Source organism: Drosophila rhopaloa, unplaced genomic scaffold (assembly GCF_018152115.1).
Source record: "Drosophila rhopaloa isolate 14029-0021.01 unplaced genomic scaffold, ASM1815211v1 contig_2, whole genome shotgun sequence".
NCBI lineage: Eukaryota > Metazoa > Arthropoda > Insecta > Diptera > Drosophilidae > Drosophila > Drosophila rhopaloa.
The window spans coordinates 9,251,024-9,359,014 of record NW_025335083.1 but is presented as its reverse complement, the minus strand read 5'-3'; the positions used below and the strand labels follow the sequence as shown (position 1 = coordinate 9,359,014).

At 38.1% G+C, this 107,991-nt stretch overlaps 17 protein-coding genes across 25 annotated transcripts; 9 read left to right on the top strand and 8 right to left on the bottom strand.

Annotated features, from left to right (window-relative positions):
- Window positions 1-465: 465 nt before the first annotated feature.
- LOC108040768 lies at window positions 466-8,028 on the bottom strand. Of its 3 annotated transcripts, none has more exons than XM_017118372.2 (2): window positions 7,828-8,028; window positions 466-2,737 (listed from the first exon to the last, which is right to left on the bottom strand). In XM_017118372.2, exons 1-2 carry the CDS (start codon window positions 7,925-7,927, stop codon window positions 960-962), a joined length of 1,878 nt encoding a protein of 625 aa, XP_016973861.1. In that variant the 5' UTR covers window positions 7,928-8,028; the 3' UTR covers window positions 466-959. The 3 variants fall into 3 exon arrangements, with proteins under 3 accessions (XP_016973861.1, XP_016973863.1, XP_016973862.1); XM_017118374.2 differs by lacking the exon at window positions 7,828-8,028 and adding an exon at window positions 5,542-6,318; XM_017118373.2 differs by lacking the exon at window positions 7,828-8,028 and adding an exon at window positions 2,838-2,952.
- Window positions 8,029-9,139: 1,111 nt separating this feature from the next.
- On the bottom strand, window positions 9,140-11,159 carry LOC108040775. The gene is made up of 2 exons (XM_017118382.2): window positions 10,843-11,159; window positions 9,140-10,781 (listed from the first exon to the last, which is right to left on the bottom strand). The coding sequence occupies exons 1-2, from the start codon at window positions 11,157-11,159 to the stop codon at window positions 9,140-9,142; spliced, it is 1,959 nt and encodes a 652-aa protein (XP_016973871.1).
- Window positions 10,151-15,985, top strand: LOC108040777. 3 transcript variants are annotated; one of them, XM_017118385.1, is made up of 3 exons: window positions 10,151-10,233; window positions 14,312-14,597; window positions 14,650-15,985. In XM_017118385.1, the coding sequence occupies exons 2-3, from the start codon at window positions 14,370-14,372 to the stop codon at window positions 15,895-15,897; spliced, it is 1,476 nt and encodes a 491-aa protein (XP_016973874.1). In that variant the 5' UTR covers window positions 10,151-10,233; window positions 14,312-14,369; the 3' UTR covers window positions 15,898-15,985. The 3 variants fall into 3 exon arrangements, with proteins under 3 accessions (XP_016973874.1, XP_016973872.1, XP_016973873.1); XM_017118383.1 differs by lacking the exon at window positions 10,151-10,233 and adding an exon at window positions 13,741-14,250; XM_017118384.1 differs by lacking the exon at window positions 10,151-10,233 and adding an exon at window positions 14,146-14,250 and having other exon boundaries at window positions 14,307-14,597.
- LOC108040774 lies at window positions 11,182-13,412 on the bottom strand. 2 transcript variants are annotated; one of them, XM_017118381.2, is made up of 3 exons: window positions 12,953-13,404; window positions 12,642-12,898; window positions 11,182-12,569 (listed from the first exon to the last, which is right to left on the bottom strand). In XM_017118381.2, the coding sequence occupies exons 1-3, from the start codon at window positions 13,372-13,374 to the stop codon at window positions 11,218-11,220; spliced, it is 2,031 nt and encodes a 676-aa protein (XP_016973870.2). In that variant the 5' UTR covers window positions 13,375-13,404; the 3' UTR covers window positions 11,182-11,217. The 2 variants fall into 2 exon arrangements, with proteins under 2 accessions (XP_016973870.2, XP_016973869.2); XM_017118380.2 differs by having other exon boundaries at window positions 11,182-12,898; window positions 12,953-13,412.
- Window positions 15,986-16,674: 689 nt separating the features above from the next.
- On the top strand, window positions 16,675-20,363 carry LOC108040749. Its single transcript, XM_017118334.2, has 3 exons — window positions 16,675-17,132; window positions 17,199-17,496; window positions 18,862-20,363. The coding sequence occupies exons 1-3, from the start codon at window positions 16,681-16,683 to the stop codon at window positions 20,116-20,118; spliced, it is 2,007 nt and encodes a 668-aa protein (XP_016973823.1). The 5' UTR covers window positions 16,675-16,680; the 3' UTR covers window positions 20,119-20,363.
- Window positions 20,364-22,673: 2,310 nt separating this feature from the next.
- LOC108040751 (adenylate kinase isoenzyme 5) lies at window positions 22,674-28,674 on the bottom strand. Of its 2 annotated transcripts, XM_017118338.2 has the most exons (9): window positions 28,221-28,674; window positions 25,961-26,272; window positions 25,709-25,851; window positions 25,124-25,306; window positions 24,488-24,596; window positions 24,106-24,397; window positions 23,825-24,041; window positions 23,408-23,572; window positions 22,674-23,353 (listed from the first exon to the last, which is right to left on the bottom strand). In XM_017118338.2, the coding sequence occupies exons 1-9, from the start codon at window positions 28,240-28,242 to the stop codon at window positions 22,958-22,960; spliced, it is 1,839 nt and encodes a 612-aa protein (XP_016973827.1). In that variant the 5' UTR covers window positions 28,243-28,674; the 3' UTR covers window positions 22,674-22,957. The 2 variants fall into 2 exon arrangements, with proteins under 2 accessions (XP_016973827.1, XP_016973826.1); XM_017118337.1 differs by having other exon boundaries at window positions 24,106-24,596.
- Window positions 28,675-31,945: 3,271 nt separating this feature from the next.
- On the bottom strand, window positions 31,946-39,417 carry LOC108040784 (protein rolling stone). Of its 2 annotated transcripts, none has more exons than XM_017118392.1 (7): window positions 39,348-39,417; window positions 38,363-38,512; window positions 34,194-34,457; window positions 32,882-33,107; window positions 32,702-32,821; window positions 32,458-32,641; window positions 31,946-32,396 (listed from the first exon to the last, which is right to left on the bottom strand). In XM_017118392.1, the coding sequence occupies exons 3-7, from the start codon at window positions 34,293-34,295 to the stop codon at window positions 32,063-32,065; spliced, it is 966 nt and encodes a 321-aa protein (XP_016973881.1). In that variant the 5' UTR covers window positions 34,296-34,457; window positions 38,363-38,512; window positions 39,348-39,417; the 3' UTR covers window positions 31,946-32,062. The 2 variants fall into 2 exon arrangements, with proteins under 2 accessions (XP_016973881.1, XP_016973882.1); XM_017118393.1 differs by having other exon boundaries at window positions 39,283-39,391.
- On the top strand, window positions 35,082-35,855 carry LOC108040785 (sex-regulated protein janus-B). Its single transcript, XM_017118394.2, has 3 exons — window positions 35,082-35,221; window positions 35,284-35,448; window positions 35,511-35,855. The coding sequence occupies exons 1-3, from the start codon at window positions 35,170-35,172 to the stop codon at window positions 35,732-35,734; spliced, it is 441 nt and encodes a 146-aa protein (XP_016973883.1). The 5' UTR covers window positions 35,082-35,169; the 3' UTR covers window positions 35,735-35,855.
- Window positions 39,418-41,069: 1,652 nt separating the features above from the next.
- Window positions 41,070-45,293, bottom strand: LOC108040783 (protein rolling stone). Its single transcript, XM_017118391.2, has 4 exons — window positions 44,707-45,293; window positions 42,707-43,058; window positions 41,756-41,939; window positions 41,070-41,688 (listed from the first exon to the last, which is right to left on the bottom strand). Exons 1-4 carry the CDS (start codon window positions 44,806-44,808, stop codon window positions 41,499-41,501), a joined length of 828 nt encoding a protein of 275 aa, XP_016973880.1. The 5' UTR covers window positions 44,809-45,293; the 3' UTR covers window positions 41,070-41,498.
- A 3,485-nt stretch (window positions 45,294-48,778) lies between these two features.
- Window positions 48,779-50,293, top strand: LOC108040772 (protein rolling stone). Its single transcript, XM_017118377.2, has 4 exons — window positions 48,779-49,285; window positions 49,476-49,577; window positions 49,637-49,823; window positions 49,882-50,293. The coding sequence occupies exons 1-4, from the start codon at window positions 48,964-48,966 to the stop codon at window positions 50,096-50,098; spliced, it is 828 nt and encodes a 275-aa protein (XP_016973866.1). The 5' UTR covers window positions 48,779-48,963; the 3' UTR covers window positions 50,099-50,293.
- A 134-nt stretch (window positions 50,294-50,427) lies between these two features.
- Window positions 50,428-52,301, top strand: LOC108040771 (protein rolling stone). Its single transcript, XM_017118376.2, has 4 exons — window positions 50,428-51,607; window positions 51,683-51,784; window positions 51,844-52,030; window positions 52,085-52,301. Exons 1-4 carry the CDS (start codon window positions 51,271-51,273, stop codon window positions 52,299-52,301), a joined length of 843 nt encoding a protein of 280 aa, XP_016973865.1. The 5' UTR covers window positions 50,428-51,270.
- LOC108040770 (COP9 signalosome complex subunit 2) lies at window positions 52,291-54,301 on the bottom strand. The gene is made up of 6 exons (XM_017118375.1): window positions 54,139-54,301; window positions 53,859-54,053; window positions 53,676-53,801; window positions 52,953-53,434; window positions 52,559-52,891; window positions 52,291-52,501 (listed from the first exon to the last, which is right to left on the bottom strand). The coding sequence occupies exons 1-6, from the start codon at window positions 54,190-54,192 to the stop codon at window positions 52,357-52,359; spliced, it is 1,335 nt and encodes a 444-aa protein (XP_016973864.1). The 5' UTR covers window positions 54,193-54,301; the 3' UTR covers window positions 52,291-52,356.
- Window positions 54,302-54,730: 429 nt separating this feature from the next.
- Window positions 54,731-55,603, top strand: LOC108040773 (UPF0585 protein CG18661). Of its 2 annotated transcripts, none has more exons than XM_017118378.1 (2): window positions 54,731-54,790; window positions 54,852-55,603. In XM_017118378.1, the coding sequence occupies exons 1-2, from the start codon at window positions 54,786-54,788 to the stop codon at window positions 55,513-55,515; spliced, it is 669 nt and encodes a 222-aa protein (XP_016973867.1). In that variant the 5' UTR covers window positions 54,731-54,785; the 3' UTR covers window positions 55,516-55,603. The 2 variants fall into 2 exon arrangements, with proteins under 2 accessions (XP_016973867.1, XP_016973868.1); XM_017118379.1 differs by having other exon boundaries at window positions 54,736-54,790; window positions 54,891-55,603.
- Window positions 55,604-55,718: 115 nt separating this feature from the next.
- On the top strand, window positions 55,719-56,627 carry LOC108040745 (trypsin-1; the record flags this gene model as incomplete). Its single annotated transcript, XM_017118328.1, has 1 exon — window positions 55,719-56,627. A coding segment is annotated over one exon (831 nt), but the record flags the coding sequence as incomplete, so codon positions are not given.
- A 5,068-nt stretch (window positions 56,628-61,695) lies between these two features.
- LOC108040753 lies at window positions 61,696-62,531 on the top strand. Its single transcript, XM_017118339.2, has 3 exons — window positions 61,696-61,828; window positions 61,890-62,075; window positions 62,144-62,531. The coding sequence occupies exons 1-3, from the start codon at window positions 61,771-61,773 to the stop codon at window positions 62,350-62,352; spliced, it is 453 nt and encodes a 150-aa protein (XP_016973828.1). The 5' UTR covers window positions 61,696-61,770; the 3' UTR covers window positions 62,353-62,531.
- Window positions 62,532-63,792: 1,261 nt separating this feature from the next.
- Window positions 63,793-64,513, top strand: LOC108040754. Its single transcript, XM_017118340.1, has 3 exons — window positions 63,793-63,914; window positions 63,977-64,153; window positions 64,216-64,513. Exons 1-3 carry the CDS (start codon window positions 63,857-63,859, stop codon window positions 64,431-64,433), a joined length of 453 nt encoding a protein of 150 aa, XP_016973829.1. The 5' UTR covers window positions 63,793-63,856; the 3' UTR covers window positions 64,434-64,513.
- Window positions 64,514-76,295: 11,782 nt separating this feature from the next.
- On the bottom strand, window positions 76,296-77,238 carry LOC108040744 (mitochondrial 2-oxodicarboxylate carrier). The gene has a single exon (XM_017118327.1). It carries the CDS (start codon window positions 77,196-77,198, stop codon window positions 76,296-76,298), a length of 903 nt encoding a protein of 300 aa, XP_016973816.1. The 5' UTR covers window positions 77,199-77,238.
- Between the last annotated feature and the right edge of the window lie 30,753 nt (window positions 77,239-107,991).

Genomic DNA, 107,991 nt, shown 5'->3' with positions numbered 1-107,991 from the left:
ATGCTTTACCTAATGAAACTATGTTAATCGGATAATCCAAGGCACTGTGTTTGCGCTGCTCAATTTAGCGCAATAAACCAAGAGACTACAAAGTATATTAATTCATTTTTGATGACAATGTTATTTTCCATTCATTTATTATGCCAACTGCAGGCATACAATTTGTGTAAATATTTGCATTACTCCCGTGGCCAAATTAGGAAATAAAATAACAAGTCACACACAAACGAGCGGCAAATAAGCATTGAATGACTGACTTGTGTGTGAATTAATCCAAAATAACTAGAATCAACAACGTGGATTTCTGTCCTGAAATTAGAAATTAGAGCCAATGGAAAATATTCTGCTTATAATTACGACCCCGACCGAATGTCTGCAAATGTCTTGAAAATAACAAGAAAAAATGCATTCTGTCATTTGAAATTGATTGAAAAATTAACTTAAAACTACAATTGATAATACCAATTTTAACGAAAAATCTCGATTAAACTATGGTCAGTTTTTTTAATAAAAATTCTCTTTTAAATTTGAATCTACTTAGTTAAATGAACAAATTTAAGGTCAACAAAAAGATCAAAGAGGTATGTCCCGATACAAAATGAGAATTAGTTATATGGTTGATAAGTACTAAAGTTCTTCCTTAAAATTACTTTTATCTACAATTGTTTTTATACAATATACAAATTATATATACGTCTTACATTCCTAAAATAATCCAGTATTTGTAGACTTTGAAATGCTTGCGTCTTAGGCTACATCGATATTACAAACTACGTATATTGATAACGAATTGTTCAGACTGTTCATTCCGTGTGTATAATCGATATGGGATATAGATATACTATGGCTACTCGAAAAGCTCTCGTTTTGGGGCCGGCCATCACGTTATATCACCCGGTAGTTGCCTCCCTATTAATATCACAAGACTTCGCCGGAATTGCAGTGGATTTTTGGGGGGACTACAGGAAGGAGCAGCAGAGGATCAGGACGAGCACGGTGATGGGGAATATGGCGTAGATCTCGCTGCGCGGATGGCACGTGGAGATCAGGTTGGTTATGTCGTCCTCCTCGTGCTCGATGCCATCCCGCGTGGGCACCTCCACCACCACGATCTCGTCGGAGAGGAAATTGATGTTGAAAGTGCAGTTCGAGGTGTTCAGACAGCTCTGCGATTCGCTCATGTTTGCGTACTGATACGTCGGCTTGTATATATCGAATATGGCATGAATCTCGTTCTTCACGTAATCGTTGTCGCTGTAGAATATATAGTAGTAGTAGCCATCCTCGATCACATTGTGCACCACCATCGAACTCTTGTTCGACGACGGCTCCATGATGTGCGAAATGGAGCACTCGTTTTTCGGCTTGAAGAACCTCTGCAGCAGCCTCATTCCATCGAAGCACTGTTTCAGTCCAGTTTCGAAACTGGACACCGAATTGGACTCGTCGGTTTCCGTGAAGTTGATCGCATTGCCTCCGTGCATGGGTTTTCTATCGTAGACATTATCCCGCTTCGATCTTTTGTAGAGCTTCTCGTACAGTTCATGCCTTCTCTGATTTCTATGACTCATGCCATTATGTCTTTTTGGCCGTTGGCGGTGTTGCCCGTTATTTGAACTATGCGTCTCACTCGAATTGCGACTTGGATGATCTTCACTTAAATTGTGACTTGGACGATCCTCACTTGAATTGTGATCTGGATGATTCTTTCCCGAATTGTGGTTTTGATGATCCTCTCTTGAATTGTGATCTGGATGATGCTTTCTCGAATTGTGACTTGGATGATCCTCACTTAATTTGCGACCTGGATGATCCTCACTCGAATTGTGATGATCTGGATGATCCTCATTTAGAATGTGTTTGGGATTGTGACTAGTTTCATCGGTTGTGGCATTCGAATCCGTCTGGGAATGATCTTGGTGCTGGATTGGAGCATTCAAAGAGTGATTATGATGATGGGCAGGTGAATTTGAGCTGTGATCGTGATGATTTAAAATATGCTCCTTGTGGTGTGATCCTTGCAGATCTGTAACAGCATTCGAGTAGTGATCACTGTGATGAATTTCACCTTTTTTAATTTTTTTCTGCAAAAGTTTTGGCTGTCCCGATCCATTATGCTTGTGTGGAATATTCAACTGAGGCTGCGATTCATCTTCGCTGAGGTCCTCGCCACCGTGGTTCTCGTGTTCCATCAAAGTGTCCTGGTTGCTCTTCTCCTCCGTGATCTCCACATTATCTTCGAAGAACACCTGCACTTGTTCGTGGCCTTTGGCATAGTTGGCGTCCACCTTGTTCTTATTGTGATCGGTTAGGCCGCAAAGATTTAGTTCCCTGTGACCATGGATGATCAGGATACTGGAGCCATCGTAGCGGGAGCACAGTTTCACATGCACCTGGGCCCCTTTCAGCAAAAAGAAGCCCCAGTATTCCAGGGTATCATCCGGCAGGGTCATCGACTTCTTCAGCCTAATATGCTTGCGATTCGTGGCGATCTCGGGCTTGTTCCTCAGTTGAAATGCATTGAAATTGGAGTTCATTCGCAGGGTGTGCTTCGAGCAGAAAATGGACGAGATTCCGGCCCGAATCTCAATGATATCAGACTCCGCCATGGGATAGACGACATCCGCAAAGACCGTCTTTCGCAGATGCAGTGGCATAATGATAAGAATGGCCGGCAGTATTACAATCATCAGGCAGAAGATCAGCACCCTCTTCACGCCGTGCATTTTGCGGGTTTCTGCAAGAGTACAATAAGATAACGACAAAGATTAGTATCTCGTGATAACATCGTATATTATATATATTATTATATATTTTATTATGGCCTGACGGGGCACCTTCAAAGTGATATTCCGTTAAGGGCTGCATCTTGGAGGCTCAAAAAAGGAAAAAGGATGAAGGGGAAAAAACAGTTTTCAGCGAATACGTCCGATTGCCAGCCAGGTTTGTTGTACACTGTCTGATTGTGCGATTATCAAATTAGTCTCGCCGCCTCAGTTTGTTTTCACGCCTACCGCCGCCCCCTCCTATATTTTTATATGCCCAGTCGAGTATTTGTGAGAGGCGAGATTGTATCAACAAGCCGACACGACTATTGACACTGGCCCAGTGTATAACTAAGCTATTCACAAGATCCAATTGGCAGGTCCAGATCGATGGCCAGCCAAGTGACAGCCTCTGTTTGATCGATGTTTAGCGACCCAAAACTCCGCAACATTCGCTCTTCTCCGACTTGCTTTTGCGGAATAAGATTCGCTTTTCGCACTTGACTTATAACCATTTACATCAGTAGCGGCAAGTTCTAAGAATATATTTCTAAATGTATTTAATAAATCTTTAAAAACCTAATTCTTTTTATTAATTTACTATATATGAGTGTTTATCTCTACAACGTATATTTATATTTCTCATTTCTACCAAGTTATTACAGCTTGTTTTTAGGTTCTTGTAGATATTTAACATATTTTCCTTTTGACAGAGGCAAAGATATAGCCATTTAAAGTGATTCATTTTTAAGTTTTAGCTATCTTTAGTTCCGAAAAGAACGTATGAATATATGTATATATATTATATATATTCCCATATCGTATATTATCCCATTAAATTGTAAGCTATAAATAAACTATACAAAAGTAAGACAGCGATCTGAGCTTACACCAAATATAAATTATTAAAATAACTTTGTAAAAATGAGAAATTATTTTGAGATCATAAAGGAAAATATGTTGGTATATGTATACTTTGTGTTTTTGGAGTATAGGAACAAAGAGATGTTGTTTCTTAATTTGTACCCCTTAAATTTCCCATTACGCATTATTTTCTTCAAGTCCTCCATTATATTACCCTTCAATCTCACATAATGTTACGCATAGTGGTTATCAGGTGCCTTAGTTAATTACCAACCGCCTAATGATGCCAACTTTGATAAGCCCTATTTCCACTCGTGAAAATGATGTTAATATTAGTCTGGTCTTATCAACGTGAGCGAGTGAGTTGTGATCAGGAATACATGAACAAAATTTCATATATGCAATACTTATGTGACATAAATATAGTATTTATGGCACACACGAGTATTTTTTTATTTGTCACGTTTTTGTCGAGTGCTTTTTGAACCCAACTGAAATGTGCTTCGAGCTGAAAACAGTATCATAAACAAATTTCGCTGCTCTCTTGTGCTTATCAACGAAACATGTTAAGCACAGACTGATAAAAAAAAAAACGCTAAAGAATTAAAGAAAAAGCTGCACACATTCGAGAGATAAGTCAACCTTATATTAAAATCCGCTGGATACAGCAAATACTAATAACAAAATGTTAATCAGGCAGAATTAACTACTTGGTTAAATTAAGTAGGAAACCCGTTTCAAATAGTACTTTATTTTAATCAAATAACTAGTTAATAATTACATAGTTCAAATAGTTAAACCAATTTCTTAGAGCATATCAATTTACACAATTTTAAAAATAACAAATAATAGTAATAGTTATATGAATAAAAATCATTAAAAAAAAAAAAAAAAAAATTTTTTTTTTAATATTTATATAATCTTTTATTAACTAATTGCACCCAATATAAACCGTTTGTTAACTTATCTCTATAAATAATTTATAGCTAGTATTTGGTAAGAGCTTAATAAAGTAATTTGGTAAATTGATTGTGCTTTGATTTGATAGCTTTCTTTTCTTCTCGTCTAAATAAAATAAAACTTAAATCGTATTGAAATTTTGAGCTGGTAAACATCTGTGCCCTACTTTTCTTATCACTAATACTATCTGTAGTCTTGATTTAACAACAATTGATTGTCGCCATCTGAAGAGAGGTATACTAGGTAAAATTTCTTTCTTTCCATTTCTCTATACGATTGCCGGTTTTTATTTTCCTTTGTGAGTTTTTCTGGGGTCTTCCCCATGACAAAGACACTTATATGTGGCCTCAAAAAATGGCATAGGTCGCGTATTATTGGTGTTTTTTTTTTGTTTACATTCTTTGCATTTTCGACAACGTTTTCTTTTATTTCCGTTTCTTAGGTGTAAAAAAACACAGAAAAATTAAATTTTAATATTTCTTTTAGAAACTTTATATCAACATAAACGCAATGTTTTCACTTATTAATGCACAAAGTTAATATGCTTTTAAGTTTTTTGTCAAAAAAAAATGAGAGTACAAATTTAAAATGTTTGTAATATTAAATGCACTTTATTTAATGCTTTAAATATTTTATTTAGCTATTAACTAATGTTTTAATAAAACAAATAAAAAAAACAACACAAGCCGTGTATCAAAACTTTTTTTTAAGTGTTTTCTTTTGTTTTAGGTATGATGTAGAAATCCTTGAAATTATAATAGCCGGTTTTTTTCTGGTTTTGAAAAACATTTGTAGCCGCGACGGAAATATGCATTTGAAATACAAACCCCGCCGCCAGCACCTGTGGAAATGTTATTCTTGTTTGTTTATTTTGCCGTGGGAATCGAATCAAATTTACACATGTTGTTTTGAATTTTGAATTGTATCTCTTGTTTTAGTAGTTGGCACTTACACACTTCGCTTTTCCGTATCTTTCCTATATTTGCTCTATATCTTTGGGATTTGCTGACGTCGAAAAGTGGTGACAAGTGCGATTTTTTGTGAATTTCACATGCAGTTGTCGATTTTGTTGTCTTTTCTATTGTTTGGTTTTCTATTTTTTGTTTAACAACTAAGTAGCTTAGGTGAGCATACATCCAAAATTAGACGGGTGTATATGGGTTGCTATACGATGTTTATTAAAAACCCAAAAAACACGTGCCGCTTCCCACGATATATTATCAAAAACAAATGATTTACCCATCTGTTTGTTGTTATATTTTGACACACATTTTAATCAACAATTTGAGCTCTCTCTCTTATCGCGACACTCTCTCGCACTCTCTTTCTCTCCCACGCTCTCTCGTTCGAATTTCTCCCGTTGTCTTTTCTATTTAACACTTTGTTTTTAGCTCTGGTTCCGCATATCTTTGTTTGTTTTTGAAACACGTAGTTGAATATTTATAAATTCATGGTCGTTTTTAATTGTAGTGTAACTAAGCATTTCTCCGCTACTTTTCAGTTGGTTAAATGTTATCAGTCATTATTATTACGAAATTTTTACTCGACTCGCCAGAGGAAAAACAAAACGCTTCAATTCACTCACAAAGCAGTCCAACAAATGAGACGGAAACTGCTGCAATGGAAATTTTAACCCCAAAGAAATATAGACGACGCGATAGCGCAATGCAAAATGCTCTCTCCGCTCTCTGTTTTAAGAGTACACTCAAAAAAATAATCTAATAATAAAAATAATAAGGTAAAAACCCTAAAAAAAATACACTCAGCATACTACACCAACATTCTTTTTTGGATCATTGTTCTCTACTGATAAGACCGAGTAAGTCAACAAGAGTTTTATTAATGCGTTGGATTTTCTTTATTTGTATTAAATAAAACTACTGCGTGCACTGTCATAATGATCTTTGTATTGAAGCTTTTACTGCCAGAAAGTTGATTTGATCCCACCTTATATAAGCTAACAAAGAAATAAAACTACAAGGAACATAAAAAAAAAATAAAATAAAATTACCTAAAAAACAATACTCTAACTGAAAAAAATTAATAGGTATTTAAGTTAATTCGTAGTTTTTGAACAGAATTATCACACTGAATTCAATTTGTTCGGCTACACAGCAAGAAACTACAATTTCTTAATATTTTGATTTAAGAAATAGTTTTATTATTTGTTTTTAGTGTTTCTCTCAGTTCTCACTGTGTTCTTTCGTTTGTAAGCAAAAAAGAGAAACACTGCTCGGGAAAATTGTATTTTGGCCAGAAAATGTTAAGAGAACTATCTTATGTTTTGAAGTGAAGTTGGCTGCGCTGAAAATAAGGTAGAAAACTGGGCTAAAAATTACTTTTGATAATATTATATTTCTTTAGATGCGGTAGATGGGGATCGATACTAAAAAGTATGAAAATCGGCAGCTACTGAAAATCTTTAATATTTTAAGAAAATTATTGGTTTTATTTGTAAAATAATGAAACTACTTTACAACATTTTTTAAGTGAACAGTTTTTATACCCTTGCTGTCAGAAGTTTGCAGCGTAGTGACCCCATATTTCCGACCCTATAAAGTATATATATTCTCGGATCAGCATCTCCGATCGATCGATCTCTAATTGTCCAATTCTAATCATATAATATTCAATTTGTTTGCTTGGTTTCTTGTTTTTACTTATATTTAACCCACATAAAATTAAATAAAATTCAATAAATCAATAAATTCTTAGAAATAAAATGAATTTCTTAATTACATCAATAAAAGAATAAAATTGGTGCCGTTAAAGGTACGTTCAATAAATGCATTTAATAAAAAAGCACACAAAGCTTATCTAATCAAGAACTTTTAAGAAGATGAGATTACTTTTTCATGTTCATACTTATAAGCAGTAAATATCTTGTTTACCAAAATACAAAGTAAACGAGATTGAAAGAAAAGAGGGATAAATCCTCATATTAATTTTCTTACTGCCCTAGAAAATTTATACCACACAAACACAGGAAGGATTTTTAAGTCCATTTTGTTATAAATTTAAAAAAAATAGAACAAATTATATTAGCAATAAAATGTTGCCTAAGTTTTGGGAGATTTACATACTTTAAAAATATGTATATTCTTTTTAAGGTTTGTATAATTTTGTTGTATTATTTACTTCTTGATTTGTTTATGGTCTGCATTTATTCTAAAATAGACTTTGCCGTTAAATCACAAAAGGTTAATGTAATTCCAAGTTTATCTATTTTATAACTTACTATGCAAGTCCGGCATGGAGTAGTAGAAATCCGTGTGATAATAATGTAGTTGTCCAGGACTAACTGATGTCGTCCTGTTGAACATCTTTTTGTTGGCCATCCTGGATATTAATTGTGGTTCTTTTGAGGTGTTAAAATGGGAGCCAGAGCAGAACCGAAGCCTGCGAATTATCGCAGCGCACTAATGGAATGAATATAATCCGAATCGTGCGAGAGTCGACTGTGGAAAGTGTTTGGAATAACGATGACGCTTAATCCAAGCGAACGTTGCACAGTGGAGCGAATTGAGTGTTTTCGTGAATAAATCACAACTTTTAGGTAATTGTTATTCCTACGAAATAAGAAAAAAACCTTATAGATACGTACTTTTACAATACATAAATAAAGATTTGTGACAAAATAAAAGCATTTGAGGTCAACTAAAAATTAAGTTTTTTTTAAATTAAAATGTTTATTTTATTTTTTTAATTATAAAAAAATTTAATATTATTCAGGGGTTCGTATGAGAAACTTATTGTTTTTATTTCATTAAAAATTGTTCAGGTCGACATAAACATTCTGGTATTTGCAATGTGTTTCGTGTCACTGCCCCACTGTACTTCAGGGGTGGCTGTCCTCATCCGAACTGATACTGATAGGCGCTGTCGGCCTATTATCATAATGAGTTAGTAAACAGTGTTTAAAAGTAGACAAAACATAAAACCTGCACCAGCCCCTCAATTGATAAGCGACTAATTGTGATTGTCTGATAGATATCTACACATCTATTCAATATTCACTTGGAAACAGTGGTATTATTTGTCGATACTTAATATCAGCCTCGAAACCATTGCCATTGAAAGATACGATTACTGGGTGGAAAAGCAATATCGGAAATGGAAAATTTATTTTATTTCCGGTTTGAAATGTACCAACAAGCACTTCAATTATATTCAACTGCCATTGTAAATGTAATGGTAAAATTTTGTTAAACAAGCACTGCTAAAATACAAATTAATTTCACAAACACTTTTCCATGTCGTATCTTAAAAATAATATATAAAGGCTGTCACAGAACAAGAGCATCCTCTTTTTCTGTTTTGTATGCTGATTGCTATCAAGAAAGTTCATCAGTTGTTTTTTGCTATCTATCAGATACTCAAACAGTTAGGTGACACCTGTCAGCGTCATTTACAAACAAAGATAAAACTATTCCATCCCGCACCCACCTCAAGATCCCCGAATGAAAAACCTAGACATCAAATAAATTAGGGATTTATGGCTCTGGTTTATCTTAGCAAATTATTTTATTAGCTAGGTGGAAAGTTTTGCATCAAAAATGCAGGCTTAATTCGGCATTAACATGAGCTTCATCGCTCTCAGGTTTTTCAGTGGTGACATCTTTCGAAGATGTTCGTGTAAATGACTTCCTTGGAAGATAATCCAGCATATCTTTTAGCCTGTCAATATCATTTTTGATTTGCTCTTGTTTCATTAAGCTACTTTGCTCCAGGTCATCTACTTTGTGTATAAGGTAGTTTATCATTAGTTTAACATAATCCCCAGTTCTGGGCACAATTATTTCAGACTTGCACAGGCAAACCTTTTTGAACTCCTCCATTGTAACGCATTTCGATTCGCTAGCATCTTTATAAAATCGATGGAAGGATCGAACTGCTGCACTTTCAATATTGCGACTCACTGGGGTATATTCAACAGTGGCAAAGAAAATGGACGATTTCGGTTGGGTTATGAATTGAACTTTATAATTGTCAAGTTCCGATCTGAAGTTTGTTTTGATTTGGTAAACTGACTCCACACTTTTTAAAGTAAACTCTTCACAACGGTCCATCAACTGATTATTTCGAAGGTACTGGTTCAGACTTTTAACCAAAAAGGTTCCTAGGCTTAAATTTAGGGGATCCTTTTGGGGAAGTCTTACTGAGTTTGCACACTCGCAGTTATTTTCACTAATTCCTGCTTCTTGACAGGTTCGATTTACTGGCAACTCCTCGAAAAGTGATCGACATGTTGGACAACCCACAGGTTGGGTTCGATTTTGGGTGATCTTTCCTCCCAATTCCAGTATGTTTTGCAGAGTGAGATAAAGGTCAAAGGGCGAGGTCACCCGGTTCTTGTTCTTAGTCAGATTCTGAATAATTCCGGGATATCGTTTACGAATCGAGATGGGCAGCCAGAAAAACAGCATTGGCTTACACACGTGATCACTGAAGAAGATCACTATTGATTCTCTGAACAATCCTAGCTTCTTGAATCGTTTTATATACTCCACAAAGTTGCGTTTGTTTTGTTGAATTTCAGATGTACTAGTCCAGAAGAATCCGAAAAATGGCTGCGAGCTGTGGAGATAACGCTTGAAGAATTGATGGCCATAGTCGAAAACAAAATTGGAACTAAGACCTTGTGGTAAGTTATGTGTTTCATTTTGTAAGGGCACGTTATCTGCGATTGCTTTTAACAAAGGTCCAAGGTAAAAGTCGGCAGGTTGTTTCTGAAATTCGAAGGGAAAGTTATTTGTGAGTTTAATATCCTCTGCAAATGCAGTGAGATAACCTTTGTTTTTAAAACGCTTTAAAATATATCGCGAGGAGTGATTAGAGTTCAAAATTTCTTGGGTACTTTGACCATAACCAAATAGAAATGCAATTAGATTCTGATTTTCGTTTTCTCCGTTTCTGCCGTACTTATTCATTTCATACAATGTTTTCTTAGACCCATGAATTTCTTTAAGTATTGATTGAAAATACTCTTCGGTCATTCCATTGAATCCAAATAATACCACGTTGGGTTGATTCTTTCGCGTTTTCATAAGAATATTTTGATTTTTAGTCTGCATAAAGATGAAGGGTTTCACCTGAAGCAACTTATCCGATTTACTTTTACAGGTGGTAATAATTGCTTCCACGTTATTGGGCACCACATCTCCATCTTTAATTAAAACTTCAACTGCCGGGCTGTTAGACATTGTAATTATTAATATAATTTTTCCCTAAATATTTATATTCATAAACTTACTTGATAATGTTATATAATCCCGAAGAATTTTTGGCTAAGCTTCTATAACTACATTTAAAACTCATATTCCGTGAGTTATTCTCATTTTTAAGTAAACTTTGATTGGCTGCTATTTGGTTTAAAAGTAGCACATATTGTTGATTTATGCTGTCATATTTGTAACTAACAATATCATTTACTTTATTATCTATCGTTTTTTTCAATTTAGTTCTTGCCTTATTATTTTGACCAGGCTTATTTCTCATATTTATTGCCTGCAGCTCAACAATAAAGTATATAATAACTATTAATAGCCAGCCCTTTCTGCACAACTTCATTATTAGCTAAAAACTGAAAATCTAGGGAGTGTTGAACTTTATTTCAGGCTTAACTCGTTTATACCGATATAATTTCAATTTCTTGGTTGATTTCTGGCTTCATGTCTGGATATTCAAACAGACTATCTTCTGTTTTCTTTTTATCATCTGTCTTTTGGAAACTTTTTTTTAACTCCGAGTCTTTTTTAGGTTCCTGGTTGGGAATTTCTGACTCTACCTTCTTTTTTTGGGCCTGCGCTTCCTTGACACTTTCATTCGGTTCATCCATTACTATTCGACTCATGCAAATACAGAACTTCCTGCCCTTTAACCTTCGCATGCAATCGGAATCACTTCGATAGGAGTTCAATCGATTAATGGATTCTACATTTATGTATTCCAGAATTTGGTGCCTGTGATTGTAGCGAGTGGTTGCCGAAAACGTGGAATTATTTGGGATGGCTGTGAAATCCACTCGATAGGTACCTCCACTTGACGGCTTTCTATCCCTTCGTTGTTGCACCATTGTCACGGACTGCAAAGTGAGATTAGAGCAGAGCTCCTGTAAATTGTGATTGTGCAGAAAATTGTTAATACTGCGAATGAGGAGCTTTCCCAATGACATTTGCTTTATCTGCTTGGTTTGCAATAGTTTGTAGCTATCACATGGGCAGTAGGCTTCAGATATTCCGGCATCCGAACAGGTGCGGTTCTCGGGAACTGGGGCAAAAAGAGTCTGACAGGTGGGACAATCAACCAGTTTGTCCACTGCTCTGGGCCAACGTTCTCCCAGTTCCAAAATGTGCTGCAGTGTGAGATGCAGATCGTATGGGGAAGTCAGGCGTTTACTGTTGATCCTCAGGGCCTGAACTATTTCCGGATGTAGGGCTCTGAACCAGGTTGGCAGCCAAATGAATAAAATGGGCATACTTTCCTCAAGGAAGTCCTTACTTTCTCCTTTTCGCAAGGGTCCCTGATCGCTTAAGAGAACCACAATCGACTCGGAAAGAGTACCCATTTTCTTTAATTTCATAAGTTTTTCCAACAGTTCAACTCGCATTTTGTCATTTGCATAGGATTTATCATGACTTATACTCTGGCCAAAGAAAAGACCAAATAATGGTCGAGATGAGTTGGCATGTCGCTTTAAATACTGCTCACAATAGTCGTAGATATACTTGATATTTAACCGCCTGTCAATGCACTCTTGTTTCTTTTTAAGCTCCAAAAATGGTCGTGCATAAAAGTCAGTGGGGTTTTCAAAAAATCCAAGCTTATCCAGACTGAATATTGACAACTTGGACATGCCCTCGCCATAGGCTGTGATATAACCCTTTCTCTTAAAACGCTTCCAAATCAGCGGTATTGACTTCATGCAACCAACTTTACTCGCATCGCACTTGAGATTCATCCAAGTATTAGGACTGTAGCCTGCAAGTAAGGCCATTAAATTGTGCAGTGTATTGTTACCCACTCTGGAATATCCCTTCATCGCAAACCAACCCTGCATCCTCAGATGGTTAAATATTTTAGGCATATTGCGGTGGAAGTTGCTCTGGGAAATTCCATCCAGGCCAATCATTATAACATTGGGTCTGCGATGCCAAGAAATTAGTGGCGAATCAGTTTTTTGAGGTTGCACAAAGGCAAAAGTGTCTGATTGTAGATCCTCTGCCAGCTCATTTCTGCATGTTGCCTTCAGACCTTCGACATTGCGGGGAACAATATAGCCATCCCAAAAAGTGACTTCTCTACCCAAGCTGTTTGTAATTATATTAATTAAATTAGAAAAAAAAACAAAATATAATACTTACAAGACAGGTGAAACGGCAGTGGAATTGTTATGCACTCTTTTGATCTCACGATAGCTGCAATTGTATCCCACCAAGTTGGGGGATTCCTCCTCCATAGTCCTCAAAATCGATTGGGCAACCGAATCGTTGACATGCAATACATATTGCTGAAGTTTTTCGTCAAATCGAGAACTGATCAAAGTATCACCTTTGGAGCAACTACCATCGTTGCCAACCTCTTCAGTTAATTCTTTAATGCGTTGGTCCTGCTTTGGGATGTACGGAATATGACACTCTGATGTTTTGATATAGTGTTCATGTTCGATTTGTGTAGACCGCTTGTTTTGTGAGTTATTATAAACTGGGCGCCTTTTCGCACCCAAAGCCAAATGGCTCCATGTCAGCAAATGAATTAGCAAAAGCAGTATCCTACGTGGTTTCATACCTAATTCTTACTGATCTGCATATAGGGTATTTCTTAGAGTTCATTTAGTTCCGAGTGAAACGACATTTCATGGTAAATTGAGATTTCCGCGGTTCATGCAGCGGCAAATCAAGTGGGACCTGTTAGATATGACATCACAAAGACAGAAATGTCATAATAAGAATAATTTCTGAAGAATCATCTTCCCACGACGCTTTTTGAAGTCACTTGATGGTTAAAAGTCAATCCTCTCACATTGGCATGTCGATACTATTGAAATTGCTGAGTACGTTTAAAAATAAAGTGTTAAGTTCAGTCAATGAAATTTTAAAATAACTAAAACAGATACAAGCTAATAGTATTTTTAACTTAAAGTGTTTTACACGACCCCTTTTCAGTAGTGAAGATAACAATTACCGTGAAATTGAATTTCCTTCGGTAGTTCATCCAGAAGTTAGAAACATAAAACATTTTACTTGTCGGACAGAAATACAATGGTGCGGCTGTTTACGAGCACTTTAAATAGACTTATCGGTTGTTGTTTCGCGATATCTCTTATATGTTTATGGAGTATGCTTCCCTCCAAAAGCAATAAAAAGTTCAGCATTGGTAAACGGGGAGTTCAGAAACGCTTCTACGTAAAATCTGGAAAATGCGAAATACCCTATGTGGATCCATTTAATGCGGAGTTCTTGAAAGTCAACAAACCGACGGTTTTTATACCTTGCACCAATGAAAGTGATCTCATTACGGTGCACTATGATGACCTTTTAAATCAATATGTGCTGCACATTAATGAGGAGGTGGTTCATAAGTTGTCCCAGTCAAAAAGTAATGACTTTGCTTGCTTCTACCAAAAAATTATTTATGGTCAATCACCGGATCGCTACGATAAGTAATTTTGTAATATGCTCAGTGTTGAGTTTAAATAATAAATAAATGTTCTTTTAGCACAGAAAAGGAATCAAAACTAAGCTTACTCAGGACTATCTGGTGCCTTTGGATGTCGAGGGGATGTTGGTGGACTGCAGGACAGCAGACAAGAAGAGAGTCCTGCAAAAGGATGCTTTCATGTTTGTTCAGTACCAAGAAAGTCCCCAGAACTCACAGCCAGATCGAAAGGCCAGTGTGATTATGTACGGCATAGATACTGTTTCACGCACAAATCTACGTCGGATGATGCCCATGATATACGAGTTCCTAAAGTCACCAGGCTGGTACGAAATGATGGGATACAATAAGGTTGGAAATACACTGTTCAATCTATCATTATTATATAGTATTTTAATTACAGGTGTCTGACAATTCCTTTCCCAACATATTTGCCATGCTAACTGGCTATTCTCCAGAAACGGCAGCCACTCAGCTTTGTAATACGGATACAGATGGGTGTTTGGATAAAATACCCTTCATATGGAAAGAGTACAAAACAGAAGGCTATTTGACAGCCTATGCTGAGGATGAGGAATCTGCGAATACCTTTAACTACATGAAACCAGGCTTTGGTGTTAAGCCCACAGACTACTACTTCCGACCCTTTATAAGCGCCCTGGAGAAGGAGACTCCGATTCGGTTTTGCCCGGGTTGTCTCATGAAGTACTGCCTGGGTCGTCGACTGGCCAACAGCTATATCTTCGACTACTGCCGCCAGTTTATGCAGCGTTTTGTGGCAGAGCGTCCTATTTGGGGCATGTTCTGGTCTAACCACTTCAGTCACGACGACTTCTTCATGCTCTCGGCCATGCAGCACAAGATCCTGAAGGATCTGCTGAATTTTGAAGCAGACGGAGCCTTCGAGCATACGATTATGATATTTTTCTCGGACCATGGAGCCCGTTTTGGTCCCCTGATGCATATGGAGGAAGCATTCCTGGAGGAGAGGCTACCCATGATGTTCATTTACTTGCCACCCTGGTTCCGGGAGAAGTATCCACAGTATGCCAAGGCTCTGTCCCAGAATCAGAATCGTCTGAGCTCAAACTTCGACGTGTACAATACCCTAAAGCACATCCTAAAGATTGGAGAAGAAAAAGAGGTCACCAAAAAGTCCTGGTCCTACGACTGCCCCCAGTGTCAGTCGCTCTTCTATCCGCTGCCTGAGGATCGCAGCTGCTCGGAAGCTTCCATAGCGGAGGCGTACTGTACTTGCCACAACTATCAAAAAGTCGGAAGGGATCCATGGACCTGGCGCATGGCCGACCTGGTGGTGGATCGCATAAACCAGTACCTCCGGCTCAACCACATCCAGGATCTGTGCAGCAATCTCACACTGAAGGCAGTTAACATCACCGAACAAAGAATGGACAATGTCGACGGCAAAATGCGACACTATCACACCAAGTTCCAGGTTCATCAGAACATGGCCGAGTTCTTTGCCACCACCCTATACGATAAAGAAACAGAGGAGCTCGAGATAAATGTTGAACTCATCAGCCGGATTAACATGTACGGTTCCGATTCGGAATGCGTTCATAATAAGATACAGAAGTTATATTGCATATGCCTATCAAAACTAAATCCTGGAAACAAAGAGAAATATTGACACACAGACAAACAAATAATTAAGTTTAAATAGTTTCTGAATAACTAAGGATGTAGCGAAGTTATTGTAAACTTACACAGAAATTAACAACATGTTCAATAATAAAGACCAAAATTAATAGATAAAAAATTACCTGATAATTATTACTTAATGATCAGTTGGTCTTAATTCATGTCAATAAATTTCGTACTATTGACAGCTCCAGCTGAAATTTATTAGTACCAGTTTTATTTGGGTATGTAAAAATATATCAAAATTACATAAAAACGGGAACGGAAGCCAAAGTTTTAATACCCTTGCAGATTTTTCAGAAATAATAACAAAGGTTTGCGTTCTCACGAGAAGGGTATGGGAATTACGATTTGGAAAGTTTCAAGAATCTATTCTTAACCCAGGTGTGAAATATATAATATATATATAATATATATCATAAACTATGCCCCCAACCTACATATATTAATCAACTCTTAAGGGATACGATAAAAAACTCATTTTGACGGTTTTAATTAAATTTAAAATGGAATGTTACTTGGGTTTTGAAAAAATCAAATGTTTTTTTTCAACGCACGCACAAAAGTAAGTTACATAAATGTAATTAACGTTGCTATCTTGTGTTCTTCGAAAATTTCTGTGCCATTGGATATTCTTCATTGATTACAGCCGACCCAAAATTAAAAAACATTTCAAGCAACCTGCTCTTTCAAAATTCGTGATAACAGAGTGTGTCTATTGGACGAGGCATTTTCTTCGGAAGTCTGCGATTTTCGTTCAGTTGGGTCGTCAATGTGGTGGAAGGCGGTCACCATGGAGTCGAAATTTCGTGCCAGTCATCCGCTCTACAAGTTCTTAGGCGTTTGCTGTTTTCTTTTGGTTATAGTTTTTCTAATAAATCAAGCAAATGTGTCCTTGGAGTTACGGGAATTACCGCAGTCTACGCGACCGCGAATTTTGGCCAAGCCCCGGCCACAACAATACTATGTGAAAACCCCCAAGTGTCAGATCCCATATGTGAATCCCTTTAACGTCGATGTGATGAAAATATTCGATCCCCAAGAGCTAGTCACCTGCTCGAATGAGACCGATCTCATAGCGACTGAATATAATGAAAAACTCAAAAGACATGTATTGCACATCGACGATGAAGTTGCTTTACAATTGCTCAACTTCACCAACGCAGAATACAACTGCTTTTACCAGGAAATCAAGTACGGGCATCAAGCAGATACCTACGACAAGTAAGAAAAGGTGAATCCCCCAACTGCTGGAAAAGCGTTATTAATATCTAATCATCAATCGCGCAGTCTGACGGCGAAAAAGTACTTCATGGATGGATATTTGGTGCCGCTGCATGTGGAGGGCATGATCGTCGAGTGCCAAAAGGCTGAGGACCCGAAGGTGGTCCTGCAGAAGGACGCCTTCATGTTCGTTCAACATCAGCCGCTGCCCGAGGACCTCAAAAAACCTCAAGGACCCCGAAAGCCAAGTGTCATAATGTACGGCATCGACTCGCTGTCTCGAATAAATCTACGCCGCACAATGCCGAAGGTCTTCAGGTTTCTTCAAGGTGACGGGTGGTACGAGATGCAGGGATACAACAAGGTGATCAAAATACTAATATATATTCTCTATATATATATTATATTAATATCATTGAGGCCACAAAACATCCCTATAAGAAAACACAAGCATATAATTCTTCGTTTCGTTTTGAGAAAAGAAACTGGATGGAGGATCCATTTAATTTATGCAAATTTACCTTAGGGCATTATTTATTTCATAGCAAAGCACTTTTGTGCTTATTATTATTGCGAGAGAGTGAAACGTTTATAACTAAAACCGTTATCTGGATCAGAAATTTATTTTATTTCCAAAATTAATGATAACAACAATTATTCTAGGTTTTCAAATTTACATTTTTATTTAATTAATAAGAGAATACTTTTTTTTATACCCTTGCAGAGGGTATTATAATTTTGGTCAAAAGTGTGCAACGCAGTGAAGGAGACATCTCCGACCCTATAAAGTATATATATTCTTGATCAGGATCACCTCCTGAGTTGATATAGCCATGTCCGTCTGTCCGTCTGTCTGTCCGTCTGTCTGTTTCTACGCGAACTAGTCTCTCAGTTTTAAAGATATCGAATTCAAACTTTGCACACACCCTTCTTTCCTTTGCACGCAGTATATAAGTCGAAACGGCCGGGATCGGCCGACTATATCCTATAGCTGCCATATAACTGATTGATCGGGAATGCCATAACTTTGGTGTTTGTTAAGTTAGGAATTTGGGACTTTCTATGGGTTTTATTTTGGCCCAATCAATCCGACATATCAAATTTTATAAGGATCGGCCGACTATATTCTATAGCTGTCATATAACTGAACGATTGGAAATGCCATAACTTTGGTGTTTTTAAAGTTAGGAAGTTGGGATTTTTTATGAGTATTAAGAATGCATCATATGAATAATTTTGGAGAATATAATTTGCAGAATATTCTGCAAGGGTATTTCAACTTCGGCTCCGCCCGAAGTTAGCTTTCCCTTCTTGTTTTTAATAAATTTCGATTTTTTATCTGGCTACGAAAATGTTACACGTTGCTAGCATTTAGAAAATTAACCTAAAAGTTGAGAATAATTAAATTGTATGACTTTTTGTTGTAATGAGAGAAAACTTTTGGGGGAAGTTTCATTTAGGCAATACTAGACCGACTGTTGTGGGTGTGCTGATCAAGGATTCAGGTTCATGTCTGTTCACTGCGTTGCAAACCTTTGACTAAAATTGTAATACACTCTGCAAGGGTATAAAAACGTTTGTGTTAGACCACTTAGCATACAACATATGTTGTGAAGTAATTAGTTAGACTGAGCAAGAAAAACGAATTAAATGTCTAAAGTAAATTTTATATTCCATGTAACGTACTTTAGAAAACATAATAATTTAAATGAAATTAATCTTTTTCCAGGTGGCGGACAATTCCTTTCCCAATATACTCGCCATTCTGAGTGGATACTCGGAAAGCACGGCCAGGGAACAGGTGTGCGACACTAACAAACTTGGCTGCTTGGATGAAATACCGATGATTTGGAAGTACTTCAAGAATGCCAGCTATTTGACGGGCTATGCGGAGGACGAGAGTAATTCGAATCACTTCAGCTACCTGAAGCCGGGCTTCTCCAAAAAGCCCATGGACTACTACTTCCGGCCAATGCTGCGTGCTCTGGAGTCCGAGATGGATGTGTATCGGTTGCCGGAACACCCCTACATGAGATACTGTCTGGGACGAAGGATGGCGAATCGATACATCTACGACTATGGCCTCCAGTTTGCGCAGCGTTTTGTGCACGAGCGTCCCATTTGGGGCATGTTCTGGTCGAATCACTTCAGTCACGACGATCCCTTCCTGCCCGCGGCCATGCAGGAGAAGATCCTTGGGGATCTGCTCGACTTTCACGCCGATGGGGCTTTCGAGGAAATGATCATGATCTTCTTCGCCGACCACGGCACCAGATTTGGCCAGTTAACATGGCTGGAGGGGGGATTCCAGGAGGAGCGGCTGCCCATGATGTTCATATACCTGCCGCCCTGGTTCCGCGAAGCCTATCCCTCTTATGCGCAGGCACTAGATCTAAATCAGCACAGGCTGAGCTCCAACTTTGATCTGCACAATACCCTGAAGCACATCGTCGAGATCGGAGGCACCCCGGATGGGACGGCATTGCCCAAGTCCTTTGACTGCCCCACCTGCCAGTCGCTTTTCTATCCCCTGCCGGAGGATCGCACCTGCCCACAGGCGGGCATCGAGGAGCACTGGTGCACCTGCGATCCGTACAAGGTGATCAAGGGACAGTCGTGGACACGCCCCATCGCCCTGAGTGTGATCGATCACATGAACGAGTATTTCGTGCAGAAGAATCTCAGCCATCTGTGCAGCAATCTCACGCTGAACTACGTCCATAAGACTGAGATCAAAACGGGTCTGAATGTCCAGTGGGACGAGGAACTGAAGGAGACGGAGACTGCCGTGTATCGTGTCAAGTTCAAAGTCAAACAGAATAGTGCTGATTTTCAGGCCACCGTGGTCTACAACAACGTCACCCAAAACGCCGAGGTGAATGTGGAGAAAATCAGCAGGACTAACTCTTACAAGGAGGACTCAACTTGCATCGAAGACAAGCTTGCCAAGCTGTATTGCATTTGCTTCAGTGACCTCAAGTCGTAACAATTCATTCCGAGAAATTTAGGTTCAAATTAAACTGAAGTCTTTAGAATTTTTTCATTTGACTTGAAATTTCGAGTTATTTTTAAAGAAAAGCTAACCCTTAGTATTAATAGCATATAAAATAAATTTAGAAGTTGTTTACTATACTAAATTGTTTAAGGCAAAAAGCAAAATACAAATGATTAATTATTAACAATTTAAAAAAATACAAATCCGTTTTCGAACTGTAGACTAATAGTTACTTTGTGATGGTATTTCCAATCATTTTAACAGATTGCTAAGATATCAGTATTAAATAGTATAAATATCAATATTTTCGTATGTGAACTAATAAATTCTATGGTATTTGTAAACGTTTTCTAAAAAAGAACGAAAGAACCTATAAAATTAGTTTTTATGATCGGAAATGGGTGTGTATAACTTTTGACTTGGAGGAAACTGTCAATAAATATTGGCAGCTGGGAAGGTATTCATTGCAACAAGTATATACACTTATGGGATAGAAATCATATTAGTAAATAACTTGAAATGGACATTGCGAAATGAATTATCTGTTTTACTTGTAAATATTTTATACTTTTCGTTTCCTAGAGTGCACACACAAATATATATGACATTTTAGAACAAAGTGTGTTTAGCCTTATCAAGTAAAAGTACGTTACAAACTCACATAAAAAATAATTATGTTTAATGCCTGGAAACTATGCATATGCGTGGGAGTCGTGCTTTTCTTTTTTCTACTAGTAAACCATTTGCCGAACGACTCTGGAAAAATAGATAAAACCTGGCAGATCGATATAGAACCCGCCACCCCCTTAAATATCAGTGGATAATAAGCTAACTGCACCAAAAGTTCTTCGGCTTTAAGATGCCAAAGGTTTAAACGTTATAGATACCCTAAGTGAAAACCCCTAAAGATCAAAGCCTGTACAAATGAGCCAAGTTTGGTCAGCGTTATCTACGATCGTAACAAGAAACAGTACAAGCTACTTGAACATGGAAGCATTTTTAAAGAACTGCAAATTATATCGGGTTTTGGATGCAAGTTCATTGTGCAAGTTATCAGTTAACAGATACCAGTTACTTCGTAACCAATTTCAAAATCAATTTGCCTTTAACAGATGGCTCCACTTGCAATTCTATTGGCACTGTAACGATAAAATATGTGGCGACATCTGGCGGTATGGTATGTTTATCTGCCATTGACCTTTGACCATGTTAAACTTAATTTCTTAATAACTTCTGAAGTAATTTTTCGATTTGGAACATTTAAGGTGTCCTGATACATATTGACCGAATAAAGATGTACCGATCAAAAATTTTCCTCTACCACCTTTTTAATGAATTTGAGGGCGGTAGAGTGGGCGTGGCCAACTGCTAATGTTTTAACATTTATGCGATCATTTATAATAGATTGGCTTAATATGTAAATCGGATCGGATGAATTCCTGTTCCCATGACTGTCCCAAACGTCAATCGATCTTCTTTGCAACCACTACTTACAGTAAAGAAACAGAAAAACTTAACTCATTAACCTTGGTAATATGTACGGCCGCGATTCGGAGGGTGTGGACGATAAGGTCTAAAAGATATATTGCTGTCAATCATAGATACGGTCAAAGTTGTAACTTTGAATTTTTTAAGGTGAGTGGATTTAAAATATCAAAGTAAGCTTTCTGCTCACCGAAAATTCGTGATAACAGGCACTGCGCTTGGTATAAAAAACATGTTCGATCGAACTCATCGAGAGTTTATTTATTTTAATAACTTAAACTGTGTTTACTGAATGTACTGCCCTGGTACGAAAGTTTTTCCGATGCCGTAATACCAGATTGCTGGTGCACTTTTATGCCCTTCCTTACTGTTCGCCTTACGAATCTTCTCGGATTACTTACTTCGATGATTTGGGAAAAGAAGTGACAGCTTCTTGTCCTTACCAAAATACCTAATACTGAAAAATTTCGATACCTACGTAATTTTCAATTGGTCGTCAAGTCCCCGTTTTCCTATCTGTCGAATTAACTCAGAAATTGATAAAGAATTGAGTTAGAATTCAAGAACACGAAAAGACGAACAACCATGGCGAGGACTAAACAATTTATAGTTATATTTTTTGTGCTGCTCTTGGTGTTTATATGGTGCAATCATACCAATCCCGGAAGGGGAGAAATCCGCGTTAAGGATTTACTCTCCATCAAACCTAAGTCAAATGTTCAAGGGCCGCAAGAATTAAAGCCACTTTCCAATCCAGAATGGTCAATGTCGCAGATCAGACGATCCAAAGACCGATTTTTGAGGAACGTAGCAGAGTCCAAAAGTCCAGTCATTTGATGCTTAATGATTTGTTTTTTTTATAATCAGTTCAAAGTTCAAAATTTCATCAGCAAAGCATGCAATAAAAGTTATCTCTTTTCATTACACGAATGTGTTAGCCGAATTATCACCAACTGTGTCTGAATTTAATTGCAATAATAGAGAGATTGCGAAGTACATTTAGTGCTAAACGAACAAGAAAAGGATAAATTAAAAACTGCCAATTTAATGACCATATTTGGACTTGTTTGCTTTTATTGAAATCGTTCAAGTTTATGGCTACCCCTTAATTACATTGTTGCCTGCAATGAAGGCACTCTTACGCTAAGTCGGTACTCATCTAATGAAATAAGGTATTGAATTGAATTCTTCTAACTCTTAATCTAGCCGGACTAATTTACGTATTGGTCCCTCGCACCTTCTTCAAAAATTCAACAAACCTGTATTAACAATACGCTTAGTCTAGGTCCATTAGAAAACTATAAAACTTTGAAATACGACTTCACTACAGGATCCTTGGACTCGTCTACATATACGAATCGACCGGATATCGCTCGGCCTCCTCGAGCATGTGCCGGAAATCGACGGGCACGGGTTGGGTGACGGGTCCGGTTCCGGGTCTACCGGGAACATGTCCATTCATCATCTGCCCCGGATGCTTCCCACTGCCCAGGGCACTTCCCCGGTTCTTCAGATGTCCGTTCATCATGCTCACATGGTGACTTATCGTGGGCACGGCACCCGGGACATTGGTCTCCAGATCGTGCAGAATGGCATCCGTTTGCTCGTTCCGCATCATTTCGTTGCCCAGCGGTGCTGTTTCATCCGTATCATCGCCTTTGTTCAACAGCCTCTGGATGTGATTCCGGATGAGGCGCTCGAACTCACGCTGCACCGACGGACTATCCGTGTCGCCATCGACCTGGAAATCAATTCGATATAAATAATATATTTAAGGATTTTTTTAGCCACTTACAATCTGCAGGCGATTGCTGGTGTCCAGGATCTTGAGCATCGGTAGGGTCTGCTCCCGAAAGAGCTCCAAACGACGTCGGAATGAGGATACAGTGTCATCTATGCGTCCTCTGCCCAGCTGAAGTTTCGAGCAGTCGAGCAGGATAATAGGCGGTCGTTGCTTGTACTGAGGAATATGAAGAAATTTAGAGCAGTTTTAGATATATCTTAAAAATTATACAAAAATAACAACAGATAAATTGAGTATAAATATAATTTCATCATCAGTTTTGTCGTATTTATAATAAGGCTAAATTAGGGTTCAAAAAGGAAAACCAAAAGGTATTCCTTAAACAGAAATCCTACCTACTTTCATTTTCCATAAAGACGAAAAAAGGACTTCTTAACAAAAACTTATGACAAGCATAACATATCTCACCTTGTTCTCAAAGTACTTGACATGCTGAAGATTTCTGGGATACCCATCTATGATGATGCCAGTTCGATCTCGTAACTGTCGCAGATTGGTTTCCAGTAGCTGATTTAGCGACTTTTCCGGGGCCATATCCCCAGCGGCCAGAGCTTCCTTGACCGCGAAGCTTTCCGTATTGGCACGTGGTGCAGAGTCCGTGATGTTGCGCAAAAGGCGACCGACACTGCAAATGGAGTCAATTAATTTAAACAAAAGTTATGTTATAAGGATTCTCAATTCAAACCTACCTAATGTGAGCCCAGCCGGGGTTTAGTCCCACGGCCTTGAGGCAGAGTGTGGCCTTGTTGCTGCCCGGACCGCCGATCACCCAAATAATGGGTGGCAGACCCGACTCATCCGGTGCAACTTCCGGTCGCAACTTTGGCTGCTGGGTGACCACCACCCCGCTGTCGTCATCCGCACTGGTGGTGCCCGTTTTAATGGCCTCGGACACGGTCAAGTTCCCATTGGGCCCACCACCATCCATCGGATCGATGGCCAAATCTCTGGCCAGCACGATGCCCGTGGTCGCGACGTCTTCTGCAATTTGAGTCGCTTGTTGGGCTTGACTTGGTGCGGTGTCTACGCTAACTATACTGCCGGGTATATCATGTATCCCTCTGCCCATACCTGTAACTCCATTCATCACGGCCTCTTGGTTCTCGAGGGCGCTGAGTATGTCGAGAACAGCGGTGCGAAAGTCTTTGTACACCTCTGTGGGAGCACGCTCGCCATTTACCTGCAGGAATAATAAAACACGACAATATTAATAAAGTTTAATTAACATTAGACAGACATTTTAAATGGTAATCTAATGCTTGCAGTCCTATCAATAAAAATGTTCCTTTTATCCCTTTATTCCACAGTTATTTTATTAATCTTTCGTAAACATATTTATAGTGGGTAATATTTGTATTTCAGTTAATTTAATGTTTGTAGCCCCATCTTTATAAATCATTATTTTATCTACTAATTCTAAAGCTATTAGGTTGCTTTTGAATATAAATTTATTTAATTGTTTTGAACGAGAGCAGAAATGTAATTAAATCAACATCTAACAATTATTACTAAGTGATTATTATCTTACTAGTAACTTTATTTTTTTAAACATATTGACTTCTAAAAAGCTTTGTTAGATTTAAGACATTTACCATTAGTAGAAAAGCTACACTCAGAACAGAAATATCATATAACTTTGCAGTTCATAAAATGCATTATTTTCCTTGTATTTTATTTTTGGTATTGAATTAATCATAAAGTACTCACGGCCAACAACATGTCGCTCTGATCAAAATAATCGGCGACTGGCATCACATTTTTGAAGAAATTTTCCAATTCCATTTTGGCTAAGGAGAGTACTACATGACCTAATTTGGCCCCATAATCGATTTGCTTCTGTAGAACCGATTGACGCCAGGATATTAGAATCACGCCATTCACGACTTGAATCTGAAAGAGACAAAAAAAAAAGAATAAATTAATCAAAGAAGATTACTTTTTAGTTATGTCCCCAAATTGTTAGGTTCAACCTGCTGTACTCCAAAATTGTCCCACTTATGCAATGATAGGTCTATATACCATTCCCAACGCCATGTGTTCGTGACTGGGCGTCGGGAACTCCCTAAGTACCGCTTGCTCCAAGGCTGTCCAATTATCACCTGCATATGTAATACACGGTGAGTGTGGACCTCACTGTAAATCCGAATAAACACACTGTCGGCGACCCATTTGCCAGTTAATTAGTTCAAATAGTTCAGCAGCAATTTACTGGGCAAATAAAGTGTGCGGCAACAAAACTGGCTTCATAATAAATAAAGGAGCTGGCAAATTAGCCGCTGGGTGGAAAATTACCTTCTCAGAATACTCGACTACGTCGCGCATTGAGCGTGGATATCCCGATATCAGGTATGCTTTGGCAGCTGGAGCCATTTTCATTTCCAACATCAGCACCTCGGTGACTGTTTTCGACGATAGTTGCGAAAAGTCCTGCATGTCTGGAAAATCAAAAAAAAAATCTATATTATTTCGAACTAAAAAAATAAGTGATTGTAACTTTTATTTATAGAGAAAAGATATTTCTATAAAATCCTGACTATAGCTTACCATTGCCCATTGCATATTGCTGCAGCAGATCCATCATATTGATGTGCGTTACTCCGCGTCGCTCCTGCATAAAAGTGTCGCAATGGGTGACCTTGCCACTACCGGGGCCGCCTAAAACAAATATCACTGGCACTTTGGGCGGATCGAATTTGATTTTTCCAGCATTTTGCATATCGATAGCGCCGACATTGGTAGAACCGAATCGTCCCCCCGCCGCAGCGGCCTCCAAATCGCCAGCATTTTGGCCATTTCGATTCCGTGTAAGACTCCAATCGTTGCCTGGTTCGCCGGTATCTTGTGCCGCGCTGGCATCTGAAAAATATTTAATAATTTTACAAAGAGCTATACTTCCTTGCTTAAAATAAGACAAAACATGTTATTTAAGTGGTTTTGTGTAAGTACATAAATTAGTTGGCTGCATTTTGGGAGACCACTCTAATTTATGAGAATTTTAATCGTTATCCCTTATATATCCTTACAATTTCCATATAATACATTGACTATAGGTTCATTAAATTGATGTCTTTAAACTCCCGCGGGACCTCTTAAAAAAGCCTTGAAAAAATATAATATTTATCTATTCCATGCATTCTAGATTAAGATTTCTGTTGTTAATACTACAATAAACAACTATAAAGATTATTTTATTTTAATAATTTAATAGGTATTTGTAATTTGTTTTCGTGTGTGGGATCTGTTTTCCGGATTATGCTCAAGGAAATCTTTAAAAAAGTTTATAATCAAAATTTATTTTTAAAACCCATATACATATATTGAAAATCGATTGACAATTATAAAGAAAAGAAAAGTGCTTTGACATTTAATTTAACATGTAGCTTAAATGTTTTTCATTCGTGCGTGGGAGCAACAGTTGACCCTCGGGTGAAGCGCCGCAATGTTTCAACCGGAAACCGGATGTGTTGGCAACTTAGCGCGAGGAAACCCGGGTCCGGACAAGGGCAGGTCCTAACGTGCCAAGTTGGCATTAGCCAGCCTTCAACGGGGCCGGAAGCAATTTGCCAGGAGTGGGAAATTAGTGGCTTGAGTCCACGCACTCGACAAGGAATGGGAAAAAGGGATCGAAACAAATCACGAAACACATCATTAAAACATGTTTAACAATTATTTAATTGTATAGCAACCGTACCTAGTATAGTATGGCATCACCGCTGAATTCATTCATGGAAAATCAGCTGTGGCTTGGCCATTCTATGGCGATTTTATGGCTTAGATACGGACACCACCCCCTCGGAATTAGCCTCCCGGCAATTTCACGTTTTTCAAGCCGGAAAACCAGTTCGTTCTTGTGACATTTTTATTGATTTTCCTGCAGTTTTATTTAATTGACATGTTTTGTTATTGTTGCTGTCCCTTTCCGACCAGGGGCTTTCCCTATTTTATTTCGAATTCTCTCTTTGTTTTTGTGAGTGACGCGCATTTCAGGATATTGTGTATTAGCTTTGGTGGTCAACGAACATGTCCAAGGACCTGGCAGCCATGGAGGCCAAAGGGTCCAAGTTCCGATACAAATTATAGCGTTGGGCAAGGTCTTGATTTTGATATAACGCTGTGTACATACAAATCATATCCGTGTTGGTATTACAAAACCGTTCTGTCACAGATAATTGTTTTTTTAAATGAATTTCCAAGCCACTGATTGCAGTAATTTCAATTGAAATTGTCCTTTGAATTGTGGACAATTGAATATGTCACCGAGATTTGGAAAGTGGTCGGATTACAATGGCTAAGTTATAAAACCAAAAAATGTAATGGTAATGGTCCTTTAGCATTGAAAGATACATTAATGGTTGACTTTTCTTTGTTTATAGTATTGCTAGTTCAAATTTTGTTTACCATGAAAGTTTGATCCTTTCAATATAACAAATAAAATATAAAAAAATAAAATAATATTGTGTAAGCATACATATATTTAAAAGAGAGAGTTTACTTATTAAAATTATTAAGATTTGATTTATGAATATAAAGAGTGCAACAGTCTCTCATTAATTCTTGATCCCAAAAGTATGCCTCACAATTTTCAGTGGACTTCAACGATGAGTTATTCTTTAATATTTAAACCCTTCTCTGGAACTCCGTCGTTTTCAAATGTTTTTTACAAAGACTAATGAAAACTCGTGTATTGTATTCCCCCTGGCGTGTTCAACGTGGGCGACTCATTAGGGTTCTTTTTATTATCTTTGGCCGTGGAGAGGCAATGCTAATCTTTGATTACAAATCTCCTGCATGTGGCATTACTCACCTGTGTCTAAACAAATACCCATTATCCATTCGGTGGCCAGTATAGCTGAATTTTCGCAATTGTGTTTTCCCTACCGCACACCCGCACAACCACACACTCGAGCACACTCACTCTCTATTCGAAAAATAACTATCCCGGTTAATCGAGTTCTTCAGAAGGAGTTCTGTTGGAAAATAGGTAAAATTCCAGAAAGGCAAATGTTTTGCACTCGGCAACTGCTTCTGTCCATGGCTACCGTTAATGGTATTCGCTCGATGTGTATATTATAAATATGTCTACATTTATTACTGGTATCTCTGGGATACTTGTTCTCGCGTTTTATCGTCGGCAACACGCACAAAAACGAACTACATGACTTTGCCGGTTTTGGTGTTTTGATTCCTGCCTTGGCGGCGTCACAGTCCTGATTTCCGAGGGTTCAACAAACCGAGCACGTACGCCTCGCCGAACGTCCGAAACGAAACTGAGTTTCTAAATTGACAACTGACTCGGTTTTTACCTCTACGAGCCCGGTTCCGAATCCCCTGGTCACTTTTCCAATTAATGAATACTTTATGAGTTCCAGCACTGCAGTTCCAGTGGAGCGTGGGTGGTGGGGATTTCCTTGCCCACTGGAAGTTTCACGCACGACCTTAGAACACTTTGAACACTTCGCCCCCCTCCCCCGCCCCCTCTCTCTCCACACAGAAATATCCAGCTCACATGTCCGTGTCATTCATGGGCCGCCATTTGTTTATGCGCTCCAAACAAAGTGTCCTGTGTCCTGGAGCCAGCGGTGCGTTTCTCATACATCCTTTATGTGTACGACTGAACTGACACATGTGTGGAACGCTTTTTGAAACATTCTCCCGGTTTTGGTTGCCATTACTACTGGCGTGCTGGTGTCCTGCCGTCTATGTTGTTTGTTGTTGTCAGTTGGGCTTCTGTTTTCATAGGTGTAAATAAATCCTCTGACTTGCAGCTGTTGAAGTCAAGAAGCGAAATTTTATGTTGTCCGGGTCATAAAAATAGTAACAGTTGTATAAAAAAATTACAAAAAAAAATTAGACATTTTTATTTATAGAAATTTATTATTGTTACTCCTCGTTTCTTTTTTTCTAAATTATCTTACTGGAGATAAAATGTTTACTCTTAATACCAAGGTTCAAATAGATTAAATTTAATATAATAATTCGGTTTTAAATAAAATTAACAAATGACCTAAATCATTCCAGCATGAAACAGATTCGTTCGCACGTACTTATCTTTATTGTGGAAATAGTTGCTTTTCATTGATAAAAAATGATACACTAGACAAGCTTTACACAATGGGTAGAACTGAAATCAAAATAGTACTCAAATATGACAAATATTTTTGAGGGTTACTTATAGTGCTTGATAGTCCTTAAATATAACAAATATTTTTGAGGGTTACATTCTTGATATATTTTTGTTTTTAAATATACTTTTAGATGTGTTTTATTCTTTATATTGGGACACTAAACAATTTCATAACCACAGAATAGATGTTTTCAGAAAATACAAAAATCGATTAAGCCATCTATTTTTATAATGTGTTATACAGGTTTTGGTAAAAATTCGTTTAATAATTTTAACTAGGAAAGAACTCATGTTTGCATAGTAAAATGTTAGCAAATAAAAAACCAAAAAAAAATATTCAATCATTTAAAAATAATTATTTTGTTAACACAATCAAAATATTCCTACAAAGTTCGTAACGAACTCAAAAGAGGTCCTAAGGAAGTACCCCATGGTACGCTGGCAAAGTGAACACCTATCATGAGTCTGGCAAAAGGTATGTGTTCATTCTGAATCACTTTCGTGGGTTTGATGGCAGAGAAATTGCGCAATCATGCCGCCGTACAATAACAAGGGCCCCAAATTGATAAATCCAAAAAGGGGGGTAGAAAAGAATGGTAAAAAGGGGTGGGGATGTTTTGCACAATGGATGGGAATTAGAACACTGGGCTGTCTGTTGTGCAGTGGGCGAGCATTCAATTAATATTTCACACTATTAATTGGCGTTAATTATTTAGTTTACTTCTAGTTGCAGTTCAATGATACCGTACTTTTGGGGGAGGACTAGACGAGAAGCGTGGCCAGCTGTCCAAATTTCCAAGATGTGTTCAATTAAAATTCAATTGGTCCCGGACCCGTTCTGGTTTTTTAAGTTGACATTGGATGAGGGAGGGGAGGGTTACAGGCCGAATAGGCTTGCCAAGGACACGTAAAGAAGTTCAAAGCTCAAGGAAACTTCATATCGATCAAATTGGTCTCATATCGATCCATGGACAACCACAGATGCGACGCCTAATTTGTTGGAATTTGTGACATGTCATGTGCCGTCGACACAAGGCCAGCAACAACACAGATAAGAACGGCAATAACAACCGAATTGCCCAGAACAGAGCCAACCCATTGACATTGAGACCCACACCTCGCGTGGACAATCCAATGGGAACCGGGCTTCCTTTCCAACTTATGCGTGAAGCAAATCCTTCGCAATGACCACCATTGACCACAACAGTGGGACAGCTCGTGTCTCGTGCTCGTCCTTGGGCCCTCTGGGCGGGTCCTTTGGTTATTAAATCCCCTTTTCGAACTTAATTAAGGCTACTCGTTTTGGCCAATGTGTGTACACAATTGTGGACGGGCGCGGCCAACTTAGTGTTAAGCAACTCGAACCAAACATCTGTGATTAAGGACACTGGCCAAGGCGTTAAGTGGGCCAAAGGCTGGGGAAATATTAAAATACCTTGCTGTGCCATCAAAGATGCATTCAAATGAATTATTTAAGTACGTTACTTAAGCTAGGGACAAAATAAACCATACATGACCTCATGTTATGGGAATTTTTAATTTTCACCAATGACGAATATGATACATGCTATGTGAATTTTTGATTTTCACCAATGACAAATGTGGTACATATATTTAACCTTTTTCAATTGGTCATTTAATAACGATTTTTTAGTTAACTGAGCTTTTTCTTTCAAGGGAAAACTAATTAACATTCTTTTCTTGTCAATATGAGCTATGGAAATTAAAATAACAGCTAACCATACGATATAAAGATGTATCTCCTTTTTATCAGAAGCCAAACATTTATCCTTACTATTTAAAATGTGTGTAAAATTGTCCGATAATATTCTTAAATTCATTTACTCGTGGGGGCTATGACCTTTCATAATATGTATTTATTGCATTTTCATTTACGAGCAATGAGCTCTAGTCTTTACAATTAAATCACACTGAAAATCTACTGACATTCGCTAGTACTTATAAATAGATGTCCCACTATCAGAATTAAACATGTCCTTGCCAGTTTATTGGCTCCAACTCAATGTCCTTCAGGGCCTATTTGGGCTAATGTGGTCATTCAAAGGTGATTAGGGGCTTGAGTAAAATATTTACACATCTCGGACTTAGCAGCAATACAAATGGTGTTTGGCTTACAGTTTTTTTTAAGTGCATGTTTACTGCGAGCCATCCTACTATGGCCAGTTATAAATTCTTAATTATCAACTGTAAAGTTCCCAAAGGCGGAATCGAATCGAATTGAAAAACCCGAAGGTTATTGGGTACATTCATGTTTTTCTTTTTGAACATTTAACTATTTGAATTTTTGATCAGAATTCTTAAGCGTGTTGTTTGCTTGAGAAGAACAGAAGGACAGTTGCAATTCTGCCCGTTAGTATTAGTTTCAAGGAACCATTCTCAAAATATCCTCCACAGAACAATTTTATTTACTTAACACAAATCTATAATATATAATATCACTGGTTGTAAATTCTAGAAATGAATTTTACTAAGCACTACAGTCTAAATTGTAATTAGATATATTAGCCTTTGTTTGGGAGTTCACCAGTGGGCGTATAGGCCTGGTTTTCATAGCCAGCGAAATTGCCCAATACCATTGAAATGCGCGAAGGCGAGTGCTGTATTCCATTTCCGGATTTATCTTCCAATCCATTTGTTTGACCATTTGATTTCGCACTGGTCGGCAGTACAAAATTTGCATTACGACAGCGTCGATGGAGGAATAATCGCAGCTTGAAGAAGGCAAAAAGCAGGACATAGACGCAACAGGACAGGATAAGTACGCCAACAACCGTGATAAAGGCGTTTTCTGGCTTGTTCCAATCAATCACATAATAGATATAAGGCTTGCCTTTCCTAAAACAAACGTAAACCGAAATATAAGATTTATCTTTACAGTAATCCATTTTAAACTTACTTGTTAATGCCTCCGCACAAATGATAAATATACGAAAAAACGGCGAACACAATTCCAAATAATACTGGCAGAAATATATGCAGCAACCTCATCGGATGTGCTACAATCCACAGATCGATGAACATGCAAATCGAGTTAAATGCATGAGTGAGTACGTTCGTGGCGTCCAAAGCGCTTTCATTAGCTGTAGAGAAAAATAACCATTAATATCAAAGAACGTATAATGAATTCAAGAATAACTCACCATCATACAGAATACTCCAGTAGATTATGGTGATGACAATGGACAGGACCAAGGATATGATATGCATACCCCAATACAGTCGAAAATAGCTAAAGAAACTCTTTATGTTCAAGAGTTTATCTGGGAAATATATATACCTCTCAGCATTCCGTAATGGACCTATTTTAGTATACAACTTACCCGCATATTCTGGGTGATAATGCCAAATGGTGACTAGAACAGCACCCAACACGTTCGTCAACATGCACATCCATATTCCCCAGTTGGTCATGTAGATAAAGTACAGCCAATAACTGCTCAGATCATCTGCTTCTGGCCACATCGAAATTATTACCACGGCCACAAAAAACAGAGCCATGAACCAGCGATAAAACAAGTACGCCATGCTCTTTGTGCATGACTGCCACTGAAACGGATTAACAAAACGGATTAATAAATATGATACTCTAATGATAAACTTGAATAATAAATTATACAAATTATTAAAAGGAAATAAAGAAAATGCATCGAAAATTTTGCATTTTTGATTAGTTTTCTTGGGCTTTACATTTTTGTATTACGTATGGTTGATTAAATATTCATTTTAATTTGTTATAATAAATTACTCGGTATCAGCCTTTTATAAAAATTTTGTTAAGAGCTGCCATTATAAATTTTAGATCATATTTTCACTAAACTGACGCTTTTCCCAATTTCAACTTGGAAAGGTTAAAGGGCACCTGCACTAAGAATCGAAATTTATTGTACCTGTCGCATGTTTAAAGTTTTGTTAACTTGACTGGCCGTCTAGTTTGTAACGGTTTGCTGCTTATGAATATTTCAATACAGTAATTTACAATGCAAGAGCAATCGGTGTACACAAGACAAAAAGTACTGTCATATATATCAGTTTGTGCATATATATTTGTATCCAAACATACCCCCCTTCTGTTGATACTGTGAATAAAAGAAGCCATTAAATATGCTCAAGGTAAGTCCAATACGAAATGGTAAAACGCCCAATGTCCTTTGTCCATTTCGACAGCAAGGAGATAAGATTTGGTTATTTACGAACTTTCTGTTTTTGTATGTGAATTATAAGGACCAAAATCTTTAAATAAATAAATATAATACAATTTATATTTAGTCAAATTAAAACATAAATAATACTTTAAATGTGGTTCACCCCTAAATTTTCTTTTGTACTTTAAACTCAAAAATTAGTAGTCAGTACTTAATTTTTTAGGTTGTTGGGTATTCCCAAGACCTTTACCTACATTAATCTCTAGAATTCTCCTATGGCCAGACGTAATGACTAGCCTACACTTTAAAATGCCCACCATGTACATTGACCCGCCGCCCAAGTGCAAATCAAATAGAAACACACCTGCTTAGGTGCGTGTCGAGTGGAGGCGTTTTCGTCGTGAGCTCAAGGACGCAGCTATTTGTTTGTACTGTCGTCAATGTTTCGTTGAACTATTTAAATTGACCCATCCTGTGAAATAGTTCTTACCTGCGACTTGACAAAATCATCGGGCGTATCATGGTCGAATCCGCAGCTCTTTCGCTGGAACTCCTTCTTCACGGGATGCACTATCACCTGGAGTTTGCTCATCTCGTTAGATTCTGTGTCGATCAGAACCCTAATTTGTTTGATTGGAGGTTTTACGTAAGCACTCGATTCACGAACAGTGTATTTCCCAATGGCGTTATGCAATTCAAATCGTATTTAGCGATGTCATTCTCCGCGCAGTTGTTTATTGCTTATCACCAATCGCTGAAACGGCGTAAAATTATAATTTTAAATATATACAAAAAATAAATAAAATAATACAACTTTACAAATGCTAACGTTAACCATGTTTTAGAAAAAATGTAAAAAAAAATTCTTTAAATTCGTTAGTTGAAAGAACTTTTTGACTTGGAAGCTTAAAACTTTTTTCATTGCTTTTGGTTTATATTTTAGGTTTTTTTTATAGTTTGTATAAAATAAATCAATTTAACTTAAATAAATGTAGCACTTAAAAAATGCTAACACAAAACATTTTTTTTTTTAAATAAATTGACTTTTGAACTTGATAACTTAATTTTTTCATTTATTTATACTAATAATCGAATTACAATTGTTTTAAGAACCGCTTTACTTATATATCGACCAATTCCGGCCATCCTGTATCGACATATTTTTAACAATTTTCATCGTACTACCATATTTACATATATTTAATGAGTCAATTTTATTGAATTCTAGATGGTTTACAAATAAATTATTTTTATATATTTCAAGGCCCATTTATATGACGAATGCAATAATTTCCCCAGAACACAGTTTCCAAACCTCAGTAAACCTTTATATAAAACTCTTTTGCCTTGCTCTAGACATTTCGTTAGTCACAGTTTATTCTCAGTATCGTCAACAACAAGTTTACAAATAGATCTTATTTCAACATCTATTATTTGTAAAAAGGAAAAATAGTTGTTCTTTTTTGATGGAGTTTGCTGGAAAATTTCTGAAGCCCGTCTGGCGGCCAATGATGCAAGGTGAGTGAACGGAGAACAAAGAGTAGAGTAACTTATTTGAAATGGAACATTCTGCGGGCTAGTATCTCGACTCTATTGCGAGAAGCCGATGAGGAGTCTAGTTGCTTTTCCCGTTGCCAAAGTGGAAAGTGGAAAGTCCAAGTACATGATGGCCCACGTGTATATTCATGGGGAAATGGGCAGTGCCAAGCAGGTGATTCGCAGTCATTCTAAGGCTAAGTACCATCGTAAGTTGGAATAAGTCTTGCGATCTTGTGGGTTTCTTATGCCCTGTTTCCCATTCCCTCAGTTGATGTGTACGATGAGTTGAAAAAGGAGGCAGAGGCGATGGGCTTGTGCACCCAGGGTCTGGGTGGTGGCTACTTGGTCCACGACAGGGAAAAGAAGTACATCAAGCTCTATGGAAGGTCCCAGGCTCTGGGAAAGGCCGACCACGAGGCTGCCCGTGAACTACTGCAACCCCTCTACAACGATCACAAGATTGATGCTGAATCTGGTGGTATGGAACCCTAGAGAAATTTTAATCCGCATTTCGGTTTCGACGGTCACTGACCACATTTTCCTTCTTTTTTTACAAATTTTGGTTTTGGGGCAAGTGAACAGTATTCATTAATTAAAATTTAATTTCACAAGAGGACTGGAATATTTTATTGTGTGTATCCAAGGTTTCTGTATTTCTTCACAGCATTACATTTTCCTGGTTTTTGGTACCTAACAATTACAGCCCTTTAGTCTGGCCCAAAAAGGTTAGCCACTAATGTGCAAAATGCGAAATACGAGTTGCGAAGGCTTGGGCCTAGTAGACTACTTAATAGTGCTAATAATGCGACCATTGTGTGACCGACTATTCGTATAATTATATGAAGTGGCACTGTGGGGGAGCATCGTTTATGGATCAATTTACCAGACAGTTCATTCGCTTCGTCGAGCGCTCTAATATTATATAGTCAGTGAATAATTATTCGCTTCACCGGGGTAACAGAATAAGAGACCCTCGCCAAGTTATTGTGTTTTGCCTGTCATTGGTCGACCGTTTATTGCAAAAAAATAAATAAAAAGTTATGCAATAAATATATTAATTAGCTCAGTAAGGTCGAACTTTGAAACAGAATAAAAAAAACCTTGAGGTCGGACGCCTGAAGCGCTGAGTAATTATAAAGTACTAGGCTCTGAAGATAATTTACAACAATCTGCAATAGTGTGCTTTGACTAGATAAAACATCTTTGTTTTTCTTCTGATTACCTTGGTGCCCTCTACATTCTTGATAAGATATTACGTTCTCAACAAATTTTATTTTTATCCCCTGGTTATAAAAAATATATAATGAAGCAATTAGTCTGCAGTGGTCAAACACTAAGGCTAAATAATAAAAGACCGTCTACTTGAGCAATCATTAAGCGGTAAGTGCGTTGTTTACTAGACCTAAATCGCGAACAGCTTTTCCGTCTGAAACTCTAGACCCTAGAAATGGATTCAGTCATAATTTTCACGGCAACTGCGTTGGCTTGAACAAACATCGCGCCATACTCGACTAAATTATAATTACTTCTCCAGAGTATTACACTGATATAAACACATTTTTTGAGTGCAATGTTCATTGTCCCTGAACTTGCACGAATGGCGCGCTAATGAAACTTATAAACAAGAAAAAAATGGGGAAGGAGGGCGGCTAATACAGTTAACAGACTCTAAACCATCCGAATTGGTGGCCAAGACAGTTTGAAGTCTTGTTTAGTGTGCATTTTATTTACACGCTTTTGTCCCTTGTGCCACATTTTCGTCAACAAAAGAGACCAAAAACTACCTTCAAAATACATGTGTTTACTGTGCGTGTCGAAACGGTATGGCAAACGAACGATTTTGGTACCACCTTTTAATAAAACATTGCTAACGACTATCTTCCACATACACATTTTTAGCAAAAATAATGCAAAGAATCATGATCATTGAAATTCTTTAATGTTTCCACCTTTAACTCGATTTATTGTGTGCGTACATTTAAGCGATTCATTTAGTTTAAATGCCCTTTAACTATGAAACGCACTGTATACAAATGATATATAGGTTTATGGCTCTTGATGTTGTACCACATTGAACCTTAAAATAAAACTCGTTGACCTTTACAGGCTGCGTAAATAATTTTTCGACTTGAATGAAGTCAAGCCGCTTGAGTGAATGGCAAGTCGAAGACTTCAGATTCCATCGATATTTACGCCCTCATCAAGATCCACTTGTCGATTAGATAAGACACGTCAGCTGGCCAATAGTCACAATCTTTTCAATCACTCCAATAGAAAGTGAAATCAAAAGAGTTCAACGCTTTTTAAAGCATTTCTTATGTTAATGTCACGAGCATGCCCAAAAAACTTTCATATGCTTTTCAAGTGGATGTCCAAAAACCAATCGAAATTCGTCATAAAAATTCTTAAGTTTTTTATAGACTACTCTTAAACTATAATTAGGCAATTCATAAATCTTGATTGGTGACTTGGGCCCTCTAAATAATTAGTTTGCAAATTATTATTGATTATACGTAGAGTGCTAACAATATAATTGGTTTACCTTTTTGCTGAATTGAATTACCAAATCAGGAACAGATAAAAAAAATGAAGAAATCAGAAAAAATGAAGAAATGGTCGGTTTCTAATCAAGATCTTAATAACTGACGCATTAGGATCCGCTTTTGTTTTTGTAGTGGGTTTTAATATTATATTTTAATAAATATATTTATTTTTAATTTGTATTAAATTTTTCTCCATTCTTTTAATTATATCAAGAGACTTGTGATCGATATTGACTACTTTCTGTTATACAATAAAGCCGGTTTACAAATAATTGCCATTATCGCATTGAACGAGGTCAGTTATTGTATCAAAGGTGTTAAAATGAGTTCTCTTATACGAGCAAGCGGAAGCGAACAAATTAATAAGGTGTTAATAATTGTATAATGTTTGTGAGAATATAAATATAAACAAATCTTGAATGGCCCATATTTTCTACTAATCGCAACCCACCCAAAGTAAACCGCATAAAAAATGCGAACAAACTAGTTTTGCTTATGAATGCCGGTCAATTAGCTAACATTAAAGATTCGATGTGTATTGAAACCGCATTTGCAGAGTTTTTAAAGCTAGACTCACCTTTAAGTAATTGCAAGCACAGTTGGCTTTGAATAACGTCTTAGTCCAAATTTGATTTGCTGCTCCTTGAAATTGTTGTTATTTAGTGAACAGGAAATTTATAATCGTTCATTTAGCTCGCTTTTTCATTAACGTTTTTTGGGAACGTGCCTAAAATTTCAATAGTAACGTAAAATCCAATGAGCCAATATGTATGCAAAGCTAATGCCACGAAAGTAGAAACTCTACCGATATATATGTATGCACATCTAAGAACGAAAATCTGCATGAAAAACCTCATTCGTTAAAATATTCAGAAGGCCTTGAAACAAAAGTAACCCCTAATGATTATATTTTACTTCCAAATAAAACCTTTTGGAAACGGAAAAAGAAACATTTCCGTACCTAAACGTATTAAGAAGTACAAAATTTGAATAAAATAAGGTTTTGCAAAAATTTGCAAAATCTTGTTATATATTTTTTTTGTTTCTGAATGTTTTGTTTTCGAATTAAAAAGTAAAAAAAATTGTTTGGCTTAGGTATTTCTAAAATAAAGATTTGCCTAGCCTTTTATGTGTATTTGCTAAACACACAAAGCACATTGTTTTCAAAAGAAACACTTAATTAACAACTATTCCTCAACTCACGAATATTTTCTATCTTGTTTAATAAACTACACTTTGACATTTTTCTTCAACTATGGCAATACCGTTTATTTCAATGATTTTTTTGCGCTATGTACATTGCGGATTATAAACGCGGTCTGGGTGTCTGAATTGTCTTTTATTTTTTAGCCAGGTTGGTAATTTCTATTTGGGTCACCACAGCAACAACAACTTTGCATAACGGTATCTAGCCATTTCGGGTTTGTTTGTTTGATGGGCCTTCCATTTGTAGTCTGTTTGAGTATTACACCAACCGATCACTTCATATTCACGCACCGATGCACCAGAACAGCCAGTGAGCAACACCAAACCAATAAAATAATACTACTGAGTAAACGCACCAAACGATTAAAAGTTGCCAGAGAACGGAGTACAAATCACGACTTCTCGCAGTGAAGAAAGAATTAAAACTGATCGCGGCTTGCCTTTTGGTTTGGTGGAGTCGCAGCGTTTTATCGTAATAACGCAATATCGTAATATCGTAAGCGCAGACGCGGCTGCTGCGACGCCGACGTCAACGTAGCCAGGTGTGTTTGCTCGTGTCTTTTATGGCTGAGAAGTGAGAGAGAGACTACACTGGGAAAATATTTTATAGTCAGTTCCAGGCGGAACTTTTTAATAATTTTGTAGTTATAACTATAGTTTTAAAATTTTTTTTGTTTATGGTACTTTAAAAATCTTTTAGTGATTTTATCTTTTTTCTATTAAAATATTTACTATACAAAAAAAAGTAAAAAACTATTATTCTATTTTATTCTTGTAAGCACGAATGTGCTCTGACGCAATACACAAGTTTTAATTTTTCGTTATCAGTACTCGAAAATAATGTAGACATATTATCGGGAACTGATACAAAAAAATAATAGGCCTGTTTCTTAAAATTGTACTTATGTAGAAATATGTACAATGTATTAACATATGCGTATTACGTCATAACAAATTCTTGCTTACAGAATAGATTAGAAAAGATTAGATTCTTTGAAAATTTTGTACATACAAAATACTTTTAGGCTTAATACAATTTTAGTTTCATTTGTTTTATTTTTTTTATAAAGGCAAATAACTTAAATAACTTATGTTTTTGCAGATTTTGTTCTTTAGGGTATTAAAATAAATAAATCATACCAAATACAGTTCAATTTTGAAAAAATTGTTAACCATTATACTATTAAGGTAAAGTAAGTTAGCAGTTCAATAAAAATTTATAAAAAGAAACACACATTGTTTAATTGAAATTCAAACATTTTAATTCATAGTTTAATAAGTATGTACATAATACTTTTATTTTACATTTTGGTTAAATACATATGTATTTTCTACCGTAAAAAGTGGATTAAAAATATTTTTATAAATTTTCGATACCACTAAGTTGTCTGGATTTGACTTTATTTTTTTCAGTATTTGGTTATTGACAAAACGATAAAGCACACATAAGAACCGATGGATGCTTTTGGCTCTGTTTTCTGCCCTCCTCTTTTATCCACTTTGAGCTTAATTACTCGCTAACCTTATTTTGTGCGTTTGTGTGTGCTTTTATTTGGCAAATGTTTGTAGCCAAACAAAAGTAGAAGTTTTTACCTGCCGGTACAGTTTGTTAAAAAAGAGAAAAGAACTTCGCGCTTGTTAATGTCTTAATGATAGGGGCAAATTTCGTAATAAAAAGAAAGAACTTAACACAGTTTTTTCTGTGTAAAAACTGGATTTGTAATCTAATTTCAACGATGCATGGAAAATGCTGACTCACCGTTTCATTTAAGAAGAACAAAAGTCTTGGAATTGGGTTAGGAAAATAAGCGAAAAAGTAAGTATTCTGATTACCCAATTTTTTTTGTCATCGAACCTGTGCCATTTCACAGTAAAGACATTAATAACCTTTACGGGTTTTTTAACAGGTCCAATTTGTGACAAATTAAAAATGAAAATAAAGAAACACAAAAATATTGTTTCAATTTTAAAAATTTTGCTATACTTCAGATAAAAAAAAATAAGGGTAGCATACAATTTGTTATGTTTCGCCAAAAAGATTTAAAGTTTCCGTCTTTGTACTATATTTATAAAATCACTTTAAGTTCATATATACATTTTATTTTATTTCTATTTTCGTTATATGTTTATACAATTCCATAATTCTCTTGAAGTATTTGTTAAATACGATACTATCAAGTAGAGTATTTTCAACAAGTTTCATATTTATATTAAATCCATATATGTAGTAACAAAATTAATTCTTTTTATACCTAGCTAAACCAATTCAATGTTAAGGAACCAGAGGATTAAAACTTACAATATCAAATACTAGATATAAATAAATGCATGCGAATGTGTGTGTAGCGATGCCACTCCCATTTAGTCGTTTTGTGATTTAGGATGGTTTCTAAATGGACTTACATTACATAATGCTGGCGATGCTAATATAACGTGGTTTATGTGCGGGTGCTAATGAGGTGATATTACATGTATGTCTGTGGTGTCATTATCGTATTGTAAGTCCCTCATATCAGGCCCACTGCATGAGGAGTCCAGACCACACTGAAGGCTTTGTTGAACATCCTCTTTAGCTTGTAGAGTCCGAAGAGCAGCATCCAGTAACAGAGAATGAGCAGAAAGATGCCCACAAAGGTCACCAAACAGCGGTCGGGATTGCTCCAATCCAGAATGGGATACACATAGGGATTGCCAAACCTGCAGGAGAATTATGCACGTGATCAGTATATAATTGTAACGAATGCGGGTAATATTTTGCACTCACTCATCTGTTCCCCCGCATAAGTGGTAAACGTAAGTGAATATGAAGAAAAAGATCGCCAGACTCATCCCATAAACTACATGTAAGATCCTAATCGGAAATGCCACAACAAAGAAATCGATCATCATCATCACAGAATTCAGTCCGTGGGTAATTATGCTGATTCCAGGGTATCGCATGGGCTTATCTGTAAACAAAATATTAAATTATTATCAAACATATAAAAACGAAAACTTTCGTATTATAGAGAACTCATTCGATTTATTTTTACGAGCTTAAAAACAACTTAGGCGAACTCATGTAAATTATGGTTTCTTTATGAGTTTAATTCTGCTAAAATATAATTTATAAATTCAGTACTTACTGATATTACAAATAAATATTAGCAGTAAAAAACAAGAGAGAACGCTACAGTCGGGTGCCCCGACTATCAGATACCCGTTACTCAGGTGAAGGGAATGCGAGGGAGATGGAGATAGAAACTTTGATCCCGCATAACTTTTTAACGAATGGTCCGATTTGAAAAATTCTACATTTCGATAGGTATTGATAAACACAATAAAACTGCATTTTTACTTTTCCGAAATATTTAAATTTTTAAAATCGTATATAAGCGATTGTGGGCGTTAAAGGGGGCGTGGCACCTTTTTGAAACAAACTTGCGCTGCGTAGGAACTCCTAAAATCTACATGCAAAATGCCAATCTTCTAGCTTTTATAGTTTCCGAGATCTCAGCGTTCATACGGACAGACAGACGGACAGACAGACGGACAGACGGACATGGCTATATCGACTCGGCTAGTGACCCTGATCAAGAATATATATACTTTATAGGGTCGGAAACGCTTCTTTCTAGCTGTTACATACGGGTATAATAAATGAAAGCCCTTTTAGTAGTTCCACGAAAAACTGATTTAAATATTATGCATTTCTACGACAGGAACTTATACTCACTCATTTTTCCATGGAGGAACACCCAGTAGACTGTTGATATGATCAGTGCCAGTGAAAGGGTCATATTATACAGCCACCAGTATATTTTCAGGGCCCTCGAGGTATCGATCTTGTGGGCGGATTCCTGCACCAGACTCCGGGTATTTCTCAGATCATAGTGCCAGCAGGTGACCTGTACGGCGGAAATCAGCAGGGTGATCGTGCACAGCCCGAATCCCCAGTTGGTCATGTAGATAAAGAACTTTCCATCGCTAAACTGAACTGTTATGCACATGATGTACACGCCCAGGAAAAACAGGGCCCATAACCACCGGTACAGTAAGTATATTGTGTTGATCTCATCTTTTTGCCACTGCAAGATGAAAGTAAAGATCGGTTAATTAAATAAATTAAATAAAACAATAAACTTAAAGAAAGCAATTGACAAAATATCAATTAACAGATTTTGTTTCACTTAACATATACCTATTAGCAAACTTAGTTGCTTTTATTGCGCTCAACAGGAAAATTACATATTTCCTTATCGCAGTCACTTGTCTGACCCTTACTTGATGATCTATTAAAGTTTATGTAATATTTTAATTAAAATTTCCACACCTTTTCACGTCAAAATTAACGAAAACAAATTCTATATGCTAATGACAGCACTTATCACGATTTAATGCTTATCACTTCCAATGACGTAGTCAGAATTAGGGCCTGTCTAAGTAATTCCACCTTCGTATCAAAATCTTTATTTTCGTGTGTACAATAGTATTTCAATTTATTTGTTTTGAACTTAATTATTGCGGAAATAAAATCAGTGGATTCCGTAGATTATGCGGTCCTCCATGGACATTTATGGGCACGTTTGCCGTCTGATAAGGCCTCCCCAGACAATTTATGGCATGAGCCAAAACTGTAATCTGGTTCCTGATTTGATTGGATAAGCGGGAAATGTGTAATAGCTTATGTGATAGAATTCGCATTACTTCCCAGAACTTTGCTCTGCCATGGGAATTACTTTTAAGGGGCGAATCGTTTTGGGGTGATTTTTAAATGACTCATAATGTTGATATGTTGACTCTTTATTTTCTAATCTTTTTTTTTACTCAGAATGAAACGTAAAAAAGAGGGTTAACTAAGCCTTTCTTATCAAAGTTGGTATTTATAAAGCTGACAAACAACTTGTTATTTGTATTGGAATATGTCTAAGACTTGGGAATACATATGATAATTATTTTTATTAACTATGTATGCATATATCATTCATTCATAAACAGTTAGTATAGTACATAGTTTCATATCTATGTGGGTTACAGTTCTGAATATATCTATCCTTCATGGTCTACGTGTGATGTTTTGTTAGAAGAGTACAACTTTGAATACAGCCAAGCTTTTAGTCTAGCTGTGCTAATTAAATTCGAATTAATTAACAACGCTTGCATGTTTACTGCGCTCTCACCATAACATTTAATGTTTCATGTGAACTTCGCTTTTTTGTTGAGCACATTCTAACGAACTTTTGGGTATATAAGTAAGTCACTTTTCCCTTTTTCATTATATTCCTAATGGACGGTTGAACGCCCTGGGGAACTCAGTTCAACGTTGTGTTATATTGTTGTTAGAGGAATTTTTAATACACTTTTACAGGTGTTTCTCTTATCAAATTATTTTTTTATTGCACTTATCTAGTTAGATTGTTGATAGCCAAGGCGTCGTTGTCTGTGCAAAACAATAACTTTAGGAAATTATTTCCATGCTTCTAGAAACTAAATATTATGTTAAATGCCTTGAGTTCAACAGTTGAGCACTAATAACCCCTTAGCTTTAAGAAACACGTGCCCCATGATCTCACACGCAGAGTTATAACTTCCTAGGCACACTAATGATAGTCACTACAATGTGTTCACTTATTTTCGCTACTGCTATTTGCACTACTCGTATGATACCACCTGAGCTGTTACAGCACCGATAAAGTCTGCTGTATTTGGACAATAATTACGTGGAACTGTCCTCACCTGAGATCTGTAGAATAAGTGAACGCGATTGTATGCGAAGCCGAAATTTGCCCGTTGCAATTCCTTGTTGAAGCTTTTACAAAAGTCGTCGAAAAGTTGCATTTCATATGATTTTCTTTTTTTGTGTTATTTCTTATTTATTTAACTTGTTTTATTTTAATTTTTTTGCACACCCTTTATCGAAGTGTGGGGACTTTGGCATTTGTTAGGAGCGGAGACTTCCGAACCGAGTCGCGTATAGCCGGCTACTGACTTCACCAGCGCTTTTTGAGTTATGTTTACGACCCACACGAGCCCCGCAAGAGAGATAGTGAGAGAGTTAAGTTAGGGCGATGGAACACGAGTAAGGAGCGACGCACGACCGGGATGTGGGGATCTCCACCGTGATCTTGAAAAGGCGATCTTCTGGGGTCCGGAGATGGGTTGGGAGATGGGATTGCGGGGCTATTGGCGAATCAGCTCCAGTTGGCACGCGCACTCGACGACTCCAAACGTACTGGCGGACTGACTGACTGGCAGTTTGATTCGGAACCCGATCGGAATTCAGTGATCGCTCGATTCCAGTCGGCAGACGATCACTAGACACATCGGTTGCCTAACGGGAATTGGACACATCGACTGCTGGCGTAACACGCTTTATAGCGACATCGCCACTAAATTCAATTTAAAACAGAGTGTCGAATGGCAGAATGGCAAGTACCGCCCTCTCGTCGGTGGGAACCGTTTAACGAACCACTCACTACTCTATATCACTGATATTGACAGCTGGATCGCACTGAACTTGAAGCCGCAGAGGTCGGCCAATTAAGATCTCCATTAACCAGTACCGCCCAAATGCTCCCAAAAGTCAAATTTGTCGTGCAGCACTTGATGCTTGAAATTCCAGCTGACCTACATTATTTGGGGGCAGAAACGTTCGCAGAGCGATAAGCAAAGTGGGTTCGGCCTTATCTAATCCATCAGATTGGGAGCTATCATGCTCTTGAAAAACAGCTAATTGGTATTTAAGTGAATCTAGCTTAGGCATATTCATTTTTATTCTATAAATTGTATTAATAATTTTCAATATGGAATAAAATAAAAATATTCTCCCAGTATTACAATAACCGGTTCCAAGTGTGTTAAAATTATTTATACAATTTATTTATGCATTTATACATTAATTTTGTTTAGTAAAAGTAAATGGACTTAAACGGACAGCCATAGCTTTAAAATATAATTCTTAAAAATATTTCATTGGAAATTATGATGAAAACCCATTACATCACTCAGTTAGACCTTCAGCAATAATTTGTATATCTTATTGTTTAATAAATAAATAATAATTTAAAGATAATATTTTTTGTTTATTTATTACTTGATACCCAGTTTAGATAAATAAAAACAACACACTTTTGACTTTTGTTTTTGCTGACACATTTTCGCGACTGAAATTGGATCAATTTGCGCGCTTAATAATCTCGCAGCATCGATTACATGTAAACATTCCTGCTGAATTTTGAATACCCATTCAGTCAAATTCAAAACCCCGCCATCAAACCGTAATTGTAAGTAATCAAAAGAGTAACTGGTCGTTACCCTTTCTTCTGACCTTGTCATTGGCCGAGAACAAGAAATCGAGAGTGTCGTCGGCATCCGTTGTAAAGATACGCAAAGTTCACAATTGAAACTTCCTCTTTATTGCATAAATTTAATTTGCCTCTGTAATTGAAAGCCAATTTCAGGCGATACATTCTTAAATTGACTCTGTGGGAATGGCCTGACAAACAGCCACGATTTTTCATCTGTAGTTGGCGTATTTTCTGATTGCATTAAAATGATATATATGATACAATAAGTTGTTTTCAAATAAGTTACATTTTTCAATTTGAGTTCCCCCGTTGAAAATCAAAGAATTCCGTCGAATAAACAATTTACAGAAGGAAAGTAATGAGAGCCTTTTTTAACTTGGTTAATGATGAGCCTGGCAAAGTAAGGCTAAAATCATATTGCACATCTAATAAGTGATAATAGCATGCAGATGACAACTTAATTGCCTATAAGATTGACAAGATTAAAGTTGAGTTCATGGCAGTGTAACGACCCTACTCGCTGCTCGCATAAATCTCGCAAAATCTTAGTTAAATCAAACCAAGATAAGATAAGATATTACGATGGATTTAAAAAAACTAACATTGGAAATCGTCAGCCCTAGCAAAAGAAAAGGAAAGGGAAAATTTTAGATCTGATGGCTGACCCACACAGTTTAACCTATCTTTTGAGTTTTGATACTCGGACTGAGAAGGTGGCAAGTAAAGGTAAAAGTTTTGTTTTGTTTTAAATCACTTTACAAATTAATTTTAGGCAGTAGGCATCAATAATTCCGCCATTGTTTCCTAAACCGGAATGTAACCCAAAAAAAAAAAATGTCAAAGCCAACTTTTGGGGCAAATTATTTGGATGAGTTTTCATAAAGAGATCAAGGGTAGTTATGTAAGAAGAAATTAGTTTTAGTATTTTATTTTGTGTAGTCTTCTTCTGGGATGTGCGTTTGTATTTTAAAACCGGTAGTGCAAATAAAATCTCCCCGAATTTATATTTTTTTAATGCTTCAAAGCCTCAAAAACTTGAAAGCATTCTACATTGGACGAGCAGTGAAAAAGTGAGTAATCCTGTTATTACACTTAAAATGGGTTTGGCATATAACATTTTTCTTGTGGTTTTACGTTCAAATAATTTGGTTTAATTAAGAGCCCTTAGTAAACATACATAGAAATAGTCTTAAACTTTTTTACTTTTGCTGATATAACCAAAATAATTAACAAAAAATAAAAAAGATCCATAATTTTTCTCTGCGAGAAACGTCTTTAAAAACACCCTGTTTAAACAAATCGCTTTATTATAGTACCAACATTTTTTTGCTTTACTATTTTCTAATCAGAGAGTCCGTGATTCATAGGATGGAAGTCAAGTTAAAAAGTATACGTCATGAAATACGCTTTTTTCCAACAATGTAGATATTCCCGAAAGCTTTGCCTAATATTTGCTTAGAGTCCACAAATTTATAGTTCAATGTACATACATATGTATCGCCAATTATCAGAAAGGGAAACAACGTCAATCACCTTTTCCGCACATTGAACATATCATAATAGCCAAATTGATAAATTAGCTAAATGAGTCTGGCAGAAATTTTTCGTATACCCTATAATATGGTTGTCATATTCATTAAAGAAGTTAGGAAAATCGGATAAGATAATAAAAATTAAACTTTTAATAGAAGTAATTTACAATCTAACTTTAAGTAAATCTAAGTGGATTATCAGAGTGCCAGGTTACAATCTAATTCAATAAACGCCTCTAACCGAGATAAGCCAAATTAATGTTTTAAAATAACAGACAAATTTTTATTAATTTCTACAATAAATGTTTATAAATAAATATTTCAATTGAATATTCACAAGCAGCAAGAAGAAATATGTTTAAATCTAATCGCTCCACAATACCAGAGCGATGTTTAAGATTTCAAAAATAGTTTAAAAACACATTCTATGAAAAAATTATGTTTTAATTTAGTGTACGACTCCAAAACATATTTGAACATCAATATAAAGAAAAAAATACGATTGGGAACACCTCGTGTTCAATGGAATTAGCAAGAGTATTTAAAGGCTTTCAATCAAAGTTTACTTTCCTTTGAATTGTTTTTTTCGGCGCGATCTTATCGTGTCTGAGTCTTGGGGGAATTGGTCTGAAGGCACTTGGCTTGTCACGGAGGAAAACCCGGCAGAACTTGAGGGACACGAGTGGTTATCAACACGTTTATGACCCAACTTGCATATGCGAAAATTCCCAAAAATGTTTAAAAATTCAGGGCCATCGATTGGTCTCCACCCGTATATTGTGTGGGAAATATTCCAGCCACGGACTCATGCTTAGGTTCAAATCAGTCTATGGCTCCAAACGCACTTGTCCGCGTCCACTTGTCCAAGTTGTTGGCTTTATCGAAGGCGTGCGCTGTGTCTGTGAATTAGGCATAAACAGTTCTTGTTGAGGTGATAAGAATTCAGATAACCGGAGCGGTTCCTATCACAGTCGATTACCCCGATTCCAGCCGAAACGATTTGCGGAAAATATGGCCATCCATTCAGAGTATTTGACACCTGTGTCGCATGGTTCCGTCAGTCTGCGATCTACCGGCAAGTCAGTTGCCTGCTCTGGACTCTTTTGGCCCTCCTAGTCCAGCGGAACCGACGACGAGTTCACCCAGCCATCGACATGCGTGACAAGAGCCAGGAGCCCTGTTGTCTGCCCTTGAAGGAGGAGTTCCAGCGCTCCAAGTTCTCCCTGCACCACGATGATCCTGGAGCCTTCTGTCGCTCGCAATGGCAAAAGGGGGATCGCAACTTGATCTGGCTCCTCTACCGATGGATCCTGGCTGGTTTCTTCGCCGGCGGTGTCATCGGCGGCATGGTGGATTCCTTCAATGGTGGTCGTTGGTTCATTTACCTCACGGATTGGGGATTTTCCCTGTGCTTTTATTGCTGCGCTTATGGCGCTGTAATCGCCACCATTTACTTCATAAAGCCCTCCTACTTTGGTGAGTAATGAAGGAAACGATATTGAACATTAAGAAATTTTTCCAACGACATAGATCCCAGTTCTATTTTTCATTCGTGGTGACTGAATCATGGTTTCATTATTATTATCTATAATATAATACAAATACAAAACCATTATGAAATATCAATAAAGAGTAAAACTTTTTCTATACCATTAACAAATTGTAGCTCCTGGAAGTTGGGCTTTGAAGATCTACTGGATTTCCCACTATACAACTGTAGTACTGGCCTTGCTGATTACATTGGTGTTCTGGGCAGCTCTTTATCCATGTGAGTTGTGCTAATAAGTAATCAAAATATATATATATTTAATCAAATTTCTTTGATAGCTATGCCGGGAATGGGCGCAGAGCTGTACAATTTGTGGGCGCACGCTTTTAACTCGATTTGCATGGTCTTTGACTGTTTTATGGTTGCTTTTCCAACACGTATCATGCACTTCGTTTATCCCTTCACCGCTGGCATCACCTATGGTATATTCTCATTGATTTACTTCTGGACTGGCGGCTCGGATCCGTAAGTTTAATGCTATAAAATGTATGACATTATTTAATTTCTATTAAATTTTTTACAGAATGGGAAATCGATTTATCTACTTCATCTTGGACTGGGAGCGACCTGGTCTGGCCATCGGAACTGTTTGTGGAAGTGTGGTCCTGGTCAGTTGCTTCTGTGTCCTAGTCTTTGGACTCTACAGATTACGTATCTCATTGTATGAGTGCTGTAGCAAAAAACCTGAGGAAATTCCAGCTACCTCTCCTCCTCCCAAAGAACCAGCTCCAACAGTTTGATTTAAAATCTGTCAGTTTTCGTGGGACTCCAAAAAATTAAATGGTGAATTTTAAGATACGATTTAACCACCCTATCAAGATCAAAGAACTAGAATTTATTTCCAGCAAAAAATATTTTTTTTGCAGTAGTTGAACGAAATATTAAATAGAAGTGTACTTTAATTCTTTAAAGCTCAATTTAAAATGTTTTTTTACAATTCATATTGAAATTGTATAGATCAATTTTAACATTTAAACAACAAAATTCAATAAAAATTGGTTTAATTAAAAAGGATTGTATTTAATTGGGATCAACAAAAAATCAAGGTTAAATTTTTTGTTATTAATCATCCTTAAAATAATAATTCACGGTTTCTTCAGAAGCATGCTAATTTTTAATCAGAATATTTTACCCAACTTAATAAGTGAAATTTGTTTTGGCTGTATAGAAACAAGCTCAATATTTATAATGAATATTTCCTGTTTACATTGATATATTATATACTAAGATAATCTAATTCTAAAGGTGCTATTGAACCTTTATACATCTGTGATAGTGTTTGGCGTGTCGGCAATAATAGCGATAACGAAATTTTAAAAAAATTTCATAGTTGGAATGATTTGATAGACAGTTTGATAGTGTCCATCTAAGTATTAGTATTGAACTTATATTCTTTATCTTAAAAATGGAGGCTGATAAGGTTTTTCGTGACTCGCGGCTGGGGATAGATCAAGTCTATAATACGTACTGCTGTTTAAAAGTTTTACTACATAGTAAAATCATACGACACTTGAGGAATATTTGGTCAATTGTTTTATGTCCCACTTGCATACATGGAAAATCCCGAATATGAGTTTACGAATTCCAATATCTGCTTCTGCGGCTGCGCCAGATGGAAGATTAATGGTGTGTTCCTGGTCTCGAAGTTCGATTTAGACGACATTGTCCACGTTGGGGGTCTTATCGGGGGCGTGTACTGCTGCCGAATCAGACATAAAAGGTACTCACTGGGATGATAAGGATCGTGGTAATCATTTTGGTGTGTATCATACGATTACCTTTACTCAAGCTAAAACTATGTGCGGGAAATATGGCCCCCTATTTAGAATGTCGAACACCTGTGTCTCAATCAGTGTGTGGTTTACCTTCATAGCAATAACTTGCTTGGAACACTTTTGTCCGATTGGAGTCTATGCAAGTCCCAGAAATGGATGATAAAAACAAAGAGTCCTGCTGTCTGCCTTTAAAGGAGGAGTTCCAGCGCTCCAAGTTCTCGCTGCATCACGAGGATCCTGGAGTGTTCTGCCGCTCGCAATGGCAGAAAGGAGAGCGGAATCTAATCTGGGTCCTGTATCGATGGATTTTGGCGGCTTTCTTTGCGGCTGGAGTTATTGGCAGTATGATGCAAGATTTTAATGGCGGGCGATGGTTCATATTCCTTACGGACTGGGGATTTACACTGTGCTTATTTACCTGCACCTACGGAGCAGTAATCGCCACTATTTACTACTTTAATCCATCTTATTTTTGTAAGTATTTAATTTGGATTAGGAATGTTTGTTTTTCTGAGCTTAAGAGAACTTTATGTACTAAATAACTTTTAGCTGCTGGCGATCGGTCTCTAAAGATTTACTGGATCTCACACTATACCACTTCAGTGCTATCCATGTTAATTACCACGGTCTTTTGGGCTGCGCTTTCGAACAGTAAGTAGGGCTCTAAAATCGTTATACTCTATACTTAATTACCTTTTTATCTCCTTTAGCCATGCCGGAAATAGCGGGTGAACTCTACAACTTATGGTGTCATGCCTTTAACTCGATCTGTATGGTTTTCGACTGCTTTATGGTGGCTTATCCCAACCGCCTCATGCACTTTATATATCCCTTTTCCGTTGTGCTTATCTTCTTGGTACATTCCTTGATTTACTATTGGGCCGGTGGAACTGACATGTGAGTAAAGCTAAACAATTGTATCCAACGGTAGAATTTAAAATTACTTTTCAGGGACGGAAACCGTTTTATCTACTTCGCTCTGGACTGGGCACGTCCTGGCCTGGCGATTGGATTTGTCTGCGCTAGTTTGTTCCTTATCTGCTGCTTCTCCTTCGTGGCTTTTGGAATTTACCGATTGCGGATATCGATGTATAACTGCTGTGGAAAAAAGCAGGACGAAACACCAGCCTTAGCACCGACTCAAAAGCAATCTTCTCTTACTGTTTAATTTAAATTCTATCAATTTTAATCGGTTTCAATGTAATATAGGACTTTAGATGTACTTAGGCCATTTTCTGGACCACGGCGAACTGCAACGATTGGATTTGGTTGGACCATTTCTCCAGAGCATTGTATCGCGAGGCGCTGCTGTTGATCTTGTCTAGCTGGAGCACCTGATTAACTTGATCGATGCGTCCTTTGATGGTGCTGTCGAAACAATAAACGTTAGTCAAATTCTCAGAACCATTAAACTTTATAACTCACTCATCTAAAATGCAGGAGACCAGCAGGCTTTCTACTTCAGCGGGCTCTATGTTTAGTGCGTTGGCTATAAAGGGTATAGCAATGTTCTTATACGGCCTGATCAATTTAATGAGCACCTGGGTGCGAATGTTCCTCAACAAGTCTTCAATATGTTCCCTTATAAATTGATCGGCCATAATGTTGCTTCGGTGCTGCCTCAAAATGGTCTCAAACTCATTAATGTCATTGTTTTGATACGAGTTTACCAGATTTGTCATGGCTAGGATTTCAGGATCGTTCTTATACGGCTTGGCTTCCTGTGAATCAAAAGGATTAATGCCGGATTTCATCAGCCTGTAATTAAGGTGGACAATTAATAAAGCAAAGGGTTTATGGGTTTTCCAGTTTCACCTACATGTTAGCCAATACCAAGTACTTTAAGCAAGTGGTTCTCCGTGGTGATCCGCTTTCATCGTAGTTTTTGAACGCCTCAAAGAAGTCCGTGTGCGCCTTTTCAAACTCGCCCTCTCGCAGATGCATTTTACCTCCACACTCACGAATCACTCCCATAATAAGGGGATGTGGAATGGCCGACTTGATGTGAAGCGACTGTTCATAGAGGGCCTTAAGCTTCTTGTTATTTTTCTGCACCGTGTACATCTGAATCTCCAGGGCATAGATTTCCAGGAGCTGTGTGCCCTTCTTGAGGTCGTCCTCGCCATCGTCTGTCTGGCAGCTTTGATGCAATTGCTTGAGTATCTTCTGCAGCTTGGTGAAATCGCTACGGTCAAAGTATAGTTTGCCCAGCTTGGTGTTAGTCTTGAACCACAAACGATCGTTTTTGGCATCTCGCAGGGCGTCCAAAGTGGTCTCGTAGAAGTTCTGCAGCAGGGCCATCTGGAAATGGGTTAATAGATTAAGTAAGTATGTAATTTAGGTTAACAAACTTAAAAAAAATTATTTCTAAGAATCCTGGTCGATGAATAACATATTAAGAATAACAGAAGTACTTAAGGCGGTTATTTGGCTTTCATCAAATGCTGCGGTGTTATAATTTCATAGTTATTGAATATGGATCCTCACAGGTAAATAATAGAAATAATACTTCCTAAAGAGTACAATGGTTTGATATGCTCACATTCTTCGATGTGGAGATGTAGTCCAGGATCGAATTGATGCTCTTTTCCGAATGATTCCTGGTCACCGCGCTTTTGATGTAGGTGAGCAGCTGCTTGTAACGCACCATCATCTCATCGTAGTTGCACTATGGGGATAAAACATTAGCTAAAGATATATATTAACCGATTTCGTACTCCCTCACCAGTCTAAAGTTTATCTTGATCATTTGCTTGAGCGCCTTGAATCCCCACTCTCCTTTCTCGCCATTTTCCAGGTCGAGAACCTTCTGGAAACTGGCCAACGCCGCCTTGGGCTCCTCCTCTTTTAAGGCCTTGCTGTTGTAGTACTGATTCTCCAGATCCACATCCGGTTCTGAGTTGCTATCCTCCGAGTATTCCTATGCAGTTTACAAAAGATGGAAATCAACAAAAGCCGGTCTCATTTGCATGTATTAAGATGTGCTAAGGTGCACTGTTTTTTACCAATCCATAATCCTCATCGTCGTCGCACATAAAATCGTCATCGTTGTCGGACATTTTGTGGCTTTGGCTTTGAAAATTACACTTTACCAGCAAATAAATGCTAATCAACAATAATTTTTTCAGGAAAACACAAAGCAAGAAAAAATATGACCGTTCCGAGGTTGGCGAAAAAATGCTTAGAAATGTGGTCAACAGCTGTTCCCTATAGATTTGTTAACGGATAGGGATGCGCAAAGAAAAGAGTGACTAAAACTGTAGTATGAAAAAATTACACGATAATTTGGTGGAGATAATACTTGAGAATATATGGAAATTAAATTCTTTAAGTATGAACACGTTGTTAATTTGTTGGTGATTAAATATATGGTTCAATAATACTAAACTTTTAAAACATTACAAAATATTTTTGCATAAATCGCATCTTTAGCTACTTGCTTGTACGATTCAAAATCGGATAAAAAATTTGAAAGAGTACAAACAACAGCGTAATTAAATTATGTTGTTTTATTAACCCGTGACTGTTTCACTGTGTGCCTAAAAAATATTTAAGTAGCAATAACGGGTTTGGCAATAATGCCCATCCCTAGATTCGACCAGGGCTGCCCATAATTGAAGCCGGCTTTTGTTTACATCCTTTTTCAAGTAAAATGAGGTAAACAATCTGCTTATCTGAACTGATACTCCATTTACATTTTGTGACAACCTAAACACAGCCTCACAAAACGACTCCTGCACATTTTTCCTCGTTGCAGTTTCGCCAAGAGATCGCATCCCTCGGCGGATCGCAATTCGCAACCGATTTCGGAGGCGCTCCTCTCGCAAATTGACCGGAGCACACAGAACTTGCAATTGCTGGAGATTGCCTCGGGATCAGGTCAACATGCGGGATTTCTGGCGCCCCTGCTGCCCAACATCACCTTCCACCCGACGGAGTACGAACGGGGTCAGTTTGGATCGATATCAGCCTATGCGGAGGAGTGCGCAACCGGGAATATCCGAGCTCCTCTTCATGTGGACGTCACCCGGGATCCGAGGGACTGGGAGAGTCCCCCCGCACCGGCCAGCTACGACTACATGTTCAACTCCAACATGATGCACATCAGTCCGTGGGCCTGCTCCATAGGACTCTTTCGGGCTGCCGGGCAGCTGCTGAAGAAAGGTGGTAGGATGTTCACCTATGGACCCTACGCCCAGGACGGTCTCCTAGTTCCCCAGAGCAATGTCGACTTCGACCGGAGTCTCCGGCAGAGAGACGCCTCCTGGGGCGTGCGTGACATCAAGGATCTGAAGGTCCTGGCGGCTGACAATGGACTGCAGCTGGAGAAACTAGTGGAGATGCCGTCGAACAACAAGTTTCTGACCTGGCTTAAGCTGTAAAATAGTGCACTAGACTAAGGCTATTGGGCGATTAGCCCTCTTAGATAACATCGTTTATTTGGAGGCAATAAATTTTATTGCCGAGTGAGTGCCTGCTCATCAAACTAGGCCAAGTGGACAGAGCGAGGTGAGGCGAGAGAGCAGGAGTTGACCCTGAATGCGCAATTGATAGTCGGTTTGATTGATTGGTGGACTCTATATAAAGACGGATCGGGCTGCACCTGCAGTACAAGCGATCGATCATCGGAGTTGAAGTCATGGCGCGAACGATTCTTCAGCTGCTTCTCGGTGCGATTCTCTTGGTGAATCTGAGTCTCGCGGGCACAGCGAGGCGACCACGACTGGATGGACGCATTGTGGGCGGGCAGGTGACCAGTATAAAGGACATTCCCTACCAGGTTTCCCTGCAGCGTGGCTACCACTTCTGCGGTGGCTCTCTGATCGCCCAGGGTTGGGTCCTCACAGCAGCCCACTGCACCGAAGGATCGGCCATACTCATCTCCAAGGTCCGCATTGGATCGTCGCGCACTTCCGAAGGCGGTCAGCTGGTGGGGATCAAACGGGTCCATCGGCATCCCAAATTCGATGCCTACACCATCGACTTTGATTTCTCGCTCCTCGAGCTGGAGGAATATAGTGCCGCGAACGTGACGCAGGCTTTCGTAGGTCTTCCCGAACAGGATGCGGACATAGCCGATGGAACTCCCGTCCTGGTTTCCGGCTGGGGGAACACGCAGAGCAACCAAGAATCCACAGCCATTCTCCGGGCCGTAACTGTGCCCAAAGTCAGCCAGACGCAGTGCACGGAGGCGTATGGCAACTTTGGGAGCATCACGGATCGCATGATCTGCGCCGGATTGCCGGAGGGAGGCAAGGACGCCTGCCAGGGTGACTCGGGAGGTCCTCTGGCCGCCGACGGCATCCTGTGGGGCGTCGTCTCCTGGGGCTACGGATGTGCCAGGCCAAACTATCCCGGAGTATACTCAAGGGTCGCTGCGGTTCGCGATTGGATTGCCTCTACTAGTAACATTTGAGACCAATTGATTATCAAATTCTAATTCAAAATAGATTAAAATAAACGACAAATAAACAACGACCCTTTAAAGTGTGAAGTGTAATTTGTAACTCAGAAAGCAGAAAACTCAAATGGCTTGTAATAGAAAGAATTTTTAAACGCTTTTCTAAGGCATTTATTCAAAATAGTATAAAAACAAGAAAACAATTAAACTTTCAGTATAAGCAATTCTTAACCAATTCAATCAAGGAATTTCCGAGACTATCATTGCAGCAGCTGCAGCTCCATTTATCCATTTATCATATCCAACCGAAGCAATTGACCCAGAAAAACCTTGAGTACAAATATTGTCACAGTCTGGAAGGAAAAGGGTATAAAGGGTTTTGTGGAGGGCTGACCAAGTCATATCAATAACTGCAGACAGGCATAGGGAAAGAGCAAATTTACTTAATGATTGGCCCAAAGGCAAATAAAAGTTCACAGGAAGGAAAAAAAATTACAAAGTTGGCATAGGTAAAGTGAATTGATTGGGGCGAGTGCGAGTGGCAGAAGTTTCCATTTCGAGTGCTCCCTCTTGGTGTTTTTCATCTTCGATTGCAGTTTACCGTGTGGACGGTCTCTTGTTTTTCTAGTTGTCTTCTAGTTTTCCCAGCCATTTTCCATTTTCCAGCACTCACTAATTGTTGATTAAATGCTGCAAATTGCTGCGAGTGTTTCCCATTGTTGTCTTTCTTCTGGCTTTTCCGTTGACGTTTTCGGTTGCCTTTCACCGTCTACGGTTGTCAAAGCAGTTAGCAGGACGACCACAGGTGCTAAAGGGGGAGTGCCGGGCGGCAAATCACCCGTTGTGTCCTTCGGGTCATTGCAATTTTGCACGTGAACTTGTTAACAGCAAGGAGCAGGAGCTGCACAAAAAAGGGGTAAAAGGCACGAAGCCAAGACATGAACTGCAAATTGAACGGTTATGTCGAGAGATGGGTTACAAGGTAAACTTGGCGTGGCAATTTTCAACTTTCAAATGAACTCAAGTGGGTCACTGCGAAGCATACTTTTAGGGGTATTTACTGTTCAATAGGAATCACCTAGCGTGACTTTAAACACAAAATAAACACTACTGGAAACCATATTTTGCCTCTTCTATAATTGTTCTATTCGATTATTGCATTATTTATTTTATTTTACTATACGCTAACAATAATAATATTAATAATATAATAATAATATTTTTTTCCAAAAATTATCGACCTGTTAAAGGTGTTGCTATTAAAATTATTGTGAATTAAGAATGATTTCCATACATTAAGAAATTTTGATTTGCTATACAGATTGTCTTCTTAGTTTTGTCAAAATATTACTTACATATGTTTAGGTTGGTCACATTTATTAGAATTGATTTATTTTTTGTAGAATTTACAAGGCACTGCTATTTGTAAGAAAAAATAAAAACATTTAATACCTCATAAAGAAGATAAATCCTTTTATTAAGAACACAGAAAACAATATTTGAATTTTCTAGCTTCAATTAATATCACTATAAGTTTGATGGTCACTAGTGCTTTATGATTTATTTAAAAACATTTGCATACATAAATCAATTTCGTCTTGCAATAAATACAGTATCTTTAATTTCGTCGAAATACTACATAAGTGTATTAAGGTTTTCCACTTCATTGGAATTTATTTATTATTTTTTAGAAGTTACCAAAGTCGTTAAAACTCAGAGAATATAAATCCATTCTTTAAGAAAACAGAACAAATTTTTTAAATTATCTAGCTCCAGACAGATTTGTATTCAATTTTAATGTTCCATTTTTTTTTATTTTCATAATCTACGAATTATACCTAGACATTTTATTCTCCAAGATGCAATTAGGTTCCTTCTGTTTATCCTTTAAAGTTCCTCGGGCCCTCTTCAGGATTGGCGACCTCCACTAACGACTTGTGGCAGTACTTAAGCTGCTTTTGTTATTGTTTTTCTTTCTGAATCCCCCCTTTCCCCCCTTTGTCTTGTTTTTATTTTTTCGCTTCCCTTTTTTTTGTTGTTCATTGGAGCCACCGAGACATAGAAAATGTAAAATTTGTTTGTTTCCTTTCATTGATGTTGAAAGTTTTTGCAGCTGCTGCAGACAATGCAATGAGTCGGGCTCCATATTCCCCGCCCATTTCCCGAGGACCTCCTCGTTCCCTAATTTTATCTGCTGGCATGCCAGGGGACTGTCTTATTATTATAGTTTGTCGATTTGTTTGCATTGTAGTCCACATTGTTGTTCTCTTAGCCAGTCCGAAATCGAGTGTGTGTGTGTGTTTGTGTGCGTCCAGATGGCCCAACAACAATCGATTGTTATAAATTATTTTGCAGCTTTTGTAATTTGTTATGTGAACAACAAATATGGTCGAGACCAAAAAGATCTATTTAATCCTTATTTCGCAATACAAAAATACATAATTCAATAACAATTCTGAAACTGAAACTTTTTTTAAATTAGTTTCATATTTCACTGCACTTGTTTTAAAGGAAATTATCAATTTATTTTTTATTACTAACATTGCTTTGCTACAAAAATGCTTAAATACATTTAAAAAAAATTAAACTTATTGCAATCGTTAGTACATTCCTAAAACCTATTTTCATTTATGAAATCTCTAGTCTCAATTTTAGTTTCTTAGAGATACTTTTCTTATTTGTTTAGGAATGAATTTTCCTTTCTATTTATTTAAATTTGTTTATATTCTGCACTGCCGTCCTGCCTGGAGTTGTACAGAAATATATATTCGAAAGATTAAATACATCTGGTCTAGGACCGTTGCGACTTGTCTATGACTCAGTTAGGTGGCCTACGCGGCGTATGCTTGATCTGCCGGGATGCTGCCACAACTCGCAATTCCTGTGAGTGTGTGTGTTTTTTATGGAAATAATATTCTTGTCAGGATTAAAAAGGATACGTGACCGGAATACGAGTGCAATGTGCATGCGGAAATGTGGCCAGGACCTGCGAGAAGCGGAACAAAAAGGGCAGGAACAAAAAGCGGAAAAAGTAGACAAACAGGAGCCGCAACAGGACTAAAATGTATCTGTCAGACTCGTCGACTTTTGCTATCGTTGTCGCCTGTCGCATATCTGTATCTATGTTTGTGCTTGTATTTTCTTTGCCAGCTCTTAGCCACTTTCAACCCCCCTCCATCCCCACCGCCATCATCATCATCATTTCGATGCTTATCCTTGCTTATTGTCCTGTCAGAAAAAGCCCGCTGCTGCTTGTTTACTCCTGTTTTTTTTTTCGTTTTTAATTTTTAAGAAAGCATATTGTAATTCTGTTGTTTACCTGTTTGGACACTCGGATACACGTACTTTTTATACCCGTTACTCGTAGAGTAAAAGGGTATATTGTATTCGTGCAAAAGTATGTAACAGCTAGAAGGAAGCGTTTCCGACCCTATAAAGTATATATATTCTTGATCAGGGTCACTAGCCGAGTCGATATAGCCATGTCCGTCTGTCCGTCTGTCCGTCTGTCCGTCTGTCTGTCCGTCTGTCTGTCTGTCCGTATGAACGCTGAGATCTCGGAAACTATAAAAGCTAGAAGATTGGCATTTTGCATGTAGATTTTAGAAGTTCCTACGCAGCGCAAGTTTGTTTCAAAATGGTGCCACGCCCCCTTTAACGCCCATAATCGCTTATATACGATTTTAAAAATTTAAATATTTCGGAAAAGTAAAAATGCAGTTTTATTGTGTTTATCAATACCTATCGAAATGTAGAAGATGTTTTTCAAATCGGACCATTCGTTAAAAAGTTATGCGTGATCAAAGTTTCTATCTCCATCTCCCTCGCACTCCCTTTACCTGAGTAACGGGTATCTGATAGTCGGGGCACCCGACTATAGCGTTCTCTCTTGTTAAATCTCGACCGCAGGCGATCCCTTGTTTTCTTGTAACCAGATTGGAGTGCTCTCGACCTTCTCCTTGCTTCTCCTCAATGCACTCAGTCATTTGTCCTGTCATTTGTAATATTCCCCTACGCATCCTTGACAGCGGCTTAGCATTCCTGTTGTTGTAGCTGTTTAGCTATTCGTGGCATGTCCTGGGCAATGGCCACGATTGTGATGTATGATTTTCAATTCCACCTACGGCAAGACCTCTTCTAATTTTGTTGAAATTATTCCTTGTTTTAACAAAAAAAAAAAACAAATAAATAAAATGAAAACATTTTTTTTGGGTTTTATCTAGGTTTATTTGCCAAGCTACGTGTCTTCTACACATTTGGGTATCTTTAATTTAAGCAAATACTTAAATTGAAGTTGTAGTTGAAGTTACAATTTGTATATTATTTAATATCATAATAAATTAATATCATTATTTTATTAAAAATAAAAGTCCAACGGAAATCAAACCAAAATGTAGAAAACCCATTTGTAATATAAATATCAATATCTGTAATCACATTGTATGGTTACTTTTCACTCTTTTATTTTAAGTTAAATATTTTAGATATATGCCATTCAAGCACTATCTTATCTATATTAAAAACGAAAAGGTATTATATGAGGCCATCACTATCAATTCATATCAATTTAATTTGGGTATTTTCTTTACTATTTTGAAATATCATAAAGTAATAAGTCTGACTCAAAGTGGGTCACGAATTGCCTATATAAATAAATCAATAGCACTAAAACTAATATTCTTATATACTTATGGGAAGTAATCCTAACATGTTGTGGCTATGTCGTAGTTGATTTATTTACTTTTATCTACGATATCTACTGATATTGTTAGCCCGATTACATTGAGAAGGTTAAACATCAATATTAATATTTTAGTATGTATGCATGTATTTGTCATTCGATTGGCTATTCGCCTATTATGCCGTCACTCTTTATAAGCGGATGTGGAAAAAGTTATAAAATCAACTTTCTGCCGTTTTCTGTTTGAGTTATCGTTTAGAAATTTTATTGATAAGAAGTATCCCCAATGTGTTCCGAGTACAAATATACCAAACTAGAAATGCACTCCACCAACAAAAGTCCCCGAATTGATGACTGTTGCCCTGACTCAATGTGGGTTGAAGCATATTGATAACAGAATCTAATCTTTATAGCCGGCATAAAATCCGCTTTTATTATGGTTCAATTCTGGACTACATATTGAGCAGGAATGGGCTGCATTCGAATCAGTTTCGCTTTAGACAGCTTTGTGCAGAGTTGTGTTTTTAAGTAAATAAATACTATCCCTCAATCGAAATGTGGAAGAAAGTGCTTATCTGTGTGGTCCTTGTGGCCTTTGTGGGCGTGCAGTTTGGTGAGAAAAATTGGTAATTTCAAAAAGGAATCCTTGTTAACAGAATGCTTCTAACTATTAGCCAACTCGCTGACCTGCACCAAATGCACCACCCCCTCCGGATGCAAAAGTCCTTCGTCGGAAACCTGCTCGAATTCTACGGCAAATGCCAATAGGGTTCATTTGGAATCGTACCACAGTAATGTGCCCACCGTCAATGGCAGTCTGAACTTCGCTTGTGCCAATCTCACCTACTACCATGCAGCAAGTATGTATTTAAATGATTTTTCTGATTTAGAGGGGGTTATCTAACCATGTTGTATAACTTTCCTCCAGACTACTCCCACACGTCTGAGTTCCTGGGCTGCGTCTTCAATGAGACTAAGGTGTGCGATCTTACTTTGACAAACACCGCGAGTGGATGGTCCAAGAAATGCCTTCAATGCGGCACAGATTACTGCAATCCTGCGGGAACTTTCAGCGGAAGTGCCTATACCATCGTAGGATCGGTGATCGCCGTGCTCCTGGCCAAGGTCCTCAGCTAGACCCATGATTTTATTGGGAAGCAAATGCATTACTTACACTTAATTCCAATTGTATAATATTTATTTTCGATATGGCTAATTAAAACAAAATTTTATTATAAAACTAAAATGGTTAACAATAATGGTCTTTGTTATAAAGAAGGCAAGAATAAAGAGTGAGTTTAATCATGTAAAATCTATAAAGGGTTTATCGGAGATATTTTGTAATCTACGTAGCAGAAAAGTTTCAATCAATAGGACAAAGACTCGTTGCTGAAATCAAATATATAATTTTGGTCTTTGAAATTATCTTGAAAATCAATAACATAAAAATTAATCACCTACGGAATATTCCATGACTATTTTGGTTAAATGTTTTTTAATACTTTTACGTGATTCACTGTTTTTTACCCACATTGTTTACTTAAAATTTTATTGCTTACTTTATCGTTATTCACTTCAAATATTTATAAGCTTTCAGAAATAACTTCCTTTTTATAGGTATAATCTTTATAGTTTTTAAAATTTTCTATAAACCCATATAGGTAAGAAATAAATGTGTAATAAAAAAATGTTGATTAATTTAAGTAATAAAAAAAATATGAGTCAGTTATACTTTTTAAGTCGCTTGGCAACTTATAAAGTTACCTAGCCAAATACTTCCCCTTTTTGATTGCTACCAATTTTACGCAAGTGTTTTACCTATTTATTGCCATATAGGTGCGCATATTGATTAGGTTCGGACTGAGATAAGAGTTATTAAGTGTGATCGTATAGAGGGGACTGATGGGGAAGTGAGGTGTGAAATTGTCAGGCTGTGAGTAAGATTTTCAACTGTGGGCTAGGTCCCAAAATGCCAGATAACACAAAAAGTGAATTTAAAGAAAGTAAAAGCTCAAATGATTAGGAAGTTGGATTCAAAACAATCTCAATCTTTCTTTAAAAATTCTTGTAAGTTGTCAAAAATTCCGTTAAATGTAATCCAAAATACATAGAAGTAGAAATTAAATTTATTGAAAGTACTGTTTATTTTTACCTTTATTATTATACAAAACACATCTGGCTACATGACCTAAGACGAACATAACTTTTTTGCATTATTTGGCAGGTACTAAAAGTTTTAAATAACTATATAAGTTAATAACGTTCCAATATTGAAAACATGAAATGAAATAATCTCAATTTTGCTTTTATTCGATTGGAACAAAATTACATAAAATATGTTTGCAGAAAAATACTATTTTAGAAATAAGAATACACAAACTGAATGAAAACCTTAAGGGGAAACCCTTTCTATTTCCCATTCAAACTGTTTTGATAAGCTGACTCGTCTATAAACGTTGCGATAATCTAATCAACGAAAGTACTCGTGCTTATCTGCCAAGAATTTAGAAGTTACGACAACTTAAGAGAAACGCTTTATAAAAGAGTTCTTTGATTTCCAACAGAGTTTAGTTTAAAGCGAAACGGCGACTAGGAACGTAGTATTACTTTTCTAACTGAAAAGACAATTATAAAATCCAATATGTTTGTCAAAGCTTTGATAGCCAGTTTGTTGGTAGCCTTTGTCTGTGTGCAAATTGGTGAGTCATAGCCACAGAAATTAAAACTTCGGGTTAAACTGATGATCTATAATATTGAATAGCTGATTCTCTGGTGTGCTACACCTGTACCACGCCGAATGACTGCAAGAGTCCCAAAAAAGTGACCTGTACTAATGCGGCTGCCAACGAGACTAGTCACAACCTGGAGGTTTATCATCAGGGAGTTAGGAATCTAACCAGTACTCGATTCGACTGCCTGGCTCTTAAGTACACCTGGAGTGAGTAGTTTGGATCACACAAATCATCAAGATATATGACTTATATATCTTTGTCCCACTAGATAACAATGTGATCAATCAGATCCATGGCTGCATTCATCCCAATGTTGGGGCCTGCAGTTTGAGCTTGAAGCCTGCTTATGGCCACTATAATAAAACCCACTGTCTTACCTGTTCCGGCAATAAGTGCAACAAGAATCCGGCGGGAAAAATGAGCAGCAGCACACTCACAATTGCGGCTAGCGTTTTGGGTCTCTTGCTGGTCAAGATCTTTGCCTAAAACAAGACTATTTATATAGATGAGCTAAAATTCTGAAAACGAAATTATTTCGTAATAAATTATTTTTAAAATATCTCCTATTATTTTTGTTTCCTTATCGGCATTGATTAGATTGGCTTCTTGGACTTTCCGACCGTTCACGTTTTCTCAATATTTCACAAGTCTTTAATCAGCAGGTGATTAAAATTTATGGGTCTATTTGTGCTGGGTTCAAGCTTAATACATCTGACTAGACGTGTTGTTAAGTACAAAGAAGTCTAATAAAGCAATTGGTTGTAAGAATACAATAAGAGGGTTAAGCACCCGTGTCACACTTTACGTTTATTGCTTAATTTGAGGCTTTTGTATTGACAACATTTATTTTTCTACCAAATTAACTGGTTTTAGTATATTCAAACTGTTGTTACCGTACGGAATGCCAAATTGAGAGCTATGTTGTAATAAATTCAAAGATAGATTCTTGTATCATTCACTATTTTGCTATAATGTTTGGCTCTAGTTGGCCTTTTTAAAAATTAGTCCAATGAACCGATGTAAAAGTGAAAACCGTTCTACCTTTCGTTGGTCAATTTCAAGGATTTTCTGATTTTCTAGCCAATATAAAATGAATGGTTCTTCATTGATCAACCGAATCCCTCTTCATGAAAATTCCGTTTGCTGCATTAGTCATCCAGGGAACTCTTAAAATTCAGGCTGTCACTTAAATTGGCAAACTATCCCAGAGAAAGGCGTAGTTGGAATGAGTCGAGAAACATGAATAAATCTTTAATAGTGTTGCCGGCTGCCTAAAAGGCAGGCTCACATTTTTGCATGCCGAACATTATCCTTTGGGTCATGTCATGGTTGTTGTGGCTCGTCGGTTTGTTGGAGCTGCAGTCAGGCATTTAATTGATTGATTGTTGCTCGTCTATGTCTGCATCGATTTGGCCGTGTTCACACCGCCCTCTAACCCGCTGTCAAAGTCCCGTTACAGGCTCCCTTCCGGATGTTTCATAACCAAAGTGGGAAAGGGCTGCCATCACATCCTGCACCGTTATCAAATCGACTTCCTGGCTATATGGCCCACGTTGCTCCTGCTGCCAATTAGTGTTGGTGCGTCATCTGTGTATACTATGCATGCTATTTGTGTGTGTGTGTGTTGGTGTCCGTCATCAATTAATTTTTGTATTGTTGTTACTTTGTTTTTTGGGTGGTTTTTTGCTGCATTCGGTGGGTTACGTGGGTGAATCGCCCTGTTGACTGATTTGTTTCTTTTCGATTCAATTGTTTCATGTGCGCGTGGAATGGGAATGGATGTGTTCGCTAAACAAAGTTATGGTTATGGCATTGACATCTGGAGCGAGGAGCGGGTGGGTCTAGAGTAAAGTAGAGCGACTGATTCCAGCTGGAGCAGTCCATAGTCTTTCACTTTAATAATATTATTGTGCACAAAGCGCCTATCTCAATGACCAACAAATAAAACTTTTCGGTGATCCCGCGAGACGATCTGAAGAAGTGGCAGGTTAGGATGTGGTCCTTCAAGGCCGGATTTCCCAGAACTCAGATGACTAATAAGCCCAACAAGCCAAGGTTCAAGAATGTATGTAATTATTGTAATTATTTTCTGCGAAATTGAAAAATACAATTATTTAATTATATTAGATTAATTCGCACGATAATAATCATGTTGGCATTAAGTTATCGATATAAAATTAAAGTCAGAAAGTCGATTTGAATCCCTAACCACGGTTGATAATGAAACTTTTCATATTTGTGTTGCTTACTTAAATATATAAGAAAAATGTAATTTCTGACGAGTGAGGATTAAATATACCGCCATGGGTGCGTTTGTGACGTCCATAAACGTAATCTTTAACTATGTACTTAGATAGCTAATATAAAAGGCCTTCCTTTTAAGTAGTAATCAATTTATTGCCAGGAAATTGGTGTACTCACATCTCTACCCATTGTTATTTAAATTCTTTATAAAAGTAATATTTGGGCTTGAAGGTTTATTCTAATAAAGGGATTGTATTCTGGACGCATCGGAAGACTTTCAATATAACTACCACAAAAATCAAAGCACCCCTTACCATTTAAAATTTGTCCATATCCCCCTCTCTGAATTTTAACCCACCCTCAATATACAAAACTTGTTCGGAACTCCCAGAAACTAAATTAAGTTTAAGTTCAACTACAATATGTACATTTGATTTATGCATTGAGAGACCATAGAGTGAACCACCTCCCGGCAGCCCCAGAAATTCGCTTCTTCGAAAACGTAGACGGGAACCCTCTGATAACTAAGCCAAACCTATTCAACTTTCACGTTCGCATTGTTTGCTCGAGCACGAAAAGTTATTAAGATGCATAGACGTGATTTTGCATGTTTTAAAAAAGAATACATAATGGTGCAGATGAAGCGGTGGTGTGGAGGACGATATTAGGAGAGGGAGTCTGAGATCTTGACTTGCACTTTAAGTACTTTTAATTTACTAAACAAATTTCCATTCTTCCTGACGACCAAAAATGTTGCATTCAAGAGGCCAAAAGAGGCCCGAATACTGGCTCCACCCACAAAGGCAAACTCATTGACATGCCTGAGACAGGAATTGAATTAAAAGTTTCCGCTTCTTCCGCGGAAATAGAATAACGAGAAGTTTCATTGTTTGGCTTCTGGAAAAAAGTTTGCCGCATTTAAATTGATTTGTAATTCGCGGTTAATTTGGTTTTTTTCAGCTCTTCCTTTCTTCGGTCACTTTTATTCAATTTCACATTGTTAGTTTTCGTTCATTTTTCCGTTTTTATTATTATTGTAATTTGACACGAAATGCCTGACAGTTATTTCAATTTGCCCTTTGCATATAACTTTACCGTGAATAAATGTGCGAATTAAATATGTATTAAAATTTTAAATTGTCGCAAATGTCTGCGGTATGGCTTGATGCTTTGTGAATTTTCGGAATGTAAATCAAAGAAAGGCAATTTGAATAATGATGCTGAAATCAGAATTAAATAGAAAACATGACATGCTGATATTAAAGGCCAAATAAGCTATTCAATATTGTGCATACATTTAAAATCGCGTCTTCTTCATTCAATAAATAAGCATATCCATATGAATTATTCAAAAATCACATTAATTGTATTATATAATGCAAAGTTTAAAATAGAAATTCAAATTATATTTGCATAAATAGTTCAGCTAAACTTAACTAAAGTGTTTTTAACATTGTGATAATTTTGACTGAAAACTAATGTCAATTTTCTTCGGTTCCATTTATTTTGAAAAGATATAGGTATCAATATTACAGTGTCAATTTTAAGAGAAAGTATTACTAAAAATTAGCAGAAGGACATAACCCATGGCTAACACATAAATCTACATTTTAATGTGAAACATATAAATTAGAGGCAAGTACAAATACTAAACATTTACACATTCGTTTGCGGCTTTTCGAATTTTGTACACATACTTTATCAATTGTTTATATAAATATGTACACGATACATATTCAGAGAATTTATAATTTATGAAACGCAGCTAAAGTGTAAACACCAAGAATTTGTAAATGAAAAGTGAAAATACCAACAAAGAAGTGAAGGGGAATTTGATTTAGTGTGGCTTAAAATTCCTTGTCCTCAAACTCTGTGAAACTGGTTGAAAATTATTATTGTAATATTTGCCTAAAACGTTTATCTCATTGCCGCAAAATGCAGTATAACGAGCTGAGAAAGGGTTGGATTTTGGGTTTTGTCATGAGATTAGCAAATGCCTTTAGTGTGTTTGCTGCCAATGTAACTTTAGCTCAGTTTTAGCTTTTGGTTTCAGTTTCGGTTTGGGATTTGTTTGTAAGTAATTAGAAAGATATTTGGCTTATTTGATGGTGATTTGGTGTCAACCCAACGAGTTTATTGTTGTGGTTATGTGGATGTAGAGACTGAGGCAAGTTTTTGGGCTAATGATTTTCGAATTTAAGCTCGGTGAGTATGCGAAAGATGTGTGATACAGTAAAATGAATCATTAAATTTTATTTATTTCAGCTAATACCAAATTAGGGCCCATACAAAAAGAAGACAGTTTTAAAATTGGGAAGGAAGCTTATATTTAAGTTTAACATATCTACTCTATCCAATTGATAATATTGGTACAACATAAATTCCCTTGATTGATTTTTCTGCCATAAAATAGGAATAATATTTCAATATAAAATATATGGCTAATCTTCATTTTATTAACATTATTCTCAAGTTTTTTAATAAATCCCACTGTATTAAACACAGAGCCATTTCTCACCCAACTCGTGTCCTTTCCCATTCCCGTTGCACAACTTGCAGAATTTATGCATGACAGCAGCATGACTTAATCCTTGCCGAGGCGCCAACGTGATCTGTCGGATGCTGGGTGAAAGTGCGAAAGATTTTGTAGGGACAGGGAATTAGGGTGTGTCGTGTTTGTTATTAGGAAACAATCTCTGAAGCAAAACAAGTCTTCGCCTGCTTATATTATTATTAACACCAAAATCTGAAACGATAAACAAAAACAGGAAGCTACAAAGTTTAATTCAAACGGGCACTTCGTTGCATTTCAATTAGTGTGGAAATCTGTTTCAGGCCATTCAATATCTCCACTCAAGCTGAAAATCAATCATTATTCGCACCGTCAAAAGTGACACTTCATATAGCTATTGTTTTTTTCTTCAGCAGCATTTAAGCATATTAAAAGTGAAATGCAGGTAAAATTAAAATATTAAGATAGACAGAAAGAGAAAAACTCCTTTTATTGCGGCGACAATGAAAAATCGCTGCCGCATATGTTCGACAAAAACCTGACATTATTGACTGTTAATATCCCGGAAAACAACGATGGAACTCGACCTTTTGAGCGTGAAGTTTGGTTACCCTCCCTTTTAAAAAAGGGTTTTATTTTGCGACAAAAAAATCTTTAAATACATAAAGTACAAAGTACCTTTAATTTTTTTAAAATGTGGTACATATAGCGTTTTGCTGAATTGTAAATTATATAAACCTTAAATTGTTAAAATAAAACTGCACCTAAACAGCTCAGCTTAACAAATAAGATTATATCGACAGTCTTTGTCTCCATACCATGTCGATCATATTTAATCCCTTTTTCTCTTTAGCTTGCCATGATACCCTGAGCCATAGGGCATATATAAATCGATCTGGGTGCAACATTTCAATAACTGAAACGCCAATTAAAATTGTACAATGGCTTCTCGGTCAGGCAGTGACTACAAACAAAAAAAACCATAAAAGTGGTGGGGCGGTTGGAGGGAAAAATAACACTGGACGAATGTCAGTTAAACGAACAAACAGCAAAAAACAAACACAAGCAGACATCTGCATTGGCCATGGTTGACACACAGCCACACTCGCACACACTCACCCATCCACGTGCATATATATCTATATGAATATGTGAGGGCACCCAGGAAGTACTCACACACACGCACGGGCTCTCATATCCTCCAACCTGGCACATATCCTGTACCGCGCCGTTACGCGCCTGGTAATTGGTATTGTTTGCCTGAACGCGTGTCCACTCTCCGGGAATGGCCAGGGCTGCCACCCACACCCATCATTCGGACACCGAAAATGCAAAATGGAAACCGAAATCAGTGAAATGCAAGCCAGAAAAAAGGGGGGGAGGTCGATGGGCAACCGGAGAATGCATAAACAAGCAACTAGCGACTATTAATTTTCAATTATAAAGATGCGTCGGGGTAAATTCCCTTGCACAAGGTACAGTTGTGCTGGAAAATGGGGAGCTGAGAAGTCAACAGCAAACCGGAAGTGCGGGTCAGTGGCCTGTCACTTTCGCTTTCGGTGACAGCTGTCACAATATTTGTCAGAAAACGTTGACAGAACTGCCACGATATGGGTCAGCAATGGCCAGCAGATGGAAAAGGATATGGCCCGAGTGTGCATTAAAGGGTGGTAGATCCTGGGATGCTTTTACGTTGCTTCAAAAAGTGCAATGGAAAATAAAAAAGTATTCTCTTAATTGTAATGCATGGGAAGCTGCCCAAGAAGATGAGTGTTTTTGGGTTAATTATTTCGCCGTGAATTCCCCACATATTCAATTACCAATGGCCACACATCATTACCTTAACAGCTGCAATAACATTTGCAGAAACCGCCCACCTTAACAGTGGTTCGATCGAACATGTTGCACTGACAACACGTTGGCAGTTGCATCCGACCATGTTTCAGCCATTTTAACAGACTTTCAGTTCCTCGGCAACTGCTGTGGGAACTGTCTCGATTCCGGACGGATAACGCTCTTCCGGATCTGGGGATATCATTAATACTACGTGGTCCACGGGGCGTATGTGTAACGTGCATTTGTTTTTGTGTGCCTTATTTCCTTGCCAAATTAAATTGTGGAAATCTTTTTATTGCATATGCACCATACACACACATCCTTATTAAGCTTCCCTTCTCTCACACACACACACACTTTCACATTTTATTTCATTAGCGCGTAAAATTCCTTTTAATTAATATATATAAAATTGTTGCTGTTGTTGGTCAGCAGTTGCTCCGTCTACTTGCGGTTCAATTTGTGGAACACAGACCCAGACATGAGTCCCCATCCCCCCGAATTCCCCCGTAGGGCTCCCCGCATTTTATTTCATTTTTGCTTGAGCATAAAATGTTGAAAGCAGCCGCTGCACGTGCGCAGCATGTTTAATTATCTCCAAATGTGGATGGGTGGTTGGCTTGGATGGCTGTGTGGATATGTGGTTGAGTGGGGCGACGGCGTCATGTGGTTGCGGCTCATGTGGTCAGTGTTTCAAGTCCAAGCTTAATGACCCGGCTCGGATCTCTGGGTCTGTTTAGTTGCCATTAAATTACACATGAACTTGTTGGCTGCAATCCGAAATAGTGCAGAAATTTGAAATGGAATTAAAAGTAGAAGCGGGCAATTTGATTAGGGCAATTTAAAAGGGCGAGTACACACATGAAATTTTAAATTCCATATACGTGCTGACATAGCTTTTTAAATATTTAGTTTCCATTGCCAAGTTTGCATTTTAAAGTTTTCCCGTCTCTAATCTTTAGCTTTAACAATATTTCCAGACCTGGTTTAATTTTCGAGTTCCCACTTTGCTGCATAATTTGCAAAACAAATTGAAAAACACTTGCCATGCATTGCTTATACTGCTGTATATTGTTCTTCTAGTTTGTCCACAGGAAAAATTTACATATCCCAGCAGTTGTGGGAACATAAAATTTGACTAACTTAACAAGGACTTGATATGATGGTCTGCTTTGCTTTTGTTTTCTGGAGATTGTTTTCGGCTTGAAGTTGTTCAAGGAGATTTAAATTTAATTTTATTGGTGCACTAGTTAAAGCTAATAAGTGTGAAAAATTATTTTTAATCTGATAAACTGTGTACCTTAATTTTTCTTTTTTTATTAATTTAAAATTAATATTATTCAGGCAATTATCTTCAAATAAATAATTGGCTTAAAGCCATTTTTACAGCTTTAACTTATATCTAACTTTATATTTATAAAAACTAAAATTTGAATGGGATGTTAAACATCTTTGACATTTAATTTTAAGTTCTTCCTGAATTACAAAGTTATTTAAGTGCTTTTAATTTTTTGTATCACTTACACTTAAAGTTTTAAAATGTTATCTTTTTTTTGAGATATTTAGAATGTAAAAATTGGTATGCAAGTCTTTTCTTCTAGCGTGTAAAGAGTCGTTTCTCCGTGCCGCTGTTGTTCCTCCATTTTTTTTTTGACCAACAATATTAATATGAATGACTGTCATGCCTTGGTGTTAGTGTTGGTGTTGGTGGTCCTGCTTGTGTGTGCGTATAATTATGTGGATGTGTGTGTGCAACGGAACGTTAAATGTGCACGTGACAAGCGTGTAATGAGGAAGTCTTCAGTCTTCGCTCGTCTAGGATGCTAGCCAGCCAATATATAGTCGGGTTGTGTACTATATATGGGGCGATGTCGTGCCATGTTACGCATATATCCGACTCTACATATATTTCAATCATTTTAAGTGTGTTTGTGTTACAACGTCAGCAGGACAGCGTCGCCACCACAGGATGGCCCGTATTTTCTCTGGCTCTCCGGCTCAGAGTCCTGAGTCCGGAGTCCTGAAGTCCTGAAGTCCGTGTCCCCGTATCGTTGTCGTCTGAAAATTGGACAATGATTTATGAGGCGTTAAGTCAAACTTCATATTAATTTCATTTCGTTTTCAACCAGCCCTCTGCCTCCTTCCTCCGGCTGCTTTAAAGTTGAAAATGAGCGCACATGAGACACGTAAAATGCGAGAATAAAAGCCAGTCAAGAAGGATAAAATCCGTCTGAGCAGTCGATAGCTAGGCGAAATACGGTAACAGGAAAACGTGTTATGAATTTATGGAATGTGGTCGTTGGGAAAACAGCGAATGATCAATGTACTATGACCAAAAATAAAATTTTAAATATTTAGTTAAAGTTTATTAACTTTTACTTTTAATTTACCAATAATAGTTTGTGGAATATGCCACATAAAATATTTAATTTAATTTTTGGGAGCACATAGTTGAAGAATTAATTAATTTCATGTGCTTGATTATAAGAAACATATTTGCTTGCTTAAGTTCCTTCCTTACGTTTAAGCATAATATCAGTATATCACTTATGTTACTTTAGCTAGGAACTTGTAAGAAACGTTGTTTGTGTTATTTTGTATGGTGCCAGGCTTTTACCTTGTCGTCTTTAGAATTTGTTTATCTTTTGAAACATGTTTCAACTTTTGTATAATACCAAATAATAACAAAATAAGGGGTTATCTGGATCAACTTGTAAAAGTTTGTTCGTTCACATTGTTTAAAAGTATTGGAAGTAAGCTGTTAATTAAAATTATATGGACAAAGATGTTGTTTGTTACCTTTTCAAATACTTTTTATTTTAGTGAAACTTAATGAATGAGTTTATATTATCTTAAATACAATTCATGTGAGTGCACATTGGCGCGATCCCAATTAATGTCTACATAAAAGTGAAAAGGGTATATAAATGTAGTCGTCATTTTCTCTTCCAGATTAACACCTCTAAGAAGGAACACAAACGCACGTTTAGACATTTGAAATTTCGTTGGGCGTATTCGGGGTTCTGCTGGCCTTTATCCCCCAAGCATAATCATATTTTCTGCCAACAATTGTATAACATGTGTAATTTGAGCATTTCATTCGTTCATTCATACATTTATTCGTTCCACACAGACAAGCACACCCACACATGCACACACACAAAGGCACCTCACCACGCACACTCGACTGCCTGCTGTGTGAGTGAGCTGGGCTGTGAAAATAACTTGTGGCATGCTTTGAGGCGTTTGTGTGGGAAGCCAGAACTTTGAGCACTCCTTCGCCCGCCGCCGCCCCTCGGCCACACAATTTGGCATTCTCCAGTGGTTTTTGCCTTTTCCACGCCCCTGACCCCCGCGCCTGTCTCTGTTTATTGGCCAGTGAAGCGTTAACCATGGTCAATAAAAAATTTATTTAGACAACCACAACGGCAACACAAATTTTTGCTGTTTCCTGATAAAAAAATATTATCCTCAGTTGGAAAATTTTTTGGCAGCCAGCACACAATTCAGCAACACAAAAAATACTTGTAAATTTCTCATTCTCTCCTACTCGCCCTCGTTTTGATGGTGTTGAGTGTTGGCATTTGATTTATTTGGGGCGTTTGAATATTTCAAATAATTCATATTTTATTGACTAGACATGACCACTGGTGGCAGAGTGAGCTGAGGAGAACACTGCCAACGCTCTGACCAGAGCAATTAAATTGTATTGTGCACTTCTGTGTTAATTCAATTTGTTTTTCGAAATTTTTCAAAGCTAAATTTGTTTAGCAATCGACTGAGCAACTGAGTTAAATAGTTTATGGTTCCCCCTCACTGGCAATATTTTTATCGTTTATTTTTAATGGACTCATTAGAGAGACATAATCAAATCAGTTAGTTGTTCCGTAAATAAGCACACTATAAATTTCAAACTGTGCCATATCTCACTCAATTAATAAAGCATTTTCTAAAACTATTATTTAAATTTGGTCAATATTCTGTTCGTTGCTCTGTTTACAATAAATTTAAACCGGTCGACAAATTGCCAACAACCAAGAAACACTTGGAGCTGGCAAACAATTAAACAAACTGAGAAGCAAACAGCAAACAACAAGAGGACAAAACAATAAATGCGTTTTGGGTTTCATTTTCTGGCAAACGAAAATGTCTCCAGGGTCAATTTCAAATGCATTTACATAGGCCCACACACACACACACACACACACACACACACACACATACATACACACAGTTACACACTCACACATGGACACTCGAAACATAGATTAGTGTAATTACTATACCATGGAAAATGACGTCGACATGAACATGCAAACGGCTCAAGGGCATTTCCACTCCATTGGGGACGAGATCGATTGGGTTAGGGATTTTCGGGGGGCGGAATTAGGTTGGACTGCACATATCGGAAATTCTGCTTTTGATTTCATTTCATTACGCATTTGCAATTTCAACTATGAATAATTGAAAATGTGCACTGCATACTTTAAGGCCCAAATTGCCATTACAATTGAACATTTGTGCTGTTGTTGCAGTTGCAATCGCAGTTACGGTCGATGTTTTTGGCTAATTCAGCCGAAATATGCTTATTACGCATTAAAACTAATTAAGCATGAAACTCTATTTGATGACCTCTTCACCCCTTTGAAGAGGAAAAGTTCGTTGCCAGCTTGTTTGTATTCAAAATTTGATTGATGGCAACAAATGTTGATTTGTAGTCGAAGTCAGACAAATTGGCCAAGCATTCTACTTTGATTTAGAGGGAATTAAGTGGCTTGATTGGGTCTTGATTTTAGATGTTATAATGCCTCGGATAAGAACCCGGATCCTTTTGCTCTGCTGGCAGCTTCCGTTTAACCCACCATAATGACTCTTAATTGCCATTCCTTTCGTCCTGCAGGACCCTTCAATTACCACGCAATTAGGTGCGAGTGTCAAGTGGAATGAAACCAAAAAAAAAAAAGGAACTCAGTAGCTCACTTAGAGGCGTCCAAGCAAACACTTGCAACACTCGGCATAAATTAATTATAATTTCCCCTGTAAGTGTTCCGTGTAATTGTAATTGTTGTTATGGCTGGCTTATAATTGTCGGTCTTGTTGATGCCGTTTCAGTTGCTGTTTTCGGTGTTTCTGCTCTTGTCGTGCTAAACAATTAAGTGTAAATTGTAAAACATGCGGAGCTGCGGTCTGTGGTCATGTTTCTCTGTGTGTTTTTGTGGGGAAACACCAAAACGGAAGTGGAAACTGAAACAAAAACACAAGCAGAGCTATTGAAAGGACTTTTTCGAGTCTCGAAGATTAATTTATATTATTTGGGTGGCCATTATTAACAGGCAGGCAAACAGATTTTGACTTGGTGGTAAGAGATATTTGAGTAATTAGAGGTGAAAAAGTGAGTGTAGTTATTGAGCCATCACGTAAATGAGATGTTAAATGTATTGCAGCACTTAATTATATCGATTATCAAATTACTGTTTAAATTCAAATGTATCAATGACTTTAAGTTAGTGCTCTCATTAATAGATAAAATTTGAATGTTGTCAATTGGGTTTGTAATTAAGTGGATAGTTTAAAAATGGTGAATTTTATTAAACCAATCGTTGTTCAATGATAAACAGCTAAGTAAAAGTTATAGACTTTGAGGATAAACAGCTAACTAAACGTTTCTTCCGATGTTTTCAACATTATATTGTGTAGTTATTTCCTAAAACTTTAGTTATATATATTTTATTAAGAAAATATGTTTTATAAAAAGATTAAAAATTTTTAGTTTTGAAGAAATCATATAAATACTCATAAGACACCAGCAGCAAAGCCCCACCCGGACCGGACTTCATTACCATTGGCCCGAGACCCCTGAACAGAGCTCGGGCACCCTCCTCCCTGAAAGTCGTCCTTATCGTATCGATGGTCCACCGGTACTTGACCTCGCCCTTCACCGGCTGGGGTCCTTGAATCCGACACTTGGCCATATCCAAAGTGACGGTCATCACGCAAGCGAGTGAGCTGGCGAAGCCAGCAATTGAGACCTTTCGCAGGAGTTCTGAGGCAGAGTCCTGCGAGATGGGAACCCAGTCCTTGATAGCGTTGTAAAAGCCAAAGAAGCCAAAATGGAAGACAGCATTTCGTGCGACAAGCGCCGTGATACCACGATATAGTCCCTCGATGCCATATCCATCGTGCTTGATAATGTACTTGACCACCGACAAGGTTTTCAGGGGTTTTTCGCGATTAGCCTGCTGCGTGACCTTGACCACCTCGAAAGGATTCACGATGAAGGACTCCAGGGTTCCGGCCAGTGAGCCGGCCATGGCGTGGGTCAGTGGAGTGGCTTGAGGGGCCCCGAAGTAGAAGTACGGCTTTAACAGTTCGTACATCAGGAACTTGGCACCTCTCTTTGGAGTTTCCACACAAATCGGTGGCACAATGCCCTTCCAAAAGGAAGTCAGCCCCTCGTGGCGATAGATCTTGGCGATGGCGTCCAGAGGTCCCCGGTAGATGACCTCGCCACGAACCGGAGTAGTGCCCTGTATCTGCATCCGGGCCTTCACCACATCGAGGGGATGGAAGCAGACGATCTCCAGGAAGCCCGACAATCCGCCAGCCAGGAATTGGTAGTGCGCGTCAGGCCGGGCCGACGCCTCACAAAGGATCGGCATTCGGGCGACGACGACAAATTTGGAATTTCGTCTGAAACCATTTTGTCAAATAAAAAGGAAATCAGCGTTTTCGACATTAACATAAAAGCCAACTTAAAGGTATCCGTTTGCTCCAATTAAACAAACTTGTAAAACCTCTTTGGCAGAACTGGTACTAACATTTAATTTTAACTAATAATTTTTATACCCTTGCAGAGGGTATTATAATTTTGGTCAAAAGTGTGCAACGCAGTGAAGGAGACATCTCCGACCCTATAAAGTATATATATTCTTGATCAGGATCACCTCCTGAGTTGATATAGCCATGTCCGTCTGTCCGTCTGTCCGTCTGTCCGTCTGTCTGTCCGTCTGTCTGTTTCTACGCGAACTAGTCTCTCAGTTTTAAAGATATCGAACTGAAACTTTGCACACACCCTTCTTTCCTTTGCACGCAGTATATAAGTCGGAACGGCCGGGATCGGCCGACTATATCCTATAGCTGCCATATAACTGAACGATCGGAAATGCCATAACTTTGGTGTTTGTAAAGTAAGGAAGTTGGGATTTTCTATGGGTTTTGTATTTGGCTAATCAATCCGACATGCCGAATTTCATAAGGATCGGCCGACTATATCCTATAGCTGCCATATAACTGAACGATCGGAAATGCCATAACTTTGGTGTTTGTAAAGTTAGGAAGTTGGGATTTTCTATGGGTTTTGTATTCGGCTAATCAATCCGACATGCCGAATTTCATAAGGATCGGCCGACTATATCCTATAGCTTCCATATAACTGATTGATCGGAAATGCCATAACTTTGGTGTTTGTAAAGTTAGAATGTTGGGATTTTCTATGGGTTTTATATTTGGCTAATCCATGCCGAATTTCATAAGGATCGGCCGACTATATCCTATAGCTGCCATATAACTGATTGATCGGAAATGCAATAACTTTGGTGTTTTTAAAGTTAGGAAGTTGGGATTTTTTATGAGTATTAAGAATGCATCATATGAATAATTTTGGAGAATATAATTTACAGAGTATTCTGCAAGGGTATATCAACTTCGGCTCCGCCCGAAGTTAGCTTTCCTTTCTTGTTTGTATTAACCTTAAAATTATAACTGCTAAATTTCAAAAGTAGGTTTTAGTTTAGTCGAAATTAATACCTAGGTCGCTATGAACAAACATTAATTATATAATATCATCAATACGAAGCTATAATTCCCATCTGGTTCTAGCTTCGTATTGGTAGGTACACCTTCTATACCGCTAAAAAGTAAATGATTTCAATGCTGGTGTATTAGATTGACTATTGATGAGATATGAATGCATCCCTTGTATTAATTTCTTAGCAATTTATCAGTTAAAATGAAATTATATATCCCTAATAAGAACTCTAGCTAAAATTAGAAACCAATTTAGTTCACACTGGGTATTAAAAGACTGCAAATGAATTAACAGTCCCTATAGACTTGGCTACAACGCCTGTAATTAAGGGCACATTTAAGGGCTTTCTTAAAGGACCATTCTTGTTATTTTACGTCTCGTCACACATTGCCCTCGCCTCTTGTAGCTCCCCCTTAATGATTCTCCGAGTGCCATGTTAATGAATGTCAAGTGCAATGTATGTAGGAACTTCCAACCCCATCCAACCCCCCCCTTCCCATTCCGCATCAAAATGTCTGTTATGCTGGTGGACTCCTGGGCGATCTCATAACAACAATTATGCTAATGTGGCCCAATCCGGGACGTCAATCCAACATAATTGCTAACAAATTAGTCATGGTCGCACAGGCCAGTCCCAGCCCACGCTGCTCATCTTCATCCACACACAACCGAGCTCTTTTGGCCCAGTTTGGAATGTGTGTGTGTGTGGTGGTTCAAGGGTTGGATGATTGTGGGGAGGAGTGAAGTGCAGTGGAGCGAAGTCCATTCGGCAAAGTTTAACACGCGAGCGGAGTGAAGGACCGGCATTGTCTGTGGCTAGGTGTGTATCCTGGCAATTTGCTTGTCACGGTGCACAATTGCAGACCAGGTCCTGGCCACAGCCCACAACCAACTGTGGAGCGTCCTATTCTCCTCGGCCTGATGAGGCAAATGAGTTTCGCTTCCATGTCCTTCAGCTCCTCCTTGACTGCCTGCCTTGTTGGCCTCAAGTACCCTTGGCGTGGGGTTACGTTGCCCAGGTCGTTGTTCATAAGTCAGCTCATTGCCGCCGGCTGTTCCTGTTTGCCTGTTGTTCTGGTATCCTGGTATCCTGGGGCTGAGGTGGCCGCACTCTTGATGGAGAGTGTTAAATTTATATTAGAATATTAGGGCAATGAGCAGGGCTCTTAAGCGAGGTGAAGTGGCAGCACTTTGCGGCTTAAGCTGTTCGCATTTGGAGTTGGCCATGTGACTGATGACTTGGCTATTAAGTAGAGAAGCTCACCGGGTTCAACATTACGTTGATTAATGATAGTTCAATGGAAAGTATACGTTGAAAATCATAAGCTTTAAAGTGTAGGATAATATAAGATCATATATCAGTTGCGTTTTGCATAAGGTTTATAATCTACAAAATAAACAAACTTACCATGTTTTATATACCTCATCCACACTTATTTAATATTCTGCTAACACAATCCATTTAATTACCTAAACCCTTATCTAGTAAAATCTTTTCTGACCAGCCCCATGTCAAAAAACAACCCACAATTGAGTTTACACATCAACACTTTAGTTATTTGCTGGACATTTTCCCTCACCAGCAGAATAAAGAGAAACCCACAGAATTTCACTCACTTTCTCACTTTATTTTTTCCTTTACAGGATTCTGTAAAAAAAATAAAAGAAATGGTGAAACCCCACCCAATGCTTCTCACCCACTGTCAGCAGCACATCAGACATCTCCTTGTCATTTTAAAGCCATTTGATGTATGACAAATCAAATTTGACAAACTGCCAACAGTTGTTTTGCATCTTTGCAACATTTTTCACAGCAGCCACCCCAACTTGGGGACACATGTGAAATCAACTCTGTACTTAATACAGTATAATGGCATAGGGAACACCCATAAGAGCTCAGCATAGAAATAGAAGGAGGGTACGGACAGAACAAAAAATTTACATACTCATGTTTCGCAATACGCCGTGTGACATGCAAAAATGCCACTCCGGAGTCCGGACTCGCTGAGAAAGGGATTCGGATGGGGATCCGGGTTGGGATTAGGATATTGCTCAACGCATGCACATTTTAATGCTCTTTGATTAAAGACAATGATGTCGAAGTTTGGAAACTCATTTGGGCCCCAGGAATTCCGGGGCTCACGTCCGACTCCGAGCTACGAAACTAAACGAAAATTGCGGCAAACTTCGTTCGCACTCACGGGGGAAATAAAAGGCGTGTTCCCAGCCCGGTTTAATTTCAGGGCTTATTCGAGTATGCACTCCATTTCATATATTTTGAATAAAAATTCAAGCGAAGTGTGCACTCCGTCTGACAGTCAAACCGAAGACGGATACGGAAAAAGAGCAGAAGCCGGAGCCGTAGAAGCCGGAGAACGTGAGCTCAATCAAGCGCCTCTAAGAGTCCGACAAGGGAAATTTACAAGTCACACACGAGCGTACAAAATATAGCGTTTGAAAAATGGCAAAGTCAAGGAATGCGGTTGGGCTCCCATCGTCCTCATCTTTCTTTGGCCATCGGGGAATGCATTTTCGGCGAATCGGAATGGAAACGGCGGCGGAAAACTGAAAAAGATCTGCAGTCGCAGTCGTGTCTCAACTGCATTTCGCATAAAAAATTAAAAGTCGCCAGCGTAAGAAATAAGAAATATGCAATTTGCTCGATTTGTGCATGATTTCTCATTGTTTGCCAAGCCAAATGCAGTTAGAGAAACGCGGAGTAATTTGAGAAACAATTCTTTTTATTGGAAATTATTAGCAGATGTTTTCGAAAAATTTGTTATAATCGGATATTTTTGAAGTATTTGTTATAATCGGTTGACTAAATGTAAATGCATGTGCTAGAAAATAACTAAAAATAGGATAATAATAGGATAATAGGATAAGTTTTAAATTAAATGTAAAAGCCGAACTTTAAAAAAAAGAGATTAAAGGAGTCACAGAAATGTTGCTGTCACATTTGGACTTTTTGGAAAAGTTGAGCTTATTTACCACAAAACCTCCCAAAACAATGGGTTCCTTTAAGATAATAATGAATTCTTTTAGACTCTTACGATAAGTTTTTATTTATGTTTCGCATAGATCTGTGAATGTATATCAAATAAGGAATAAAATCAAGGGAATTCAATTTTACATTTTAAAGTTTTATGGAATTATTATTGGTTATGATGTCCATTATCATTAGTGGTATATAAAAGGTTTAACCATTATTATTATTATTATTATTATTTAAAAAATATTCTTTGACTATTATCAGATAACATTTTCGGGCACTGTAGTCCCCTAGATGTCCCCCGACATATGATGAACAGATACACTATCTTTACCGCCCCCAGCGCCACCCTTTTTTAGATGAGGACGAGCTGTTATCGATGAAACGCGTACGCTCTTCCCGAAAAAAGTAGACCCCAAGGACATGTTGTCAGTTTGGCAAGTTATTGCACTGCACATGGCCCATTCCCACTACCACTCCCGTTCGCTTGCCTATTCCCAACTCATTTCCATGACCATTTCCATTCCCAGTCCCACCTTTTTTCGATAGTTCCAGTTGCCCGGCGGCGTCTTTGACTTCAGAAACGCTATTTTGATTGTTGTGCTGCGATGTTCGCCTGCGTTTGACTTTATGCATGAATGACTTTGAGTGGAACTTGGACTTCATGTGGCTAGAGGGCAATGCTCGGATTGTCCCCTGCTGTTCGGGAGTCTACTACCTGTGCTTTGTACATTTTATATCACGACAAAGTTGTCCAGCGTCGTGGATTCCAGACGCATGTTTCAACTTTGGTCGTTGTCGTCGTCATGTTAATGCCAAGTTTGGCTACCTAAAATCGAGTTATCTGCGTCTGTCTCCCTGTGCATCTGGGCCGACGTGCTACAGTAAATATTCTTTAGCTATAACAAAATAAACCCTTTTAATATTTATATATATATTTTTTATTTCTTTAATATCGAGTCATAAAATAATATATGTATAATCAACATATTTTTACTACACAAGTATTATTCATGTACGTATTAAGCTATTCACTTTAATATAATATATTATATCAACGAAAATCAAAGCTAGGAATTTAATCATGTTAATAGCATTTCGAAATTATCAGGACAACAATGAAAGTAACTACTTGCAAATTTAACAAACATTTATGGGGTAATTTCTTAATCTCATTTTAAGTTTTTACATTGAGTTAAATGGCTGTTTTGGAAACAATTTTATTCGCAATATATTGTTAGAATTTAACAGACTAAAAACTTTTAGCTTAAAACTAAATTTCTTAATTACTCGTGTGACAACAGACATCACATGGAGAAAGACAATTTGTGTTTTAGAACAATTTGAATTCATGTAAGCTTTTTCTAACAATTCACAAACTAAAATCTTAACATAATAATACGAAATCAACACTTAATAGATTAATAATAGTTTTAATGTTTATCAGAATATGTATTATTATTCATTGTGATATCTATCTGCCAAATCTATTGTTGATGGTTTCTCTTTTGCAAGTTGTTTTAAAATAAACAAAATGGTCAGATGTAGTTCTTCTAGGAGTTCCACTGTAGAATAAGTTTGTGGAAAGCTGAGAGTGGGGGTACTCTCTGGCAAGTAAATTACTAATCAATATAGGGAGATTGAAGGAACTCTGCTCGGATTCTCTGAGGAGGCTCTGCCTCTCTGGATGCAACGCTAATCCCATTAGCTGCACATGCTCTACCAGCACTTTACTCCCGACACGCACTTGACGTGGCTTTAATAAGCTACCAGGCAGAGGAACAGACCCAAAAAGAACCCACTGACGGAGGCACTCGAGTTTAATCAAAAAACTTGCAGAGTCTGTTGATGGAATGCTACAGGAGCGGGCCGCATCTAGGAGCCATCGCCATCGCCATCTTTCAGCATCTTGTGGCACACATAAAGCACTTTGTATGCATGTCGGGCGCCCTTCTCCGGCCCGTTTTCCTGGCCCTAGCTTCCTGCTCGTCCTGTGTGTTATGAATATAAATTTATTTCCCACGTCACAACACAAACACCGACTCTGGCAAAGAATCAAGTGGGCGGGAAGACGCCGGACTTAGACATTTCACACATCGCGCATAATAATAATAATAAACGATAACGAAATTTACTTCCTAGGAAACCGCGAACACGAAGATGGAGCGGATGCGGATGCGGATGCGGATGCGGATATGGATGTGGATGTGGGTGCCACAAAGCGCATCCTTACCATTTGGGGAAAGGACTCCTGTTATGAAATTTTATAGGAATAGGATTACAAGGAAAGCGCAGGAATTGTGCACTCCTCGGTCATGGGTTTTAATTTCGCTAATGCAAACGAAGTCGAAAAGGTTTCTTTTTTCGGGGCTTATTATAGTTCGAAGCAAAATTTTTGTGTTGACGAAATTTATTTAGTTATGTGGAATCAGTAGAGTAGTCTAAGAAAAATAGTTTTATAATCTCTTAATTTTGACAATGTAAAATATGTTAAATGTACTTTGCTAATTGTTTTAAAGAGTGTTGACTAAGAATATTTATTTTATTTAATTATAGAATTTTAAATTTTCGATTCAATTTGATTTAAAGTTAAAGCAAATATACATTTAGTCAAGCTAATTTAAATTCCGACCTGTTCCAAAAAATGATTTATTTTACTAAATAAAAAAGATTTTCAGTCTGATTATTGATTATCTAATAGTTCAATCCGCTTCAAAGCACTTTCACATACCGCTTTGAGACCCCTTATCTGGCATTCAACAAAAGTCAGGGCCAACATGTGTTGGCAATCTCTCTAATACTCGTGATATAAGTTTTCATTATGCGTCTGGAAGTTAAAGAAGCCGGCGTGTGATGTGTGTGGGATCCTTGGAGGACCGGGTGCCGGGGTCCTGCGAGGAGCCACATTACGAGCAGGATGATGACGTTGACAGACCTACGCAGACACCGCCCGAGATGGCTTAAAGATTCGCATTTTTCCCCGATTCGGGACTTCGTATGCGGAAGCGTCGACGAAATCGCAAGAAACTCATCTAGAAAATTGTCAAAGTGACAGCTGTGCGAAAGTATTGTGACATGTGTTTAAATGAGCTGCATTTGCCGGGGCGCACAAGCAGATACAGCTTAGAAACTTGTAAATCCTTAAAGCCACTGCGGAGTCAACTTAATTTCATTTTGCATGAACTTTTTGAATGCCAAATGCAAACATTTGTGAAGCCTGACAGACGTTTAGCAAACAAACGAACAAACAAGGCAACATTCGCAAATGAGAGGATAAAGCACGGTGGTGGGGGGGTGTTGGTGTTGGTGGTCGAGGTCCTCGGTCCTCCGTCCTCGGTCCAGTATCCTGCGGAGCTTGCATAATTTAAACGTTGCCTGCACAAAGTTAACTATTTTTGTGGCGTGCCAATGGATTTTCCGGCCCTCGACCGCCCCACCCACTTTTCCGTTGAGTTGGCGCCAATTTAAACAAGTTGGCAGGCCTAGTTGGCCAAACGAATTTTCCACGCCCCCTTCCACCCCCCACTCCCCACTGTTTCGCTTTTCTAGTTATAGTCCAGCCTGATCTCTTTCCCTGTTGTGCTTTTGTTGCAAAACTATCCGCCACCAACTAAATTATCTGCATTGTTTGCATTTGTCCTTTGTTGCCTTTGTTGTTGCCGCCGCTCTCGTCCCGACTTGCTGAAGGTCCTTGGTCTGCGAAATTCATTTAGTGTGTGGCAGCATAAATTTCATGGCTAAAATATGTTTCCCGTTTGGCTTTTAGTCCATCCCCTTTCTTTGTGCACTTTTTCATGCCTCTTGGCTAACTAGTTTATTTACATTTTTCGGGTTTGAGCCGCAAGTGGGTGCAATGGAATCAATTAGGCTGAAAGGGAGCTGCAATTTGGAATTTTAACTCGTGAAAAACGAGCCCGTTGACGAGAATAGGATTTTATTAAAATTTTAATTATCAATGAAAAAGGGAAAAGGCAGGATCAAGTATTTAATAAAGTTTAAAGCATATATTAAATTAACGTCTTTGAAAAAATATAGAGTATAAAACTTATATTTAGTTTGAATTATAATTTGTCTAATTTGCTGGTTAGAAAATTCTTTACTCATGGCATTAAAGTTTAAGATATGTAGGATGTAGGAGTGAGTACATAAGTCTATGTAAACCTTATTGATTACACTTTTAAATAAATAAATTTAGCTAAATATAGTCAGTGCTTATAAGCATTTAAATTTATGAGTTTTATTATTTAAGCAACAAATTAAAATTAAAAGCAGTTAGCCATAGTTAATTTTTACTTAATATTTTCTTTATGTCCATCAAGTTATTAATTTTGTTCAATTTTTTCATATAGGCCGAGACATTTTTGGTTATCAAACATTGACTTTCTTTCCGCTTCCATTATCAATTATCTTTTGGCCAATTTCCCGCTCGCTAGAGTCAAAATATCTGCCATTCCGCGGAGATAATCACCGCAAAGAGGCGCACATATGCCCAGAAGAATTTCCCCATTTGTTCTGTTGCCACGCCCCGCCCTTTGGCACCGCCCCCAGCGATTCGTGAGGCGACGTTTAAGCGACAGCGAGGCGACACAAACAAGCAGAGAAACTGACAGTTAAATGACAGTCGGGAGAGATCAAAGGATATGGGTGCAGGATAACGGGGCCGGGGGATACCACGATACCAGACAGACAACATGCTGCATAAAAATGTGCAACACCCACTCCAGAAAAACTCCCATCCGTCTGAGTCTTATCCGATACATGTGCACCGACTTGCATGGAGCGTGAAATCTCCTTTATTCGCCTGAAGTTCATTGTCTGTCTTCAGTTGCTTGTAAAATTGCATTTGTCGATTCGATTGATATGAAGCTGAATTAGTGGAAATGTGACATAGTTGGCGGGAGAAAGCTTATATCGATTTTCCCCTTTGCCTAATTAGAAAGTAAATCCCTTTCAGTCACGTCTTTAGCACTGACAAAACTTTCTCCCCAACTATTTTAATTGCAATTGAGGTCTTCCATTGATTTGTCTTGAAAGTTTTTTGGCAACTCCTTCGCCTTCCGAACGACTGACAAATTGTTTGGGTCCTTGGTTGTGGGCACTCATTTGCATAATTCTATCCCCGAATGTCGCATCTCATCTTAGTATTCCGCCCGTTTTGGGCACAAAGCCAGTTCAGAGATTCACCTTGAACTCAACTGCAAACATGTGAAAATAAGAAAGAAAGAGGCGGCCTCTGAGGCTGGCGAACTCTGGGGGCCATTTATCAAACGATAAACCCTTTTGTCCTACTCAAACCTTAACCTTGTTTCGCTCCTTTTCCCCCTTTCTCTTCGAGTCTCCTTGTGCCGCTTATCTGACCGGCTACACTTGACGTATACGTAATTTCTTGCCGCAAATGATTAACGATTCAAGTGCCGACTCGTCTGGTCTATGACTTCGTGACATTAAAATAGGGTGAAGCATTTGTCCGCAAAGGCACTATACCTGTCGGTGAAAAGAGCATGAAAGCTTAGAGAAATAGTAAAAATTCTGCGGAAAGCAATACATAAAAAGAAGAAAAATTCGATAAAATATGTTGGTTCTTCCAGTTTTCTAACTATTTGTGGGTGATAATTACGTGAAACATTTGGACAAGCTGTGGCCTAAAGTTTTTCTCAGTTGAAGTTGAAAGTTTTAAAAGTATTTTTGATAAGGTATTAACTAAAATGGGTTCACTAAGGAGTTTGTGGTAAGTTGTCGAAAGAAGGATAACGATAGGGTATTCTGGTGAAATTTAAGGAAAATATTTAGCTTTTAGTAACTAAGTAGGCAATGTGATTATTTTATGTAATTAATTTAATTAAATTTTGTGCTTAGAAACACCGGGTAACGTATGTATGTCCTTATGTTTTTAAAGAATCAACCAAAGTTAGTTTCTTATTGACTTTCGCAGTTTTAATATACATGTTATTGAATAAGATTGGGGATATTCTGCGATTTGTTTTCAATATTTAAACTACATTAAACATTTGTAAAATTTTCTAGGGTATAGGAAATAGGCCTTCCGATCACAATTATCCAAAATGTTATTTTATTTTAGTTAGTTTTTGGCCGGCGAAAAATCAATTATCATCATTATCATATAACTTATCCAAAATGTTATGTTATTTTTGTTAGTTTTCATAAGGGTAATCCTGAAAAGCCCTTCGAAATGGAGCCATACTTGTTTTTACCCAATGACCCTAATCACATTTCCGTATTTGCAGATTTCGGAGCCGTATAGGTAATTTCAATCACATTCACGTAATGTGCTACAGCCAGGCCAAATGTTTAACATACCCGTGCTGGGAGCTGCAACTTAAACCTACAAAGCAGCCACTTCACACATGCACACACGCACACCCAGGGGCACACACACACACCCACTTGCGCACACCCTCTCGAACACACTAACACACTCGTGTGCAGACAAACACACTCGCATAAGATTTGCACTCAACCGCTAAGTAAGTTGCCCAGAAGCCATGCCATAGTCTATAAGCAGCGATACGTAAGGCCCAAGGAGAAGGAGCCCTGGCTGAAATATAGCACACACATGGCCGGAATGATTGTGGGAGTGGGCAGGGGGGGAGGGGGGTTCCGGCCTGGATTCTATATGCAGCCATAAGTAGCCTGCAGGATGTCGGCTGCAATAAGGGAGTCGGCGAGCGAACTAAACCGTAGTGGGAATGACGGAATGAAAGCATCCAAGGATGCATTCGCAGCTCGTGTGTAAGGCACCCGCTCCTCATCCCGTTGATGCCCCATTACAAATGCTCAATATTTTGCCACATTTTATTGTGTCTTCTTCGGTTTTGTGTGCGGGGCAAAGGAAAAAATGAAATTTAAAAACACCCAGCGAAAAGTTGCTGAACAATTTACAAGCCTTCTGGCTACCCATGCTTAATCCTTTTTGCCGCATCCTTTGGCTGGCCTCCGGCAAGGCGAAAAAAAGTTACCAAATACTTTGGCGCATTCCGCAGTCCGCCGCTGCTGGCAACACTCAAAAATGTTTGCTGGCGGCCCAATAAAATCATCAGGAAATCCGCAGCCAGACGGGCCACTGCTGTCTTTCAATTTCTTCCTCTCCGGTGCGAAAAAATGCCTTTTGCCTCGGCCTCGGCCTCTGTATCTGAATTTTTTACTCTTTGTTTCTGTGCACTTGAAACATTTCGACGGGCTTTAACAAAAAATTTGGCCAGGAGACGGATAAATAGGAAGCAAGGGATGGAAACTTTACAGACGACTTTGCATTAAATTGCTCCTGGTTGCATAGTTTTATGATCTGGTTCTTTACCGCCGTTGCCCTTTGCCATAAACAAATAGAATTACTTTCATTTCGGCTCAGCCAGAAGGGAAAAATATGGCCCAGAATTCGCAGTTGAAATTCCTGTAATGCCGATCATTTCAAGTGGCTGTCTGAGGTTCCTAATTGGCCGGGATTAGCCCTCTTGCCCAGTCCTTTGGCCAATTAAATTCACCATAAGGCCAATATCCCGACACAGGCCAAGATTCCTGGGGGTGCAATCAAGTTGAATCCTTTTTTTCACTAAACACAGCCATAAAAAGCATTGCCAGGACTCCCCACTAGTTGAGTGTTAATGCAGGGGATTTGGAATGGGGAGAGTGCTGGGCAAAGCAAATCCTTGCCGAGTACGTGTGGCATTCTCGGCGCTCATAAAATCACAAAGTCACGTACCAAACAACCAGAGATGGGGACTCGGCAGGACCTCCAGTAGCCCGTGTCCATCAAACCCCCCCCCCCCCCCCACTCCCGTTCGCTTCATCTACATCCTTTTGTTTCGTAGATGTCCTGCCGTTTGCTAGGCCAAACTAAACGTGCTTCCATCCTCCTCCGCCTTCCCTCTTCCATTATGACAAGCTGCGGTTTTTCGGTTTTTGTTTGAGGGAAGCCCTTTCCCCAAATGTCCTGGAATAAGTCAGTCTGGTATGCATATGTTTGTGCTTATATTTAATAGTTTGCTGTTGTTTCGCATATTTATGGGGATTTTGCGGGTTTTGTTTTGGTAAGTGTGGGCCAGAGATTTGAGTTGGCTTGAGGCTAGTTATTGTGATTAATATCTGAGAATGTTCCAGACAATTGTTGCTATTTGTTAGAATATTTTGCTAAAGCGATTGGTTGCAAGTAAAATTACATTATTAAATTGATCATTTATACAATAATTATTGGAAGTTTGTTAGACGTAAAGATGTGTAATTATCACGAATATCAATACAAATTTGCATTGTTTATATACATAATGATTTTACCAAGCAAAATTAAAAATGTAATCCAGTCTAGCAAAAGATAAGAGTATTAAGTAAATCCTTACGAAATACCCCTTAAAGGCCAAACTTAACTTAATTTGAAAATAATTTATTCCTTCGTCCGTTGATATTTTCGCTGGTCATTACAGTGACCCTTAATTCCATCCCTTCACAAACCCCCAGTCCTTATTTTGCCCCCCTTGTCAAACACTTTATGACCACTCAAATCTCACGCCTTCATGATTATCGCATATATATTTCATGACTTTACACAAAAAATTTGTTCGGAACATTTTGAGCTTTTGTCTTTCGTGTTTGTGGTTGGTTTCCGTTGTCTGTTTTTTTTTGTTCGGGGCTCTGCCCATTGTATAATTTATGCAAATTTAAATTTCGCACTTGACGGCACTCGCGGCACTTTGCCGTTGCCTTTTTCACAGTTTTTTTGGAATTATGTTTTATGGAACACTTGGTCGCTGCTCATTTTACGGTACGGCTCCTTTGTCATTTTCTACAATGTTTTATTTACAATGTGATCTGATCCCACACTACCACCTCTCATTGTCCTCATAAAATTGGGCCATATGTGTGTGCGGGAAAACATCTTTTGTGGCGCCAACATTTCGGGGTAAAAACTTTTTGCAATTATGGACCTTTGGTCAGGCATAAAAGTTTAACATCCGCTACATTTTAATAAGGCATTTAAAGGGGTGGAGAGGCTTTAGTACCTCGCAATGGAAACCCCTATAATCTGACAATTGTCCGTGGGCAGCTTTATTTAGCCATCTCAGACAAGATTTCACGGCTAAGGCAATTGCCTGGGTTTCCTGAGCCTCCTTCGACTGCATCAAGATGTCTTCCGTGTGGCCAATTAAGCGCTTATCGATTGCGGTGACTTCTCTCCACTCGCTTTCTGAAATTACGAGGATTTATGGCCCAAAGCCCCGTAGGTATGCTACACTTTTTCACTCTCTTTCATCGTCCTTATCCGACTTCAATTAAGCGCTTGAGCGAAGGAAACTCCTATTTTTCGTCTGCCCGTGTTTAAGTTGGATGGAGATTCTTGCAAAGCGCTGACTGTGAAATTTGTTGTTCGCTGTCTAAGCCTCTCTTATTCATAACTGGCTTAAGCTGGCAAAAAAGAAGGAGCTCAGGACACTCAGAAAAACAAACAGCTGAAATGGGAAAGAAATTTTAATTATAGTCCGATCATGTTGTGTTTTGTATGCTTTTAAAAACTCAAACTAAATTGGCTTTTTAAGCTTTGCACCGTTTTAAACTCCAAAGTCTCTTTGCCTGATCTTCTTGTAAAAATCACCTTAAAACTATTTTCTCCAAGACCTTTATGATAATGACTATTCCTCAGTCAATTGCGACATAATATGTTTTTTTTTTAATTGGGAAAAATTGTAATTTTTTTTCTTAAAAGTCAATATGTGATTCTAACTAACAAATGAGTTAATCAATTATTTATCTGATTTAAGCTTAAACAATTTTTTGTTTATTATACCCGTTACTCGTAGAGTAAAAGGGTATATTGTATTCGTGCAAAAGTATGTAACAGCTAGAAGGAAGCGTTTCCGACCCTATAAAGTATATATATTCTTGATCAGGGTCACTAGCCGAGTCGATATAGCCATGTCCGTCTGTCCGTCTGTCTGTCCGTCTGTCTGTCCGTCTGTCTGTCCGTCTGTCTGTCCGTCCGTATGAACGCTGAGATCTCGGAAACTATAAAAGCTAGAAGATTGGCATTTTGCATGCAGATTTTAGGAGTTCCTACGCAGCGCAAGTTTGTTTCAAAAAGGTGCCACGCCCCCTTTAACGCCCACGATCGTTTATATACGATTTTAAAAATTTAAATATTTCGGAAAAGTAAAAATGCAGTTTTATTGTGTTTATCAATACCTATCGAAATATCGAAATTTTTCAAATCGGACCATTCGTTAAAAAGTTATGCGTGATCAAAGTTTCTATCTTCATCTCCCTCGCACTCCCTTTACCTGAGTAACGGGTATCTGATAGTCGGGGCACCCGACTATAGCGTTCTCTCTTGTTTTTTATATAGCCATGAGTTTAGTAAGGAAACTTACTTTTGTAATTCGCTTGCCAGTGTGATTTTCAAAATTGCATTGAGATGTTCCTTTTAAGTTTGGCTAATCCCACCAAGAGACAACAAGGTAAACCGCACAGCTTAAAGCGCACTAAAACGGTGTATGATTTAATAATTTATTCCCGGCCAGGGCCGCCAGTTCTTCGCACAGTTCACTGGGCAGCAGGGGAGTGGAAATGGGGGGAGGGGGTGAACGTGAGTAAACAGAGCACTGAAAATCATTGCAAGGATATATAAGCACAACAACGATGACTGCATTGTGGTAATGGCATTGGCAACCTTTTCCAACCCGGCCAAAGGATCTTTGTTGCCCCACCCAGCGACTTTTGTTTGCCTTTGCCTTGGCTTGTTTTGGCCCTATCTGATGGCCATGGCAACCATCTTTTCATTTTCATAAATTCTTAAAGCCCAGCAGCCAGCTTCCAGCATCCATAGTCGGTGGCACATCATTGAAAAATTGCCAGCAAAACTGAACTTTGTGGGTGACTGAGCCGAGTCGGAGTGGGTTGACTGCCGGCAACCTTTACTTTGATTTGAACATGAAATGCACTTTCAGGGCAGTCAAGTGAGAGTTGCCATCGGTGTTCTCTCCCAGGATTCATCGCCCCCATCTGGGAATCCTGTGGGTGGTCATGGGAACCTTGTAAGCATTGAAATTCAACCTTTTGACTGCATGTATGTATGCCGGGGCTAATGTTTACTTAAAGTGGCTTACTGCTGATGTGATTGGGCTTTTGCAATTGAAATGAACTTAAAGGGCTGCATTCGATCAGAAATTACTTGAGGCTGTGCAAAATAAATATGATTCTTTTTATTTTAAGCTTTACAGGGTGTTTACTTCTTCTCCATTTCACAAACTAATAAAGACTTATTGGATAAAATAACCTCACTGAATACACTTTTATTTGGGATAATTAAAAGCATTCGGCATTTATATATATTCTGTTCAATCAGTTTCGGAATTAAGAGTATTTTTATGCTTAGAATAAAATGTATAATTCTAGTTTATTAAAGACTATTCTAATAAATTTGTTTGTAAACGTATGTATGAAAAACCCACATATGAGTAATCCTCTAATATTATTTTTTTAAGTCAACAATAAAGTAAATTAAATTACGCTAACATTCTCTGTGCTTATTGTAGTCCACCTAATTGAAAAAGAGTTCACAAATGACATCGAAAATTGTCCAAACTTGTACTTGGCAATATGAAGAAAGATCTCTTTAAGCAAAGACCATCTTCAATCAAGCACCCTCTTTGTGCCACCAAAAAGATTTTAATTTAGCCTGCATGAATATGAGCTTGGACTTCAATCAGATCCTGCATCTTCTGTGGGTCCGCTGGTAAAATCTTTTCCTCGACGTTCTTTTCGTCATTAGGCTGTGCAGTTTTTTCAGGCTTATCGCTGTCTATCTCCATTCGAGCTATTCTTTTTAACTTTTTTTTTATTTAGTTCTGGGTGCATTGCACTCAGCGGAAATCTCTTTCGCACTTTCCGTGACGCTGCAATTTGAACACTTTGAAGTCCAGTCGAATTTGGACGTTCTGTGTGTTGGCTTGCGTTTTTTCTTCCTTTTTTCTAATTTTTGCAGCTTTTTTTCGTTCTGCCCTGTGCCGGCCCTCTGGTGCTTTGCTGCCCGTTTCCTTTTGCAACTATTTCAACAAAGCGCAGTGCAGTTACTTTTATGTTTTGTACGTGCCTCCGAGGAAAGCGTCAGAGGAGACACGCCGAGGAGACGGGTAAAACTGGGGGAATCGCCATCTATGATGATGTAGCACGTGTCAACATCAGTTGGAATGGTAACGAATGACGCTCACACACTCTCGCAGCCAACATGACCGCCTGTCATCATAAATGTCAGACGGGATGAGGAAACTCTGGGGTTACACCAGATGAAACCTATACCGACATGTTCCTGCATATCAAAGTGAGATCTGCCAAAGGCATTTTTGGGAATAGGCCATCCAATACAGTGCAACACCCGTGGATAAGGATATGTGTGCAAATACCCCAGTAAGTTATTTTTTGGGGAGTTGGCATTTAATGAAATACATCCTACATATTTTAATATTATTTTAAAATATTTGTCTAAAACATTCTCTTCTGTCACTTAAAAGGCATTTCTAAATGTTTCTATGTATAAGTTTTTTAAAACTTTTATTTACGATTATATCCTTCATGGCTATTTATTTTCTATCTACAGTTAAAATGAACGCAAAAAAACTGATATTAATGTTATTGCTTCTTTTTGAATTACCTTAGCGATCCAAACAAACCATTAATCAACAATCCATAAATTTAATAGAATAGATTTTAAATACAATTTTTATGTTGACAAAAACGAATAATTTTCAACTGTAAAGCCCCTGTTGTCTCCGTTAACATATGTAAGCAACTTAACATTTACTTAACAGTCGCTAACAGTGAAGATATCACCGTTTTGCCAAGCTACAAAATTCATAGAAAATTTATGTATTGATTGATTTTTGAGTAAGAACTATATGTTTTTGTCAAGTTCAAATTGATGTATTTACTTTGGCTTTGCTTAAGAAATATTTCATATTTAAGTATATATTTAAACCGGTCTACAGATCATTTATTTGCATGTACTCTTCTTAAATACATAAATTAACGAAATCACTATATAAATCTTATTAAATCTATTATTGTTTTACAAAAGCAAGTGTTTAAATACATTTTCGAAACGGAATTCCAACTCTTCATTAACCCAGCAAGAAAACCTTTCATTTCCGTAACCATCTCATCTCATTGGCCCGATAATCAGAATGGATTTTCTGCCACTGCGCGTCCCGAAGGGAGTTTTGAGCGGGAAAATGGAAATCCCTGCCACAGAGCTGCCACAAAACTGTCAGAAATTCAATGCGCGTTGCCGCGGCAAACATAATTTCAATTAATAATCAAATCAGACAAACGGCCCACGAACCAAACTCGACCCAGGCGCCACGTGAGTCCCACAAGTGAGTCCAAGGACTCTTAAAATTGAAATTAACCAGAGGTCGGGCGAAATGGAGATGCCATCCTGGTAACCAGGTCATTATGGATGGCGACGAGTCTGAAATTAGAATAAAACTTGGTGGGTGGAGACACGCTGGAATTGTGTTAATGAAAGCGCCACCGTCTGCAGCCAAAATCTTTATTATTTTGTAATTAAGTGGCTTGTCACAAGTCTCAAAAACTTGAGTTCCCTGAACGAAGGCCTCAAGTCCTTTGGTCACTTATATATGCACAGAAAACAAGAGCACAAAACGACATCGAAGACGTTGGCAGGAATGATGATGATGATGATAATGATGATAATTCTGGCAAAGAAAATTGTGTTGATTCAATTTGAAAAGAGTCGAATGCTTGGGCGGACAGCTGAAAAGATAGACAAGTTGTGAACTTGAGTGGGTCTCATTCCTTCAAGTGGGTATTAGGGAGCCAAACCACAAGTCGACAGCTATTCAACTTGTTTGCCTTTCACCCAACTACTCAATCTCATCCTTCTTTCAGGGGTTGAAAGAAATATGCAAAATAATTACGCTCTTGACCTAAGAATTACGTAAAAAAGAAAGTGACTTTTTGCTTTATAATATTATTAATGTAGAAAATAAAATATGCTTTTTTTTTGTTTTCTTGAATATGAATTTCAATTTTTGCCATTGGTCCCAAGTGTTTAAATAAATATAAGTGCTGAAAATAATAACCTTATGGTAACAGGAGAAAACGAAGTTGTATTTAATAAGCAATGCAAGCTAATTTAATAACATAAAAGAAAAACATTTTTTTTTAATTCCAAGCTGTTAATAATAACAAAAAATGGTTTTCTAAATAACAACTTGATGCTTTTAAAGGGCTGTATTCATTGTTAAAATGAATTAATATTTCTTATGGCTAACCTTTTAAATTTCGAAAAAAGTTCAACAAAATCGGGAAAAAATTAAATTTATGGAAAATCGAAATCGATGGCAATTTTTGCAGCCTCGATTCTTTTTCCTCACTGCCTGCCCATCCCGTCAAGAAACGCGTAAAGCACACGCTCCATTTTATTTTCTTTCTTATCTGTAATGATAGATGCCACGCCTACACGCAACATGCCCGCTGGGCGTGAGGGGTGTATTGTACTGACAACAATTTACAATAAATGGAGTTAAAAGTTACAATTCCAAAGGTTTCCGCGGGGCTGCAGGATGCCGTTGATATTGTTGTTGCTGCTATTTTAAACGTGCGATAAGCCGACGCAATTTAATAGGAAAAATAACAATAAAATACGAGACAGGCGGGACAGGAATATTTTTGGGGTTTTGGAGGGAGTAAAGCTGCCAGCCTCTGCAAACAATCGAAAAATAAATGTCGTAGGGTGGCGATGGGAGGTGGGAGGTGTGAGAGGGGAAACAGCCCCGAGTGACAAGGACATGAGAGAAGTGTGCCGTAGCCGCCAATGTCGTCGTTGAGCATATGTAAATATTTGCAAAGAGGCGACACCATCTCCACCCACAGACACCCGCAACAACAAGAGCAGCGGAAAATCTGGGAGTCAGACTAATGTGGGCATAATAGCTTTCGATTATCGGGGGGAAAGCTCGGAAAAAGGCGGAGAAGCCGGATGGAAAAGGTTCCTCAAAAGGGCGCTCTTTAATACCTTTAAGGGGCCCAAGTATGCGTTTAAGAAAAATCAGCATGCTCTATTCGTAACTATACAAAATTGGATATCCATGAATTTATTAAATGAATAATAGTAATAATATACCACATATAAAATATGTACGGTGATCATACCTAAATTATAATGTGGTAAAAACAAATATTTTGAAATATATTATATGACCTAAAAGTGTTGTTGTTTCTATTGCTATTGTTACTTTTTAGTTTAATTGTTCAAACTATGTATATATACAAAGAAATTCGATTAAGGCTGGTTCACTGGTTAAATAAAGCTAATTTGTATTTATATATGTTCTTAGTCATATTTCTAAAAACGTTTTATTTAGGAACCACATCCCATTGAATAATATGCTTATGCAAACAAACGTTTAAGAGAATCCAACTGCATTCTTACCACAAGTATTTAAAGTACGCTCAAAAATTTGTGTGCCAATTTTGCCAGCCAATTCCGCAAAAAAATCCCAGTACTTTGGGCACTAGCCCAGAAAAAAACAAACGAAAAGCGTTGAAAATTCTTTATGCATTCCAGCCTAACAACAGAATTCTGCCCTTTGGTGAGGAAACTATAGGGGCGTGGCAGCCATATAATGAAGGGGGCGGTGAACATATGCGAGTGTGGGTAAAAGTTTTTTGTGCTGAACATGCTTGCCATACTCTTTATCTTCTCGAAGGAGAGGAAGATAGTTTATTAAGAAGAAAACACAAAAGAAGTCCAAATATGTGGGGGGAAAAACGTAGTTGGGGTGAAAAAGTTGTAAGTGCATTTCGCATAAATGGGAAATTGTTCAATTTATCGAGACAAACACAAAGAATTGAAACTCGGAACATGGCCAGAGGAATAACTTTATGAAATTGAAAAGATAAATATTTTCGATGTTGGTCAACTCGGTTAACCCGACAAACTTTGGGGGAGCCAAAAGTAAACTGAAATTTGAATAAGCCAACTTTGCTTCAACGTCCTCAATTTCCCTGCCCCTTGTAATTGCCGCAAATGAGCCATATAAAATTTGATTTGAGCGATTAAACCATAACAAGAAAGGGAATGAAAACAACAATGAGGATAACAATCGAAGGACAACACTTAAAACGCAATAATAGGTGGATGAGAGGAAGTGAAAGTCGCAGTAGGGATGCTAAAAATATCAAAAACCCAGCAATAAAACATTCAGGGAGTGAAGTGGGGATAAGAGCTCCGAGCTGAGGCATCCAAGTGAGCATTGCAGGAGTATTGTCCAAATGACATCAATAAAACATTTAAGCCGAACAACAAGAAGGGGCAAAGGAGGGGGTCCTTGTGCCACGCCCCCTTAAGTGGTACAGGAAAAAAAACTCAAGAAGGGGGAACAGGAGGTGAAGGACTCCACTTGAGTTTCGCCGTGGCAAACGAGCTTAACAGGATAAACAGGAATAAGGATGTGCATAAAAACACACTTGGAACCAGAACTGGAAATGAAGCTCAATAGAAGGAACTCCTTGACTCGGTTTCATCTTGACTTTGAGGGGGGGATGTTGGAATTTGAATTCAATTGCAATCGCTAACCAATCCTTCTTTTTTATGTTTTCGCCCCACTCCTCATTTTTTAACCAGCAATAACAGAGATTTTATTGCGGCTTCCTTCTTGTTTGAATCATTTGCCGGCATAGAAAGGACTTAGACTTGTTAGCATGCTCTTTCGGCTGTTTACGGGTCTTATGGGGTTGAATAGAGGAGAGGGCTCTGCAGGATGTGGGACTTAAGTTTGTTTTGCCATCGCGTTGATCCGCTCAAGAAATCGCGGAGGCCAATCAAGAGGAGGAGGAGCTGAAAGGGCTTATAGATGGGTTCTCGGCGATAGGATAGCAATTGAGATGGCTGATAGTGAATGGACAATTCGGGAGCCAAAGGAAATAGCTGGGTATTATACGAAGATGTTTTGCTGTGGTTTTCATTTCTTCATTTCCCATAATTTGCGTACTGATATTTGAATTGGTTCCCTTTGAAAAAATCGATTTGTTGGTTGAAATTTACATTATTTAATCAGAATTGGACGATTTCCCAGCGGCAATCCATTTGCTTTCTTCGTTTCAGTTTCATTTTTAATTTTAAGTCCAGTGCAGATTTTATCTTTGGATTCTTTTCTACGACGGGTCAAAAGTTGTACTGTAGAATTTCAACTTAAGGCTCAGAAACCTCAAAGGATACTTTAAAATGGATCTAATCCCGTGTTCACGCCTTGGTTATCCGCCAAGGATTTTCGGCCTGTCAACTGTCCGCCGACGTCGCGACCAAAGCTTACTGAAGTCCACGCCGGAATGATAAACGACTCACCAAGTTGCTTTGTCTGTTGCTTCTTGGCAAATTTGCATTTAATTTTAAAGCATCCAAGGATATTTGCCATGGGGATGAAAGGCAGGTGGAGTTTCCTGGGCCAAGGCAATAAAATATCAAATTACCATTTGAGCCCATAGGCCTTTGTAAACCTTTGAACTGCTTCCCAATGCCCACAGGCATGACTTCTCCGCTTGGGGTAAGTCATAAACTAGTTAGAATATCATTTGATGGACGCCGTTAAATGATAATTAAGTTGAGCCCACCAATTTCAATGGGTTATTAATTCTTCCAAATTTATTTTCATTTGGGGTATAGTAGTATAGATAATTAATAAACAAAATTTTTTATAAATACTTTAACGAACTAAAATGGGGAATGACAGTTAAACATATAAATTAAACATAAATTAAAAAATTTAATTTGATTGATTAAACATAGTTATAATTATGAACGTTTTTAATAAAAAGACACGATAAACTTAAAATGGTTATATGCCTGGGTTAATACCATTTTCTTCACCACCTTCTCATAACATAATTTTAATTTTCAACTTAAGGCTTAAATTTTCCCAGCTAATCCTTCATCAGGAAATCTCCCTTTCTGCATCCTCTTGCTAGTTAAATTTCCTTCCTTCCAATCGTTTCCATCCGTCCCAGCCACATTGTTTTCCTCGGCTTTTGTGGGAAACCGTCGCGCAATTAATACAATTATCACATTTAATGCCCCTGCACAATGCATATGAAAATTTCCTGAGGAAAATTCGCACTGGCAGGCGGCTAGAGAGAGATAGCGTACGGTCTTTAGATAGAGACAGCCTGCGTTGTCGTGTGCTGCTCATTTCAAGTCTCGTGCCAAAAGCGGAAGAGTTTCCCGGGGGAAAAGCGGAAGTCTGGGCCATTCAATTACACCTGCTTACGACGGAGGTGTTTGGATTTGAGTGTGTGTGTGTGTGGGGGGTGATACCACCCCTTTGCCACTCCCCTTTTGGCACTCGTCTCGCCTCGGAAGTTTGCCAACAATTTTATTACATTTTCGTCTGTCGACACTTGTGCACTGATTTTTGTAGTTGTTGGTAGTTGGTGTTGCGGTTGCTTATTACTTAGCAGAAAGTGCCAACAATAATAATTGCAGCAGCAGCAAGAACAACACTTTGCTGTCTGCTGGCAGGCAAAGTTTTTTGTCAGCAAGTGCCAGGACAAAAAAAGAAAAACAGGAAGGGAAAACGCGGCATAAAACATAAATGAATAACAACAACAATTAGTAGCTAAGAGCAGGCAGAGACAGGCTGATAGACTCCACTCGCTTTTGCAATTTGGCAGCGCAGCTGCAGGAAAATCCGTAGCAGGAAAAAAAACAAGAAGAAAAATCCACTTGTGCTCCGAACATTTTCGGTTATTAAATTTTCAATGGGAATTTGAATTGCTCTCCAGCAGTCAGATCCCTTTGGCCTGTTGTTTTCCGGCTAGACGCAAAGTGTTAAAACATGTTACACAGCAGCTATAGTAGTAGTACTAAGAGAAAGAGAAGGATATGGGTAGTTAGAGAGAGACGGAGCTCTTTTGCTTCCCCGCTTTTTCATGTTTTTTCGTACAGATTTAATTAGTTTTTATTACCACAACACAGCAAAAAAAAAGATTGTTTGTTGTTGCATGTGAAACTTTTCATGGCTGTCTGCTGTTCTCTGTCTCTTTTTCTCATGTCATAGTCTCTCTCTTTCTGTCTGCTGCGAATTTGATGACGCCCCCTAATAGTTCCATTTTATGTTGCTCACTTTTGAGTTGTCCATGTTTTGGAGTTACATCCTTGGCACTCATAACTATTTAAATGTTGGTTTATGTCGCGAAGTGTGCGGCGAACATGTTTACACTTTTATTGGGAAAATGTTGGCAAAAGTTGAAAGCGGGACAAACTGCAAATAAATGACATTTATTCAAGGACAGCAAAATTATTACTTAATGCTCATTAAAAATATATATTATATATAAATTATACAACAATGATAACCGCTTCAATGACAATAAATTAAGTATATTAAATAATATAATATATTATTTTAAATGCAGATTTTTAGAGAATCGAATCACAAGTCTTTAGAGGTATGCCACTTTGGAATCGGATTAAATTTGGTAAAGTTATGGACTCTAGAAGTCCAATTTTGAGTCACTCTTTTACAAGACATCGGAAAACTGGAAAAACTAACATGAAAATGGGTCAAAAAGTTGATCAACGTTAAATTGAAAATTTTGATTGCAGATTTTTACAGTATCGAATCACAAGTCTTTAGAGGCATGCCACTTTGGAATCGGATTCAATTTGGGAATGTTATGGACTCTCGAAGACCATTTTTGAGTCACAATCGGAACATTAAGCTTTAACTTTTCATTCCATTTTCATAGCTATTAACCATTATATAGCACAAGTAATTTAAGCTTAAAATATCTTAAGTTATGATTTTAATCACTAAAGTTATCAGCTTACCAGCAAGCCAGTCGCCCATCTGTTTGTTAGTTCGCTTTAATTCGAATCAAACTCACTGCAACTCTTTAGCACGATCATCCTGATTATCCTTTTAGCTGGCTCAATTCAGAACTGCCAAAAGCAAACTTTACCTCCGCACTAGAACAACAAAGGGGGATTGTGAGCCGAAATGATTGCAATATTTGTCTAAGCAGTTTATCATTTTCCGGTTGCCCGGCGAGGAATCTCAGCAGACGCAATTTGCCGAAAAACAACAATCGTAATGAGGATTGGAAATGACGACAACAACACGAACAACGAACGATAATGAAAAAGTGGCAACCACAAAATTGATGCAAAACTTTGCCACTAAATTCACAAATTGCTCAAGTTTTAAAGTTTCGACAGGAGGGAAGAGGGTTAAGGCGTTAGGGGGTGGATTTCGCCCAGGATCAGAGTGTGTGTGGGCAGGCCGGCAAACTATTCAGAAACAGAGATTTGCAGCAGCCGCAGGAGGAGTTGGGAAAGATCCTGGTCGTGAATGCAGATTTGCTTGCACTGAAAATAAGATTGTTAAATATATGGTTCTTACTAATTTAAAACACATTTTCTTAAGTTAAGAAATGGTTGGTGGACGATACAAATATGTTCTATTTATTACTTTATGTATCTCATTAAGTTCTTTTACCATTTTCTAATCTAAAACCATTTTGAATTTGGTTTTTGTAGTGTAGCTTGATGTTATAGTTGCTGCCTTCATTTAACTTCCTGTTGAAGGTTGTTAGTCGTTGTTTTGGGTGCTGCCACAGTGTGGTTGTTTTGCTTGTGTTAAGTTGGCTTAGTTGAGTTATTAAAAAGCAATTTGGGGCCGTCGCTAGTTTGGGAATGTGTGTGGCAGCAGATTGAGCGAGCAGATGGGCAAAAAGTTGCAGTAGCAAACTTGTTAGCACAAAGATGGGCATCAATGGGTTAAGTAAGCAGCTCAGCAAAATTGAGCCAATCAATTGCCAAGAGACGGTAAATGTAGTTTTAAGGGCTTAAAAAGACTTTCTAGTTCATTTCAATATATTGTAGATATTTAAGGGGTAATCAATACATATATTACGATTAATTTTAGTTATTAAAAGGTTACTTGTATAGAGTACTGACTCAATTTTAAAAGGTGTTTAATATTTTCATTTCAACATGACTTAATAAAGTAAATAACAAGGTATTTCATTATTTCATATCTACACTCCCTTTCATTTTTAGTAAATCCAATCATTTTTGTATGAAACATGACCAAACAACATTCGAAATCCAGTCGTTGATTACGGAAGTTCATATTCAAAGTGGGATTATAAATTTGGTCTCAATAGAAGCATTTTTTTCTTCTTCCATCCTTAATCCAGATTTTACCTTATAAATGCAGCGCAGAGTTCTAGGACCAAGTTCATTTCCAGCGCGCACAAAAGTATGCAATAAATTCCGCGCAGCCACTAAACCAACTCCAAAGCAAAGTAAAAATCGTTAAGAAATAAGGTGGAAAAAAAGAGCATGCAAATAAAGCGAAAATCATGATCTGCACATGAAAATCTGGTTAACTTCGTTTAGAAAAGAACCGCGAAAAAATATAGTTGGAGAATAAGGGCACGCTGAAGAAAAGTTTTGCAGGTAAAATGCAAACATTTTTCAAAATGCAGTCAAAAAGCCAACAAACAAACACAGGCGGAGGAGACTAAAATGCAAATTCTTTTCAAGTGGCGCATGAAGGTAAAGGGAACTGAACTAGGTGCCAACAAGTTTGCGTTAAAAGTTGTCGAAAGGGGGCAACTTTTCATCATGGGGAGCCGCGGGGCACCTTACCCATATATTATGTTAGTCGAGGCAGCAAGGCAGCTGGCACCTAGAACAGGACCAACAAGAGCAACAACAGCCTCGGCTGGCACTTGCATTAAATAACGGAAATGAAAACAAAAGACTTCAACTTCCGTTGGGAAGGCGGAGGGGGGCGGAGAGAGCAGTCGCCGAATTGCACTCGAGTGAAAGTGGAAAGTGGCAAGTGGAAAGTGGCAATGTGGCATTGTGGCTTTTGTTATTTGCCTCTCACCGCTCGCTTTGATTGCATTGCCAGGTGCTTTCCGCAAAGGGTTTGAGGTGTGTTATTCCCCCATGTGGCATAAATAATTTGCACTCGGCGGTAAAACAAAACGCAAGGCAAAGGCGGAGCACTTGTAGCGCTTTAGTTTTGCGGGGATTCCCCTCCCGGAAGTGGAACGTAGGTACGTGCTCTGGTGGTTTGCCTTTTGCTGTTGCACAGTTTTTCCGTTGATTGCATTTGTTAGTGCTGCTCAAGTGCAAGGACATGGCCCAGGCACAAGTGCGTCTGTTTTTCCTCTTCCGGAATGAAGGTTGCCCTCCGGGGACTTCTGTTTATGAATGCCCTTGCTTAGGTAAAATGTATTTCGAAAGGCTGAGTAAAAAATTGTAAAATTTAAGCTACGTATAACTTCGGACTCACACATTTTTCTTTGTAAAGAAACTTTAGTTCACACTCTTAAACAAAATTTCTCAATTAAAGAAATGTCGAAATTGAAGCTTACAAGCCTTTGGACCAAGATAAGAAGATACAAGTTTATTTATATAAATTTTTAAAAATAAACATTTCTTTCTTAGGAAAAATATTTTTGTTATTGTATTGTATTTTTGACTGACAATATTTTAATTAAAAATTATAATACCCTCTGCAAGGGTATAGAAATAAAAAAACAACTTTATTTTATATATATATTACATTATATAAATTTATATGTATTATATATTTAGTTAAAATCATATCATATTTGTTTTTAACCTCGAACAAGAATTTTAATATTAACAATTTTTTACATAAATAATATGTAGTATGCATTTTTCTTTGTAGAAATAAATTTTTCACTATTAGAGCATTTCTATGTGGTCTTAATACTGCTCAACATCCTGATAGTTTTATGTTCTGCCGAGGAAAAATGCTAAATAATGTAGTCTGGAATAGGGTGAGAGCTATGAAGCTCGGGTTTTCCGAGCAGCTGCACGCCGTTGCATGGGCATGAATAAGTGGACGGGTTAGCTTGATAACAGTTGAAATTTATAGGCAATCCAGAGGGTCTGGCAACTTGCGGCTGAATTCGCTTAATAGAATTGCAGCAGGACAAAGGCTTAAAGCCACCGAAAGTAAATAAATGTGGCCCAAAGAAGGAAACAAAGAGTGCCAAGCCGTGAAGTTCAAGTTGAAGAACTGGAATAGGAGCAAGAGCAGAAGCTTTCAGCAAGTTGAATTTGTATTTATGATGACATTAAATTGCCGCCGAAAAAAAAAGAAAAAGCGTACGGAAAGGGCTAAGAGGAGTGCTCCTAACCAGGCCAAGACAAATAGGAAAACAAAAACCACTCACAGCTGCGTAAATTGGAGATTCCCCGGTCGTCCTTCGAGGGGAAAACTTTTCCCAGGCCCGGAACGCGATGGCGGTCAACTGGAGACCCAGACAGGACAGCCAAGACACTTAGCAAAAATTTCCTTTTTTGCCTCATTTTTTGCGCGACTTATTTTCTTATTCATGTTTACTATTTTATTGTGGCCCCAAAGGCAGGAGGCGGCCGAAGCGGAAAACTTAGCGTTAAATTACTGCGAACTCTCGAGGGCATAAAACCGAAAATGGAAATTTATGTCCCAATTGCATTTTCGGGTTTCCCCCTCCCCTCCCCCCTCGTTATCTGCCTCTATCTGCGTCCACAAAGAAAGTTTGCTCAGGCTGATTATTGGTTTTCCTCCAGTTCAACCTTCTGCCTTCTGCCATTCCCCACATTTCCGCTTTAAACTCGGCGCTTCCGTGTTCCCGCCTAATTGTATTAAATTTGCATTAAAATTGTAAAATTTCCTGAACGCATTAACAGGCCACAAACAGATTCTGGACCCAATGAAATATTTACACAAGTACACGAGAAAATGCTGTAAAACACTTAACTTGATGGTTGGATGGATATGGAGATGGGAGGGCAGCTCATTAAGCCATGTGGCATATTAAAAGGTAATTTGATACTTTATTGACTGTGAGCACTGGAGAGGAAGGTGCGGTTGAGACTTTTAATAGAAATCCACTTTAATATGAATTTCCAACCAAGTCATTTATCATTCGGGGAACACCTTTGGTCGCGAATACCGCGGACACTTGACACCCTAAACACCCTTAGATTCATTTTATTTTAAAGAAACTCAGCCTAAAGTTGAAATTCTTAAAAACCAATTTGCAACTGGGCAACAAAATGAGATCAAGCCAAATCAAAGATGAAATCTCTATTGAACTAAAAATGAGACTGGTTCTGAGGCAGAAAGTAAGGCAGCAACGTTGCCAGCAAATTGATTGCCGTTGGGAAATCGACAATTTCTGATTAAAATATGTAAATTTCTGGCAGCAAAAATTGAGCATGAGATTTGAGCTTTTCAAAGGGGAATGATTACAGAAGCGGCACAAATTCCAATAGCAGAGCACAAATTATGAGAAATCAAGAAACGTGAAATGGAAACCAAGGCAGCAGCACATCCTTTAAGGATACACCGCAATTTCCCCATACTTTCGGATTGTCCATTTCGTATCTGCCATCTCAATTGCTCGCCTATCATCGAGAACCCATCTATGAGTCCTTTCAGCTCCGCCTTCTTTTTATTGGCCTCCGCGGTTTCTTGAGCGGATCAACGCAATGGCAAAACAAACTGAGGAACCCTCTTCTCTATTCAAGGAATAAGTCTGAGTCCTTTGCAGGGCGTTTCTGTCCCGACAAATGATTCAAGCAAAACCAAAATAAAAGCGTGAAGCCGCAATAAAAACTCGGTTATGGCTGCTAGGAAGGGGGAAATATAAAAGAAGGATTGGTTTGCGATTGCAATTGAATTCAAATTCCTTCATCCTACTTCAAAGTCAAGCTGAAACCGAGACGAGGAACTCCAGCGAGGATTGAGCTCCATCTTCAAGTGGGTTTTCATGCACATCCTTATTCCTGTTTATCCCGTTAAGCTCGTTTGCCACGGCGCCACTCAAGTGGAGTTTTTCCACCTCCTTCCCTTCTTAAGATATTTTTTTCCTACCATTTGGGGGGGCGTGGCACAAGGACATTCGAAGCTGCGATTCACCAGCCCTTGTTGTTGGGTTTAAATATTTTATTGATGTCATTTGGACAATACTCCTCCAGTGCTCACTTGGCTGCCTCAGTTCAGATCTCTTATCCCCGCCCCACTGCCTGAATGTTTTATTGCTGGCTTGTTGATATTTTTATCATTCCTCCTCCGACTTTCACTTCACCCTCCTTTGCCACTTATTGCGCTTTAAGTGTTGTCCTTCGATTGTTATCCTCACTCCCATTGCTTTGGCTTAAATGCTGAAATCAAATCAAATTTGATATGGCTCATTTGTGGCAATTACAAGGGATGAAGAGCGGTGAACAGAAGGAATTCGGGAGTGAATTTGGGTTATTCAAATGTAAGTTGACTGTTTTCTGGCCCTAAGTTTGTGGGTTGACCAACATTGAAGTAATTTATCTTTTCAATATCATTAAATGATACCCCTGTCCTGTTTTGTTTTTTTTCTCTCTATGAATTTAACACTTTTCCATTTATGCGATATATACTCAAGGCTTTTCCCTTTCCATTCCACACACTTGGACTTATTCTGTACTTCCTCCTTAATAAAGGACCTTAAGAATGGCAAGCATGTTCCGCAAAAAACTTTTTTCCACTGGCATATGTTGGCCCCATCCTCCCCACATAATATGTAGTATGCAAAGAAATATCTCTGTTGTTAGGCTCGCGAGGCATGCACAAAGACATTTGTGCCCCTGTTTGCGTTTTTGCTTTCTTTTTGGAGGCAGCCTAAAAAGTATGCAGTTGCAGCTGCATCCATTTTGGACCAGATTCCGTGGGTTTTCAAAGTTTTCAACAATGGATGGCAAATAAAAAGAGCCCCCAGCAAATGCAATGGGTTAATAATGGAATGGTTCGCCATTTCTTTAAGCCATTTATGTATTTTCAACATATTTCGGCTCGCGGGTTTCTTTGCCATTTACTTCGAGCTTTATTTACTTCATCTGTTCCTTATTTTGTTTGATTGAGTTTGTTAACTTTGCATTAATTCGGTGACATCTTCGCTCGCCTAGTGCTCTGCATTGCGGAAATTGGTTTGAATACTTCATTTCAGCAGTTTTCCGGAAAATTATTTATACATCGTTTTTGCCATCATTCTTGGCGAAAACTTTGTCCAAGCAGATTGCATTTGCGAAAAGCAGAAGCAAAAAAAACTAGCAAAAAATAGGAAAAATAATTTCCCTTTTATGCAGATGAGTCCCGCTTGCAGTGTCCTTTTCTGTAATGAAATTGACATCTTGTGTCGCGATTTCAAGCTGATTTCGTTTTTGTTCCGGTCTGTTATGTTCCTTTAGCATTCGGAATTTCCTCATCAAGCTTTTGGTATTCTCCACAACCACTCTATTTTTCTTTAACTCTTAATATCCTTTTTCTTTTATTTCCTTTCATGGTGTTTCTCCATTCAATTTCCGCATTTGTTTGGCTTCTGTACCTCAGCAACTGACTGAATTACGGGAAAGTTCAAGCACTTATTTAATTATTACAAAAATTAAGTCTTAAATACGTTCTCATTGCACTTAAAAAAATCTAAATTTGGTTAAGATATAAATAACCTATTCGTTTTATTATTATCGTTCCTCATATTATCCAACTATGAAATCGATATCCGCAGGCGACAATAACTTGTAAACTTCGGTAAGCCATTATCATGATCGTCCACATCCGCTGGGATG

Coding starts and splice junctions, on each gene's coding strand:
- LOC108040768 (XM_017118372.2), bottom strand. CDS start 7,927: ATGGCCAACAAAAAGATGTTCAACAGGACGACATCAGTTAGTCCTGGA. Junction 2,738..7,827: donor CTCCATGCCGGACTTGCATA/GTAAGTTATAAA, acceptor GTACTCTTGCAG/AAACCCGCAAAATGCACGGC.
- LOC108040775 (XM_017118382.2), bottom strand. CDS start 11,159: ATGAAGTTGTGCAGAAAGGGCTGGCTATTAATAGTTATTATATACTTT. Junction 10,782..10,842: donor GGATTATATAACATTATCAA/GTAAGTTTATGA, acceptor AATGTCTAACAG/CCCGGCAGTTGAAGTTTTAA.
- LOC108040774 (XM_017118380.2), bottom strand. CDS start 13,374: ATGAAACCACGTAGGATACTGCTTTTGCTAATTCATTTGCTGACATGG. Junction 12,899..12,952: donor ACTGCCGTTTCACCTGTCTT/GTAAGTATTATA, acceptor AATTACAAACAG/CTTGGGTAGAGAAGTCACTT.
- LOC108040777 (XM_017118383.1), top strand. CDS start 13,850: ATGGTGCGGCTGTTTACGAGCACTTTAAATAGACTTATCGGTTGTTGT. Junction 14,251..14,311: donor TCACCGGATCGCTACGATAA/GTAATTTTGTAA, acceptor CTTTTAGCACAG/AAAAGGAATCAAAACTAAGC. Junction 14,598..14,649: donor AAATGATGGGATACAATAAG/GTTGGAAATACA, acceptor TTTTAATTACAG/GTGTCTGACAATTCCTTTCC.
- LOC108040749 (XM_017118334.2), top strand. CDS start 16,681: ATGTGGTGGAAGGCGGTCACCATGGAGTCGAAATTTCGTGCCAGTCAT. Junction 17,133..17,198: donor CAAGCAGATACCTACGACAA/GTAAGAAAAGGT, acceptor TCAATCGCGCAG/TCTGACGGCGAAAAAGTACT. Junction 17,497..18,861: donor AGATGCAGGGATACAACAAG/GTGATCAAAATA, acceptor ATCTTTTTCCAG/GTGGCGGACAATTCCTTTCC.
- LOC108040751 (XM_017118337.1), bottom strand. CDS start 28,242: ATGGGTATTTGTTTAGACACAG. Junction 25,852..25,960: donor GCAATATGCAATGGGCAATG/GTAAGCTATAGT, acceptor TTGATTTTCCAG/ACATGCAGGACTTTTCGCAA. Junction 23,573..23,824: donor TCAAGTACTTTGAGAACAAG/GTGAGATATGTT, acceptor CATATTCCTCAG/TACAAGCAACGACCGCCTAT.
- LOC108040784 (XM_017118392.1), bottom strand. CDS start 34,295: ATGAGCAAACTCCAGGTGATAGTGCATCCCGTGAAGAAGGAGTTCCAG. Junction 32,822..32,881: donor TTATCACCCAGAATATGCGG/GTAAGTTGTATA, acceptor TATATTTCCCAG/ATAAACTCTTGAACATAAAG. Junction 32,642..32,701: donor CTGGAGTATTCTGTATGATG/GTGAGTTATTCT, acceptor TTTTCTCTACAG/CTAATGAAAGCGCTTTGGAC.
- LOC108040785 (XM_017118394.2), top strand. CDS start 35,170: ATGGAGTTTGCTGGAAAATTTCTGAAGCCCGTCTGGCGGCCAATGATG. Junction 35,222..35,283: donor CTGGCGGCCAATGATGCAAG/GTGAGTGAACGG, acceptor TCTGCGGGCTAG/TATCTCGACTCTATTGCGAG. Junction 35,449..35,510: donor TTCTAAGGCTAAGTACCATC/GTAAGTTGGAAT, acceptor CCATTCCCTCAG/TTGATGTGTACGATGAGTTG.
- LOC108040783 (XM_017118391.2), bottom strand. CDS start 44,808: ATGCAACTTTTCGACGACTTTTGTAAAAGCTTCAACAAGGAATTGCAA. Junction 41,940..42,706: donor GTTCCTCCATGGAAAAATGA/GTGAGTATAAGT, acceptor TTTTGTTTACAG/ATAAGCCCATGCGATACCCT. Junction 41,689..41,755: donor TTATGCGGGGGAACAGATGA/GTGAGTGCAAAA, acceptor ATTCTCCTGCAG/GTTTGGCAATCCCTATGTGT.
- LOC108040772 (XM_017118377.2), top strand. CDS start 48,964: ATGCGTGACAAGAGCCAGGAGCCCTGTTGTCTGCCCTTGAAGGAGGAG. Junction 49,286..49,475: donor CATAAAGCCCTCCTACTTTG/GTGAGTAATGAA, acceptor AACAAATTGTAG/CTCCTGGAAGTTGGGCTTTG. Junction 49,824..49,881: donor TGGACTGGCGGCTCGGATCC/GTAAGTTTAATG, acceptor AATTTTTTACAG/AATGGGAAATCGATTTATCT.
- LOC108040771 (XM_017118376.2), top strand. CDS start 51,271: ATGCAAGTCCCAGAAATGGATGATAAAAACAAAGAGTCCTGCTGTCTG. Junction 51,608..51,682: donor CTTTAATCCATCTTATTTTT/GTAAGTATTTAA, acceptor AATAACTTTTAG/CTGCTGGCGATCGGTCTCTA. Junction 52,031..52,084: donor TGGGCCGGTGGAACTGACAT/GTGAGTAAAGCT, acceptor ATTACTTTTCAG/GGACGGAAACCGTTTTATCT.
- LOC108040770 (XM_017118375.1), bottom strand. CDS start 54,192: ATGTCCGACAACGATGACGATTTTATGTGCGACGACGATGAGGATTAT. Junction 53,435..53,675: donor ACATCTCCACATCGAAGAAT/GTGAGCATATCA, acceptor ACCCATTTCCAG/ATGGCCCTGCTGCAGAACTT. Junction 52,892..52,952: donor TACTTGGTATTGGCTAACAT/GTAGGTGAAACT, acceptor CCTTAATTACAG/GCTGATGAAATCCGGCATTA.
- LOC108040753 (XM_017118339.2), top strand. CDS start 61,771: ATGTGGAAGAAAGTGCTTATCTGTGTGGTCCTTGTGGCCTTTGTGGGC. Junction 61,829..61,889: donor CTTTGTGGGCGTGCAGTTTG/GTGAGAAAAATT, acceptor TCTAACTATTAG/CCAACTCGCTGACCTGCACC. Junction 62,076..62,143: donor CACCTACTACCATGCAGCAA/GTATGTATTTAA, acceptor ACTTTCCTCCAG/ACTACTCCCACACGTCTGAG.
- LOC108040754 (XM_017118340.1), top strand. CDS start 63,857: ATGTTTGTCAAAGCTTTGATAGCCAGTTTGTTGGTAGCCTTTGTCTGT. Junction 63,915..63,976: donor CTTTGTCTGTGTGCAAATTG/GTGAGTCATAGC, acceptor AATATTGAATAG/CTGATTCTCTGGTGTGCTAC. Junction 64,154..64,215: donor GGCTCTTAAGTACACCTGGA/GTGAGTAGTTTG, acceptor TTGTCCCACTAG/ATAACAATGTGATCAATCAG.
- LOC108040744 (XM_017118327.1), bottom strand. CDS start 77,198: ATGCCGATCCTTTGTGAGGCGTCGGCCCGGCCTGACGCGCACTACCAA.